Below are 121,896 nucleotides of genomic sequence, written 5' to 3'. Positions count from 1 at the left end.
GGGCAGCGGCCAGGAGAGCGGCGGCGCAAGTGGCCGCCCGGGGACAGGGAGCGACCAGCTGCAGAGCGGCGGCGGGGAGCAAGGTCGCCCCCCCCACCCCGGGGGCGCGGGCGGAGGCGCGGGGCGGGGCGGGCCGGGAGGGGCGGGGCGGGGCCGGCGCCTGCGCCATAAAGGCCGCCCGCCGCGCGCCCCCGGCCCCGCTCGCCGCGCGCCGTCCCGCCCCTCCTTCCGCCGCCGCCGCCGCCGCCGCGCACGTCCCGGTCCGTGCACCCTGCTGGCCGCGCCATGGCCGCGCTCACCCGCAACCCGCAGTTCCAGAAGCTGCAGCAGTGGCACCGCGAGCACGGCTCCGAGCTCAACCTGCGGCACCTTTTCGACAGCGACAAGGAGCGCTTCAACCACTTCAGGTGCGCGGGGCCGGGGCGAGGGGCCCGGGTCGGGACCGCGCTTTGTCCTTGGCGTCTCCTTGGAGTGGGTTCCCGGGGGCCCGCGGGCTCGCCCGAGGTCTGGGGCGGGGGCTGCTTAAATCCCGGGGAGTCGCGGACGCCTCCGTCCCCTCCCCGCCCCCGCAGGGCCCCGCCTGACGCAGCGGGCCTGGCCAAGGTGGGCGGCAGCGTGGGGCAGCCCCGGGGAGTCGCGGGGGCAGGGCGGGTGGAGATGGGAAGGGGCCTTGGAGGAAGTCGTGGACTTATTGGGGGGAGGGTGCCTCCTAGCGGGCTCTGGGCAGTGACCCTAGAGCGTGGGGGGTGGGTCCGCGGACCCTCCTTGGGGTCGTGGCTTGTCTCCAGTGGCCCGCCGTGCCGTCAGGATGGGTGTCTGAGTAAGCCGAGGCCCGGAGGGCTAGCTCTGGGCAGGGGTTGTCGCGGTCCGGGTTCAGCAGGGGCAGCTGCACCAGCGCCCTGTCTCCCCAGGCCCCAGCGTCTAGGTTCTGTGAGGATGGCCCCTTGCACTGTGCTGCTGCCGCCGCAGGTCAGCCTGGGGGGCAGGCAGGAGAGGGACAGCGGACCCCCCCCTCCCCCCGTGCTGGGTGGCTGAGGTTCCCTGGGGCGTGGTACGCTGAGGATGCGTGTGCTGGAGGCAGCTCGCCTGGCTGCTGTGGCCGGGGGCCAGGCAGGCTGCAGAGACCTGGGTGTGGTCAGTAGCCCTCCCTTTCTGCAGCTTGACGCTCAACACCAACCATGGCCATATTCTGTTGGATTACTCCAAGAACCTGGTGACGGAGGAGGTGATGCACATGCTGCTGGACCTGGTAATGCCCTGTCTGTCTGGGGAGGCTTGACCTTGACCTGTGACCCCGGTGGGGTGGGCGAGCTGGGTGCCTGGGAGCCCCCAGATCCTTGAGCGTCTTGAGTTCCTCTCCCAGTGGACCTCGGGAACTGCCTCTTTGCTGCTCAGGGCTCTGAGCACCTGCCCCTGGCTCAGGTTCTGAGTGGCATCCCCAGAGACCCCAGGGTCTGGTGTCTGCGTAGACCCCTTCCCAGACCCTGGAGAGGGAGCCCAGGCTGTAGCCTTCTGCGACCCCGCTTGGGGACAGCGCTAAACCTTGTGTGTGTGTGGGGGGGAGGGGGACTTGAACTTGAGCTCGTGGTGGGCAGTGTGGGTGGGACCAGACTTCATGTCTTCTCTTCCTAGGCCAAGTCCAGGGGTGTGGAGGCCGCGCGGGAGTCCATGTTCAATGGTGAGAAGATCAACAGCACGGAGGTGAGCGGGCCTGGTGGCCTCCAGACTCCGCCTACCCCCTGGGGCCTCTTCCTTCCCCTTGGCGTTGATTCTTGTCTTCATTCTCTTAGGCAACACCGTGGCTTGCCAAGGGGCCTGAGGACCTGTTTCCTTGGGGGCTGGTTGTAGGGCCTTGCAGTGTGTCTTCCCCAACACCAGAGTTTGCAAAGGCTCCCAGTGCCTGCCTTGGGAGGCACTCAGCGGGGAGGGTCTCTCATGGCCTCTGAGAGTCCTTGCTGCAAGTCCTCTGAGTGCTAAGAGGAGTCTCAGGTCACCAGAGGGAAGCAGCTGGAGTCTGGTCAGAAGCGTGGCTGGGGGCCCTGTGCTGACTTCTGGGAAAGCCCGGAGCTGTCGTCAACGCTGCAGGCCGCCACGGCACCCACCACCTTTTACCATGAGGACTCTGAGGCTTAGCGGCCAAGTTGCGTGTCTAAGACCTCGTGGCACAGCCAGGATTCAAACCCAGCCCACCTCGCACTGCTGGGCCAGGCTGAGGAAAGCTGTAGGGCAGGCAGGGTCGGGGTGTGGGTAGCGTGGAGCCTTCCACCCTGGTCATCCTCTCGCTGGGCTGGAATCCCAGCACAATCCCTTCCTGCCCAGATGGGACTGTTGGTCAGTTTCCCTGAGGGACACCTAGGCTAGCTTCAGCTGCATGGGGCTGTTGCACTCAGATGACCAGGCCAGCCGCCTGGTGCCCGTGGCATGGCAGGTCTGGGTTGGGCGAGGAGCTTGAGTTGCCTGCTCTGCCCAGGCCGCTTGCCAGGTGGTGCCAGAGGACAGTGCACACTGTCATCGGGAGGACGGGTCCCTTTGGGCTCAGCAGGCCCTGGTCCTCGGGAGGCATTTACCGCCATCCCTGGCGTGTGTCATCGTTACTCCATTCCTCCTGCCTCCGACTGTCCGTGCCCAGGAGCCCTTCCTGCGCATGCTCGGGTTCTGTGTAGCACGGGTGGCAGAGGCACTGCCTCCCCTCCCCAGAGTGTGTGTATTGTCGGGGGAGAGTGTTGCTCCCACCCCGTAAGCAGCCAGTGGGTTCCTGGCAGAGGACCGTGGTGTGACTGTGGTTAGGAGCGGGGGCGGGGGGCTTCACTGCCTGACTCTGTCCCCAGGACCGGGCAGTCCTGCATGTGGCCCTGCGGAACCGCTCCAACACACCCATTGTGGTGGACGGCAAGGACGTGATGCCGGAAGTCAACAAGGTTCTGGACAAGATGAAGGCCTTCTGCCAGGTCAGCGCCTGCTGGGCTAGACTTGCCCTTGGTGCGTGTGTGTGTCTGCATGTGTGCACACCCGTGTGTGTGTGTGCGTGCATGTTAGGAATCTGAGAAACCCTCCCGGGGGGCCCCTCCTTCTGCTTGCCACGGAAGCAGGACTCAGGCCTTCCCTGCACCTGAAGTGCGGTGGCCTGTGTGATGGCTCACCCTGGGGTTTCTGCTGAGCCCTGAGTTTCCCCTGGCCCTGCTCTGAGGGACTCACCCCCTGGCAGGAGTGAATTACAGAAGCCACAGGCTCAGGTGACAGCTGATCAGCAGCAGTGGCCTAAAATGAAACATAGCTCCCTGAGAGATGGGACAGTGGGGAAGAGAAACTTGGGTTTTCTTTTCTTTCTTTCTTTCTTTTTAAAGACTTATTGTATTTAAAAGGTAGAGTTATAGAGAAAGAGAGACAGAGAAATCTTCCATTTGCTGGTTTACTCCTTAATTGGCTGCAACAGCCGGGGCTGGGCTAGCTTAAATCCAGGAGCCAGGAGCTGCATCCAGGTCTCCCACGTGGGTGCAGGGACCCAAGCACTTGGGCCATCCTCCACTGCTTTCCCTGGTGCGTTAGCAGGGAGCTGGATAGGAAGTGGAGCAGCCAGGACTGGAACCAGCACTCCAGTGTAGGAGATCAGCATCAGAGGCAGTGCCACGACGCCGTCCCTAAGAGACCTGATTTTTCTAACCTCTTTACGATGAAATAAATGTTAAAAGTTCTTTAACTTCACCTGCGGTTAATCCTCCAGAGACCTTTATAAAGTTGTCTGACAGCCTGCCCAGGAGATGTGAGTGTGTGTGAGTGTGAGTGAGTGTGACTATTCCTGTGCATCTGTTATCTCTGCTGTGAAACACACATACGGACAAGTTTGTTTTCCACCTGCTCTTCTGTGGCTTGTTTCCACTTAGAAATCAGTACGAGGTGTCTGTGTGTCGGTCAGTGCACCTAAGAATGCCTCCTCTTCTTCCTGTGTGCGACCCTCAGAGGCAGCTCGGTTTTCCCCCAGCAGCTACTGATGCCTCCGGGTCTGTCCCGAGGGTGATCTGCAAAGGTGGCAGGTGTCCTGCAGCCTGGCGTGCTCCGGCAGTGTCTGGGGCCTGTGTGGAAGTGTGTGCGTCTGGGCATCTGTCCGTGTGCTCTGCGAGTGACTGGTGAGCTGTGGTCATTTTCTGCTTGCTCCCTTCCCCCTGCCATGGGGCACGTGCAAGTCTGATTCCTCTGGCCTAGGGCCATTTCTAGACCGGAAAAGATGCCATCAGGGGGAGCAGAGCTCTCTCCTCTCTCCTCTCTTCTCTTCTCTTTCTTTCCAGATTTATTTTATTCAGAGTTACAGAGAAAGAGAGGGCTTCAATTCCATTGGTTCACTCCCCAAATGACCGCAACGGCCAGAGCTGAGCTCACCGGAAACCAGGAGTCACGGGCTTCTTCCAGGTCTCCCACATAGGTGCAGGGGCCCAAGGACTTGGGCCATCTTCTTCTGCTTTCCCAGGCCATTGTAGAGAGCTGGATCAGAAGTGGAGCAGCCAAGACTCGAACCTGTGCCATATAAGATGCTGGCACTGTAGGCCACAGCTTTACCCGCTATACCACAAGCAGCAGCATCCATCTGCTGTTTCACTACCCAGATGTCCACAAAGGCCAGGGCTATCCAGGCCAAAGCCAGGAGCCAGGGGCTTTATTGAGGTCTCCTACGTGGGTGCAAGGGTCCCAACACTTGGGCCATCCTCTGCTGTTTTTCCAGGCACATTAGCAGGGAGCTGAATCAGAAGTGGAACATCCAAGACTTGAACCGGCGCCCACACGGGGTGCTGGCTTTGGAGGAGCAGCTTACTCGCTACGCCACAGTACCGACCTTGAGGAGGAGATCCCAAGGGTCTGGTAGCCACATAAGTGAGACTTCCTGGGATGAGGAAGGCTTGGGATCCTTCGGGAACTTGGGTTCAAGGATGTCCCTTATGGTAGTTGGTCTGTGTGACTTTGGATGTGGCTTTTGGTTTGGGGAAGAGTATTTCGGCCATCTGCTCTGAGTGCCAGAGCTGACATGCCTGCGCAGCCTGGTGCTCTGTCTGATTGACCTGGGGGAGTTCAGAGCAGCGTGTGCGGGGTGGAGAGGTGCTCATTCCAGGAGAGTCCTCCCTTAACACTGGCTCCCGGAGTCCCTGACTCAGACGGACGTGGGGTATTTGTCACTGAAAATTTGCTGCCTAACAGCAGCGAGTCCATGGTGAGGCGCTCTCCCCACGGCTCTCACAAGTGCAGCGGGATGGGGGGAAGCTGATCGTGACAGCCGTGGCAAAACCCAAAAGCAAATTGTTACGTTGGAAGTGGCTGCTGGTGAGGATTCTGAGTGTTCCCGGCACAGAGAATGAGAAGTGTTTGGGATGGCAGGTGGGCCAGTTACCCTGAGACGTACGTCCCTGCGTGGAATTAGCGCAGTGTGGCCCTACGTTTCAATGCACCTTCAGCAGAAGGCTTCTCGGTAGTGAGTGTAACCCAGGCACGGGGGCGCTGTTTGTTGTGGGCCTGCCACGCGGTGCAGGGTGTGCTCGAACTGAAAAAAGGAAGTTGCTGAATCAGTGTGTGTCACGTAGCGTGGGTTTGGTTAAATTAAAGATCCACGTGTTTTCCTATCTGGGACGAGTTATTAGGACACACCCTTGATGGGGAGGTTGGGGACTGTGTCGTTTATGGAGAAAACAACAGTTGCTAGATCTTTTTGGTTCTGGGAAAGAGGAGGTTTGCAGTGGATGTGTAGGAAGTCAAGATTGATCGATTTGAGAGGCAGAGTTAGGGACGGAGGGAGAGGGGAGAGGGCAGAAGGAGCTGGGCTGATCTGAAGCCAGGAGCTTCTTCCAGGTCTCCCAGATGGGTGCAGGGGCCCAAGCAGTTGGGCCATCTTTGGCTGCTTTCCCAGGCCATTAGCAGGGAGCTGGTTCAGAAGTGGAGCAGCCAGGTCAAACCAGTACCCCTATGGGATGCCAGTGCTACAGGCAGAGGCTTTACCTACACCACGGTGCTGGCAACCTGCATTTCCTATAGTACGGCTTAGGGACAGTCCCTTTTAATGTGAAGAGGTGTGAACGAGAGACAGTTACCTAGCCCTCAAACATCCAGCAGGAGGGTGGTGAGATAGATAGGATACTGAGTCAGGGCAACAGTGGGGAGAGGAAGGCATACAAGAACCACGGATTCGTAGCATCTCTGAAATCCGGCAAAGCACATGTTGGCAGGTGATTGGTTAGGACTCACGGCCTGGGAGAAGTTCCTCCAGGGTTCGGCTTTGCCCTCCTTCATCCTTTTTCCCTGAAAGGTGGCCTGTGTGTGCGTCTGATTTCTCAGCTCAGTGCCTGACTGAAGACCCCTCCTGTGCGTCATCTCTGTCGCTCTCAGGCAAGCTGGTGTTGTCTGACAATTCAGTTATTTTGAGGGCTCCATGAGTTTCCTGGGAAGCTCATTGGAGAGGACCAGGTTCCATTAGGCAGAACCAGGACGAGACGCCGTCCACCTTGTCTCCTGAGGTCAACTTAGAGGCGCCTTCTGTGTGACCTGGTCTCTCTGTGTTGCCTGGTCTCTCTGTGTTGCGGCTGAACCTCTTCCGGCAGTCCTGGGGCGGTCGGCGCCTACGCTTTTGGCTTCATTGCCATAATGTGCTTTTGTGACCGTGTCTTGCATCTGAACTTGGCCAAGGAGCTGTCTCTTTATTTTAGCATTGATTGTTTCCTGGAAAAGCCAGGGATTATTTTCAGACCCAGCAATTCCCAGCTGCAGTTTGACAAAAGTTATTTATTTAGCTTATTACGTTTACTTTAAGCACCAAGAAGCCAGATGTTTCTTCGACACAGCCTGAATTGTTCTTAAAGATTTAGTTAGGGGCTGATGCTGGGGCGTGGTAGGTTAAGCCTCTGCCTGTGGCGCCGGCATCCCACATGGGCGCTGGTTTGAGTCTCAGCTGCTCCACTTCCAATCCAGCTCCCTGCTGGTGACCTGGGAAAGCACTGGGGGATGACCCAAGTGCTTGGGCCCCTGCACCCACCTGCGAGACCCAGAAGAGGCTCCTGGCTCCTGGCTTCGGCTTGGCTCAGCTCTGGCTCAGCTGGGTTGGGAGTGGAGCAGCCCAGGCTCAAGCTGGCGTCCATGTGGGATGCTGGTGCCTGGCCCCATGAGCCACATCTTAATAGGTACATCCTTTACTTTCCGTGGGAACGGAGCAGTGTAATGGAGCAGCAGTGAACTTCCTGCCACTACATAGTAAGGATTCTTTCCCCCGGTTTCCAGTGATGCTGTCCTTCTTTTTATTAAAATCCACTTCTCAAGGTCTTTGTTTTTCCCAGCGTTCTTTAGGTTTTTGACTAACTCCTCAGCTTTACCCCATGTTTAGGTTTTTATTATGAGACACCTGACTTCCGGTACCACAACCTGCGTGCATTATCCCTCGTTACTAGCCGAATCACACCAAAGCTTGGCTTAGAGCCGCAGTAAACGTAATCTGACTCGGAAGCTCCGGAGCAGCTTCCCTGGTTGGTCTGGTTTTGGGGTCTGGTGAGGTTGTAGTCAAGAAGCCGACCAGGGCTGTAGTTTCTGAAGGCTTGGGGTGCTGGGGGGCTGTCTGACAAGGTGTTCCCACGTCTGCGTGGCGATGGCCCTAGCTGTCGGTGCAGGTCTCTGTCCTTCATCACATGGGGCCTCCTCGTAGGACTCGGAGTCCTCAAGACACGGGCGTGAAGCAGGGGGCAAGGCTGGGCCACGGGCCCTCCCACGACCCAGCCTCTGTCATTTTTGCAGCAGCCCAGTGGATGTGCAGCTCAGCCCGGCTCAGCACGAAGCCTAAAGGGCTGTGAACAGCAGGACCCTCTGGGGTCCACTCAGAGGTTGGCTGTCACTCCTGGCCCCAGCCCACCCATCCATTGCAGTTGGCATTTCCCCTCTCTTGGTCCCTGCCATAGTAGTTTCTGCTGAAAACTCACTTTAAAAAAAAAAAAAAAAAAGATGTATTTATTTACTTGAGAGAGGCAAAGTTACAGACAGAGAGGTCTTCCATCCACTGGTTCACTCTGTAAATGGCTGCAGTGGCCGGAGCTGGGCCGATCTGAAGCCAAAAGCCAGGAGCTTCTTCTTGGTCTCCCACACGGATGCAGGAGCCCAAGCACTTGGGCCATCTTCTACTGCTTTCCCAGGTACATCAGCATGGAGCTGGAAGTGGAGCATCTGGGATGCTATGCCATAGGCAGACACTTTAACCTGCAGGGCTACAGTGCTGGCCCCAGAAACTGACTCTTGTCTGCACATTCTGATGATGCTACTGTGTGTGTGTGCACGTCTGTGTGTACGTGTGCCCGCGCGTGTGAGTCATCACCCCGCTTTTCTCTCTCTTTAAATGTTTGTTTGTTTGGAAGGCATAGAGAAGGGCAGGCGTTGTGGTGCGGTGGGTTACGCCGCCACTTGGGATCCCACATGGGAGTGGTTGGTGTGACTCAGCCACTCTGCTTCTCATCCAGCTCCCTGCTGATGTGCCTGGGAGGCAGCAGATAATGGCTTGGGTCCCTGCTGCCAGTGTGGGAGACTAATGACTCCTGGCTTCAGCTTAGCCCAGCTCTAGCTGTTGTGGGTATCTGGGGAGTAAACCAGCGGATAGATGATCTTTATGTCTGCCTGTCTGTTTCTCTGTCACTCTACCTTTCAGATAAATAGATCTTTTTCTTTTAAATGTAAACAGCATTCTTTTTTTTTTTTTTAAATGTGTTTATTTATTTGAAAGGCAGAGTTCTCACAGAGGGAGACTGATCTTCTGTCAGAGGATTGACTCTCCAGATGTCTGCTAGGGCCAGAACTGGGCCAGGCTGAAGCCAGGAGCCTGGAACTGGCTCTCCCATGTGGGTTGCAGGGGCTCAGGTACGTGAGCCGTCCTCTCCTGCTTTCTCAGTTGTGTTAGCAGGGAGCTGGCTTAGAAGTGAAACAGCCAGGACTCAAACCAACACTCACTGAGATGCTGGCTCCTGCTGTGCCACGATACCAGGCCCCATAAATTAATCCTAAAAAAGAGAGAGACAGCGACAGAGAGGGACCTAAGTATGTAAGCCATCACCTGCTGCCTCCCAGGGTGCACATCAGTGGGAAGCTAGACTAGGAGGCTGAGCCAAGGCGAACCCAGGCACTCTGATAGGAGATGGGCGTCCCAACTGCTGTCTTTTTTGTTTTTAAAGTTTTTTTTTATTTATTTGAGAGGCAGAATTACAGACAGAAATGTCTTTCATCTGCTGGTTCACTCCCCAAGTGGCCGCAATGGCTGGAACTGGGCTGATCTGAAGTCAGAAGCCAGGGGCTTCCTCCCACGTGGGTGCAGGGGCCCAAGCACTTGGGCTACTTTCCACTGCTTTCCAGCAGGGAGCTGGGTCAGAAGTGGAGCAGCCAGGACTTGAGCCAGTGCCCATATGGGATGCTGGTGCTGTAGGCGGAGGCTTAACTTAGCACGGTGCCGGCCCTCGGAGTGGTGTCTTAGCTACTGTGCCGAATGCCTGGCCTGGCGCTGCACTCTTCTAGGGAGGAAGGGGCACCTCCTTGGTGAGTGTGGCAGGGAACACTCTGCCACTGTGGCGCTGTGGCTCCCGCGGGAGTCTGGGAGCCGCGACGGAGGTGTGAGGACGCAGAGTAAGGATGTTATTCTTTCTGCTCTGTCCAGCGGGTCCGCGGTGGCGACTGGAAGGGGTACACGGGCAAGACCATCACGGACGTCATCAACATTGGCATCGGTGGCTCCGACCTGGTGAGTGGAGGGCCGCCTTGGGGCGGGGGAGGGCTGGGCACCCTGGAATCTTGCTCTTACGCTGCCTCTCCCTGCAGGGACCACTCATGGTGACCGAAGCTCTGAAGCCATACTCATCGGGAGGCCCCCGTGTCTGGTTTGTCTCCAACATAGATGGGACCCACATTGCCAAAACGCTGGCCTGCCTGAACCCCGAGTCGTCCCTGTTCATCATCGCCTCCAAGGTATGGACCCCGGGCACAGCCTGGCTCCCCCAGCTCTCTGTGTTCTGAGGGGGCAGGAAGGGGGGGACTCTGGTATGGGCCCCCGGGCGCAGCCTGGCTCCCCCTGGCTCCCCCGGTCCTGTGTGTGTTGAGGGGCTGGAGGGGGGACTCTGGTATGGGCCCCTGGGCGCAGCCTGGCTCTCCCTGGGTCCCCCGGTCCTGTGTGTGTTGAGGGGCTAGGGAGGGGGGGATTCTGGTATGGGCCCCCCGGGCGCAGCCTGGCTCTCCCTGGGTCCCCCGGTCCTGTGTGTGTTGAGGGGCTAGGGAGGCGGGGATTTTGGTATGGGCCCCCGGGCACAGCCTGGCTCTCCCTGGCTCCCCCAGCCCTGTGTGTGTTGAGGGGCTAGGGAGGGGGGATTCTGGTATGGGCCCCCAGGCACAGCCTGGCTCTCCCTGGCTCCCCCAGCCCTGTGTGTGTTGAGGGGCTGGAGGGGGGACTCTGGTATGGGCCCCTGGGCACAGCCTGGCTCCCCAGCCCTGGGTGTGTTGGGGCCATGGTGGGGGACGACTCTGCCATTGACTTAGACATTGGCCATCCTGCTCACTTCTGAGCAGACCGTGCTGTGTGGATCAGGTCAGCATGGCGGCCCTCAGCCGGTCCCTTAGGTGGCAGCAGGCACAGACCTGAAGAAAGCCCTGAGTGGTCAGTGTGATCCTTTTCTTCAGGCCACGCCTGTTCATTGTGTGGGGCCACTGCTGGGCCCGGAGCTGTTCTCCACTTTCTCCCTGTCCCTTACGTGGGCGCCTGCTGTGCCCAGAGCCAGGCCCTGATAATAGAGGAGTTTTGTTTGCTGTCACTCAACACCCTGTTTACTCACATTAGTGGATATCAATTCATCTGAGTCCTGAAACAAGTACTGGCCAGCAGGCCAGGCCCTGGACTTTTATTTTAAAAGGCAGAGTTAAGAGAGGGAGACAGACCTTCCATCTGCTGGTTCACTCCCTAAATGGCCACAGTGGCTGTGGCTGGACCAGGCTGAAGCCAGGAGCCTAGAATTCCATGTGGGTCTCCCCTGTGTGTGGCAGGGGCCGAAGCACTTGGATCATTGTCTGCTGCCTTCCTAGGCACATGAGCAGGGAGCTGGGTTGGAGGTGGAGCAGCTGGGACTTGAGCCAGAGCTCTCGTATGGTGCTGGCGTCGCAGCTGGTGTTCTGGCCCACTGCTGCCTGAACCCTGGCCTTTGACCTGCAGGGTTAGGCTGTGCTTGTGGCTTCTTGGGTCCCCCTCCTCCAGCCGTGAAGAGCTGGAGTCCCAGGCTGCTGCTGCTGTTGTGTCCAGGGCCCTTCTTGAGTCACAGAGAGCACACGTGGGGCGGAGGTTTTGTGCAGGCACTGACATGGAAGCACACGCGCCCTGGCACCAGCGGCTGAGTCCCAGCCCAGGGCTGTGCCCCACCACCCCCAGAGGCTGAGGGCTCACTGTTCTTCCCTCTTGGCTGCAGACGTTTACCACCCAGGAGACCATCACGAATGCAGAGACGGCCAAGGACTGGTTTCTCCTGTCCGCCAAGGATGTGAGTGGGGAGTGGGCCTCGCCTGTGGTGGGGTAGGGGCTGGGCGGGAAGAGCAGGCCGAACCTGCCTGTGCACGTGGCCGGGCCAAGCCTGGCCCTGTTTCTCCTCTAATGCTGGAAGCAGATGCTGGCCTGGCTGGTGCCTGCCTGTTCTGGTTAGGACAGCTGCTCAGCTCTGGCTTTGCCAGATGCGCCAGACATGGCAGAACCTGCCCTGACTGGCTAAGGGCCTTTCTGTGGTCCTTCAGGCCCTGTGGGTTCCAGCCTGCTGCTGGCCATGTCCGTCTTACAGGGGCAAGGCAGTTCCTGAGCCTTTTACATGACTTTGAAATGGCTGGGCAGGTCTACCTGTGACTCCTCTGCGCCCTTGACCTTGACCTTAGGGGGCTCCTTTAACAGCTCCCAAGGGCCTGGGCCATCCTCTGCTACTTTCCCAGGTGCACCAGCAGAGGGCTGGATCGGAAGTGGAGCAGCCGGGACTTGAACCGGCGCCCATATGGGATGGGAGCGCCGTGGGTCTCGGCTTTACCGGCCACACCTCCGCGCCGGCAGGACCTTGGTTTCTGCAGTGATGGGAGGATCACTGCCTGTGGGGTGGGTTTGGTGAAACTTGGTTCTGTCTCTTGTAGCCTTCTGCAGTTGCGAAGCACTTTGTCGCGCTGTCTACTAACACGGTGAGTATCTGGGCTCCCACACTCCTCCGCGGGAGGGCCCAGCCCTGCCAAAGTCACGCCTTCCGCAAGACGTGGGCCAAGCGTGGGTCCCCCATGTGGGCTTCTGTGCCCGGTCAGCCTCGCCTCGGCTGTGCCCTCCCCGACCCAAGCTCTGCAGCCCTGAGCAGGGCCTAGCAGGAGTGGGTCCTGCTCAGCCCAGACACCGCCAGGCCCGGCTGATACCCGGACCACTCCACACACGTGACCGTTGCTCCGAGATGGAGTGTGCTGTGTAGGGTGGGGATGCATCCCATTTCTCCCAGTGAAGGATGTGAGTGCTTTGCTCCCCCTCCGTGATTATGTGAGTTGGACATGCCAGGATTAGAACCCGGGCCACCTGCCCTTGGGTGCTCACAGCCTGCCTGGCCCCGAGGTTGTCCCGGGGATGGGAGGCTCAGCAGGGCAGTGTGAGGAGCTTCCTCATCACAGCTCAGGAGAACTCACTGAGCAGGGCTCTGCGGTGGGCACTGTCGAGCTCTGTGGAGCTGGGAGCCACAGCCAGGTCTTCCTGGCCACCGTCCCCTCCCCACCCCCACCCCAGCCTGCCCATCGGAGCCAGCAGAAGCTCCAAAGGCTGGCTAACCCCAGCACCGTCATCTGCCTCCCACAGGTGGAGCTCAGGCCTCCGCAGGGCGTCTGCTCCGTGGGGACTTGGTGAGGGGTTGCCACCCAGTCTGCAAAACGGACCAGAGGACCTGCTGCAGGGCAGGATTGTCCGCTCCTTACGGGCTCCCCTAGTGGGAGGGCCGGGCAGCGTGCAGGCTGTGTGCTGCCTGGCCGAGCAGGTGGTCCCAGGCCGTATTCACGCTCCTGGGTGTCTTCAGCGGTTGTTCTCTGGTCCTGCAGAGAGAGTGGGTGGGCCGGGGCCTCATCTGGGACATGCAGCCCTGTCCATGGGAGGTGCAAGGCCACTGGCATGTGACATGTGACATGGGAGCCAGCCTGGGGCTTAGCTGCAGGTGGGCCAGTCCTGGGGCCCCGCCCTGGACTCCTGAGGCAGGTGAGGGTTCCCGCGACTCCTGGGCGTGCCTGCTCATGTTCCCCTAACAAACCCATCTTTTCATCCCTCTGCTTTGTGCTTGTAGGCCAAAGTGAAAGAGTTTGGAATTGACCCTCAAAACATGTTCGAGTTCTGGGACGTAAGTACAAGCGCCCCCTGCGCTGGCTGACTTAGGTGTCCTCGCCAGGTCGTGAGCGTTGAGCCACAGACGCGGGACCGTGAGGTCAGGCCAGCATGTGTTGAGCGCCTGCTGCATGCCTAGCTTTGGGAAAAGCAGAAAGGCTCCTGGGCAGACTTAGAGGGGAAGAGCCACTGAGTCAGGCGGAGGGCTCCACTTCCTCCCCAGGGGCGGCCGAGTTGCCGCCACCCTGGGTGCCTGCCAGCAGCACCCACTGTGGGGTAACTGGAGCCACGGGGCCGGCTGTGAGTTATTCTCGGAGATGACCTTTCTCCGAGCTGCAGCAGTCTGTAAAGGCCAAGGGGCAGGGTGAGGCCGGAGGTGTGGCGGGCTGGCTCAGCCTGGAGCCAGGGCCAGAGGGGAGGTGCAGGCTAGGGACCTGGGCGGGGCAGGGACCAGGCAGCGTGCAGAGCAGACCCGGCCTGGAGAGGCGGAGCTGCTGGCCGCTGTAGCCATAGGCGGTCACGTGGCCTCCCCCAGCAGTGAGTGGGAGCGCTCCTCACGTGCTTGGGGGTGGGCGGCGGTGGAGAGGGAAGGGCTGTGAGGGTCCGGGTGCAGGGTGTGGTGCGGGCACTGTAGATGCCGTGGGTGTAGCGGGGCATGGGCACAGTGCTCCATCTAACACGTGGCTGTGGCAGGCGCCCCACAGAGGGAGGGCAGCACCCATTGGGGGCCATCCCACTGGCCTTGGACTGGAGGCTGCACACTTGATGGTGGCATCCAGGGATGTGACCGCCTCGCTTTGAGAGCTGCAAAGGCCTTTTCCCATCAGAGTCTGGAAGAGAATGAAGCCCTGATTCCCCAGGCCGTCCATGCTCCGTGTGTAATGAGCTAAACTTCTTTCCAGAGCGGGACTAGTTAGGCACCATCCTCGGAGGAGTGGAGAAGAGTCCCTCAAATCCTTGTCCGCGTCCTGTGGCTCCCAGGCGGAAGCCGGCTCGAGGGAGACGGGTGCCGCTTCTAACCTGGGTTGCATGCCTGCCGACAGGGGAGGCACCTTCCACCTCCTGCCTGGGGTTTGGAGCCTGAGCAGGTGGCGGGCAGGGACACGTGGGGGCTCCTGCTAGCCCAGACGCCTGGCAGGGCAGGGCTTTCACTGCCGGAACCACCCAGCCTGCCGAGATGAGGGGGCCAAGGCTTAGGGAGCAGGATAGGCCTCCCAGGTAAGGCCCAGGATGGCAGTTGGCACAAGAATATGCGGCCAGGGCTGGCTTGTGAGGCCTCCTGGGCCGGGCTGGACATAACCAAGGTGGCTGATGGTATTCCCAGGTGTTCACTAATGCATGTGAGGAGGGTGTATATTGATGGATGGAGACGGTGATGGCCGGGGACCCCAGGGACAGGGACAGGTGAGGTCTCTGGAGCTATTCAGGCCTCTTGGGCAAGGTGGAGGCGTCAGGTGAGGTATAAGGAAGTGGCGTGGCCCTGAGGTGAGAAGGGAAGAGCCCAGTCTGGCAGAGGTGCACGTAGGTGGGGAGCCGCGGTCTGCTGGGCGCTGTCCTGGGCAGCCTGGTGTGTCGGGGCAGGCAGAGGTAACTGTGGCATCTCCTCGGTGCTCAGCAGCAGGTGGACATAGGGGAGAGCTGATTCTGGGTGGTAGGGGCTGGAGGGGAAGCAGGACAGGTACAGGTGAGCTCCGAGGAGGGGCCGGGCCAGGGCAAGGTCCTGGTGAGGTCTCTGAGTTCTGGAGGAGGCACAGGTGTTTCGTGCTGGTTCTGTCGAGCGGGAGTCACGCACCTGGCTGTGTGGGAGGGGCTCTGGACCTGCGGCTGGGACAGCTGTGTGCACTGGGGTCTGTATGATGGCTCTGAAGAGGTAGCGCACAGAGATAGCACAGTCAGGACCCAGGGTCAGCAGTCACAGGTCAGCATCATCCTGACCAGGTGAGGGTCCATACAGGGCCAGGGCGTGGTCTGTGGTCTCCGGGTCCAGCCGGGGTGGGGTCCGAGGGGCTCAGGTGAAGGAGAGATAGGAAGGCATCTGGTTACAGAAGGTGAGGACGGAGCTGGGGCAGGTAAAGCACGCTCAGGTGAGGGCTCTGGGTAAGGGGAGGTGGAGAGGCCTGGGTCTGCAGGGTGAGCGGTCCGAGGCCCACGTTTGTCACACGCTGTTTGGCTACTCACGAGGCTAAGGTGAGCAGCCAGGGGTCCGGCAGCTGGGAGGAGGCTGCCTGCTCAGGATGGCGGTGTGGTGGGTGCCGGCAGGTGTGGTCTGCAAAGCCGGGGCTGGCTGCAGTCTCGGGAACTGGGACCTGACAGAGGTGTGTGCTTCAGGGAGGAGTGCACGTTAGGCACGTGGAGGTAGAACTGGATCCGTCAGGTAAGGGCCCTGGAGCTGCAGAGGGGCAGGGCCCCATTGAGCCGCTGTGAGCACGTGTGAGGATATCTGCATAGCTCTGCTGGTGCACGGCTGGACCTGGAGGGGCCTGGGGTCTCCTGGGAAAACACTGACGAGCTGGAGTCTGGCAAAGGCAGGGAGACCAGCATTGCTTCGGAAGGCTTGTGTCTGCCTGTGAGGGCGTGGGGATGTGCAGCGGTCTGGCCAGGGAGGCTGGAGGGATGAAGGGGAGGCACAGGTTTGTACTCTGGGGTCTCGCAGATAAGGGCAGGCCTGGTTTGTACAGAGTCTGAGAAGCTGGGTGAGGCCTAGCAAGGGCGTAGCACCTGTGAAGCTGAGGGCAAGCCCACGTTTCTGATTCATGAAACTGTTCGGCAGTGGAGGTCAGGTACAGGTAGGTAGAATAGGTCTGCCAGGTGAGGCCTGGGGAGCAGAGCTCATCTAGAAGGAACTGGATCACTTTCCTGGTGTCCAAGGAGGTGAAGTAGACAGATGAATGGAGCCCAGTCTCAGGCGAGCAGCTCTGGGCCTCCCGGACTTGCTGACGTTGGGGCGTTGTGGCCAGCACGGCTGTGTGGAATTGAGTTTCTTCAGGAAGGGCCGGGAGTCTCCGTCCGGCCTGGGATTGTGTCTTTGGGCCTCTGGGAGCCGAACAATGCGGGTTCTACACAGGTGCGCAGGGCTGGCTTTGTCAGGTCACGTGTGTGGAGCCAGGATGAGGACCGCCTCACAAAACAAGCCGTGTCCAGTGAGGTCTAAAAGGTCCTGGACAGGCCCAGGTAGGGAAAACTGAGTGTGTTGGATGCAGTGTGGGCACCCGAGGTGTGAGTCACAGGTAGGCAGAGCTGGCCCACTTGGGTATAGGCTCAGCAGCCAGCATCAAGGGCGGGTAGGCAGAGCTGGCCTACCAGGTTAAGGTGATACCCCAGGATCAGCTAGAGGTAGGCTTCAGGTAGGTTGAGCTGGCCTGCCAGGTGTGTGGTGAGAACCCAGGGTCAGGCTCAGGTCAGTAAAACTGGCCTAACAGGTATGGTTTGAAGAGCCAGGGTCATATACAGTTAAGTAGAGCTGACCTGCCAGGCACAGTCTGGCACAGGTAGATAGAACTGGCTCTCCAGGTGTGGCCTGAGGACCCAGGGTCAAGCACAGGTAGGTAGAGGTAGCCCTCCAGGTGTGGTCAGAGACAGGTAGGCACAGCTGATTGAACACAGGTAGGCAGGGTTGACTCTTCCAGTTATATACCCCTGGGTTTTTGTGGTGAAACCTGAAGAACCAGGGTTAAACCCAAGTGGGTAGAATGGCCTCTGAATGTTGGCAGCGTGCTCTGGGTCCTTGGAGGCCTGCAGGCCCTAAGTTAGACACGGACAGGTTGATGGGACTCTTTCAAGATGGGACTTTGGAACCAGAGGTATGTGCACCTGGGGTCTTGTAGGTGAAATGTTAGAGGCATGGTTCTGGCTCAGGTATGTTGACCCAAGTCTTAGAAGTCTGGCTTGGGGAGCATGGGTTAGTCACACGGTAGAACCATGGCTCTCAGGGGTTCTGTGGATCACAGGTAAGCAGAGATGTTCTCCTCTGAAGAGATTTGAGCTTGGTGAGGGGGTTTGTGCTGTTGGATCTGATCCAAGTATGGATCGGGTCTCTAGTAAGATGCCAGGACTCTGGGATGGGCCAGGACAGGTGGACCATATTTGTCAGGTGAGGTGTAAGGGGCTGGGTTGGGCACAGACAGGGGTTTGAAGCCTGGTCCACCAGCTGAGATGTCTGGAACCTGGCCCTGAAGATGTTAGATACAGGCCAGCTTAGATACAGGTATGGGGCTCTGGGTCTCTCCTGTCCATGGAGGCCATATTTATTTATTTATTTATTTATTTATTTATTTTTTTGACAGGCAGAGTGGACAGTGAGAGAGAGAGACAGAGAGAAAGGTCTTCCTTTTTGCCGTTGGTTCACCCTCCAATGGCCGCCGCGGTAGCGCGCTGCGGCCGGCGCACCGCGCTGTTCCGATGGCAGGAGCCAGGTGCTTCTCCTGGTCTCCCATGGGGTGCAGGACCCAAGGACTTGGGCCATCCTCCACTGCACTCCCTAGCCACAGCAGAGAGCTGGCCTGGAAGAGGGGCAACCGGGACTGGATCGGTGCCCCGACTGGGACTAGAACCCGGTGTGCCGGCACCGCAAGGCGGAGGATTAGCCTGTTGAGCCACGGCGCCGGCTTGGAGGCCACATTTAGATACAGGTATGGGGCTCTGGGTCTCTCCCGTCCATGGAGGCCATGTTACATACAGGTATGTGGCTCTGGGCGTCTCCTGTCCACGGAGGCCTCGTTAGATACAGGTATGTGGCTCTGGGCGTCTCCTGTTCACGGAGGCCTCGTTAGATACAGGTATGGGGCTCTGGGCGTCTCCTGTCCATGGAGGCCTCGTTAGATACAGGTATGGGGCTCTGGGCGTCTCCTGTCAACGGAGGCCTCGTTAGATACAGGTATGGGGCTCTGGGTGTCTCCTGTCCACGGAGGCCTCGTTAGATACAGGTATGGGGCTCTGGGCGTCTCCTGTCCACAGAGGCCACGTTAGATACAGGTATGGGACTCTGGGTCTCTCCTGTCCACAGAGGCCACATTAGATACAGGTATGTGGCTCTGGGCATCTCCTGTCCACAGAGGCCACATTAGATACTCAGGTATGGGGCTCTGGGCATCTCCTGTCCACAGAGGCCACGTTAGATACAGGTATGGGGCTCTGGGCGTCTCCTGTCCACAGAGGCCACGTTAGATACAGGTATGGGACTCTGGGTCTCTCCTATCCATGGAAGCCACGTTAGATACAGGTATGTGGCTCTGGGTGTCTCCTGTCCACGGAGGCCACGTTAGATACAGGCATGGGGCTCTGGATCAACCATCCACAGAGGCCATGTTAGATACAGGTATGTGGCTCTGGGCTTCTCCAGTCCAAGGAGACCAGGTTAGGTATAGGTATGGAGCTCTGGGCCTCTCCTGTCCATGGAGGCCTCGTTAGATACAGGTATGTGGCTCTGGGCGTCTCCTGTCCACGGAGGCCACGTTACATACAGGTATGGGCCTCTGTCTCATGTCCAAGGAGGCCATGTTAGATATAGGCATGAGGCTCTGGGCGTCTCCTGTCCATGGAGGCCACGTTAGATACAAGCATGGGACTCTGGGTCTCCTATCCATGGAGGCCACGTTAGATACAGGTATGGGGCTCTGGGCCTCTCCTATCCATGGAGGCCTTATTAGGTACAGGCATGGGACTCTGGGTCTCCTATCCATGGAGGCCACGTTAGATACAGGTATGGGGCTCTGGGCCTCTCCTATCCATGGAGGCCTCATTAGGTACAGGTATGGGACTCTGGGTCTCCTATCCATGGAGGCCACGTTAGATACAGGTATGGGGCTCTGGGTCTCCTATCCATGGAGGCCACGTTAGATACAGGTATGGGGCTCTGGGTCTCCTATCCATGGAGGCCACGTTAGATACAAGTATGGGACTCTGGGTCTCCTATCCATGGAGGACACGTTAGATACAGGCATGGGGCTCTGGATCAACTGTCCACAGAAGCCACATTAAATACAGGTATGTGGCTCTGGGCTTTTCCAGTCCAAGGAGACCAGGTTAGGTACAGGTATGGGGCTCTGGGTTTCAAGTCCACAGATGCCACAGTAGATACAGGTATGAGGCTTTGGGTTTCCTGTCCACGGAGGCCACGTTAGATACAGTTTGAGATACCAGAGGGCAGAGCTGGATCTCATCTGTGCACAGTGCTAGTCTGCTTGCCTGGCTTTGTCAGTGAGTCTGTCGACCCAGGGTCAATGTGGCAGACGTGTTTGGATATTGTCTTGTGGTCCTTGGTTGTTAGATGAGGTTGGGGGTGGGGAGGGACTTTGTCTAGCCTAGAAATATGTTCTTGGTGTGGGCAGCCAGGCCAGAGCTCAGACCCAAGTGGGGACCTTCAGTGGCAGGATGAGGCACAGTTAGGGAAAGTGATGGTCATCGTAGGTTTGCATGCCTGTGCCTGCCTGGTGCGGCCTCGGCAACCCTTAGGATCAGGTTGGGCAGGTAGACTGTCCTGAGCCAGGTCAGCCACGTGTTCTCAGCACCCTGTCCGCTGTGACAGTAGAGCTCAGGGTGCTGCAGAGGCCTGGGGCTCTGTAAGCACCCCAAGGTGTGGTCTGTGGTGTGCGTTCTTGTTGGCATAGGGTCCAAGCTGCCCACGTGAGGAAGATGGTTAGACCTGGTTAGGTCTGGGGGCCAGGGGGCAGGTGAGGCGCAGAGTGTGGAGCTGGCTGAGGAGCTGCACGCGTGCAGTGAGGTCTGAGCGGCCCACTGCAGGTCCAGGTCGGGGCGTGAGTCCCGCCTCTGAGACCAAGGGCGCAGAGGCTCAGGCTGGACACTGTCCAGCATTGCAGGGCTCCCCTAAAGGGAGATGCGAGGACCGGGTCTCAGCCGTGGTCAGCTGAGGGCCAGCCAGCCGCTCAGGTCCAGTTCCTGGAGTCTGGTGGGTAAGAGCTGAGCGCCTCTGTCAGATGAGGTTCCCCCCAGATCTGGACTCTGCCCAGGTGAAGGGCCCTGCTGTGTCCCCATTGCCCGGGCCATGTTTGACTCCCGCTTGTCCTGTCCGTCCTGTTGATGGAACCCCCCACCTCAGCACCGCATCTAGAGGAGAGCAGCCACCGCGGGCCCCCTGAGCACTTTCCCCGCCTCCCTTCCCTCCTCACCCCCAGGTTCTGCTCCGTTGGCCAGCCTTGCCCCTTGGCTTCCACCCCCCAGCCCGGCTCCTTCCCCTACACTGGGCACTGGTTCCTCCTGCCCAGCATGTCTCGGGCTTCCCTGGGAGAACCGGATGCAGTGAGTTAAAGCCTGCCCTCTGCTTAGAGAAGAGCCCTAGCCTGGGCTGTCCCCGGGAGAACCGAGAGGTTGTCACTCAAGTCACTTTCTGTGGCGCTGCGTTCTCTCCCTATTGAGGAAGGCAACCTTTTTTTTTTTTTTTTTTTTTTTTTAAGATTTGATTTAGGGCCGGTGCCATGGATCACTAGGCTAATCCTCCGCCTGTGGCACCGGCACACCAGGTTCTAGTCCCAGTCGGGGCACCGGATTCTGTCCCGGTTGTCCCTCATCTAGGCCAGCTCTCTGCTGTGGCCTGGGAGTGCAGTGGAGGATGGCCCAAGTGCTTGGGCCCTGCACCTGCATGGGAGACCAGGAAAAGCACCTGGCTCCTGCCTTTGGATCAGCGCAGCGTGCTGGCCACAGAGCACCGGCCATGGCAGCCATTGGAGGGTGAACCGACGGCAAAGGAAGACTTTTCTCTCTGTCTCTCTCTCTCACTAACTCTGCCTGTCAAAAAAAAAAAAAAAAAGTTGATTTATTTGAGAGGTAGTTAGAGAAGGAGGGAGAGGGAGATAGAAATATCTTTCATCTTGGTTCACTCCTTAAATGGCCACAACTGCTGGAGCTGAGACAGCCAGGAGCCAGACCATAAGCAGGGGGCTGGATGGGGAGAGGAACAGCAGGGACTTGAACTGACGCTCACATGGGATGCCGGCCCCGTGGGCAGAGGCTTAGCTCCTGTGCCACCGCGTCAGCCCCAGGAAGGCTGCCCTTGCCACCTTACCTTTGCCTGTGCTGTTCCAGCTGCTGGAAGCCTTCTCCCTCACTGCTCCTCTGGGTCACGGCTGCTCATTGGAGACCTAGGCCCAGGAACCCCTCAGTCGGTCTCAGGTTCATGTTTATTGCCGGCATCATTTCATTTGCATCTTTCTCCCCCACTGCGCTGTTTGCATTGCCTGTGCTGGGAACATGGTGGGTGCTTCCTAAGGTGTGCGTGGAGCTCTGCAGACGTCTGATGCGATGTGACGTGAGAGGCTGCGGTGTGAACTGCCGGCCCTGGTGCATCTTGGGGCTGAGATCAGGCAAGCCCACGTGTTAGCCACCAGGCTTGATGGCGTCCTGGGAGGCAGGGGAGGCGCAGGTGTGAGGTTCTGGGTCTGTCGTTATAGCCTGAGGAATCGGGAATGGGCACAGGTACAGGGTGCTGGGTCTTCCGCTGTCAGAGGGTGCACAGCTAAACACAGGTATGAGGCTGGGGTCTGAGGAGGTGGGGTCTGGCACAGGTAGGTCTGTCATTGTCCTAGAAAGAGTGACTGGCACAGGTAAGGGGCTCTGGGTCTCATGTCCACGGTGGCCAGGTTAGGTACAGGTATTGCACTCCGGGTCTCTCATGTCCACGGTGGCCAGGTTAGGTACAGGTAAGGGGCTCTGGGTCTCTCATGTCCACGGCGGCCAGGTTAGGTACAGGTATTGCGCTCCGGGTCTCTCATGTCCACGGCGGCCAGGTTAGGTACAGGTATTGCACTCTGGGTCTCATGTCCACGGCGGCCAGGTTAGGTACAGGTATTGCACTCCGGGTCTCTCATGTCCACGGCGGCCAGGTTAGGTACAGGTATTGCACTCCGGGTCTCTCATGTCCACGGCGGCCAGGTTAGGTACAGGTATTGCACTCTGGGTCTCTCATGTCCGAGGAGGCCATGATAGATACAGGTATGGGACTCTGGGTCTCTCATGTCCACGGTGGCCAGGTTAGGTACAGGTATTGCACTCTGGGTCTCTCCTGTCCACAGGGGCCAGGTTAGATACAGGTATGTTGCTCAGGATCTCCCATCCACAGAGGCCATGTTAGATACAGGTATGGGGCTCTGGGTCTCTCATGTCCACGGCGGCCAGGTTAGGTACAGGTATGGGACTCTGGGTCTCTCATGTCCACGGCGGCCAGGTTAGGTACAGGTATTGCACTCTGGGTCTCTCATGTTTGAGGAGGCCATGATAGATACAGGTATGGTGCTCAGGATCTCCCATCCACAGAGGCCATGGTAGATACAGGTATGGGGCTCTGTCTCATGTCCACGGAGGCCAGGTTAGGTACAGGTACGAGGCTCTGGGTCTCATGTTCACAGACTCCAGGTTAGGCACAAGTACAAGGCTCTGGGTGTCTCATGTCCACATGGCCTCACTCGTACAGGTATGGGGCTCTGGATCTCCTGTCCAGGAGGCCACATTAGATACAGGTATGAGCTCTGGGTTTCTCATGTCCATGGAGGCCAGATTACAGGTAAGAGGCTCTGGATCTCCTGTGCACTGAGGTCAGGTTAGGCACAGGTATGGGACTCTGGGTCACATGTCCATGGAGGCCAGGTTAGACAGAGGTATAGGATTCTGGGTCTCCTGTCCACAGAGGCTAGATGCAGGTATGAGGCTCTGGGTCTCCTGTCCACAGAGGCCACGTTGGATACAGGTATGGGGCTCTGTCTCGTGTCTAAGGAGGCCACGTTAGATACAGGTATGAGGCTTTGGGTCTCCTGTCCACTGAAGTCAGGTTAGGCACAGGTATGGGACTCTGGGTCGCGTGTCCGCGGAGGCCACGTTAAATACAGGTATGAGACTCTGGGTTTCCTGTCCACTGAGCTCAGGTTAGGCACAGGTATGGAACTTTGGGTTGCATGTCAACGGAGGCCAGGTTAGATAGAGGTATAGGATTCTGGGTCTCCTGTCCACAGAGGCCACGTTAGATGGAGGTATGAGGCGCTGTCTCTCATGTCCACGGAGACCACATTAGATACAGGTATGAGGCCCTGAGTCTCCTGTCCACAGAGGCCACGTTAGATACCGGTATGGGGCCCTGTGTCTCCTCTCCACAGAGGCCACATTAGATACAGGTAAGAGGCTCTGGGTGTCCTGTCTCCAGAGGCCTGCTTAGATACAGGAATGAGGCTCTGTCTCATGTCCAAGGAGACCACGTTAGGTACAGGTATTGGGCTCTGGGTCTCCTATCCACAGAGGCCATGTTTGGTACAGGTATGGGGCTCTGTCTCATGTCCAAGGAGGCCACGTTAGGTACAGGTATGGAGCTCTGGATCTCCTATCCACAGAGGCCATGTTTGGTACAGGTATGGGGCTCTGTCTCATGTCCACAGAGGCCACGTTAGATAAGGTATGGAGCTCTGGGTCTCCTGTCCACAGAGGCCACGTTAGATAAGGTATGGAGCTCTGGGTCTCCTGTCCACAGAGGCCACGTTAGATAAGGTATGGAGCTCTGGGTCTCCTGTCCACAGAGGCCACGTTAGATAAGGTACCTCCGGAGCTCTGGGTCTCCTGTCCACAGAGGCCACGTTAGATAAGGTATGGAGCTCTGGGTCTGTCCTTAATCAAAGAGCCCAGGAGTAGGTATTTGGCTGCCAGTATCTGAGGAGAGACACCCTACACGGTTGTGAGGCCGTGGTCTCAGTGTCTGAGGTCGGCCCCGGCACAGGTGTGAGGACTGGGCTTGCCGTGTCTGAGGAGACAGGGACAGCCATGGTGACGTCTGTAATTGCTTCTCTGGGCTCTGGCCAGCCCCACGTGCTGTGTGCCTGGTGGTCATGGTCAGCCCAGAGACCGCCAGCGCCTGGCCCACTGTCTTGCTTCCTGGAGGTGCTCCGAGCTGTGCCTGTGGAGGAGGAGGGTGGGGGGCGGGCTGTGCCGACCCTCGCTCAGCACCTCTTCTGTCTCTCCTAGTGGGTGGGAGGACGCTACTCGCTATGGTCAGCCATCGGCCTCTCCATCGCCCTGCACGTGGGTGAGTCTTGCAGCCCCCGTGGGTGAGGAATTCAGTGTGGGGTCAGGGCAGGGGCCCCCTCTGGCTGCCGGCCTGCCTCCCTCCAGCCATAGCACTTCTTTCCAGTCCCAGGTGAAGGCTGGGTCCGCTTTGGGGTTTGCAGGTCCACCTTTGCCCTGCCTCCCAGCCTAGGCCAGGTTAGCTTGGCCTTTGCGCCGCAGGCCGGCGGATGACGGAGGTTTTGTCAGGAGACCCAGCCCCTCCCCGCTCCTGTTTCTTCTGGCTCCACAGCCAGCCTTCCCCAGAGGCCACAGGCTGCGTCTGTTTCTGTTGACACTGCTTTTTGTGTCGCAGGTTTTGACAACTTCGAGCAGCTGCTCTCTGGGGCTCACTGGATGGTGAGTGTGGAGGCTGGTGTTCTTGCCAAGGGTGTGCCGGTCCCATGCCGTCCCTCTCCCTCCCTCGCTGCCTCCCTGGTGGGCCGCTCAGCTCCTGCCCCCTGCTCTCCTTTTAGGACCAGCACTTCCGCACGACGCCCCTGGAGAAGAACGCCCCCGTCCTGCTGGCTATGTTGGGGATCTGGTACATCAACTGCTTTGGGTGTGAGACTCAGGCCGTGCTGCCCTATGACCAGTACCTGCACCGCTTTGCAGCCTACTTCCAGCAGGTACCAGCTGCCGAGCCAGGCCTCACGCTTCGCAGGGCCCAGAAGGTCTAGGGGCCCAGGTCCTGCCTACCCTAGGCTCTGGCCGGGCCCGCCTCTACTCCTCGTCTCATGGTGCACATTTGTAACTAGGGTCTGTCCAGGCCGAGCATCCGCTGAGCTATCCCACCAGGACAGGGGCACGACTGGCTGTCGTGGTGTGCTGGTCACTTCGTCCTTGGCCATCATTGTGCATGGCTGCCCTGGGGGAGACTCAGCTGTGGCCGGCACTGAGCCAGTGCGTGTCCAGTCTCTGCTGCCCTTCTGGGCTACAGAGCCCCCAGAGGCTGAGCAGCCGCTGTCCTCATCAGAGTATCTCCCAGAAAGCCCTCTCAGAGTTGTTCCTACTTTGGTTCAGTGCAGACCTGGTCCCTGCCCTATGGCCCTCAGGCTCCCCTGGGCTGATAGTCAGACTCTCACTGAAGCAGGGGCCACGGAAGGCTCCCCAAAGCCCCAGTGCCTCGGTAAGGGGCCCGTGACCAGGAGCAGGTGGGAGCCCAAGACTCTGTACTGGGAGAGGTCACAAGTCCCAAAGGCCTTATGGTCAGGACCCCAGCCAGCCCCTTCCTTCAGGAACCTGTTTAGAGATTTTGTGCCGGTATTGCTTTTTGGGGGGTCCTTCCTCCACTGTTCCTGGTCTCGAGTCCTTCCCACAGAGCGGCCTAAGTAGTCGTGCAGGGAGCCTGTGTTCCCACAGGTGCGGGGAGGAGGAGGAGGCGCGTGCTGTGGGCACACCGGGGCAGGACGGGTGTGCCCAGTGCTGTGCACGGAGGGACGACGAGACTCGCAGGTAGAAGGCTGGGCTTCTGTCCCTGCTGCAGGGTGACATGGAGTCCAACGGGAAGTACATCACCAAGTCCGGCGCCCGTGTGGACCACCAGACGGGCCCCATTGTGTGGGGGGAGCCGGGGACCAACGGCCAGCATGCCTTCTACCAGCTCATCCACCAAGGTAGGGAGGGAGGGACCCTCGCCGAGGTCTGTGTCATCCGCAGGCTGTGGGGGCTGGGGTGACGTGTGTGACCACTCTGCCCTTCACAGGCACCAAGATGATACCCTGTGACTTCCTCATCCCGGTCCAGACCCAGCACCCGATCCGGAAGGGTTTGCACCACAAGGTAAGAGCCCCCACGCGGACCCTCCTCGTGCTTCCTCGGGCTCCCGCGACGCCCCGAAGAACTTGCACTGGCTGACAGATTCCTATTCCGTTCCTGCCATCCCAAATCGTCACAAGCCGAGCAGCTTCACACAGCCGCCCTCTCTTCTCAGTTTCCGTGGGTCAGGAGCCCAGGCGGCTCTGCCAGGACCCGGCCCGAGATGACTTGGGCCATCCTCCACTGCCTTCCAAGGCCACAGCAGAGAGCTGGATCGGAAGTGGAGCAACTGGGTCTTGAACCGGTGCCCATGTGGGGTGCCAGCGCTTCAGGCCAGGGCGTTAACCCGCTGCGCCACAGTGCCGGCCGCTAACAGTGTGTATTCCTTAGGGTAGCTGTGACTGTTACCTGTCAGCGTCCTCAATGTTCCCTCCCATCGTCCCTCACTCCCAGTGAGCTGTGCAGCAAGTGACCCAGGCTGAGGCTCATTAATCCCAGTTGAGAAGCGCCAGATGGTCCTGCCCCCCCTGCCTGAAGCGCGGGCAGTGCATTCAAGCATAACCGGATCTTCCTCTCGCTGTCCCTGTCTCGTCAGATCCTGCTGGCCAACTTTCTAGCCCAGACTGAGGCCCTGATGAAGGGGAAATCGACAGAGGAGGCCCGTAAGGAGCTGCAGGCTGCAGGCAAGAGTCCCGAGGACCTCATGAAGCTGCTGCCACACAAGGTCAGCCCTTCTCCCGGCGGCCTGCCGGCACTGGGGGAAGAAGATGCAGGGCCAGGGCAGGGGCTCGCTGTGTCCCGCACAGTGAGGGGGCTGCAGACCCGCACGTCCCGGCCTCTGGGACGGGGTCTGCTTCCCATCCTGGGGCTGTGAGGGTCAGGACTAACTCGGGGCCATCGCCTGGTGTTTTCTGCAGGTCTTTGAAGGAAATCGCCCAACGAACTCTATCGTGTTCACGAAGCTCACACCATTCATCCTGGGAGCCTTGATCGGTGAGTGAGCGGGGGCGGTCCCGGCCGGGGCAGGTTGCTGGGTGCCGGTGGAGTCCTGACCGTGCTGTCTGCCGCCCCTGCAGCCATGTATGAGCACAAGATCTTCGTCCAGGGCGTCGTCTGGGACATCAACAGCTTCGACCAGTGGGGGTGAGTGAGCTGCTGACTCAGGGAGGTGGGGATTGGCTGGATTTCACCGGCCAGGCTGGAAGCGTCCGCTGAGCCCCGCTCTCCCCCTCTGGCAGAGTGGAGCTGGGAAAGCAGCTGGCTAAGAAGATTGAGCCCGAGCTGGACGGCAGCAGTCCCGTGACCTCTCACGACTCCTCCACCAATGGGCTCATCAACTTCATCAAGCAGCAGCGTGAGGCCAAAATCCAATAAACTCGTGCTCGGCCGCAGCCCCTGGCGTGACTGGTCCTTGTCCCTCCTCCCCAGAGTCTGCACTGCACGGCCCTGGCCCGCCTTGCCCGGAGCACTCTCGGGCCGTGAGCTTAGACCCCCCAGCCCCTCCAGTGGGTGGGGTGGGGCATAGTCAAAGCCAGTCTGGACCCACCACTGCCACCCCTTCGACGTCCACTGTCCCTCCGTTTTACAATTGGCTGAAGTGTGTCAGTGCCGCTGATTCGTTTGACCTGTGATCACATCTCAAATAGAAAAATAAAGATGTCACAAAGGAGGTTGTGTAGGCCTCGCCTCTTGCTGTTTCCTGAGATGGTGCTTTGTGCAGTGTGAGAGGGTCCCGTCGGAGGAGGGCTGGGCCCTGGCTGCCACTCGACTGTCACACGTGATGAGCAGGTGGGAGGCAGGGGACAGTTCCTTGAGGAGAGAGTGTGTGGGGACACAGTGTAGGAGGCGACTTGGCCTCTCATGAAACCCCAGCTCCACCTCCCTCTGCTTCTCACCTCTGTGACTCTGGGGAGGTTGTATACTTACATTCCCTAGTCCCACGTGGGTGACGGGAACGCATGTACCGGGGTCCTAACTGCTGCTCCCCAGGGAATGAGGAGTGGAGGGGGAGCCCAGCCCAGCACTCCGAGATGGAGGCTGGTGTCCCAAGCAGTGTCTTCTCACCTGCTGCCAAACCGGATTTTTGAGCAGACTGCCAGGGCCCCTTGCGTGAGACCCCTTCCCTGTCACCAGGGCTGTTATTACCCCTTCCCCTCCTACATCACCTACTTCTGGGTTGCACCCTGGTTTGGTCACATGTATTTCTCGAGAAGGAACAACTAGGATTAGTATTTTCTGCTCCTTTAAGAGGAAGGCAAACTGTACCCACAGTACTCAAAGTGAGCATTGTCCCAGTTAAAGTGACCACACAGACAAAGGTCCTCTAAAGATGATATGCAGAAATTAGGGCATGAAAGAGTTAGAGAAGGGAGAGAGAGATCTTCCACCTGCTGGTTCACTCCCCAGATGGCCACCATGGCCAGCGCTGCACCAGGCTGAAGCCAGCAGCTTCATCTGGGTCTCCCTCATGGTGGCAGGGTCCAGACACTTGGGCCATCCTCCACTGCTTTTCCCAGGTCATTAGCAGGGAGCTGAATTAGAAGTGGAACAGCCAGGACTCGACCCAGCGCCCATATGGGATACCGGCACTGTAGGCGTTGCAGCCTGTGGCTTTACCTGCTGTGCCACAGCGTGGTCTCCCCCGCCCCTCCCCATCTTTCCTTTGGCAAAGTGATTTTTGTTTGGAGGAGTATTTTTTTTCTGCCTAATTATTTGAACTTTATAGATAGACGCTGTTTGACCTTCCAGCGTGCTCACTCTTAGTACAGTTGAGGAAAACTGCAGGCCTGGGCTGGCATAGCAGCATAGCGGATAAAGCTACCACCCACAACAGCTTCCTGAATGGGCGCCAGTTCGAGTCTCGCTGCTGCACTTCCCATCCAGCTCCCTGTGATGGCCTGGGAAAGCAGCAGAAGATGGCAGTCATCTGAGATGGACAGCCCCCACCTCAACTCCTCGGCCTCTCATTCTAGCTCTTTCAAAAAACTAAATCCTTTAACTCTTATATATATATATATATAAACGTGAAGGCCTTTTCTTGCCAGAGGCACTTCCTCTGTTCACAGGAGAAGCAAGATGTCTGGAAAGAGGGATTCTAGGTGGCAGAGACCCTGCCTGCATGGCCTCCCAGGAAGCATCGCTGTGCTCTTCCGGGCCACTGCCCGTGCTGGCTTCCTGTAAGGGAGGCAGTGGCACATGGCACCTGGCACCTGGCACCTGGCACGTGTCCCTTGGCCCTGACTTGTTCTGGCTTTCACCACTTCCACTAGTCCCATGGCTGTCAGTTGCACATCTTGGACTGGAGCAGCTTACAACATCTTCTTTTTTTTTTTTTTTTTAAGATTTATTTATTTTTTATTTGAAAGGCAGAATTGGGGAGAGAAAAAACTTCCATCTGCTGGTTCACTCCCCACATGGCCACAATGGGCCGGCGCCAGCATCCAGAGCCTCTTTCTGGGCTCCCACATGGGTGCAAGGGCCCAAACACTTAGCAATTCTTCTGCAGCTTCCCCATGGGCGTTAGCAGGGAGCTGGGCCAGAAGTGGAGCAGCTGGGGTGCACTTATGGGATGCTGGCACTGCAGGCAGAGGTTTAACCTGCTGCCCCACAGCACCAGCCCCTAAAACCCAACTGTCTGGCCTACAGCTCTGGGTTTTAACTAATGCCAACACGACTGCGGTAGAGATACACAGAATTTTTCTCACCACTGAAAGTTTCTGGCACTCTACCCTCAGACAACTCCTGATCTTTCTCTGTTCCCCGAAGCTTTGCCTCTTAGCTTCTGAAATTCATGCATGCTGTGCCACAGGCAGGCACGGGTCACTATGGAAAACTGCAAACGAACAAGTTGAATGGCATCAACTGCCTCCGTATGCCACGGTTACCATGGCTGACCTTCGTGTTCCATTTTTTTTTTTTTTTAAGGTTTATTTATTTATTTGAAAGAGTTACACAGAGATAGGAGAGGCAGAGAGAGAGAGAGAGAAAGAGAGAGAGAGAGAGGTCTTCCATCGCTAGGTTCACTCTACAATTGGCCTCAACAACCGAAGTAAGCCAGGAAACAGGCGCTTCTTCCAGGTCTCCCAAATGGGTGCAGGGACCCAAGGACTCGGGCCTTCTTCCACTGCTTTCCCAGGCCATAGCAGAGAGCGGGATCGGAAGTGGAGCAGCCGGGTCTCGAACCGGCACCTGTATGGGATGCCGGCACTGCAGGCGGCGGCTTTACCCGCGGCCTCCCAGCATTTCATCTGTATTTCTGTGTGTTATTTCTAAAAGTATCCCACATCGACATTTTTGATTTTGAGGTAAAACATTCTGGCACTATTATTTAATAGCATGCTGTGTATGTATGCTCGGGGCTTTGGGCAGCCAGCGCCGTGGAGGCCACGCCTCAGCCGCCTCAGGAGGGCGCTCTCGGGAGGGCGCTCTCGGGCGGGGCCGCCACACTGAGCATGCGCACACGGGCGCTCCCGTTCGGCTTCCGTAGTTCGCGTTTTCACGTGGGCTCGCGGTCGTCATGGCGGCCGTCCGGCGGCCTGTGCTGCTCGGGCTCCGAGACGCGGCGGTGCGCGGCAACCCCACGGGGCCAGGCGCCTGGACCGCCAGCAAGCTGGGCGGCCTTCCGGTGAGGCTGGTGCTGGTGAGCGGGACGGAGCGCGGGGGAGTGGGCGAGCCCCGCGGCAGCGTCGGGGTCTGAGCGCCTCCCTTGCCTTCAGGACGCCCTGCCCGCCGTGGCGGCGCCGAGGCCGGCGTGTGCGCGCTGCGCGGAGCCGCTCGCCCTGGTCGTGCAGGTGTACTGCCCGCTGGAGGGGTCTCCGTTTCACCGGGTGCTGCACGTGTTCGCTTGCGCCCGCCCCGGCTGCGGCGACGGCGGGGCGCGCAGGTAGTCAGGGCGGCCACGGGCCGTGACTCCGGGCGCGGGCGGGGGCGCGCGGGGACGGGGTGGCGCGCTCACGGCCGTCCGTCTTCACCCTGAAGCTGGAAGGTGTTCCGCTCCCAGTGCCCGCAGGTGCCGGAGGAGGCGGCGCAGGACCCCCAGGTAAAGCAGTCGTGGTTGCCTCCTTGTGCTTTGCTGTAATTTGAGGGTATTTGCTGGGATGCCGTTTAAGACAGACTTTTTTTTTTAATATATAAATTTATTTAAGTATTTATTTATTTATCTAAAAGGCAGAGTTAGAGGCAGAGACAGAGAGAGAGAGGAGTCTTCCCTCCACCGGTTCACTCCCCAGATGGCCGCAGCGGCCAGAACTGTGCCGATCCGAAGCCAGGAGCCAGGAGCTTCTTATAGGTCTCCCACGTGGGTGCAGGGGCCCAAGCACTTGGGTCATCTTCTACTGTTTTCCGAGGCCATAACCAGAGAGCTGGATTGGAAGAGAAGCAGCTGGGACTCGAACCGGTACCCATATGGGATGCTAGCACTGCAGGCAGCAGCTTTACCAACTATGCCACAGCTCCAGCCCCTAAGACTGACACCCCCCCATTTTTTAAACATGATTTTTTTAAAGAAGTAATTATATTTGATTGATGGTAACTTTATAAGATTTTATTTATTTGAGAGTTACAGAGAGGCAGAGAGAGAGAGAGGTCTTCATCCACTGGTTCACTCCCCAATTGGCCACAACAGCCGGAGCTGTGCCAATCCAAAGCCAGGAGCCAGGAGCTTCCTCCAGGTCTCCCACATGGGTGCAAGCACTTGGGTCATTTTCTACTGCTTTCCCAGGCCATAACAGAGAGCTGGATTGGCAGTGGAGCAGCCGGGACTCAAACTCACGCCCATATGGGATGCCGGCACTACAGGCCAGGGTGTTAACCTGTTGTGCCACAGCGCCGGCACCCGGCCCTTAAGACTTTTAAGATGTGTTCTTCGATGTTTGGAATGGTTTTGGATCTTTTTTAAAACCGTGAGTTTTTTTCTTGAGGTTTTGTGAGTTTTGATTTATACAAAGTCTGGAGGCATACAATTTGCTGATTTTTCTGTTTGGGAAAATGTGCAGATGTATTCATGTATGTTGTAATACATGGGTTTATAGTGCATGTATTTCCGATGATATGTGTATACAAACGTGTACATACATAAGATTTAATAAGATGAAATTGGTAGCTGCAGGAAAAATTCCTTACTCCTGAATGTGATCTTTATGTATACACAGGTTCTTTAATTTTTATTCATTTATTTGCTGTTATTTGAAAGGCAGAGCTATAGAGATACAGAGATCTTCCATTCACTTGTCCAGTCTACAGCTAGGGCAGGACTGGACTGAAGCCAGGAGCCCAGAGCTCGATCTGTGTCTTAGAGTGAGGGGCCCAAGTACTCAGCCGTCAGCTCCCAGGGCGTGCATTAGCAGCAAGCTGCCGCTGCAGAGGGGAAGCAGTATTTAAGTCACTTCCGACAGGTTTTGAGTAGGTGCGGCCCAGGAAGTTGAACTGGAGTGTGCCAGTGGGGAAGGGGCTGGTGTGAAAGCTCCCTCACGAAGGTGAGGGTCGGCTCGGCTTGGCTGGAGCCAAAGGAAGGGGTGAAGTCAGGCCTGTGTGCTGGGACCTTATTCACTGGATGTTTTCCCAGAAGCAGGAAGATGGCCTCGCAGCTGAGGACTGGTGCGAAGGTGCAGACGACTGGGGCAGTGACAGTGAGGAGGCGCCTGCGCCGCAGATGCCCTGGGATTTTGGAAAGGAACCTGCCAGCGCCAAAGGTGCAGACTGGACTGCGCGGCTCCAGCACCTGTGCCTGCAGGACGCCGCCCATCCCACACCCGCAAGGGGAGGGGCAGGGGTGGCCTCGCCCTCTGCGGCGCCGCAGTTCCTGCCCCACTACATCTGTGTGGTGGAGGAGGACGACTACAGGGACGACTGCTGCGCCGGCCTGGACCACGCCCGCAGCCTCCTGAGGCACTACGTGCAGAGAGAAGGAGTGGACCTGGAGCAGCTGCTCGCCCACGGGTGAGGACGTGTGCTGCTGGGGTTGCGAGCTCAGGAAGCCCGGCCCGGTCCTGGGGAGACTCTCAGGCAGACCTTTCTGCCCCACGTGGACAGAGGCAAGGGGGCATCCTTATCAGGCAGCTTCGCGTTAGCCTGAGAACACTAGGCTCCGTTTATAGGTGTGCTCAAGAATATGGACAAAGGTGAATAACAGAGATTTAGGGTCGCCAGGTATTTACAGAAGATGCACTGACTGTCACCTTAACTTTGTTTCCTGTTTTTAAATGTCTGGATAGCAGAAAGGGGAATCAGAAAAATGCCACTGCTTCTTGACTCTGGGCTGTGGCTCAGGATTAGCTCTTGTCCTTGGAGCCTTCCAGATGTTCAGCGCTCACTTGTAAAGTGGGAGTGGTTGTGATCTCCGTTGTGTGTATCATCGGATAATTTTTGGGAGTCACTTGAGAGAACAGATATTGAAAGGTTTATAAACCAAAGAACTACAGAAGCGAGAACAGTCATTTTTACCATTACAATGGGATTACAAGAGGATATTTGGAGAGATGACCTGGTTTAAGATTTATTTATTTACTTGAGAGGCATAGTTACAGACAGAGAAGGGGAGAGACAGAGAGGTCTCTATTCCACTGATTCACTCCCCAAATGGCTGCAACAGCCGGAGCTGCATGCAGGCGTCCCACGCAGGTGCAGGGGCCCAAGAACTTGGGCTATATTCTACTGCTTTCCCAGGCCATCAGCAGGGAGCTGGATTGGAAGTGGAGCAGCCTGAACTTGAACCAGTGCCCATATGGGATGCTGGCTCCGCAGGTGAATGCTTAGCCTACTATGCCACAGCGCTGGCCTCCCTTTTTTTTTTTTTTACCAGAGCTGTTCTATTTAGGTGTGTTTTTTTTTTTTTTTTGGTCAGGTTAATGTTGAAAAGGTTGCTTGAAGTCATATTGAGTTTTGAAAATATAATATAAGAGTGGGCATAATGACTTCAGAAAAATTAGTCTCTTATTACTTTATTTGAGAGGCAGAGAGATGGAGAGTGTGTCGGGTGTTTCACTCCCCAAATGCCCACAACAGCTGGAACTGGGTCAGGCTAAAGCTGGGAACCAGGGACTCAACCCAGGTCTTCACATGGGTGGCTGGGGCTCAGCTGCTTGAGCCACTACCTGCTGCCTTATAGATGTGTATTAGCAGGAAGTTGAGTCTGGAGCAGTCACCATTCAAATTCTGATACAGGATGTGGCACTGTAAGCAGTGCTGTGACTACTAGGCCAAATATCTGTTCCCATCATGACTTTCTTTTATTTTTATTATTATTATTATTATTATTATTTTTTTGACAGGCAGAGTGGACAGTGAGAGAGAGAGAGAGAGAGAGAGAGAGAGAGAGAAAGGTCTTCCTTTTGCCCTTGGTTCACCCTCCAATGGCCGCTGCGGTAGGCACACTGAGGCCGGCGCACCGTGCTGATCCGATGGCAGGAGCCAGGTGCTTCTCCTGGTCTCCCATGGGGTGCAGGGCCCAAGGACTTGGGCCATCCTCCACTGCACTCCCTGGCCACAGCAGAGAGCTGGCCTGGAAGAGGGGCAACCGGGACAGGATCGGTGCCCTGACCGGGACTAGAACCCGGTGTGCCGGCGCCGCAAGGCGGAGGATTAGCCTAGTGAGCCACGGCGCCGGCCCCATCATGACTTTCTAAATTGTAAATAATTACCCCAGGGTTAAAATTGGTTTGGGAGTGGGCTGGCGCTGTGGTGCAACAGTTAAGCTGCCTTGTGCAATTGCTAGTATCTCATGGGTGCCCGTTCCTGTCCTGGTTGCTCCACTTCCGATTCAGCTCTCTGCTAATGTACCTGGGAAAGCAGCGGAGGATGGCCCAAGTCCTTGGGTCCCTGCATTCATGTGGGAGACCAGGAACAAGCCTGCTCCTGGCTTTGGGTCTGGCCCAGACCCCGGCATTGTGGCCACTGGGGAGTGAACCAGCAGATGAAAGGTCTCTCTCTTTGTCTCTCCTCCCTCTCTATAACTCTTTCAAATAAATAAATCTTTAAAAAATATGGCTTGGGAGAAGGGTGGGACTGGAGGCTAAGATATATAGTATATTAAATGTTTTTTGGTTTAAATTGTATACATACTGTTTCTCCTTCTAAATACTGTAATTCTCTGGATATAGATGCTCAAACTGTTTTCTTCTTTTTTTAGTCTTTCTACTGATGGTGATGAAAAATATGAAAAGACTGTTATGAAAAGTGGAGACCAGACGTTTTACAAATTCATGAAGAGAATTGCTGTTTGTCAGGAGCAGATTTTGAGGTAAAGGAGGCACGTTTTCTTTCTTGTTTTATTTTTTAATTAATTTATTTGACAGGTGGAGTTATAGACAGTGAGAGAGAGAGACAAAGGTCTTCCTTTTTCCGTTGGTTCACCCCCCAAGTGGCCGCGACGGCCGGCGCTGCGCTGATCCGAAGCCAGGAGCCAGGAGCTTCCTCCCGGTCTCCAATACGATTGCAGGGGCCCAAGCACTTGGGCCATCCTCCACTGCCTTCCCGGGCCACAGCAGAGAGCTGGACTGATAGGGGAGCAGCTGGGACTAGAACCAGCACCCATATGGGATGCCGGTGCCGCAGGTGGAGGATTAACCAAGTGCGCCACCACGTTGGTCCCTCAGTGCCTTTCTTGATAATGAAAGTGATTCATGGTAACTTGGAAAACACGAGAAAGCATAATAAGAAAACCAAAATCACACCATTCCTAAAACTTTGAACCACTACTAAGATTTTAGTGTATATGGAGACTTCATGAAAAGTAGGATTAAAAGATAATTTATTTTGTTTCACAAAAATTTTATTTATTTGAGAGGCAGAGAGAAATCTCCCATTTGCTGGTTCATTTCTCAAGTGCTCTCAATAGCTGGATCTGGGCGGGGCTGAAGCCAGGAGTGGGGAGCTCCCTAATGGTGGCAGGAGCCACGTTCTTGGTTGTCACTGCTGCCTGGCCGGTGTGCATTAGCAGATAGCTGGAACTGGGAGCTTAGGCGAGACTCGAAACCAAGCCCTGCAGTGTGGGGTTGGGGATGCTCACTGCTACGGATGGTAGTGTGTATTTGTTTTTTTTAAAGATTGACTTATTTATTTGAAAAGCAGAGTTAGAGAGAGAGAGATAGAGAAAGATCTTCCATCCACTGGTGTACTCCCTAGACGGCCACAATAGCCGGTGCTGGGCCAGGCCAAAGCCTGGAGCTTCTTCCAGGTTTCCCACATGAGCAGGAGGGCCCGGCTCTTGGACCATCTTCTGCTGCTTTCTCGCTCCGTGGCAGTAATACAGGGATTTTACAGGGCAGCTATACGGGCCCTCTGAGATTAGAGAAGAATCCAGGTGAGCGACTGTAGCAGGGTTTGTACCCAGGCCCAGGATGTGGAAAGGGAGGTCTTGGTGGCCAGTGGCAGTGAGAGTAAGAGGTGACAGAGGTGGGTTGGGGTTCTGGCTGTGGAGGGGTGCGTTGGTGCTGGCGTTGATGCTGTTCTGGAGGTGGGCGGTCAGGGGGCTGCTTCCTGCAGGCAGGCCTGCTTCTCTCCAGAGCTGGAACGTGCTGGAATGTGCGCTGAGGAGTTTGCTTTTTGTCTTTGTAATGGACTCTTTGTGATTTGTAGCAGTTTTGGTTTTGTTTCTCTTGTGCACCCTACACTGAAGACTTGGCGCTTCTTAGTAAAACCACGCACACTGCCGGGATGATGTGTGCTTGGAGCTCAAGTCCTGGGCCTTCGGTTTCTCTTCGGGGGTCTTTGAGGAACTCACCTAATGTTTTTTTTTTTTTTAAAGATTGATTTTTTAAAAATTTATTTGAAAGAGTTACATAGAGAAGGAGAAGAAAAAGAGAGAGAGAGAGAGAGAGAGAGAGAGAGAAAGAAAGGTCCTTGATTCACTGGTTCACTTCTCAAATGTCTGCAATGGCCAGGGCTGTGCCAGGCCAAAGCCAGGAGCCTGGAACTTCTTCCCGGCTTCCCACACGGGTACGGGTGCAGCGACTCTTCACCGCCAGAGAATTAAGCAGGCTGCCTGCAGCCTACTTGGCTGAGGAGGGGAAGTGCACCACCCGCCACTCAGCCTCCCTGAACCCAGGGACAATCAGACAAACTCCCAGGTGGGGAGTTGAGTCGAAGCAGGATCTTACTTTATTGTAAAAGGGAGGTGTTTGCTGCAGAGTGGATGCGGGCAAGGGGGTATGCAAAAGGGTTTTAGCCAATCCTATTATACCACCTCAGTGATCGTTAGGCAAAAGCGCCCTGGGGCTGGGTTGTTTGCTGCCAGGGATTTGAAACTTGAAGACAGGTCTTCAAACTTGAGGCAGGCTTAGGAAGTTCCTCTAGGCCTCTCCAGATTTAGCCTCCCCCACATATGGGGGCCCTGGCACTTGGGCCGTCTTCCACTGCTTTCCAAGGCACATTAGCAGGAAGCTAAATTGGAAGTGGAGCAGGCAGGACTTGAACCTACTCCTGTGTGGGACGCTGGTGTCGTGGGCAGTGGCTTCACCCGCTATACCAGAGAGCCGGCCCCTTAGCTAACTTTTCTTATCCACAGTGTCTATCTCTAAAATGGTGCTGATGATGGTACAGCTGCCTGCTTCATAGGATTTCTGAGAATGAGATGAGGTGGTGAGAGAAAATGCTCTGGGAGATACATACAAACCATTGCCGAGTTTCGCAGAAACAGGGCCCTGAGGATCCTTCGGTGGTATCTGCATGTTTGTGAATTCTTCACAGTCTCCAGACCAGGGTCTCTTGGGTGATCAGATTTCTGTGAAGTCTTTGGCAGTGAGGATCCAGCTGCCCATACACCTGTGTCCTTCCTCTATCTTCCTTTAATGGAGCCAACACCTTTCAAACACGGTAGGGATGGAAAAGAACGTTAGTCATAGCATTAGAAAATTCGGCCTGTGTCAGGTGACTTTACCTTCATTTTCTCTTCTGTAAAATGGGCCTAATTCCTACCTACTGGTTTTGAGTAGAAGCCCCACCAAGCTTTATTATTAGTGCAACTGGTAGTTAACTGCCTTTGGTGACTACCAGAGGCCCAAACAGAAGAGCGGCAACAGAGAATTGACTTGCAGGCCTCCTAGGCTTCGTGGCCCAGCTTCAATGACAATGTGACAGTTTGTGAGTCTTTTTTAGTACTTACAGAGGGTGCTGTGTGACACCTTGATTGGGCCGAAGCTACTATCCACACAGGTGCCCCTGGGGAGCATTCACTGGGGGATTTAGATCAAGCAGATACTAGTTCTGGGAGGTGCTTCCGAGGTGGTCACTAAGTGCAGGCCGCTGTCTGGTGGTCCCATGGAGGACAGCATGAGAAGGCAGGGAGCCCAGCGTGCTAGGTGAGAGGCATGTTTCCACATTACTGTCCGAGGCCACTGGCCGCAGCCATTCAGCTGATCTGGTGTGAGGAAGGGAACTTGTATTTTAAGGGTGGATGTGGAAACATCGGAAAATTGTGTCACTACACTGCTTTACACGGTGTTTGAGTGGCGTCGGCGAGGTAGGTCGCACTCGTTCAGGTGACAGAATGAGGGGCACAGCAGGCAGTGACAGTCCGTGTTCTCACGGACGCTGCGGTCCAGTGGGGCAGGAGGTTCAGACTGAGTGAACGTGTTGTGTGACTTCCAGACGGAAAAGCGAGGAAAGGAAAGTACAGTGGAGTGTTGGGGAGGCCTCTGAGCAGAGACCTCCTGGGGCAGGTAGCACAGGACCAGGACTAGTGCAGAGGACTCCAGGGAGTCCACGGGATGCAGGAGAGAAAGAGCCACCAGAGAGATGATATCCCTGGAGGGTTTATAAAGATGCTTTCTATGAGCCATCAGCCTCCAAAGAAAGAACCCAACAAGTAGGTCAACAACAGCATTCAGAGATAACAGTATGAAAATTGGGGCAAATGAAATAAGAACTAAATATTTTTTTAAAAGATTTATTTATTTATTTGAAAAGCAGAGAGAGATGTCTTCCATCCTCTGGTTCACTCCCCAAATAGCCACAGCTGTAGAAGCTGGGCTGGTCTGAAGCTGGGAGCCAGGAGCTTCTTCTGGGTCTCCCCACGGGTGCAGGGGCCCAAGGACTTGGGCCATCTTCTACTGTTTTCCCAGGCCATAAGCAGAGAGCTGGATTGGAAGTGGAGCAGCTGGGACTCAAACTGGTACCCATATGGGATGCTGGCACTGAAAGCCATGGCTTACCTGCTACACTACAGTGCTGGCCCCTATCATTTCTGACCTCAACACCCATGAAGTCACCACCACACTGAAGGTGATAAACCTACTGACAACCCCGAGAAATGCCCATATGGGATGCTGGTACTGTAGGCCGCGGCCTTAACCCGCTGTGCCACAGTACTGGCCCCGCACCTCAGTACATTTCCCATAAAATTATGTTAATGAACTCATAACAGGATATACCTTTTTATTTTCTGTATTTATTTATTTGAAAGGCAGAGTTACAGAGAGGCAGAGGGAGAGGTCTTTTTTTTTTTTTTTTTTTTCTTTTTGACAGGCAGAGTGGACAGTGAGAGAGAGAGAGAGGAAGGTCTTCCTTTTGCTGTTGGTTCACCCCCCCCAATGGCCACTGCGGTAGGTGCGCTGCGGCCAGTGTACCGCGCTGACCTGATGGCAGGAGCCAGGTGCTTATCCTGGTCTCCCATGGGGTGCAGGGCCCAAGGACTTGGGCCATCCTCCACTGCCCTCCCGGGTCACAGCAGAGAGCTGGCCTGGAAGAGGGGCAACCGGGACAGGATCGGTGCCCTGACCGGGACTAGAACCCGGTGTGCTGGCGCCGCAAGGTGGAGGATTAGCCTAGTGAGCCGCGGCGCCGGCCAAGAGGGAGAGGTCTTCCATCCACTGGTTCACTCCCCAAATGGCCACAATAGCCAGAGCTGTGCCAGGCCAAAACCAGGAGCCAGGAGCTTTTGTGGTCTCCCGTGTGGGTGCAGGGTCTCAAGGACTTGGGCCATCTTCCACTGCTTTCTCAGGCCATAGCAGAGAGCTGGATCAGAAGTGGAGCAGTTGGGACTCATACCAGCGCCCATATGGGATGCCAGCACTGCAGGCAGTGGCTTAACCCGCTGTGCCACAGCACCAGCACCCAACATAACTGTTTAAAAGTTCATGCTTGTGATATGTATCAGTAGTTCATTCAGGGGCAGGTGTTTGGCCTAGCAGGTTGGTTGACCTCAGGTACTTGGGTACGTGATTTCCTGCTTTCTGCTGATGTAGACCCTAGGAAGCAGTGGTGATGCCCAAGTAATTTGGTTCTTCCCACCCATATTGGAGACCTGCATTCAATTCCTGGTTCCTCGCTGTGGAAAATGAACCTGTAGATGGGGCTCTCTTGGCCTCTTTGTCTCCCAAAATAAATAAAAATTAAAAAAGAATAGTTCAGGGCAGGCGTTAGGGCACAGTTGATTAAGCCCCCCCTTGGATGCCTGAGTTCCATATCTGAGTGTCTGGGATCAATTCCTGCCTCGGATTCCAGTCCACCTTCCTTCTAATGTGCCTGCGAGGCAGCAGATGATGCTCAAGCACTTGGGTTCCTGCCACCCGCATGGAATTGACCAGGCCCAGTGCTGGCAGTGGCAAAGGTTTGAATCAGTGGATGAAAGATCTTTCTCTTTATCTCTGTCACTCTGCTTTTCAAACAAATAAATAAAAACTTGAAAATAAGAATAGTTCATTTTTTTTACTGCTGTGTAATATTGCATGGTTATGCCGCAATTTGTACATCCATTCCTCTGCTGGTAGATATTTTGGTTATTTCCAGTGTTTGGCTATTATAAATAAAGCCTCTGTGAAATTCTGTGTACAAGTATATGAGTGTAGTTTTTAAAAATTAATTAATTAATTAATTTGAAAAGCAGAGGTACAGAGTTGGGTGGGGGGTGGGGGGGAGAAAAAATCTTCCATCCACTGATTTATTCCCCAAATGGCTGTCAAAGGCTGGGGCTGTTGTATTTGGGCAGGCATTTTGCTGTAGTAGGTTAAGCCTCTGCCTGCAACACCAGCATCCCGTAAGAGTGCTGGAACGAGACCCAGTTGTTCCTCTCTGATCCCTGCTAAGGTGCTAGAAGATGGCCCAAGTGCCTGGACTCCCCATGAGAAACCCGGAAGAAACTCTAGGCTGCTGGCTTCTGCCTGGCCCAGCCCCAGCCCCGGCTGTTGCAGCTATTTGGGGAGTGAACCAGTGCATGGAAGATCTCTCTCTCTCTCTTGCTCTCTCTCTCTCTGTCTCATCTTCTCTCTGTAAATTTGCCTTTCAAATAAATAAATTTTTGTTTTTAAGATTTATTCATTTTCGTTTGAAAGAGATACACAGAGAGACAAGGAGAGGCAGAGAGAGAGAGAGGTCTTCCATCTGCTGGTTTACTCCCCAATTGGCCACAACGGCCAGAGCTGAGCTGATCTGGAGCCAGGAGCCAGGAGCCTCCTCTGGGTCTCCCACGTGGGTGGAGGGGCCTAAGGACTTGGGTCATCCTCTACCGCTTTCCCAGGCCATAGCAGAGAGCTGGATAGGAAGTGGAGCAGCCGGGACACAAACCAGCACCCATGGGATGCTTGCACTGCAGGTGCTGGCTTTACCCTCTATGCCACAGCACCAGCCCCATAAATAAATATTTCTTAAAAGATTCCTTAATAGATTAATTCATTAACTTAATCATCCATCCAAAGGTTCACTTACCAAATGGCTGCAATGGCCAGAGCTGGGCCAGTCTGAAGCCATCTCCTTGTTCCTGTTTCTGGGCTAACTTCCCCATGTGTTTATGCCTGTTTGCCTTTTCCATTATTCTTTTACATATTTTATCAATGGTATTTAAAATCTTTGTTTGATACATACATCATCTTGCTATGGTTTCCTGCACTAGGTTTATGAGTAAACGTTTCCTGCTCTTTGCGTGCTGGTAGCTTTGTAGATCGCTTGTCAGAAAGTGAGGGACACTGCGGAGGGCGGGTCCTGGGTGAAGATGTCCTCCCCGGCTGGGCATGCCCCTGCTGGGTGAGGCCAGCACGGAGCCTGAGTCCACTGCGTCTGCCCTGGTGCTGGTGCTGGACTTTGTTACAGTTCTGGTTAGATTCACGTTGACATTGGCTTGAGTGCCTGCGCAAGACTTTGAACTTGAGGCGTCTTGCTGTGCTTACTGCCTTGCTGCCAGTGTTTGGCAGCTCTGGAGAGGTTTCTTTACCCTTCTTGTGTTGCTCCTGCTGTTCTGCAAGAAAGCAAGCTGGCAGGCGTGGCCTTCGATGTTGGAGTGGGACCGGATGTGACTGATTCAGACTTCTCTGTGTTGTCCTAGGTATTCCTGGAGTGGAGAGCCACTCTTCCTGACCTGCCCTGCGTCACAAGTCGCTGAGCTCCCAGCCTGCGGCCACTGTGGAGCCCAGAGGACATTTGAGTTTCAGCTCATGCCAGCGCTGGTCAGCATGCTCAAGGGTGCTAATTCAGGTGAGAAGCCCGTTGTTGATTTACGTTTGTGGGTGCCTAGAATGATTTTGGAATTGTTCTGAAAAGAAAGACTGTTTTATTTTTGTTCACTTATAGAATGCTATAAACATATTATACAAAACTTTGGAAATTAGTAAAATTTTACAAAATGTATGGGACCGGTGCTGTGGTGCAGTAGGTTAAGCTGCTGCCTGCAGTGCTGGCATTCCATGCAGGTGCCAGTTCCAGTCCTGGGTGCTCCACTTCCCATCCAGCTCCCTGCTAACACCTTGGGAAAGCAGCAGAAAATGAGACCCAGATGAAGCTCCTAGCTTCCGGCTTTGGCCTGGCCCAACCCTCAGGTTGTGGCCATCTGGGAAGTGGACCAGCAGGCAGAGGATCTCTTTTCCTGTTTCTCCTTGTCTCTCCCTGTCACTCTGCCTTTCAAATAAATCTTTAAAAAAAAGAAAAGAAAGAAATATGTAATCTAAGCAGTCTAAGCCAAACACTGATAAACTGATATTTGGTTGATTTAAGGCTGGGTTATGTTCTACACTTAATATTATTTTCATGACATCATTATATAGCCAGGCTTTATTATTTTTTAGATTAGCTTCAAATTATTATACTTATTTTGTTAACATTATATAGTCTTTTTTTAGAGAAAAATTTAAAGATATATTTTATCTATTTGAAAGCAGAATGACAGAAGAGATCTTCCATATGCTGGTTCACTCCCCAAATGGCTTCCACAGCCAGAGCTGGGCCAGACTGAAGGTAGGAGCCAGGAACTCCATCATGGTCTCTCACATGGGAGGCAGGACACAAGGACTTGGGCCGTCAGTCTGCTGCTTCCCAGGCACATTAGCAGGGAGCCAGATCGAAGCAGGGCAGCAGGACTCTCACTGGTGGTCTGAAAGGGCCCGCTGGCCTTGCACGTGGTGGTTTACCCCGCTGTACCACAGTGCTGGCCCCAGCTGTCTTTTTTAGTAGCAATTTATTTTTCTAAGCATTTTTTGGGGAAGAAACGTGCATAGTATTTTATAGATTTTTTTTTCACTGTCTCATTTATTTATATAAGCCTCTTATAGCTAAGCCTCTTTTACAAACAGCTTTATTGAGGCGTAACTGACACACAGTGAAGTACATCTGGTAAAAGTGTAGTTTGGGAGGCATTGACTTGTATGTACACTCAGGAAATCATCACTGCCACATTAAAAATAACGAACACGTCCATCACCTCCAGAAGTCTCTTCAGGCCCCTGTGCCCTACTGTCACCCCTTTCCACCCTCTGGATCTTTCAGTCATTGTAGATCAGTTGCATTTTCTGGAATTGTGATAAATGGACTAATAAATACTTTTTGTGTATTCTTGTCCATCAAAATTATATTTTTAAAGATTTATTTATATATTTAAAAGGCAGAGTTAGAGAGAGGGAAAGAGAACTTCCATCTGTTGGTTCACTCCCCAAATGGCCACAGTGGCTAGAGCTGGGCTGATCTGAAGCCAGGAGCCAGGAGCTTCTGAGTCTCCCATGTGGCTGCAGGGGCCTAAGCACTTGGGCCATCTTCTGCTGCTTTTTCACTTGTATTAGCAGTGAGCTGGATCTGAAGTTTGAGCACCCAGGACTCGAACTGGCAGTCATTATGGGATGCCGGCACTGCAGGCTGCAGCTTTACCTGCTATGAAAGTGCTGGCCCAAAAATTATTTTTTGAAACTTTATTTGAAAAGCAGATTGACAGAGGGAGAGATACAGAGAGAGAGAGAGAGAGAGAGAAAAAGAGCTTCTATTCACTCATAGAGACTACTTCTAGTACTTGTTCACTCTCTAAATGCCAACATCAGCTGAGGCTAGGCCAGGCCAAAGCCAGGAGCCTGGAACTCCATCTGGGCCCCAAGTATTTGAGCCATCACCTGCTGCCTCCCAAGATTTGCATAGGAGGAAGCTAGAATGGGAGTGGAGTAGCCAGGAGTTGAACAGGCTCTCCAGTGTGGAATGTGAGTGCTGCAGAGGCTTATCCTACTCTGCCACAATGCCTGTCCCCTGTATTTTTGTTCTTTCTCCTTTTTTATGTGAGATGTATCTGTTTGACAATATTAGAATATCTTGTGCCATCCTTTTGTGTTTAACCTCTTCACGTATTTATCTAAAGAGTCCCTATAGACAACATACAAATGGTTCTTTTAGTTTTTAAATCCAGTCTACCATTCCTTTTTTTAAATAGGATAATTTAATCTATTTACATTTAGTATAATTACTGATAAAGGATTTACTTCTGCCAAAGCTATTTATTTTCTGTATGTTTCACATATTTTTTATTCTTTATGACTTTGATTCTTCAGTTTTCCCATAACTGTGTTTTTTGTATTTAGGTTTTTTTAATAGTGTACCTTTAAGATTTATTTTATTTATTTGAAAGAGTTACAGAGAGAGGTAGAGACAGAAAGAAAGATAGATCTTCCATCCATTGGTTCACTCCCCAAATGGCCATAAAGGCCAGAGCTGAGATGATCAGGAGCCAGGAGTTTCTTTGGGGTCTTCCACATGGATATGGGGGAGTCCAAGGACTTGGGCCATCCTCCACTGCCTTCCCAGGAGCTGGATCCGAAGTGGAGCGGCCAGGACTTGAACTGGCACCCATATGGCCAGAGCTTTAACCTGCTGTGCCATAGTGCCAGCTCCTATAATGTACCATTTTGATTCCTTTGTTTCATTTTCTGTGCATTTTTTAGTTTTCTTAGTGGTTACTCTAGGGATTATAATCTACATTTTAAAATTATAACAGTCTAGTTTGAATAGCACTCACTTCCAGAAGTGTACAACCTGCTCCTTCCCTTTGCTTTATATTGTTATTATCAGAGATTACAGCATTAGACATTTATATATTAACGCAGATTGATAGTTACTGACGTATGCCTTTGCCTTGTAAATCCTGTAGTGAAGAAAGGGAAGTTGCAGACTACACCAGAAGTACAGGAAAACTGGCTTGATGAAGTTACCTTTACTGGCATTCCTTTTCTTCCCCCTTGTGTCTTGGAGTGGCTGACCCGTCATGTTAGCCTTGGACTAATTTTTTTTTTTTAAGATTTGTTTATTTATTTGAAAGAGTTATAGAGAGAGGTGAGACAGAAATCTTCTGTCCACTGGATCACTCCCCAAATGACTGCATCAACTAGGGCTTGGCCAGGCCAAAACCAAGAGCCAGGAGATTCATCCAGGTCTCCCTCGAGGGCACAGGGACCCAGGGACTGGGGTCATCTTCCACTACTTTCCCAGGTGCATTAGCAGGGAGTTGAATTGGAAGTGGATCAACGGGGTTGCGAACTGGCAGCTTAATCTGGTGCACCTCAGTGCCAGCCCCTCATGTCAGCCTTAAGGGCTCCTGGAAGCATGTGTTGTAGGGCAGATCTAATAAAGGTTGGTTGTATCTCAATGCCCTCTTTCATGTTGGAAGGGTAACTTTGCTGGATATGCCACTCTTGGTTTACAGTTTCTTCCTTCAGGACTGAGCGCTGCATGGTTGCTGCTAAGAAATCAGTTGGTGTGTTAGTCCACGCTGGTTATTATAAGGAAATACCTGAGGCAGGCTGACTAACCAAGAGGTTTGTCTGGCTCAGAGGTCAGAGGCTGGAAGGCCAGACAGCAGAGTGCGCCGTGGTGGGTGGCAGTGGTGGGAGACGACATCTCTGAGCAGGAAATTCAGAGAAGGGCTGAGGGCTTACCCAAGGGGAGTTCCCAGGTGATCCAAGGACCTCCCACCAGGCCTCACCTCCTCAGGTTCCCACCATCCCCCACCGCCCTGGGGAACAGGCTCCTAGGAACTGAGGCTTTGGGGGCACACACGTAAACCACGTACAGACCACAGCCACTGGTGAAGCTCGTCAGGATGCCTTGTGTGAGCAGCTGCTTCCCTCTTGCAGCGTGCAGAATGACTGCATCTTTGAGTTCTGGCAGTTTGCCTTTCATGTGTCTTGATGTGGATCTGTTTGAGTTTATCCTGCTTGAAGCTTGGGAAGCCTCTTGGATGTGCAAATGGCGGTTGCTGTTGCTAAGTGCAGCAAGGAGCCTCCCTGCCTACCAGCAGCCTCTTCCAGTTCCCATCCGGGATAAAGCCTGTGTCCGGCTAGATGCTAGGGTGCCACAGTAGCTGCATCCGATAGTTCTGTCAGTTCCCTAGTTGTTTGGTTGGAGGACTGGATTCCTGAAGCTCCCTCCTGCTCCTTCTTCCAGGACATAACTCCCAAAACAGATTTGTTTGTATATTGATCTTGACAATTTTACAACTGTCCTATTTTTTTCTCCCCTGAGGATCATGTAATCTGCGTATGAATGATTTTACTTCTTTTCTGTTTGGTTCTTTTGTTTGTTTTTTCTTTTCTTTGTTGTGATAACTGGAACTTCTAGTACAGTGTTCACTATAAATGAAGAACAGATATCCTTGCCCCCCCCCCCTTTTTAAAGATTTATTATGTATTTGAAAGGAAGAGTGTTCATAGGGCCACAACAGCGAGGGTTGGGCCAGGCTGAAACCAGAAGCCAGGCATTCTATCCTGGCCTCCTAAATGGGTGGCAAGGGCCCAAACCCTTGGGTCACCACCTACTGCTTTCCCAGGAGCATTAGCAGGGAGCCAAATCTGAGACAGAGTAGACAGCACTTGAACTGGCACTGCAGTACAGGATGCTGGCAGATCAAGTGGCAGCTTAACCTCCTCCACTATACCGCAGGCCCCAAGACAGTGAATTTTATGATATGTGAGTTAATATCTCAATTTCAAAAATATCAGGGCTGGCTTTGGGGCATAGCGGGTAAAACCAGTCCCTGCGACATCAGCATCCCATATGGGCACTGGTTTGAGTTCCAGCTGCTCCACTTCTGTCCAGTCCCTGCTAATGGCCTGGGAAAAGCAGTGAAAGATGGCCCAAGTGTTTGGGCCCTTGCACCCATGTGAGAGACCTGGAAGAAGCTCCTGGCTTCCGCCTGGCCCAGCCCCTGCCATTTTGGCCATTTAGGGAGTGAACCAGCAGATGGAAGACCGTCCTTCATCCTACCCCCCACCCCGTAACTCTGCCTTTCAAATAATAAAATAATTTTCAAAAATACCATGTGAATGGTATTTGTGGCAAACTCATAATGTCTTTGGTGATCCTTATAAAGACAATGGGAAAAGGGCCGGCGCTGTGGTGTAGCAGGTAAATCTGCCGTCTGCAGTGCCAGCATCCCATATGGGATTCAGTTCGAGACCTGGCTGCTCCACTTCCGATTCAGCTCTCTGCTATGGCCTAGGAAAGCAGTAGAAGATGGCCCAATTCCTTGGGCCATTGCACCTGCGTGGGAAGACCTGGAGGAAGCTCCTGTATCCTGGCTTCGGATCAGCACAGCTCTGGCCATTGCAGTCATCTGGGGAGTGAACCAGTGCATGGAAGAGCTCTCTCTCATTCTGTCTCTCTCTGCCTCTTTCTCTCTCTGTGTAACTCTGACTTGCAATCAGTATTTCCTTTGTTAGTGCTTTATCAATGCCAATCTGTTAGGCCCTTCCTTTTTGAGATAATATTTTTCTTGCTGGTGTATTTATTGTATATCTTCCCTGTTTGTTGTAAATCCTTTTTCTTTACTGTTTTTGTGTTTTCACAGTTAAAAATTTTTTTAGATTGCACACTTTTAAAAATGGTTATTTTCATCCTCTTATAAGGCAGAGAGAGAGATCTCCCATCCACTGGTTCACTCCCCAAATGCCCACAGCGGCCAAGTCTAGGACTGGCAGAAACCAGGAGCAAGGAATTCAATCTAGGTCTCCAATCTGGGTGTCACGAACCCAATCATTTGAGCTACCACCTTCTGCCTCTCTGGTGTGCGTTAGTGGGAAGCTGGAATTGGCAGCTGGAGCCAGGACTTGAACCCAGGACCTCTCATATGGGAAATGAGTGTCTTTCCTAAGCTAAACGCCTTTCCCACTTTAGAATTTGCTCTTCTTCATGAAGCCCACTTACTGAATTAGAATGTCTTGGTGTCTCATTGTTCTGTATTACTTTTTTTTTTTTTTTAAATAAAAGATTAGTTTATTGGGGCCTGTGTTGTGGCGTAGCCGGTTAAGCTGCCATGGTGCGGCACTGATGGGCATCAGTTTGAATCCTGGTGGTTCCACTTCCAATCCAGCTCTCTGCTATGGCCTGGGAAAAGCAGCAGAAGAGGGCCCAAGTCCTTGGGCCCCTGCCCCCAAGTGGGAGACCTGGAGGAAGCTCCTGGCTCTTGGCGCCTGGCTTTTGCCTGGCCCATCCTGGCCATTTAGGAAATGAACCAGTGGATGGAAGACCTCTCTGTCTCTTCCTCCCTCTCTCTCTCTCTCTAACACTTTCAAGTAAATGCTTCTTAAAAAAAAATTGTGGCCGGCGCCGCGGCTCAATAGGCTAATCCTCCGCCTAGCGGCGCCGGCACACCGGGTTCTAGTCCCGGTCGGGGCACCGATCCTGTCCCGGTTGCCCCTCTTCCAGGCCAGCTCTCTGCTGTGGCCAGGGAGTGCAGTGGAGGATGGCCCAAGCCCTTGGGCCCTGCACCCCATGGGAGACCAGGATAAACACCTGGCTCCTGCCATCGGATCAGCGCGGTGCGCCGGCCGCAGCGCGCTACCCGCGGCGGCCATTGGAGGGTGAACCAACGGCAAAAGGAAGACCTTTCTCTCTGTCTCTCTCTCACTGTCCACTCTGCCTGTCAAAAATAAAAATTTAAAAAAAAAATTGTTATTTATTTATTTGAAAGGCTGAATGACCAGAGCCAGGAACTCTATCCAGGGCTGCAGGGACACAAGTACTGGGGCCATTTGCTGCTGCGTTAGCAGGGATCTAGAGCGGAAGCAGAGAAGCGGGGATCTAACCCAGTGCTCCAGCATGGGATGTGAGGGTTGCAGGCGGCGGCTTTACCCACTGCCCCACTGCACTGCCCCTCAGCTGGAGCTCCTGTTGCTCCTGTTTTCTGGCTCTGTCCACGGTTAAGTTTTTTTCTTTTCCTGAATCCTTGGCAGCAGTGTGCTATGCTATAGGACATATTTTAGTAGTGATTTTCAACATCACACAGGTTTAGCTGTTTGTAATGAAGACCTGAGATTTTGTCTAAGATCTTCTGATTAGATCTGCTTTGCCTCATGAGCGTTCCCTTGTAGGACAGACTTAGCCTAAGCCTGTAGTGCAGCTAAAAGCACTGTTTTCCTTTACCTAATTATTTTTTCAGCTCTTTAGATAAAATCATTCCCTTTAGCAAACTTCTGTTATCCTGACATTGAGGCCTCTTCCTTCAAGGCTGTTATCTTCTTCTTCTTCTTTTTTTTTTTTTGACAGGCAGAGTGGATAGTGAGAGAGAGAGACAAGAGAAAGGTCTTCCTTTGCTGTTGGTTCACCCTCCAGTGGCCGCAGCGGCTGGCTCAGAGCACTGATCCAAAGGCAGGAGCCAGGTGCTTCTCCTGGTCGCCCATGGGGTGCAGGGCCCAAGCACTTGGGCCATCCTCCACTGCCCTCCCGAGCCACGGCAGAGAGCTGGTCTGGAAGGGGGGCAACCAGGACAGAATCCAGTGCCCCGACCGGGACTAGAACCTGGTATGCCGGCGCCGCAAGGCAGAGGATTAGCCTGTTGAGCCATGGCGCCGGCCAAGGGCTGTTATCTTCTAATTACTTAACCTCCTTTCCAGCGAACACTCTAGCTGTGCCAGGTCCTGTTCTGAGCATTTTCTGTATAGTAGCTCATTTAACCCCTTGTCGTCAGGATTTCACAGAGGTGGAATCGCCTGCTCAGGGTGGGGGAGCTGGGACTGGAACCCAGGCAGTCTTCCTTGCAGTCTGTGTCAACTTTTACATTTTGGGGGGATCTTGTAACTTTCTCTTTCCTGGATTTGTTGTATTTTTTAGGTGTTTCAGTGGAATTTGGAACAATTCTAGTTTATACTTGTGAGAAGAGTTGCTGGCCTCAAAATCATCAGACGCCCATGGAAGAATTTTGTATTATACAAGAAGACCCAGATGAATCATTATTTAAGTAGAATTTTTTTATTTATATAAATTAAAACAAATTTTAATGTCCAAATATGTGTATGGTTATTTCATTTTAACTCTCATGTAGTTAACTCTTTGAAGTGCTGTCCCTTTCTGCTTTGTGGGCTCTTCTGGGGCTGAACCAGCAGTGCCTGCCTGAGCTGGTCTCTCCTTCAGGGTCAGTGGCCCTCGTACAGCGGCAGCTTGGAGGACAGTGCCCTTGCAGCCCAGGGGGGGCCGGTGTTCCCTGCATAGACGTCCTGGAGGGCACCCTGGGTGGAGGGGAGAGCAGTCAGAGCTACAGCTGCCGTTAGCTTCCCATCACCCTCCTGCCTCTGCACTCCACTCCACCCTGCTGCCATCGTTGGATGCTGCTGGATCACACAGCTGGGCCTGTGACGTTGCTGTTTACAACTGCCTTATGTCCTCCTGGCCCAAATTCCCTGCCCTCACCCACTCACTTTTTGATTTTTTAAAGATGAATTTATATATCTGAAAGGCAGAGTAGCAGAGAGAGATCTTCCATCTGCTGGGTCACTCCCCAAATGGCCATAACAGCCATGGCTGGACCAGGCTAAAGCCAGGAGCCAGGAACTCTACCCTGGTTTTCCACACAAGTGACAGGGGCCCAAGTACTTGGGCAGTCTGCTATCAGCAGGAAGGTATATCCAAAACAGAGTAGCTGGGCCTCAGCCACATGTGCCTGTGGAATGCAGGCATTGCAACAGTGGCTTAATCCACTGTGCCACAATGCCAGCCCCTCCTACCTTCTGCTCCTACAGCATCACAAGAAGCGGTACTTACTGTGTCTGGACGGGGTCTCTCCATCCAGCTGCCTGCCTTTCCAGTCTGCCCTGTCTCCACGCAGTGTGTCTTAGCAAACCCTTCCTGCTGCCCTCTGACAGTGGCGTGGAAACACGTCAGTAGCCTGTGCAGAGGAGGGCGACGAGGCCCAGGTTATCAAGGGGTGGTGGTGTCCTGGGCAGTGAGTGACTGCTGGGAGCCCCACCTGCTCTTCCCCCAGGTGCCCATCAGAGAGGTGTTGATGGCTCTGTCATACCTCCCTGTGGCGCACCTGTGCCACGGGCAGTGTTTCAGATCGTCAGACCACTTGCTCTGGAACAGGAAACAGACTAGTCAGATTTACAGAGAGGGTATATGTAAGCGGCCCCCCTCCTCTGATGAGAGGATGGAGAAGACCTGTTGCTCAGGTTCTTACAGATTGGAAGGTGGCCCAGATGTTTCCAGATGTGCACAGCTAGAGAGCGCATATCAGCAGGGGCACTCCCACGGTCCCGCAGAAATATTCTGTGACACACTGGGCAGAAAGCAAGATACGGGAAAATAAGTCCAGCATAAACCCACTGGAAAGTAAAACTCCATATGCTGCTAGGTAACAGAACCCGACTGGGAAAGACACCACCCTGCCAGTGTCTGGTGCATGGGACAGGGCTGTAGAGTAGGCGGGCCTTGCAGCTGTTACCTGGTGAGAAGTTGTGAAGGTAAGCAAGCATTTTGCACTCAAACAAGGAAAGCAAAGATCCTCTGAGTTAGGTGCCCAAGTCTAGCCCAGGTCAAAGGTCTTCCTTTGCCGTTGGTTCACCCTCCAATGGCCGCTGCACCACGCTGATCCGAAGCCAGGAGCCAGGTGCTTCTCCTGGTCTCCCATGGGGTGCAGGGCCCAAGGACCTGGGCCATCCTCCACTGCACTCCCGGGCCACAGCAGAGAGCTGGCCTGGAAGAGGGGCAACCGGGACAGAATCCGGCGCCCCAACCCGGACTAGAACCCCGTGTGCTGGCGCCACAGGCGGAGGATTAGCCTGTTGAGCCGCGGCGCCGGCCCCCACAATTTCAACACACACATTTTGAAGAAGTCTAATCATATCGCTGTTAGTGGTTTTGTTCCTTTCTCAACATCATATTGTGAGCATTTCCCCCATCGATAAATACTTTTCCAGGACATAGTTTGTAATCTACAAAGCATTTTTTAAGATACGCATCAAAATATTCATAGAATTTTAGCTGCTTGCTCTCTCTCCTACTTTTATTCTCATGACAACCAGCCCTTTGGCTATTTCAGTGTAACTGCCACAGGACAAATTCCTAGAATCTGAATGAATGAGTCAAAAAAACATTGCACAATTTTCGTCAACTTGCCCGCCAAAGAAACTCTGCTTTACAATCCTTACCTGGAGTGTGCGGAAGTGCTTGCTTCCCTGGCCCTCGACAATCGTGCTTTTTTATTTTTTTCCAGTTTAATAATAGTTGAAGATAATCCGAATATGCCGCCGCATGTTTTTGAACCCGTTTTAAACACGCTTGCCGGGCAACAGAGTCCATGGTGTTCGCGATATCTATTTTTGGATGACGTTGCTTGCTCCTTTAGGGAGAAGTCTTGCTGGGAATTCAAACCCTGGACTAACGAGGCCGCCCCTATAGGCTCCGGGTCTGTGCCAAACGCCACTAGCGGCGAGCGCAGCCTGGGCCCCGCCACACAGCGCGCTCGGCGCGGCCCGGGCCCGCACAGCCAGGCTCGCCCGCTCGCGCGCCACGGCCCGCGGGGCTCCGCCGGGCGGCCGCAGTGCGCAGGAGCGGAAGTCGCGCCGCCCTTCCCCCACCCGCTTCCGGCGGCGGCTCAGTTCTCCCGCCTCCGACTCCGCCGCTGCTCGTGGTCGTCCCGCCATGGCACTGTCGCGGGGGCTGCCTCGGGAGCTGGCCGAGGCCGTGGCCGGGGGCCGGGTGTTGGTGGTGGGCGCGGGAGGCATCGGCTGCGAGCTCCTCAAGAACCTCGTGCTCACCGGCTTCTCTCACATCGACCTGGTGAGGGCCCGGGGCGGCGCGAGTGCGCGCGCGCGGGCGGGCTGGATGGCGGGCTGCGGTGCGAGCGGCCGGGGGGTCTCGAGGCCCGGGGTCGGCGGGCGGGTGGAGGCCGCGCGGCCCGCGGTCATGGCAGCGGGCGTGAGGGGAGATGCCGGGCGCGGACGGCGCGGGCCTCTGTACGCGGGGATCGCGCCGGGCGCCGAGGAGGCCGCGGGCCCGGGTCTGCCGGGCGCCCCGTGGCGGGGCGGCCCCCGCCTCCCCGGCAGCCCGGGATCGCGGCGCGCCGAGGGCGCGGGGGGCTGGCCCGGTGCCTTCTCGCGTCCACACAGTTGGCCAGCTGTGCCGGGAGGCGGCGGGTGATGGCAGCGAGTCCCTCGTGGGTGTTGGGACTCGGATTCGAAAGTCCCCCGTAAGTCGGCGGTGACGAGGCGGGGCAGTGGGTGGCGGTGTGGCCGCGCTGTGGGGGCGAGCGCTATTTCCATCCCATCTTATTTTTAACACATGAGGGAAGTGAGATGCCATGGGGTCAGGGAGCCAGCGGCAGGGCGGCTCGGGGGCTCCCGACCGGGTGCCTGCCCGTCCTCCGTGCGTCCTCGCCGGTGTCGCTTTCACTTGGCTCAGGTGCACAACGCCAGGAAGCCTTTGGCGTTTCCAGTGCAGGTACTTCTGTGCAGCGTCGACTTTTAGAGACTGGTGACGTTCCCTGGAGGTGCGTCTGAAAGTAGCCTCAGGTGTAGCGGGGCAAAGAGCGGTGGAGGCGGCCCCCCGGAGCTCCGAATGAATGGAGCGGGGCGCTCGCGTGCCTTTGCCAGGTTAGGCTTAGCAAACCCCGGTGGGCCGGTGCCTTAGCCCCTGCCGACTTGCTCACAGCACCTGCTCGTGCTGGGCAGTGAATCAGGGCACTTGAAAAGTGAGGGCTTCGGTCCTCTCTTGCGGGGTTTTATTTTTTTGTAGTAAATTTAGAAGAATAGAACAAAGCTACTTAGGTGGTTCTGTGTTTTGACGGCTTTGACAGCATCATTAGGATGCTCCACAGTAATTACTTGTGTTAATGAAATGGAGTGAAAACGCTTGTAGCCTTTTATTTTCACTTTCTTACATATACTTCTAGGAAGCAGTTAGACTAGACTTAGAGCCTGATGCTTTTTTATTTAGTACAGCCTGCTTTCAAACCATATACAGAAGTTCCTTTCCACAGCCGTCAGGTAGAAATCCTTGTAGGAGAAATTGTGTGTGGATCGCGTGGATTAAAGAAGGCAACAGAAATTCAATTAATCCATTTGCCATGTATCATTTTTTAAAAACAGGATAACGTAAAATAAAATATACTAGAGTAATTAGGTAGAGAGATAAATTATAATATTTGCAGTAAGCTGCTTTTCTGGCTCTATTTTTGAACTTTGCTGCTTTCACTGACATATCTATATATTTAACTGGCACAAAACATTTGGGGGTGGGTGTTGCAGTGCAGTGAATTAAGCCCGGCTGGTTGGAATGCCTTTGTCTCATATCAGAGTGCCTGGGTTGCACCCTGGCTGCTCTGCTTCTGATCCACCTTCCTGCTAATGCATGTGGGAGGTAGCAGATGATGGCTCAGAGTTTGGGGTTCCTACTACTCCCACGTGGGAAACCAAATGGAGTTCTGGCTTCTGGCTTTAGCCTAGCCTAGCCCCAGCTGTTGGCATCCATTTGGGGAGTGGGTGCATGATACTTACATCTCTGTGTTGCCCCACCCGCTGTGTTTAAAAAAATAAATAATCTTTAAGAAACATTTGTACATATTTATGGGGTATCATGTGATATTTTGATCAGTCAGGATAAAGAGACCTACCTCCTAAAACATTTATCATTTCTTTATGATGAAAACATTCAAAAATCTTAATGAATCCACCTATTTGTATGCCATCCGAGAAATTTCCTGAAATGTTTGTCATCAGAGTGATGAAACAAAAAAAGTAGCATCCCATCAAAATATTTTCAATAAAGTTGTCTGACATTAAATCTTGGTTCTTTTATATGCCTTATTTTTGTCAATTTAAAAATTTTGGTATGACTGGTCCAAAAATATTTTTTCCGCTAATGTAGCAAATACCAAAAATTCTGGGTGATGAGTGCTAAGGATAGAGCTAGCTCCCAAACAAAGCTGAATATTTTTGATTTATGTGGTGTTTGTGCATTTGTAGATTGATCTGGACACTATCGATGTCAGCAACCTGAACAGGCAGTTTTTGTTTCAAAAGAAACATGTTGGAAGATCAAAGGCACAGGTAACCATTTCTCGTATCTTTTCTTTCTTCCCAGTGAGGTGGTTTAATTCCAAGTGATGGAGAATTTGGAGAGCAGGGACCAAAGGGCAGACTCTGGAAGAATCTCAGCGGGGTTTACTTTAAATTCGCAACTGAGAGTGGCTATGTGAAAACAACTAGGGAGACAGTGAGCTACAGTACAGTGGGATTTTTCCCCCTTTTTACAAAAGTGTATTTGTGAATGTAGAACAGGCTGCAAGATACACTTAACTCTAAACACTTCATTCTAACTGTCGGTGGCAAAAGATGCCATGGCCGGGAATCGAGATGTTTAGCTGGGAATGCAGTCAAGGGCACCATCACTTCAGGCACAAGGGACAGCTGACTTATTGCCACATTGCTTAATTCCACCTGTGGCCAGCCGCCTTCTGCTCCTCTTCTTGTTTTGGTTTGAAAGCCTTATCTTCTTCATCCAGCTCTTTGGCCTGCTTCTTGGGCTGCTTCATGGGCTGCTTCTTGCCACCCTCCTGCCCCTCCCCAGACCCTGCTACCTCGTATCTTTTCTGTAATCCTTTGGTGGATCTTCTGTTCAGATAATTGTGCCTTTCCTATAGGAGGGAGAAAATGCTGAGTGTGAAGAATAAAAAGATGTATCCAGCAAAGGACTAAAGGCTCCACCCTTCTTTTTTTCTTTGATGTATGAGGAAATATGCAGTGTACCTAATCCTGTAATTGGTGTGACTGTTAAGTCTCATTCATATTTAAATTTATGGTTTTTTTTTAACTTAGAATGAAACTTGTATTCCTACCTCTCCTACAGGTTGGCTCCTCCTGTGTTTCAGGGCCAGAGGAGCTACAATCTTGAGTGTTCCTTCATACTGCAGGATTTTTTATTTTTTATTTTTTTTTTGATAGGCAGAGTGGACAGTGAGAGTGAGAAAGAGAGACAAAGGTCTTCCTTTTTGCTGTTGGTTCACCCCCCAAAAGTCGCAGCGGCCAGCGCACTGCACTGATCCGAAGCCAGGAGCCAGGTGCTTCTCCTGGTCTCCCATGGGGTGCAGGGCCCAAGGACTTGGGCCATCCTCCACTGCCTTCCCGGGCCATAGCAGAGAGCTGGCCTGGAAGAGGGGCAACTGGGACTAGAACCCGGTGTGCTGGTGCCGCAGGCGGAGGATTAGCCTATTGAGTTGCGGCGCCGGCCCATACTGCAGGATCTTCAAACATCTTTGCCTTTGCTTCTCTGCTTCCTGTTTGTTTTTCCTTTTTAGTTTTCATATTTTGCTTCCCTTCTCCAGGGATACATTTCTACCTTTGAGATTAAGTGAGGTCTTCCATGACAGCCTTTACTTTCCTGATGTGTCTCTTGTCGTGGCTTGTAGTTAGAATTATGTGGATGGTTATTTGTTATTTGATTAATGTCTTTTTTTCTTTTTTGTGCACTGTTCATCTTAGATAGGTTCTGGTACACAGAAAATGCTCAGTAAATGTTTGTTAAGTGAATGCATGAATGGCATTTGATTGCCCTCTCCCCCCCTTTCTCTTTAACTGAGGCCATTCCTGTAGAAGCAAATATGCTGAGATGTAGGGGAGGGCCCGCCTATTTGATAAATATGTATAATGTATGTAGCTTAATCTTACCGAAAATGTGCCACACTTCTTATTTCTTTATAATGTTAAAATAAGGGATTATGTAAGTAGGTAAGACAGTCGTATTGTGTCTGTCAAAAGGAGATTTCAAATACAAACAAAAATGTTGTAGTAATTTAGTGTTGTTTGTTTTTTCAGGTTGCCAAGGAAAGTGTACTGCAGTTTCATCCGAAAGCTAATATCATAGCCTACCATGACAGCATCATGAAGTATGCACTAATTATTATGTTGCAAAACTGTTTTCTGTGAATTTTTAATTAAAGTTATTTCTACTAGCTTAATATGTCAGCTCAGTGCTGTGCTACCTTTTAAAAAAGTATTTTTTTAGAATACTTGGAATGTAGTCTCTACCCATATAAATGACTTTCTTTTTACCAGCTTCTAAATATGGTTTGAATGATTTAGATAAGCAGTGAGCCATTTTAATAGTTGGAATAGATAAGTTACTTAGAAACTTACAAAGGACCTTATATTCTTGCTGTAAATAAAAAAGTATTTTAAACCTTAGAATATCCTTATATAAGATGATTCTGACTTCTGAATATAGTTCTCATTCTAATTGATTTCAGCTGTGCCTTTTTCAGTTGAAGATTCCCTCCCAAAATGATCTGTTACACAGGGAGTTGTAGTGGGGCAGTAGTTTGATAGTGTATTCTTACACTCTTCTCAGTAAAGATAAATGGCGTGGTTCTGTAATTTTGGAGGTATTAGAGCAAAGGAGCTCTGGATCTAAATTGTCATTTCTCCACAGTTGTCTCACTCACAAGTAAATTATATTAAAAATAGCCCTTGTTTGAGATACTCAAATTTTTGAAAACTTTTTTAAGATTTATTGTTTTTATGTGTTTGAAAGAGTTACAGAGAGGTAAGGACAGAGAGAGAAAGGTCTTCTTCCATCCACTGGTTCACTTCCTAAATGGCTACAACAGCCGGAGCTGAGCCAACCTGTAGCCAGGAGCTTCTTCCGGGTCTCCCACATAGGTGCAGGGGCCCAAGGACTTGAGCCACCCTCTGCTGCTTTCCCAGGTGCATTAGCAGTGAGCCCCAGTGTCAGCCCCTGAAAAGTTTGTAACACTCAGGACATTTGTGACTCCAGCTTATTTTTTTTATTCTCTGCTGCAAACCTGCCTGTAGCTGTATAACCCCTTACCCTGTGTTGCTTTCCCAGTGCTGCTAAAAGCAGAGACTCCAGGGGCCTGAACCCTGCCTGATCCTGACCATGTGAGGTGAACCCAGCGGCAAGGCAGACCCTGGGAATGTGTTCTCTGCATGTTCCCAGGCACTTACTGCCCGGAGAAGGCCTGATGGGACTAGTGAAGTCATGCCTTCTCTCTGCCAGTTTGAGGTCATGCTCTGGTGCCCTAGGTAGCTGGCAAAAAGGATAGGAATTTAGGGGAAATGATTTCTTTAAAATATGCTTATGTTTGGGAAATGTCTAACCTTACTGTGTAAATGCTGTCTATTGCTCATATCAGTTATTTTTGCGCTCTTAATACATTATACGTTTCAGGACTCTGTATGGTACTGAGAAGATCATATGTAAGGCTAGTTGTTTTAGTGACCTTTTTTGTTTTGCTTTGTAGCCCGGACTATAATGTGGAATTTTTTCGACAATTTATATTAGTTATGAATGCTTTAGATAACAGAGGTGAGATTATTTTAATATTTTCTCAATATTTCCCCTCCCCCACATCAAAGCTGTTTACAAATTTAGTATTTCTTAAAAATATTTCCTTTTGAGATAGTACTTTAAAATCTAAGCAAAAGCAAGTTCAGGTTTCAAGCTTGCTGGTTGATTGCAGTTTTCTCTAGAGCTTACCTGTCCCAGGCAGGAATTTAGCTATCATGTATTATGCTGTTGCACCAAAAGTTGTAAATGAAAGGAAAGTTAAATGCTCTAGAGAATGTGACTATGGAGGGTGTATGTGGGTGTGTTTGTTTCAGATTTTTGGGGCACTAAGATATAGTATGATTTTCTTATGTAGGGAGCTCAGAAATACCAGTGCCCAAGTCTTACATAAGACCAGTTGAATCACCCTGAAAATGGGGCCTGAGCGTCATATTTTTTCAGAGCTGGTCAGATGATTGTAAACGGAGGTCAGGGTTGAAAAATTGTTTTTTGGAGAATGAAGTAATAGGATACTGAAGTTCAAAGTCATGGTTCTTGAAATGTCTTAGGTGTATTTGGTGCCAAAGGATACCATGCTGAATTCTGTTGGATGTACACTTTTTTTTTTAACCATTTAAACTTTTCACAATATAAAGAGATGGGTCATAACCATACAGTCAGTTATTAACAGATTTGTATGTTTAGAATGTAGGGGTGAAAATATTTAAATCATATTCCTTGCCTATTGTTACTTCTGCTTATAAAAGTGTATTTGTTGAGTGAGTTTATAATAATTTTTGGCCAGAAATACCAAAAGAAAAAACACAAAGAGAATGACTTAACCTGACTCATCCTTTTCTCCCTAACCTTAAATTGCCTAAATAGTTCCAAGCTGATAATCCGTTTTATTCATTTACTTCCAAGTATTACAGAAAGATGACCTTTTGAAACTTAAAAATTACTTGTTTCCAGAGCTGCTTTTCCTTGGGAGTAAATGTGTAATACAAGTGTCTATATGAGATTTTGCCAAACGGATTTCTTCTGCATGTATTACTCTGAGCATAGCCATAAGATAGTTATATATATAGGAACATTAAGAAATAGTTTGGGTGAGTGTCATCCTAATTAATTAAAAGTAACTAATTTGTTTTTTCAAAAACCCTTTTGCTGACTAGTATTTTTCTTCTAGCTGCCCGAAATCATGTTAATAGGATGTGTTTGGCAGCTGACGTCCCTCTTATTGAGAGTGGGACTGCCGGTTATCTTGGGCAAGTAACTACTATCAAAAAGGTAAAAAAAAAAAAAGTTGTTTTTAATATTTTGGATACTTATTTGGGACCGTGGGGTGGGAAGAAGTAAAGCTTGGATTTATGTAAGAAGAGCAAGTTGGGTTGGTACAGTTGGGACAGTCTGCAATGCTGGCAACCCATGTGGGTGCTGGTTCAAGACCTGGCTGCTCCACTTCCGGTCCAGTTCCCTGCTAATGTGTCTGGGAAAGCAGTGGAAGATTGACTGCATGGGCCCCTGCAACCATGTGGAGACCCAGATGAAGCTCCTGATTGGCTGACCTCTGGCCATTGTGGCCATCTGGGGAGTGAACCAGCAGATGGAAGGTCACTCTGTCTCCCTCTTTCTAACTTTGCCTTTCAAATAAATAAATCTTAAAAAAAATTTTTTTAAAAATCCAACATGTAAGAATTTTCATGCTCATAAAACTTGGAATGCTCTGTGTACACAGACCATGGGCAGAGATCTTTTACTTCTATGCCACTTTGTTTCCACTGGTTGGTATAATAAACTTCAGAGGTTTCTGGTAGGGACAGTCATTTAGCCTGTTAAGATACTGATTAGGATGCCTACGTATTATCCTTCAGAGAATGTACCTAGATTTGTAATCGACTCTAGCTCCTGATTTCCAGCTTCCTGCCAGTGCAGACCCTGGGAGGCAGCAGTGATAACTTTAGCAGTTGGGTTCCTGTCACCCACACAAGACACCTGGAGTTGAGTTCCCAGATCCTGGCTCTGCACCTGTCCCATTCCTCACTGTTGGCATTTGAGGGGTGGATCAATGGATGGGAGCTCTCTTTCTCTGTTTATCTGTCTTTCTCTGGTTGCTCAATAGTTATTTTCAAGTTCTCAGTAACCATGAGACAATGTGTCATGCTGTAGTTGATAATTGGCAAACCAGGCTTCTAAAGGCTACATTTTGTCTAAAAGTGATTTATAGATCTGAAGACAGCTGAAAACTTTTTGAGAGTATTTGTCAAGTATTTCAAACATTATTATAAAACTAAAAATAACAGAGCAAATACCTATTTATAACCTAGTTTTATAAAATCTCAGTATTGTTAATTTGCCATTTGGATCTTTTTTCTTTTAAAAATTAAACATAGATGGCATTTGAAAAATTCTTTTGTAGGAATGGAATTATGAAAAGGAAATTATATTGGGTTTAAAATTGGCTGGCTTTGGTTTTTTTTGGGGGGGGCAGTTTATCCTTGTTGAGAACTGAGGGTCTACTTCAGTTTTAACTGTTAAATACTCATATTGCTCTTGGAAGCTTATTCAGTATCATTCCAAAGACTTGTACCTGTCCATGTGTATTGAGTGTATTTGAATAAATGGAAGCATTCAATATCTGTTGACAGATCAAGGCAACATCTTTCTTAAACTCATATAAGGGATGACTGCTTGCCATGTGGCTGCCCCCAAGAAAGCATATTGGAAGGCCAAAGGCATGAGAAATGGAAATAAGGAGGAAACTGAATCTCTTGCAATTTATATTAAAGCAACATTTGTGGATTTTGTTTCTTTGCAACTATTCAAAAGGCATTGCTTTTTATATACCTTATTGCTGTGATCCTGAGATACTAGAATGTAGCTATGCAGTAAGAATTGCTGAGATGAGGACGGTTAAGTCTGTTTATTTGAAATGCAGATTGAGACGGTGGGGAGGGCAGTGAGAGGGAAAAAGAGCTTCCATCTGCTTGTTCACTCCCCAAATGCCCACAATAGCCAGGCTGAGGCCGGGAGCCAGGGACTCCCATCTGGATCTTCCGTTTTTGTGGCAGGGACCCTAGTACTTGAGGTGATGTCTTGGCTTCCAGGATGCGTTAGCAGTGAGCTGAATTAAGAGGCAGGCACGCCAGTGTCGGAGGTGGGAGTCCCAAACCCTGACTTGCTGTGCCAAAAATCTGGCCCCCAGTGATAACTCATTGGATTATTGTGAAAAATTGTCTCAAGTGTCATAACTGTGTATCAGCAAAATGAAGAGTGTTTCTTGGTAATACCTGGTGTCAAGATTAATCTCTTAAAATCAGTAATTACTTTGAGTTCACTTAATTTTTAGGAGATTATAACGGATATGGCTGTGAATAATATTCAACACATTTTTGACTTTGAGAAGTAATTGGTTGGAAAGCTGCTTTTTGGTATTTTTTATGTTTATTGAAATCAAGGTACAGTTCTCATATTTGACATTGAAATGCAGTAATTTTTATTTGGTTTGGTGTTGGGATCACTGGGCCAGGAACCAGAGGAGTCCTGATTTGGCTTTAGCTGTAACTATGGTTGATTCAGTTAGCTTTTGTGTTAAAGATTCTTTCTCTTTAAAATTAGAATCTTGGAGTCACCAATATTTTCAGACATCTTTGACAATATAAAGCCCAGTTGGAATGTTAGATGAATGAATGTTTATAATTACCTTATAATGTTGAGAGACTGCCATCATGGAATAAATTTTTTTTTCCCATTCCTGACTTTGTAGGGTGTGACTGAGTGTTATGAATGTCATCCTAAACCAACCCAGAGAACTTTTCCTGGCTGTACAATTCGTAACACACCTTCAGAACCTATTCACTGCATCGTTTGGGCAAAGTATTTGTTCAAGTAAGAGTGTATATATTTCTGGGCATACTTTTCAGTAGTGATGGTGGGAAATGAGCTTTTCATTTAAATATCTTATATTTATGATGTTGAAATATGGAGAATGGACACATTAATTGCTTTCTTGTGATATTTCTTGGGTTAAATTAAATTCAGTCAACATTCATTGTATGCCATGGGCTATTTAGGAAACTTAGTCTGATACTGCAGTCAGGCATATCACTTAAATGAATACCAGTCTATATATTTGGAAATGAGAAAACATACTTTAGCCAATTTAAAATAACAAAAAATCGCAGTGGATTTCTTTGTAATCATAATGAAAATACTACATCTGAAACTTGATGAGTTGGAAGAAAGAAGAAAAGTTACTGATTCACATGAAGAAAGGCATTGAGCCAAGACTCCAACTTAAGTTAAAAAAAAAAAAAAAACACAGAATGAATTAAAATAAAATGAGAGCAAAAAAACTTGGCATCTTCGATTATAAAATAGGAAAGGAGGATAAATAAGAACTAAATAGGCAACGTATTTTCAAGTGGTGCGGATTAGAAATTAATAGATAGAAATAAAGAGGCCATGCCGTTAAAGACATTTTTTAACATGAAAAAAATAGTGTTAAAGACTGTCAATATGTTGAATAATTTGATAAATTCATTCAACATTAACAAGTGATTCTTTAAGACACTAAGTCTCATCACAGTACTACAGAGAAATATAAACCATGTGATTTTTGTTGGTGAATTCTGCTATCCTTGCAAGGAATGTATAAGTATCATTCTAATCTCCAGAGATATCAAGGAAAAAATAAAAGGAATACTACTTAGTTCACATCTACCTAGTATGTCTTTGATTTTAAAACCAGACAGGGCCATTATGGTATAAAAAAGGAAAAATTACAAATTAGTTTCATTTATAAATATAAATGGAAAGTCCTATACAAAATAAGCATATGAATTTATAGTAATAAAAGATATGCCATTAGTAAGTTATATTTATTTGAGAATGAAAGCATAATTTAGCCCTAGAAGACTTATAAATATTCACTTAAGTATTAAAGGGAAATTATAATCTTTATGTGTGTGGAAAAAGCATTTTGTAAGATTAAACAAACACCCTTTTGGGGGTTCAGGGGACTTCCAAAATTTTTTTAATTACTTAAATCTTACAGGTTGTTGATAAATGAGTGTGTTTATGATTGCCTGAGACCTTGGAAGTGAAGGTTATATGACATGCATACATTTTTCACTGTTCTTTCATTATAAATCAGTGGATACTTTAGAAACTGGAATCATTTCTAGTTTCTGGAAGACCCTTGAGACAGTTTCAAAATTAAGGAACCTAGTTAAACAAAGTTAAAATATTTACACTTGCTTTGGGCATACATTCTTTGCATATTTCCATTAATAACAGTGAAATATTTACTATAATGAAATACTGCAAATTTAGAGAACTGCCATTCTTACGTCTGTTGAAGTACCAAGAAATACTGTAGTCTCGGTTGCTGATTTCCATACAGAGGGAGAACTTGGTTTGTTTGCTTATTTATTTTGTAAGGGAAAGGGTAAGGGTTTATTGGTGAGGAAACCCAACAGATCAGAGGGAAGGGGCGAAGAAAGAAAGCAGGGAGAAGGAGAGAGGTGTTGAGGAACAGGGAGAACTTGGTTTAATATGATCATTATTTGATACTGGCAAATGACCTTCCATTTGGGGAATATCGAGTCCCTCCAATTGGAAATGCCCATGACCACCCTGGCATAAGTTCAGCTGTTTTTGCTTGGGGCAAAACATGAGAGAGAGAAAGGAAAGAAAGTGAGGAGAGGAAAAACAGCTAGCAACGGAGCACCAGCAAACCACTGTAGCGGTCTGCTGGAAGAGAGCCGATCAGTCTTTTTTTGCCACTAGACAATGGAATGGGGCAGCCATCTGAGCTGGAACACTGAATCGTTAAAATTCTAAGACTTTTGGATTTTTTAACCTCATATTGGACACAATCCAAGGAACTTTTTACTTAGTTTGTATGACTTGCAAATTTTGATAACTGAAATCGGAGAACTGTTAGTAAATTCCTAGTGATTATAAATTAGTATTGGGCTGTCAAAGTGATCTAGATTTTTTTCATGTCTAAATTTTTTTTACTCACTAGACTAGAAAGTCCTAAGGGCAAGAGCTGTTTGTGCTATTCATCTTTGTGCCACATCACCTAGAAACTAGTTGATAGTAAATACCCACTGAGCTACACTGACCTTGGCTGAGTAAAAGTGAGTCAAATACGGAGAACTGTCTAAATTGTAAGTTGGTTTGACTCAAAAGTAGTGTTGAAACTAAAAATGAACTATGGACGTATTGATTGAAAATGGGCTCTCCCCAGTGCTCCTGTTGTGAAGGTTTCCTTCAAGCATGCAAATGGATGTTTATACATACATATACATGGGTGCGTGTATATGTAGATACACACGCCCGCACACACACACGAACACATGCTACTTGAACCTGTTGGAGCTGACTTCCGTGCCTGACCTAGTGTTCAGAAATGGACGGTGTTCACATGCAGAGAGAGGGACACGCCCCTGATTGACACTGAGGAACTGGGACTTCAGAGCCATGGACCGTGGGGAACATACATATTTAGACCACACCACTAAGGCAACATAGTCATTGTACTTCGGCACAGTAGAAAAACAAGAACAGGTGCTGATGTTAAATGTTTGAGAAGTGTTCTCTGTACCCATTGTAATGTTGGTTGCAGACACTAGACAATAGAAATCCTTAATTTTCTAACATGGCAAATACCCTTTCATGACAAAAAGTAAAGTAGAAGAGGAGATCTTTCTCAACCTGAGAAAGAGGATAAAACATTGTATTTACTTTTTCTTTCTGTCTGTCTGTCTGTCTTTCATTTGAGAGGCAGAGTTACAGAGGGAGAGACAGAGAAAAGTCCTCCATCCACTTGTTCACTCCTCAAATGGCTGCAATGGCTGGAGCTGAGCCGAAGCCAGGAGCTTCCTCCAGATCCCCCACTTGGTGCAGGTGACCAAGTGCTGAGAGCTAGGGCCCACAGGAGACAGCAGCTGGTACTTGAACCAGTGCCCATATGGGATGCTGGCACTGCAGGTGGCAGCTTTACCCACTATGCCACGGCGCCAGCCACCCCCCCAAACTTTTTTATTAGGGTATAATGTGGTAGCTAGAAGAGCTATAGTTCAAGAAGGCTTCACAGAGTGCATAGAAAATACATATTATGAGAAGCATATATACATTTCAAAGTTGTTTTGTACCAGAATAAAATTATTTTGTAATTTTCCACAAACTTTTTGAAGTCCCTTCATAAACATGAAGTCAGAAAAATACACATACACGGGTTTTTTTTAAAAGATTTTATTTTTATTTATTTGAAAGAGCTACAGAGAGAGGTAGAGACAGGGAGAGGAAGCCAGGAGCTTCTTCCAGGTCTCCCATGTGGGTGCCTGGGCCCAAGGACTTGGGCCATCTTCCACTGCTTTCCCAGGCCATAGCAGAGAGCTGGATGGGAAAAGGAGCAGCCAGAACTAGAACTGGTGCCGGCACTCCAAGCCAGGGCTTTAACCCACTGTGCCACAGTGCTGGCCCTGACAGAGTAGTTTAATCTGCAGAGGTTGTGTTCCAAGACCCCCAGTGGGTGACTCGAGCCATGGATAATACTGAGCCCCTTATATCAGGCATCCAAGTTGGTGGGTTCTACATCTGAGTTCAACTGTGTATGAAAAATACTCAAGGAAAGAAAAATTGCATCTGTGCTAAACATGAATGGACTTACTTCTTGTCATTGTTTCCTAAACAATACAGTTTAGCTTCTATTTTACCTCTCATTCTTTGTGATAGGTGTAAGTAATCTAGGGGTGATTTGAAGTATATGCAAAGGGTATGGGTAGGTCTGTGCAAGTACATAAGGAACCTCAGCATATGTAGACTTTTTTTATCCTAGGCGATGGTCCTGAAACCAGTTTTCCCTAGATGCTAAGAGATGACTTTACCAGTTTTTTTCCATACATCTGTACCCATTATAAGTTATGCACAGTAAGAGGTTAACAACAATAACTAATAAGAAAGTAGAAAATTCTAACAAAATAGTGTAATACAAGTTGTGTAAATGTAGTCTCTGTTTTTAGAATTAGCTGAACAAACTAATGTCTGAACTTGATAAATTTTCACACACACCAAAAATACATTAAGCTTTATTTGGCAAGTAGCTTTCTTTTCAGTAGACTTTTAGAACCATTTTGAATTTACAGAAAGTTTAGGAGATGATACAAAGTTCCCTTTTACCTCTATACCCAGTTTCCCCTATTAACATTTTACATTTGTGTGATACACACATGATAATGAAGCAGCAGTATTACCTTACTACATCAGGTCCATGATTGATGTATATTTCTTTGGTTTTTTGTATCGTCCTTACCTTATTTCAAGATCACAATCAGAGCCGGCACCGCGGCTCACTAGGCTAATCCTCTGCCTTGCGGCGCTGGCACACCGGATTCTAGTCCCAGTCGGGGCACCGGATTCTGTCCCGGTTGCCCCTCTTCTTGGCCAGCTCTCTGCTGTGGCCCGGGAGGGCAGTGGAGGATGGCCCAAGTGCTTGGGCCCTGCACCCGCATGGGAGACTAGGAGAAGCACCTAGCTCGGCTTCGGATCAGTGCGGTGCGCCGGCTGCTGCGGCCATTGAGGGGTGAACCAACAGCAAAGGAAGACCTTTCTCTCTCTTTCTCTCTCTCACTCTCACTCTCTCTCTCACTCACTCACTATCCACTCTGCCTGTCAAAAAAAAAAAAAAAAAAAAAAAGATCACAATCAGGATACCATGATACAGTTAGTGGTCTTCTTTAGGCTCCCTTTGGTTATTTGACAGCTTCTCAAGCTTTCCTTGTTTTTTGATGACATTGACATTTTTTTAGTTTTGGTAAGATATTTTGTAAGACCGCTCACTATTGGGATTTGCCTGTTTTTCTTATGGAAAGACTGGGGTTATGGATTATTGGAAGGAAAACTCTGAAGATAAAGTGCCATTATTTGATGTCTAGGTTATCTGCTGTGATCACTTGGCTGAGGCAGCGTTTGTCAGGTTTCTCTACTGTGAAGTTGGATTTTTTTCCTTCTGCTTTCCATAATGTACCATAGACTTTAAAAGGAAGTGACTGGGCTACTCACACCTAAGGAGAATAGGGAGTTGTGCTCTACTTCCCTGAGAACAGAATATCTACAGGAATCATTTGGCATTCTGCCTGGGAGATTTACTCATTATTTTTCAGTGATTTTTTTAATATAAATATGGACTCCTTGATATTCAATATATTTTACATTTTGGGTTTATAATCTAGTACTACTTTGTTGCTCAAATTGTTCATGATGTGGGGTATTTTTGGACAGTTCTTATTGTCTCTGGATTTTTTTTTTCCTTTTGAGTAATTCCTTATTTTTTTTACAGTACAAGATGTTCCATGTACAACTTTTATAGTTCTATCCAGGCCTAGAGAAAAGCTGTTTTTCTGGGAGTCCCAGATCCTTTTATTGAAGAATAATGCTAGAAATCTAGATATGGATGCCTATGCATCCTACTGTGATGTTATTTTCTGCTGATAACCTCTGCATATATCTGTGTGTCTTTAACCATCTGTATTTATATTAAGCTAAGCATAAGTTCATATAAAATGTCTCCAACTCTAATCCATTACTGGTCTCCTCCCTTTGCTTCCTCCTGTTGCTTATGTATAAATTCCCATTCCAGTAGTCAGAAACCTGGCTCCCACCATTTGCCATCCATGTATTTAATGCAAGCCTTATTTCTTTCTTTCTTTTTTTTTTAAATTTATTTATTTATTAGAGAGACAGAGAGAGAGAGGTCTCCCATCCGCTGGTTCACTCCCCAGATAGGCGCAATGGCCAGAGCTGCGCCAATCGGAAGCCATGCACTTCTTCCAGGTCTCCCAGGCAGGTACAGGTGCCCAATGACTTGGGGCATCTTCTACTGCTTTCCCAGGCCATAGCAGAGAGCTGGATCAAAAGTGGAGCAGCTGGAACTCGAATCGGCGCCCATATGGGATGCCTGCGCTGCAGGTGGTGGCTTTACCCGATACACCACAGCACCAGCCCTGCAAGCATTATTTCTAATGATAAATATTTTAAAGCATCTTCTTTGAAATGAGAGATAAGATAAGGGTGCCTATTATTGCTGCCTCTGCCTGGTGTTCTTAAGAATTGGAAAAGGAACAGAGCTGTAGTCATTTGCATTCACTGTGTGATCATCTGCATAGGAAGTTCTAAAGGATCTACAGATTATTAGAAACAATAGTGATGCATGGGTAACTGAAAGATTTTAAAGTATGAAACAGCTGATTGCATTTCTATGGTTAACCTCAGGTAGTTAGAAGATGCAATTTAAAAAATAGAGAACTAACTGAGCAAACAATTGACTATAAAAACATGAAATACTTACTTGATTGTATCTTAAAGACCAACATATAGAAAATATTTTAAAATTAGAACATGAAAAAAGTTTATGGATTGAAAGCCTCAATATTGTGACTGACTCATTTGTCTCTGAACTGTAGCATCAATGTGATTCCAATTAAAAATCTCATCTGAGATTTCATTGGAATTTGTACAACCAAATGAATTTTTCTTGTTTTTTTTTTTTTTGTTTTTTTTTTTTTGACAGGCAGAGTGGACAGTGAGAGAGAGAGACAGAGAGAAAGGTCTTCCTTTTGCCGTTGGTTCACCCTCCAATGGCCGCCGCGGCTGGCACGCTGCGGCAGGCAATGGAGCCAGGTGCTTCTCCTGGTCTCCCATGGGGTGCAGGGCCCAAGCTCTTGGGCCATCCTCCACTGCACTCCCTGGCCACAGCAGAGAGCTGGCCTGGAAGAGGGGCAGCCGGGACAGAATCCGGCACCCCAACCGGGACTAGAACCTGGTGTGCCGGTGCCGCAAGGCGGAGGATTAGCCTAGTGAGCCATGGCGCCGGCCGAAATGAATTTTTCTTGTAATTTCGGGAGCTTTGAGGCTATAGGTAGGGGCTATGAGGTGGATTTCTGTAAGATAATTTTATTAAGCTATGCTTTAGGAATACATAAGAGTTATTAAATAGTTTCTAGGATAACTTAATAAATGTAAAAGAGAATCTCACTACTTTGATATTGTTTCTTAGGACTGTCTGATAGTTAAGATAGCAATCAACATTTAAAAAAAAAAAGGTCTTGGTCACTGCTTAATCTTCGGCACCTGTAACAGAGCAGTGCACAGAGCAGGTCAGTGGTAGTGTGTGTTGAACAGCTAGCTGCAGTCCTCTGGCAGTAGACTGTCACCTGAGATGGGATGTAAAAAGCCTCTCACCTGTACTTTGGACTTGCTGGTAGAGATGGACTTGATTCCACTAAAACTTGGTGTTGCTCTCATCGTGGTTAAAATTAGAAAACAAGCAAGCTAAGCAGATTGTTTTAATTATAGGTTTATAACTTGTGATTTACTGTTCACTTGTCCACACACTTGAATACTGTAAATTAGGTGAGGAAAGCAGGGAAAACAAGCTATACTTCTTCAGAATACTTTGTTTTACATAAATTTTGATTTATTTATATAAATTTTTATTACTGTTAAATTATAGCCAGTTGTTTGGGGAAGAAGATGCTGATCAAGAAGTGTCTCCCGACAGAGCTGACCCTGAAGCTGCCTGTGAGTAAAGTATTCGGCATGTGTTTTATTAGTGACTACTACCTTTATTTTGCTTAACTTAGCATTGGTGGCTTCTGAGAAAAAAATTAGTTGCTGTTTTGCAAGATAATGTGTTATGTGTTTAACATGTGTTGCTTCATTTTTAAAATAATATTTTGCAAAAAAAGGTAGTCCATTTTACTGGTGAGGAAATCAAGATAGCCCTGATGACAGATCTGTGCTTTGAGCTACTATATATGTGGCCTTCAGAAACATGGCTTACATAAGTTTGTTATTTTCATTTTTGCTTGAGCTCAGAATGTATTGTGTTTAGGTAACTTTGTGAGTGACTGGTTTTTCTCCCAAAAGCAGTAGGAGCTTAGTTCTACACTCAACTGTATTTTGGGGAAAATTTTTTGTTTTTTGTTGTTTTTGTTTTTTTTTTTTTTTTGTAGGGGAACCAACAGAAGCTGAAGCCAGAGCCAGAGCATCTAATGAAGATGGTGATATTAAACGAATTTCCACTAAGGAATGGGCTAAATCAACTGGGTATGATCCAGTTAAACTTTTTACCAAGGTTAGTTTTACTGTCTTTATAATTGTGGATGGATTTATTATTCTAGTTCTGTTTGTTTTAAAATAGCATGTAGGGTAGGCATTTGGGCAGCAGTTAAGACCCTAGTGGGGATGCATCCCATATCTGAATTCCTGGATCCTAGCTTCCTGCTGATGCCTATCCTGGGAGGCAGCTGGTGAGGATTCAAGTAGTTGGATCCCCACCCCCAGCTTTGGTTTAGTTCAGTCTTTGTCATTATGGGCAGTCTTTCTTCCTGTCTTTTCAAATAAATAGTTTTTTTTTTTTTTTAAAGAATTATTTATTTATTTATTTATTTATTTTTTGTTTTAGAAAGCTTGTATTTAATGAATATAAATTTCATAGGTACAGCTTTTGGAATATAGCGGTTCTTCTCCCCATACCTGCCTTCCCACCCCCACTCCTGTCCCACCTCCTACTCCCTCTCCCATCCCATTCTTCATTAAGATTCATTTTTAATTATCTTTATTATACAGAAGGTCAAATTTATACTAAGTAAAGATTTCAACAGTTTGCACCCACACAAAGTATAAAGTACTGTTTGAGGACTATTTTTACCATTAAATCTCATAGTACAACTCATTAAGGACAGAGGTCCTACATGGGGAGTAAGTGCACAGTGACTCCTGTTGTTGATTTAACAATTAACACTCTTATTTAAGATGTCAGTGATCACCCGAAGCTCTTGTCATTAGCTGCCAAGGCTATGGAATCCTTTTGAGTCCACGAACTCCAACATTATTTAGACAAGGCCATAAGCAATGTGGAAGTTCTCTCCTTTCAGATAAAAGTACCTCCTCCTTTGATGGTCTCTTCTTTCTACTGGGATCTCACTCACAGAGATAAAGATTTATTTGGAAGGCAGAGTTACAGAGAGGCAGAGGCTGAGAGAAAAGTCTTCCATCCACTAGTTTACTCCCCAAATAGTCCCAATGGCTGGAGCTGGGCCGATCTGAAGCCAGGAGCTTTCTCTGGGTCTCCCACGTGGATGCAGGGGCCCAAAGACTTGGGCCATCTTTTGCTGCTTTCCCAGGCCATAGCAGATAGCTGGATTGGAAGTGGAACAGCCAGGTCTCGAACCAGTGCCCATATGGGATGCCCCACTGCAGGTCAGGGCATTAACCTGCTGTACCACAGCTTCTTCAGGGTCTCCCACGCAGGTGCAGGGGCCCAAAGATGTCGGCCATCTTCTACGGCTTTCCCTGGCCAAAGCAGAGAGCTGGATCAGAAGAGAATCAATTGGGATTCGAACTGGTACCCCCTGCTACACTGTAGCACCGGCCCCCCACCCCCATTTATTTATTTATTAAATATTTATTTATTTACTTGAAAGTCAGAATTACATAGAGAAGGAGAGGGAGAGAGAGAGAGGTCTTCCATCTGCTGGTTCACTTCCCAGTTGGCCACAACAGCCGGAGCTGTGCCGACCCAACACCAGGAGCTTCTTCAGGGTCTCCTGCGCCGGTGCAGGGGCCCAAGGACTTAGGCCATCTTCTGCTGTTTTCCCAGGCCATAGCAGAGAGCTGGATCAGAATTGGCGCAGCCGGGACTTGAGCCGGTGCCCATGTGGGATGCTGGCACTGCAGGCGGCAGCTTTACCCACTAGCCACAGCGCCGGGCTCCCCCATTTATTCTTTAATTGCATTTTAGCCTTTTTTTTCTGGCAAACGTTTAGGGTCATCTACAAAATGTCTTCAGCCACGTTTATCATCTGAATCATTATGAACTCCTCACTTTGGCTGTGTATATGTTGCAGATGTGTGTTACCATCTCCTTGTATGCTTTCCTTATTCCCCAGATAAAATAAAAATCCTTATGGGATTTTTTTTTTTTAATTTATTCGAAAGGTGAAGCTTTCACTCCCCAAATGCCAGCAATAGGCTGGGCTGGGTCAGGCTGAAGCCAGGAGCCTGGAATTCAGAGTCTCCCGGTGGGTGACAGGGACCCAAGCACCTGCGACTTCACCTGCTGTCTGCCAGGGTGTGCATTAGTAGGAAGCTGGAATGAAAGTGGGTCTCTCACTGAGGCGCTCTCATCCTAACCACTCCTCTAAATCTGGACTCAAGGCTTTGTGATTTTCACATTAAGTTGTATTCTGATATTTTGTATGCTTATTTTTCCAGGGGTTAATAATTGAGTTCTAATATTTAATTTAAGTTAGCTCTAATACCTGCAATAAATGTATTGAATAAATAAAAAAAAATACAAAGTGGGAAAAAATAACATTAAAATCACCTGAAGTTCTACCACATTCTTTGTGTAATTGTTTTCTAGTCAAAATGTGGTAGTGTTTTGTTTTTGTAATAATAATTGTGTTTTTGGGGTTTTTGTGTTTTGTTCTTGCTATTTTTTGTTTTTGTGGGTGGTTTTCTTGGGAAAGACACTCTAAAGAGGGTACATGAAGTTAAAGTCTGTTGTTGAGCACTTGTCAAATGTGCATACCTGATTGGCATTGATCTGTAACCTAGAAGCTATTGCCGTCTCAGTGATTATATTCAATTCTTGAGGAAACAGTATGTGTTTATTGAGACCCATAATTTGTATGATTGTACTTCAGGCTGATGCTTGGGGAAGTGACTCAGGAATGTGGAGGGATTCCGTATAAGACTTCTGCCTAGAAAAGATTTAAACTTTTTGTCTTTTCTTCGCGTAATTGCACTTCATTGGTAAATAAAATGTGCCTTTGAATCTGATTTCACGGTATGATATTTATATTGAGTATGCAATGAAATTTTTTTTAGATTTTATTAACTTAGGGACTGCAAGGTTCATGACATTTGCCTTTTTTTTTTTTTTAAGCTTTTTAAAGATGATATCAGATATCTATTGACAATGGACAAACTATGGCGAAAAAGGAAACCTCCAGTTCCATTGGACTGGGCTGAAGTACAGAGTCAAGGTAAAGAAAACATTTTAGTCTTTGGAATACCTTAATTGGAAAGGTGCTCTCCTAAATTTTTTTTTAAGGTTGTATTTATTAATTTGAGAGGTAGAGTTAGACAAACAGAGAGAGGGAGAGACAAAGGTCTTCCATCCACTGGTTTACTCCCCAAATGGCCACAATGGCCAGAGCTGGACCAATCCAAAGCCAGGAGTTTCTTTGGGTCTCCCATGTGGGTGCAGGCCCAAGGACTTGGGACATCTTCTGTTTTCCCAGACCATAGCAAAGAGCTGGATTGGAAGTGGAACAGCCAGAACTTGAACCAGTACCCATATAGGATGCCAGCACTGCAGGCAGCGGCTTTACCCACTATGCCACAGTGCCGGACCCAATGTGTACACTTTGGATAAACGGAATCATATTTCTATACTCTGACTTTCTTTTTTCAATCTACATTATCAGTTAGCATGTAGTTGTTTCATATTTCCCTTGTAATTAAGGTTTCACTTAGAGACAGCTTTTAAAATTTATGTTTATTCAAAATGCAGAGGGGCCAGTGCTGTGATGCAATGGGTTAAGGCCCTGGCCTGAAGCGCTGGCATCCTATATGGGCACCTGTTCTAGTCCTGGTTGCTCTTCTTCCAGTCCAGCTCTCTGCTATGGCTGGGGAAAGCAGTAGAAGATGGCCCAAGTCCTTGGGCCCCTGTATCTGCGTGGGAGACCCAGAGGAGGATCCTGGCTCCTGGCTTCAGATTGGCGCAGCTCCAGCCATTGCAGCCATCTGGAGGGTGAACCAGCGGATGGAAGACTGAGCTCTCTGTCTCTACCTCTCTCTGTAACTCTTTCTTTCAAATAAATAAATCTTTTTTTTTTTTTGGACAGGCAGAGTTAGAGAGAGACAGAGAGAAAGGTCTTCCTTTTTTTCCATTGGTTCACCCCCCAAGTGGCCGTTATGACCTGTATGTTGCGGCCGGTGCGCTGCGCCAATCCGAAGCCAGGAGCCAGGTGCTTCCTCCTGATCTCCCGTGCAGGTGCCCAAGCAGTTGGGCCATCCTCCACTGCCATCCCGGGCCACAGCAGAGAGCTGGACTGGAAGAGGAGCAACCGGGACAGAATCCGGCGCCCCTACCGGGACTCGAACCCGGGGAGCTGGCACCGCAGGCAGAGGATTAATCTAGTGAGCCGCAGCGCCGGCCCTCAAATAAATAAATCTTTAACAAATAAATAAGAATAAAAAAAATAAAATGCAGAAAGATCTTTCTTCCACCAGTTCACTCCCCAAATACCTGACATGGTGGACTGTGCCAGGCCTAAGCCAGGAGCCTAGAACTCATTCTGGGTATTCTACATGAGTGGCAGAGTCCCTAGTACTTCAGCCATCACTTGCTGCCTCCAACAGTGTACATTAGCAGGATGCTACATGAGGAGCTGGGACTAACCAGGCACTCAGATTATGGATATTTCAGCTATTGTGCCAAATATCTATCTGTTATTTGGCAAGTTTCTTTTCCTTGAAAGAGAGAGATTGATTTTTTAACTTTTAAAAATTCCTTATTCCACTTCCCCTTAACACATTGTTTATTCATTATCTGGATTGTAATACATTTAAGTTATGGATGATAATGTGGAGTGCATTTAAGCTTTTTTTTTTTTTTTTTAAGATTTTATTTATTTGAGAGAGAGAGTTACAGACAGTGAGAGGGAGAGACTCCCCAAATCGCTGCAACAGCAAGAGCTGTGCCGGTCCAAAGCCAAGAGCTTCTGCCAGGTCTCCCACGCGAGTGCAGGGGCCCAAATGCCTAGGCCATCTTCTGCTGCTTTCCCAGGCCATAGCTGGATCAGAAGAGGAGCAACTGGGCCTAGAACCAGTACCCATATGGTATGCTGGCGCTGTAGGCAGAGGCCTATCCCACTGTGCCACAGCACTGGCCTCGAGTGGATTGAAACTTAACAGGCACTTGGAGACTTGCCTACTACTGTGGAACAGTTCTCAACGGTTAATCAGAGAAGTGCAGATAGCTTCCATGTATTGAGTGCTGTGTGCCTGGCATAATGCTTGTCCTATCCTTAAATCCCTCCCCCGGTCCTCAAGGTCTTGTTCTTTTTCCATCTTTGTTTTCTTGTGTATATATTTATATTGTGGTGATAATTCATTTAATTTGTTTCATATTTTTTTGATTTTCCTGTTGACCAGGGATTGCATTTGTTTTAGGACATGGTAGAGGAATTTAAATTTATTGAAAATCCTAATCTTTTCTCCCTTAGGAGAAGAAACCAATGCATCAGATCAACAAAATGAACCCCAATTAGGTCTGAAAGACCAACAGGTTCTGGATGTAAAGAGCTATGCAAGTCTTTTTTCAAAGAGCATTGAGACTCTGAGAGTTCATTTAGCAGAAAAAGGGGATGGAGCTGAGCTCATATGGGATAAGGTTCGTTTTAAAAATGTGTGACTGTTAAACATGTTGCAAATGTGTTTTAGTTCTTAAGCTATAATAGAAGATAGAATTTTTTTGATTATTGTTTATTCTACCAGGTTGTAAGGAAATGTGTTGAATTTGATTTGATTTAAATAGTTTAATCTCCAATTACCCTACTGAATATGAATTCAAGCAATATAAAACTGCATTTTGGGTTCTAGTATGTTCATGGTTGACTGGAACATACGAATTTATTGGAGTGATGTGGTTCACTGGTTTAAGATTTAAGCTTGTGTAGTAGAGATAGATTACAAGAAGTCATAAAATTCTTTTGGAAACAATAGTTCATTGGCTTAATTTGACCTTGAAAGTAATAAAATTGCCTTTCTGTTGAAATAGTTAATAACTATTTCATTGGTCTGAGAGAAAGACCTCTCAATACAAAAATGAAATGTAATTATTGTTAGAAGTTAAAATAGTGTTTAATAGTATTCTGCTGTTCTGTTATGATAACATGTTTAGTATGAGTTTATAATTACTATATAATTATTGTGAGTTAATTTTATTTGATTCAGTTTGTATTTTCTAAGCCTATAAATGATTAGTTGATAGAAGGATTTTCATGGGTTTTACAATAAAGGAAAGGAGTTTGTCCAGTTTTAGAAACTGAAGATAGCTTCGTGTTTCAGACTTTGGATCTTGTGTGGAATCAAGCATGTAAAATGAAGCTAGTAAATTTAGATTCTTTTTTTTTTTTTTTTTGACAGGCAGAGTGGACAGTGAGAGACAGAGAGAAAGGTCTTACTTTGCCGTTGGTTCACCCTCCAATAGCCGCCGTGGCTGGCGCACTGTGGCCGGCACACCGTGCTGATCCGAAGGCAGGAGCCAGGTGCTTCTCCTGGTCTCCCATGGGGTGCAGGGCCCAAGGACTTGGGCCATCCTCCACTGCACTCCCGGGCCACAGCAGAGAGCTGGAAAGCAGTGGAGGATGGCCCGAGCCCTTGTCCCCTGCATCCACGTGGGAGACCCGGAAGAGGCTCCTTGCTCCTGGCTGCAGATCGGCGCAGCTCCAGTCATTGAGGCCAACTGGGGAGTGAACCGTTGGATGGAGGACCTCTCTCTCTTTCTCTCTGCTTCTCCGTTCTCTGTATAACTCTTTCAAATAAATGCATCTTTTAAAAAATAAACCATGTATGTAATTATTGGTATTTAGCAATTTTTGAGGCATTTTGGCTTAATCCAAAATGTAGCCTGAGGTTACGCGACCAACCAATAAGTAATAAAGAACCCATGTCCTATCAGGGTGGGTTTTTTTTTTTTTTGTTATGTTTTGTTTGTAAAGTATGAAATGCATCTTTTTCAAAAGGGAAACTTACTATCTTACTTGGGAATTCACTGAAAAATAGAAGTAGAGGGACTGGCACTGTGGCGCAGCGGGTTAAAGCCCTGGCCTGAAACATAGGCATCCCATATGGCGCCGGTTCGAGTCCCGGCTGCTTGTCAGACTAGGAAATTGTTGAGATTTGATAAACAATGATTGATAAACTGTTAAATTATTGGCAGGATGACCCATCTGCAATGGATTTTGTCACTTCCGCTGCAAACCTCAGGATGCATATTTTCAGTATGAATATGAAGAGCAGATTTGATATAAAATGTAAGTTATTTTGTACTTTGGCTGTATTGTCAGATCCTCAAACTTGTTTTTCTTTTTAACAGCTAAACATATTCATCTTTTTTTTCCCCCATAAGCAATGGCAGGGAACATTATTCCTGCTATTGCTACTACTAATGCAGTGATTGCCGGGTTGATAGTATTGGAAGGGTTGAAGATCTTATCAGGAAAAATAGACCAATGTAGAACTGTGAGTATTTCTGTTTGCATTCTTTACTTAACCTCTCTTTAAAAGTGATTGATGAAAACACCTTTATGCACTCATTCTCATTGGATCTCAGAAGCTAAGCAGGGTTGGGTCTGGTCAGTACTTTTATAGGAGACCCCTTGGGAATACTCTGTACAGTAGACTTTTTTTCCCAAAAAGCACATTAAATGGCCAATTTTTCAAATGAACAAAATCAATTTAAACTAGTGGGAAAAAGTAATTGCTCCAGTTACGTTGTGCGTGCATGTTTAAGTAAGCCTCCTAGAAGTGGTAACGAAGGGAAAGCACATTTGTTTCTTCTTTTTCCAGTAAGTGGAAACAGGAGCTAATTTGCTTCTAACATTTCAAGTTGTTTTATATTGTTTGGGAATGTTAATGTCTGCAATATTTATGGGTGAGTCTACTATCATTTGTGATTTTTTTTTTCCAGCTGAATGAATGTATTTTAGAATTTATCTGTAATACTTCGTTAATAAATCTGGTGAGGCTACATTATTTGAAGGAGCATTTATGTTTACTTATATTTGCATGCTTAGGTCACTGTTGATCTAGAGCCACTTTCAAGTTCCCAGCTGTAGGTTTTACAATGTATACAGACCAGACAGCAAATGGGAAATTGTTTTCCTCTCCCACTAAGCACCAGAATCAAGATAATTTTTTTCCTCTTTTTGGACAGGCAGAGTGGATAGTGAGAGAGAGAGAGAGAGAGACAGAGAGAAAGGTCTTCCTTTGCCGTTGGTTCACCCTCCAATGGCCGCCTCGGCCGGCGTATCGTGCTGATCCAAAGCCAGGAGCCAGGTGCTTCTCCTGGTCTCCCATGTGGGTGCAGGGCCCAAGCACTTGGGCCATCCTCCACTTCCTTCCCAGGCCACAGCAGTGAGCTGGCCTGGAAGAGGGGCAACCTGGATAGAATCCGGCACCCCAACGGGGACTAGAACCTGGATTAGCCTGTTGAGCCATGGGGCGCCTTTTTTTTTTTTTTTTAAGATTTATTTTATTTAATTGAAAAGTAGAATTAGAGAGAGGGAGAGATCTTCCATCCACTGCTTCACTCCCCAAGTGGCAGCAATGGCCTAGGCTTGACCAGACTGAAACCGGGAGTTTCATCCTGGTCTCCCACGTACATGTACCCAAGCACTTGGTCCATCCTTTGCTGCTTTCCCAGGCACATTGGCAGGGAGCTGGGTTGGAAGTGGAGCAGCCAGGATGTGAACTGGCAGCTATATGGAGTGTCTGCATCACAGGTGGCAGATTTATTTGCTTTGCCACAACACTGGCCTGAGGTTTATATCTTAAAACTAAAGCCACTTAGCTGTTCTCCTTAGACTCCTGGTTTCATTCTATTATTGAGTTTATATCTAAAGATGCTTTGCTTTAAAAATATTGTAGCCATATACTTTTGTTTTTATTTAAAATTCTTCATTATAATGTTGAATGAAATAAAAGGACTCATTTACTTTTCAGGAATTTCTAAAAATCTCTGTTGGAGCTCTTCATTTTTTAATACCATTATACTCTTAAACTTTCAGTTTTAATGGAACTTCAGGTTGAAGAAACATGAGAATCACTGCCATTTTGCCATTTTGATGTAGTTTAAATTATTTTGGCCATTATATCTTTAATTTCTGAGAATTTATTTTTGTTTGTGCTTTTTTTTTTAAGATTTATTTGTTTTTTTGAGACAGAGTTGGAGGGGGTGGAATATTCCATCTGCTGGTTCACTCCCCAAATGGCCACAACGGCCAGAGCTGTGAGGATCTGAAGCCAGGAGCTTCTTCCAGGTCTCCCACAAGAGAGCAGGGGCCCAAGAAACTTGGCCATTTTCTACTGCTTTCCTAGGCCAATAGCAGGGAGCTGGATGGGAAGTGGAACAGTGGGGATTTGAACTGGCGCCAGTATGGGATGCTGGTTCCATGGGCGGATGTTTAGTCACGCCACAGCGCTGGCCCCTTCTGTTTTTTTAATATCAGTGTGAACTTGGGATGTTAGTATAAGCTCACAGATAATAATCATTGCTAAACTACTGTTTTCTATAACATCTTTCTGGTTTCTGTGCCTGCTCAGCTTCATCCCACTTTGTGTTTATAAATGAATATCAGGACAGATAAGTCATGTTAGCCTGGGTGTTAGTAGTGATAGCAGTTGTTTTTATTGTTGGTGGTTTCTGTTAACACATTTAGTTTCCCAGCGAAGCCCTGAATCAGATAAATCTCTTCCTCCCTTGGGACCCTGCTGAGCCTGGCCAGTTAGCTTCCAGCCCTGTTGCATGAATAGTGTTCCTGGCTGGGAGAGGCTGTTGAAGAGGGCTTTACTGCCTCTTGAGGGGTTTACTTTAAGCTTGAGAGAATCCATAGCATCTTCCTTCAGAATTAATTCATAGCAGACAGCATACTGTATTGTGACCACAGAATGGAGGTTTGTATCTCAGCGTTCTGTTTTCTCCTGAGATTTGTTCTTAAATATCATATGAAATCGTGCTTATATTCTCCAAACAATTGTAGTAGTGTGAGGTTGGGACTTTTCTTAATTTCAGTGTAAGTTTTAAAAAAATTTTATTTATTTGAAAGAGTTTAGAGAGGGATATATATAGAGGTCTTCCATCTGCTGGTTTACAAATGACTGCAATGGCCGGAGCTAGGCCAGACTGAAGCCAGGAGCTTGGAGCTTCTTGCTGGTCTCCCATGTGGGTGACAGGGGCCCAAGCACTTGGGCCATCCTCTGCTGCTTTCCCTGGGCACATTATCAGGGTGCTGGATCAGAAATGGAGTAGTTGGGACTCCAGCCAGCATCCCATATGGGGATGCTGCAGGGAGTGGGTTAACCTGCTACACTACAACATAAGTAAAACATTAAAATAAAACAATTATACTGAGAGGCTTAACCCCTTAAGCCTGCAATGCCAGCATCCTATATGGGTGCTGGTTGGAGTCCTAGCTGCTTCAATTAAGATCCTGCTCTTGTGCCTGGGAAAATAGTAGAGGATGTCCAAGTACTTGGCCACTGCCATCCACGTGGGAGACTCCAAGAAGATCTCATTCCTGGCTTTGGACTGGCCTGACTCTGGCTGTTGTGGCCATTTGGGGAGTGAAGCAGCAAATGGAAGATTCTCTCTCTCTCTCTCTCTCTAAATCTTTTTTAAAGATTTACACATTTTTTTAAGATATATTTATTTATTTGAAAGAGAGAATGGACGAAACAGATCTTCCGTCTGTTGGTTCACTCCCCAACTGGCTGCATCAGCCAGATTGTGTCAGGCTGAAACCAGGAGCTTCTTCCAGGTCTCTCACATGGGTGGTAGGGGCCCAAGCACTAGGACCATCTTCTGCTGCCATTCCCAGGTGCATTAGTAGGGAACTGGCTCAGAAGGCAATTTGAACTGGTGCTCATAAGAGATGCTGGTGTTGCAGGTGGTCGCCTAACATGCTATGCCCAAAAATGGGCCCCTTGGTGTAATTTCTAAATTTGCCTTGGCTCATAGTTGGTTTTTTGTTCAGATGTTAGAAAAATGGCAAGTATAGAGGCCGGTGCTGTGCCATGGCAGGTTAATCCACTGCCTGTGGTGCTGGCATCCCATATAGTCGCCAATTGAAGTTCCAGCTGCTCCACTTCTGATCCAGCTCTCTGCTGTGGCCTGGGAAAGCAGTGGGAGGTGGCCCAAGTCCTTGGGTCCTTGTACCCACATAGGAGACCCAGAAGAAGATCCAAGCTCCTTGCTTTGGCTCTTACCAGCTCTGGCTGTTGTGGCCATTTGGGGAGTGAATGAATGGAATGGAGATTGTCTCTCAATCTCTGCCTTTCAATAAATAAATAAATCTCTAAAAAAAGGAAAGATGCCAAATGTATATACTATCAGAAATACATTGTTTTGTTCTTAGTTATGTGAATGTTATTATATTCATGATAGGAAATTTAGAAAGGTAGTCACATTAGTTCCAGACCGCTAGGAAAGTAGAAACTTTGATGAAATGTATCAATGTGAGAAATTTTAGAAAAATGAGTATATTGATTTTATCCAGAGGAGGGCTCAAAGTTGGTAAGAATAACCACTAGGAAGGACACCCAGAGCTGATTCAGTGCTGATACCAGAGATGAGTATGTTTATGCCCTTATTGTAGCCAAGTTAGATTGCAGAATACAATACAAGGAGATTTCCTTTCAGGAACCCTCACCCTTCACATGGTAGCTAAAACAAAACAAGGTTGGAAAACTAGGTTTTTAAGAGGAATGAGTTATCCTTTTGGCCATGTAGAAGGGAATATTTCATTTTTTTTTTAATGTATTATGAAAATGATCCTAGGTTAATATGGTATATAAAATTGTAACTCACATTTCTAATTTCTTCTTGTGTTTTTTTTCTCCAAAGATTTTTTTGAATAAGCAACCAAACCCAAGGAAGAAACTCCTTGTGCCTTGTGCACTGGATCCTCCCAATCCCAATTGTTACGTGTGTGCCAGTAAGCCAGAGGTGACTGTACGGCTGAATGTCCATAAAGTGACTGTTCTCACCTTACAAGACAAGGTGCGTTCAGAGGCTGGTTCTGTTTTTACTTGAAAAGCCACAAAAACCCAAGCTCCCTTTTGCCTTTTACAGTATTACTGCAGTAACAAACAAGCAAAATACTAGATAATTATTGTGAAATTATTGTGACTACTGAAATATGTAGCTCTGATTTCATGGGTTGCTTCACTGCCTGGATTCCTGCTGTCCTTTCTTTGTGTGTGTGGTCCAGAATGTGTGGCTCATAACCAGAAAGGAAAAGGTGTATTTGCTGCAGTGTGTCACAGATGGGGCACAGTATCATGGCAAGCAGAAGACTTCTTTATTCTTTCTTCCCCAGGTAGCGGGCAGATAAGAGGTAGTCTTACATGGTCCTGGCCATGGCAGTAAACGGACATATGTTTGCATGCAGTGTGAATTCTTGGCTAGAGATTTTGCATTTCTAACAGTGCAGAATCCCTTACCCTTAGTAGATTTGTTCTGTTTGTAATGATTCAGAAGTGTCGTTTCCCACTTTTGGTGTTGTTTTTGATTATTCCTCTGATACGTTCATCCCAGCGCTGCATATTCACCTGCCTTCTGAGACGCAGAAAGCATGCTTAGTTGTCAGTGACCTTTCTTTCAGAACTGATGACAAAGGCAAATTGTTTTGCCACTTAGGTTTTTGGGGGGAACAGCAGATCTTGATATACTGGGCTGCAGAGGCTCATTGCTCCACTTTTCTTTCCTAAGAAATAACTGTTGATATTTGCTGATTATTGAACTGATGGTAATTCCTCTGTTTAAGAGTGATGGGGTTTGTAGAGTGCTCCTCTGTTGTTTTTTTAGGAGCAGATAGGATTTGAAACATTATACTTCTCAGTGCATCCACCTGCCATTATAGGGTTGGCATGGAGGCTGAGATGAAATGTACCAAGTGTGTAGCCCAGGTCCTGATCTGCAGGGAAAGATCCAGAGCCAGTACAGGAGGAAGTTTGGCCTGATCTGCAGCTGTGGGCATTTGTGGGAATGGAACTTGGATGCATCCACAGTTTCCCTGCTTATCTCATAGGATCTTTTTTTTAAGATTTTTTTTTATTTATTTGAGAGAGTTACAGACAGTGAGAAGGAGAGACAGAGAGAAACGTCTTCCATCTATCTGTTTGTTGGTTCACTCTCCAAGTGGCTGCAATGCAGATGTAGGGGCCCAAGGACTTGGGCCATCCTCTGCAGCTTTCCGAGGCAATGGCAGCGAGCTGGAGTGGAAGAGAAGCAGCCAGGACCGGCACCTATATGGGATGCTGATGCCGCAGGCAGAGGATTGACTTACTGCGCAACGGCACCAGCCCTGTCTCATAGGATCTTTTTTTTTTGACAGGCAGAGTGGATAGTGAGAGAGAGGGACAGAAAGGTCTTCCTTTTGCCGTTGGTTCACCCTCCAATGTGGCCGGCGCATCTCGCTGATCCGAAGCCAGGAGCCAGGTGCTTCTCCTGGTCTCCCTTGTGGGTGCAGGGCCCAAGCACTTGGGCCATCCTCCACTGCCTTCCCGGGCCACAGCAGAGAGCTGGCCTGGAAGAGGGGCAACCGGGACAGAATCCGGCACCCCAACCGGGACTAGAACCCGGTGTGCTGGCGCCGCAGGGTGGAGGATTAGCCTGTAAGCCTCGGCGCCGGCCCTCATAGGATCTTAAAAGAGTGACAGCCCCTTTCCATTGGAAGGAAAAAGTAAGAGTCTATAGAAGTCTAGGGTTTTTTCTATGATTTTTGTAATTACCTACATTAATATTGTGAATCTTTTTCTTTTACAGATAGTGAAAGAAAAATTTGCTATGGTAGCACCAGATGTCCAGATTGAAGATGGGAAAGGAACAATTCTGATATCTTCAGAAGAGGGAGAGACAGAAGGTATTATACATTGCATTTCTTCCCTCCTTTGGAAGGAGTGTACATTACGTTTTCCCAGTCACTGTGTGTGTACAGCATTACAGTGGTGGGGGTGGTGTTTGGTTGTAGAGGTGTTCCCAAGGTGGCATTGTGTAGATGGGCTCCTCATAGTTCCAGATGAGGTGCCTCCATGTTGTCGGGGAATCTCAGGGACCATTTCTCCATAAGCCGTACTGACACTTCGCAGTACTGCAGTGCTTGTCTGCTGCCAGCAATCCTCCTTACTAGTTCACTGGTCCTGGGAGCTAAATTAGTGATGCAAAGACTGTTCTGAGTTAAGAGAGTGGGGATAGTGATCCAGTAAGAGTGGAGAAGCCTTGGTAGCCTGCTCCTGCTCTGAGCAGAAGGTACTGCTGAAAGTCATTGTCACTTTTGCTTCTCTGAGTTTTCTTTAGAAAGTTCAAGCAGGCCATCCCTCTGCTTAATGTGTTTGTTAAAAAAGGCAGAAGGTGGCCGGCGCCATGGCTCAGTAGGCTAGTCCTCCGCCTTGCGGCGCCGGCACACCTGGTTCTAGTCCGGGTCGGGGCACCGATCCTGTCCCAGTTGCCCCTCTTCCAGGCCAGCTCTCTGCTGTGGCCAGGGAGTGCAGTGGAGGATGGCCCAAGTGCTTGGGCCCTGCACCCCATGGGAGACCAGGAGAAGCCCCTGGCTCCTGCCATTGGAACAGCGCGGTGTGCCGGCCGCAGCGCGCCTACCGCGGCGGCCATTGGAGGGTGAACCAACGGCAAAAAGGAAGACCTTTCTCTCTGTCTCCCTCTACTGTCCACTCTGCCTGTCAAAAATTTAAAAAAAAAAAAAGGCAGAAGGTGTTTGATTGTGCTGAAGCTTTTGTAGTAAGAATTACGGCAGCGGGTCTGATCAGATTCAGAAATCCACACAGCTCCTCTGCCACTTTTACGGCTCATGTCTTGGGTCACCGTTGTCCAGTTTTTGCCAGCATACTGTTACTTTGAGAGTTTGGAGGCACTCGTTTGCCTTTATGTTGATTTATTCAGCATTTGTTGTTCTAGCAGTCATTTAATTGGAGTAGTTTGCCAGCTCCTGATGGGGATTCAAATGTCAAGTCTTTTAAAGGTTTAGCAAATGCCACTGTCCCGGGATAGGGCATTCCAGATAAACACAGGAAAGGAATCTGAAAATAACGAAGAAACAGGATTTTCTGGATGTGAAGATAGGGAAAACCTTTCTGAGCATTTTTTCTTTTTAAGCAGTGAAAGAAATAAAAACAAAAAAAATTGGACTGAAAATTGAAATTATTTAGAAAATTGTATCCTTTAAACATGAAACTCGAATTTGAAATGTAAGAAGGATTGCAAAATGTTAGAATTTTTTTTTTTTTTTGACCAGCAGAGTGGATAGTGAGAGAGAGAGACAGAGAGAAAGGTCTTCCTTTTTGCCGTTGGTTCACCCTCCAATGGCCGCTGCGGCCGGCGCATCATGCTGATCCGAAGCTTGGAGCCAGGTGCTTCTCCTGGTCTCCCATGTGGGTGCAGGGCCCTAGGACTTGGGCCATCCTCCACTGCCTTCCCGGGCCATAGCAGAGAGCTGGCCTGGAAGAGGGGCAACTGGGATAGAATCCGGCGCCCCAACCGGGACTAGAACCCGGTGTGCCGGCGCCTCAAGGCGGAGGATTAGCCTATTAAGCCACGGCGCCGGCCCAAAATGTTAGAATTTTAAAAATAATTTTCTGTGAACATTTTGAATCCTCATTTCGTCTCCATTCAGTATGTACAAGGCACTGGGGTCACAGATCAGCCAGCACAATGTGATCTGTGCCCCTCCCAGGGCAGATCATATAGTGGACTGAGTTGTGAGTAGGGAGTATGAATTTAGAGTGAGGTGAGGAAACAGTTTTGTGTGAGACTTGAGGATGACAGCTGTAAGACAGTCTGAACAAGTAGTAGAGAATGGATTACTAAATCAGAAGGGCCCTAGAATAACAATGGTACCATAAGATTAGAAGAGTTGGTTTTTACTGGAATACTTGTAATTCATTTAAGGCAAAGGTTTAGAGTGTAGGTGAGTTCTAAGAACTGTTTGTTAAATACTGGGAATATTAAGTTGAATCAGAAAAGACATTTGGAAGAAAACTGTTTTGGAATTATTATTTTTGGGAGGCTTTGCTAATTCATTGAAAACCATTCAAATAAAGCATTCTTTTATTTCTCAGTTGTAAAATTCTCTAGATGTTTATTGAAGTATCACAAACAACTTCTTTGGAAGTCGAATGTTTTTCAGATTACTCCGTAAAATGCTTTTGTCTTTTCCAGGACCCCAGAATTAACCTGATTTGAATGAGAAAGGGGCTTTTAGGGGTGGGGGTTATTTACTTGAAAGAGAGAGGTCTTGGTTCACTCCCCAAATGGCCACAATGGAAGGAACTGAGTCAGTCCGATGACAGGAGCTTCTTCAGGGTCTCTCACATGGGAACAGGGGACCAAGGATTTGGGCCATCCTCTGCTGCTTTCCCAGGCACATTAGCAGGAGCTGGATCAGAAGTGGAGCAGCCGGGACTTGAGCCGATGCCCATGTGGGATGCCAGTGCCGCAGGCCAGGGCATTAACCCTCTGCACCACAGCGCCAGCCCCTAGGACAGGGTTGTTAAAACGTCTAGTTTCGCTTCTCTTGAGGTAGTTTTGACAGTTGAGTGTACAGGGCTGAATTCCTGAGTGCCTACTATTTAGTGTATTAGTTTGCTAGGTTACGTGATGAGGAGCACACCCTGAACAGCTTCATCCACAGAGATTTATTTTCTCACCCTTCACGTTGCCAGGCTTGGTTTATCCTGAGGCTTTTTCTCTCCTTGGCTTGCTGTGTGTTCTCGTGGCCTTTCCCTCAGGAGTGCATACCCCTGACACCTCTGTGTCCAGATCTCCTCTTGATAGAAGGGACAGCGTCAGGTCGGGTTAGAACCCACCAGCACAGCCTTCTTCTAATTTAATCACCTCTTTAGAAGGCTCTGCAAACAGGCACATTCTGAGTTACTGGTGATTAGATATAAACCTGACTTTTTTTGGGGTGCATAATTCAGCCCGTATTGAGGAGAGGTTAGCTTATTGCTTACTGATTTTTCATTTTATTTGAAAAAGACAAGAGATCTTCCATCTGCTGATCTGCTTCCCAGATGGCAGCACCAGCTGGGGCTGGCCAGGCAGAAGCCTGAAGCCTGGAGCTCTATTCATGTCTCCCACATGGGTGACAGGGATTCAAGTAATTGAGCTTGTTATCTGCTGTCTTTTTTTAAAAAACTAACCTGACTCCTCCATGCAGATATCACTAAAGGTTCTCCCTTTACATTTCCCAGCTAATAATCACAAGAAGTTGTCAGAATTTGGCATTAGAAATGGCAGCCGGCTCCAAGCGGATGACTTTCTTCAGGACTATACTTTGTTGATCAACATCCTTCATAGGTAGGAGCAATTCATATTTTTAAGTGTGAGGATATTTTGAATATACAAACTTAAAATAAAATAGAGGGAAAATGTTTTCTTACAACACCTCCACTGTTCATTGGAACACACATGATATATTTTGTTTGAGTTGGCCACTGATTTCCTGAAGTTTGAGCTTCAGGAAGATTTATGGTTTCAGAAATAAGAGATGAGCAAAATGTATTTAAGGATAACTTAGTGGTGGCTGATTAGAAAGGCCTAGAGTCCAAGCCTTTGAATAGTCTTTTTATCTTTTTTTAAAGATTTATTTTTATGTGTTTGAAAGACAAAGGTACAGAGAGTGAGAGAGCTCTTCCATCTGCTGCTTCTCTCCCCAAATGGCTGCAGTGTCAAGGCTGGGCCAGGTGGAAGCCAGGAGCCAGGAGCTTCATCAGAGTCTCCCACATGGGTGCAGGGGCCCAAGTGCTTGGGCCATCTTCTGCTTTCCCAGGCACATTAACAGGGAGCTGGATCAGAAGCGGAGCAGTGGCACCCATATGGGATGCTGGCACTGCATGTGGTGGTTTAACCCACTACACCATAACACCAGAGATAAATTCATTTTAATAATTGAACTGAAGTGAAGTTTTCAAGTTTTTAAGATTTCCTAGAGGAGAAGAGAGAATTGTTTTTTTTCCCATAAGAGATTTATTAGTGGTTCTTCAACAGTAACAAAAGAATATTAAGATTTATTCCATGCAGGTTTTCGAGTCATGTTTTTTTTTTTAAACTTGGTTTTACTTCTTACTCATTTTAAAAATAACAAATGCTTACTGAATCTTTACATAAGATCTGGGAGAAATTCAGTTTTATGTTCATCTGTTGAACACACTGTGTTTTTGTACTTACTCATTGAAACCCTAAAGTGACACACAGTGATGTGTCCAGTTTGCCAGTATTGCCACCTGCAATATTGTGTATATAGTGTCTGTGTGGTTGTTTAGAGAGAATTACAGTTTACACTTGGTTTATAAAAAGCATAAAATGATAAAGACTAAATACGGATTATTACGAAAAAGTCAAATTCAAAAAATTACACAATGGAGACAAAGATAAATGTTGCCAGTGTGATATTTGGCCTCTGTTGGACACCAGTTGGGTGGAAGTGGTGTGCTTGTGTTTAGTTGTGAAAGAAAAGACAGTGAAAGGACATGTAAATAAAAGTGGAAATATCACCTGGTGTCTAAAAGAGGAGGCATAATTAGGGTTTGTTTTTTTTTTATCATATTTTTTAGCTCTCTGGGAACAGAACCCCCCTTAAAATATGTAAGTCTTTTGTTTGACTTTCATGCATTGAGTTTTCATACATGTTTTTGGGAACTAATGTACAAAAGCAGGGTACTGCTTGTAAAGATGGGGGGGAACCCAGAAACCTTATGCTACACAGCCCTGAAACACCAGGTTACTGGGTCAAGGTCAGATTCCTAGTAGAATCCCTTTGGTGTAGTAACTGAAGAAATAATGTCTGACGTTACATTGGGCTACAGTGTTGGACTCAGTTTTGTGCTGTATCAACGAGGATTATTTAGCCTTTTTTTGAAAAAGCCTTTCCCTGATTTGAAGGTAGAATGGTTTTGACCATTTGAATTAGAGTTTTGAATTATTAACAAAAATCTCGTGTGAAATCTTTTTTTTATTATTTTAACTCTGAAAATCAGAATGCGAATACTTGAGCTTGAGGAACGGCACCTCAGAGTCACTCCTTTGCTTTGTGAATAGTTGGAGCAGTGGTTCAGTTTCATAGTGTGTGACTCTTTTCCAGTGAAGACCTAGGAAAGGATGTTGAATTTGAAGTGGTTGGCGATGCCCCAGAAAAAGTGGGGCCCAAACAGGCTGACGATGCTGCTAAAAGCATAACCAATGGCAGTGACGACGGAGCTCAGCCTTCTACCTCCACAGGTGAGTCATGGCCCCACCTAGCAAGAGTATGTACAAGGCAGTTCTATGAATGTTGACCGTACCATGGAAATCCATAACACTGTTAGACGTGTGTGGTGGTTGGTGTGGATTATTGTAATGAAGCTACAAATTTATAAAACCATGAATACATTTAAGACTGGGGGAAATTCTTACAGAAAATACAAACACTTTGTTGTTTTTTGTTCATTGAATTTTATAGCTAAATTGTCAGTTTACTGGTACATAAAGTCAGTTCAGTCAGTGAGGAAGAAGTAGTTTTGGATTTTGTATGTGCTTTATTTAAGCGCAACAGATCAGTGCATCTGACTGTTTGCAGTGAACAGATGGTTGGTGAGTATAGACTGTTAGCATTTGAGTTTCCTCACAGCCATTGTGCACCTGAAATGTCTGTTCCCATGGGTTTTCAGTGCTGGTACTTGGTGTTTTTTCCAAATAACTGATTCTTTATTATGGTGTGATTTGAATGTTTACTCTGTTTTTCCTCCCCATCATTCTTTGGTCAGGAAACTAAAGGGTACCAATTTTTAACTTCTGTTTCTTTAATTTTTTTTGAGAGAGGCAAATATGGAGTTCCCATGTGCTATTTGACTCCCTAAATGCCCACAGTGACTGGGCTGGGCTGGGCTGGGTCAGGTGAAAGGTAGCAGTTGGGGATTCATTCCAGGTCTCCTGCATGGGTGCTGGGAGCCTTACCACTGCCTCTCAGGGTCTGCATTAGTAGCAGGCTGGAGTCAGGCACCACAGCCAGATCTCAACCCAGCCACTCTGGTATGGGACACAGGCAGCTTTTAACCACTGGCTAAACACCAGCCTCTGGAGTATGTTTACTCGTGGGTCTAATACCCTCAGAGATTTTGGAAGTGGACTTTGAGATCAGGTATATTGTGACCCAATAGCCCAATTTGTGGGCTATTGATTGATGGCAACCCCCCCCCCCCCCAGACTAGAGCGCCCTGTCGTCCTCCTTTGAGAAAGAGACTGTGCTATAACAATATAAGACGGGTGTTCTGCCTTTGGTTTTTGTGGAGGGGGAAATTCAAAACTACCTTGGTTATGGTTTCAGAGCATGAAGTGTGGAACCCTGTGCCTAGGTTTGAATCCTGTATCTTGTGCTACTATATGACCTTAAGAAGTCAATCTTTGAACCTCAGTTTCCTTATCTGGAAAATGCATAATGTTATCTTCTTTGTAGGGTTGTTGTGATGATTAAATGAGTTGTTATATGCAAAGTGCTCAGAACAGTTCCTGGCACCTTGTAAGTGCTATATCTGTTGTTACTATTACCACTACCGTTATTAGGATGTGCACCCTCTGCTTTTCTGTTGGAGAAGGTGGACACAGAATCTAGGAGGCATAATGATTTCTTTGAGTTATATAATGCTTGTTTAAGACGTTTTTATTTTGATTTGAAAAGAAGTAAATGCTTCTATAAAACATTTAAAACTATAGAAAAATGTAATGTGTAAAATATGTAGAGGTTGTTATATATTAGAAAAGTTAGCTTTTAATTATATAGATACTGGTGAACCATTAGTGACTCCCACAGTTTAACCATCCTTTTCTTTTTCTTTGATATAAGCACAAGAGCAAGATGATGTGCTTATAGTTGATTCGGATGAAGAAGGCCCTTCAGATAATGCGAACATCAGCGAAGAAGAGCGAAGTCGCAAGAGGAAATTGGATGAGAAAGATAGCGTCAGTGCAAAGCGGTCGCGCACGGGAGAGCCGGAAGAGCTGGCCGATGTGATAGCGCTGGACTGAACCAAGAACCCCTCCGACTCGGTCATTGGGCAGACCCAGGTTACTCGATACGTCCTTCTTCCAAAGGGGAAAGATTGGCACCAGTGACTTGAAAATGACTCCGCCCCCTTTGAAAGCGTTCCTTTTGCTAAAACTGTTAGAGACGTTGCAGTGTGCTATACTGAAGGTAGGAATATAGATTTCAAAACCCTTTGAACAAAGTGTGTGCATAACCAGTCACGAGGTGAAACAACACAGTGCATGTTGCCTTTTTAATGTAAATACCTTTAGGTATCATTTAATAGTTTAAAAATATTGTGGTTTAGTAAAGTTGATACCTGGTTATAAATATTATGCCTTTATTTTTGGCTAGAAGAATAATTATTTTTAGCCTAGATCTAACCATTTTCATATACTTAACTTACTGAAACAGATTCAAAGAAGTATCAAGTGCTATGCATTGAAATTTGTTTTTAAATGTTAACTGGCACTATGTATATTAATGTAAAAGTATGTTAATTTAGTCAAGTTTTCAGTTTGTACTGCTTAGTATGTCTGTGTAAGAAGCCAATTTTTGTGTATTGTTACAGTTTCAGGTTATTTATATTTGATGTTTTGTAAGACTCCAACGAGGACTATGCTGTACTTACGGACCAAATAAATGGCATCTGCATACTTGTTACCCTGGCCTGCACGGGTCCTTCTGCTGCCCCACCGGTTTACGTGGGCTGCAGGTGTGCTGGTTTTAACTCCTAGTTGATGTGAAAGCTGAAAAGGTCTCCACTGTTGCCCGTAGATAAATACTTTGTAAAATAAAGCCTTTAATAGCAATTTTTTAAAAAAAATTTGGATTGTCAGCAGTTGGCTTTTTTTAGAGTACTTGAATGATCTTTGTGGGTCCGGCGCTGTGGTGTAGCAGGTAAAGCTGCTGCCTGCAGTGCCGGCATCCCATATTGGCATTGGTTCAAGTCCCGGCTGCTCCACTTCCGGTTCGGCTCTCGGCTATGGCCTGGGAAAGTAGTGGAAGATGGCCCAAGTTCTTGGGCCCCTGCACCCATGTTGGAGACCCGGAAGAAACTCCTGTCTCCTGTCTTCAGATGGGCACAGCTCTAGCTGTTGAGGCCATCTGGGGAGTGAACCAGTGGATGGAAGACCTCTCTCTCTCTCTCCCTCTCCCTCCCCCTCTCTCCCTCCCCCTCCCCCTCTCTCCCTCTCACCCTCTCTCCCTCTCCCTCTCCCTCCCTCTCTCTGCCACTCCTTCTCTCTCTATGTAATTCTGACGTTCAAGTAAACAAACAAATCTTTTTTAAAAAAAAAAAATCTTTGTGTAGACTTATGCTTCCCCCACACTTTTTTTTTTTAAGATTTACTTATTTATTTGAAAGGCAGATTTGCAGAGAGAAGTCTTCCATCCGCTACTCCACTCCCCAAGTGGCTGCAATGGTCAGAGCTCAGCCAATCCTAAGCCAGGAGCCTGGAGCTCCCTCCGGGTCTCCCACGTAGATGCAGGGGCCCAAGGACTTGGGTCATCTTCTACTGCTTTCCCAGGCCATAGCAGAGAGCTGGATCGGAAGTGGAGCAGCCGGGACTTGAACTGGGGCCCATACGGAATGCCAGCACTGCAGGCGGCAGCTTTACCCACTACACCACAGAAAGTAAAGCCGCTGCCTGCAGTGCCAGTATCTCATATAGTTCCAGTCCTGGCAACTCCATTTCTTTAAAATAAAAATGTCAGAAACTGCTAGTCTGCAGCCTAGAACGCCATCCTGGAACTCATCCATGAGTGACTTGGCTATCTTCCACTTCCTTCTCAGGGCCATTAGCAAGGAGCTGGGACTGGAACTGGGTACTCCAGTATCAGATGTAGGTACTCCAAGCAGTGCTTAACCTGCTGTGCCACAACACTCACCCTTAGCCCCAGTATCTTACATCCTGGAGGGGAAGAATCTTTGCTCCTCTAGTCTGCTTCAGTTGTCCTTTGGTTCACGAGAATCCCTAACTCGAGCCTGTAGATGTTGGCAGACCAGCACCGGGTATAATACACATCTTCCTTGGACCTCAGGGTGTTGGCCCATAGGGTACTGTCCTTGCACACAGATAAGCCTTGAGTTTTCAGAGAATAGAGACCCAGGAAGCTGTTTCCTGCATTGTTTACCTGTGCCATTGGTGTTTTTGGCAAAAAAATTTCAAATTCATAATTCATCGTATTGTTCAACTCTGATTTTTGTAATTATCATTTTTACTTTATTTGAAAGTTTGGTTCACTCCCCAGATGTCTACAGCAGTCAAGACTGAGCCAAACAGGAGCCAGGAGCTGCACCCTGTTCTCCATGGGGGTGCCAGGGACCCAAGAACTTGAGCCATTGCCTTCTACCTCCCAGGGTATGCCATTAGCAGGAAGCTGTGACTTGAACCAATCCACTTTTTAAAAGATTTATTTATTTATTTAAAAGGTAGGGTTACAGAGAGAGAGAGAGAGGTCTTCCATCTGTTGGTTCACTCCCCAGATGGCTGCAATGGCCAAAGCTGTGCCAATCCAAAGCCAGGAGCCAGGAGCTCCTTTTTTTTTTTTTTTTTTTTTTTAAGATTTATTTATTTGAAATAGTTACACACACAGAGAGGTTTTCCATCTGCTGATTGATTCCCCAGTTGGCCACAACGGCCAGAGCTATGCCATTCAGGAGCCAGGAGCTTCTTCAGGGTCTCCCACACAGGTGCAGGGGCCTACGGACTTGGGCCATCTTCTACTGCTTTCCCAGGCCATAGCAGAGAGCTGGGTTGGAAGTGGAGCAGCTGGGACCTGAACCATTACTCATACGGGATGCCGGCACTGCAGGCAGTGGCTTTACCCGCTATGCCACAGCACCGGCCCCTATGTGATTCTTCATTCTGCTGTCCAGCTCACAAACTTGTTTTACACCATGTGTGAATTGAACATGTAATTAAAGCCTTCAGAACAACGTTCTGTCAAACTCAGCTCTCCAGGATGAAGGCAACCGGAGCAAGCCGGATCCTCGTTCATAGCTCTGTGATCTGTGAAATGCATTCTCCCTTTACTTTTTTTTTCATATCTAAATTTTTATTTTCATTTCATATGAAAGATCGTCATCAGCGGATTCACTTCGCACATGCCTGCAACACCAAGGACTTAATCTGGGTCTCCCACAGGGGTGGCAGGGACCCAAGTACTTGAGCCGTCATCTGCTGCCCCCAGGGTGCGTATTCGCAAGAAGCTGGATTGGAAGCAAGTAGCCAGCGCTAACCAGGCACTGATACGAGATGTGGGTACACCCTCCCCATCCCTTTTCATTTTTCAGTGTTAATTTCCCTCCAGAAGTAATTCCACACTCACAGAACTATAAGACAGGTCAAATGAAATAACCCTGAAATACTGCCTCAGTTTTGCAGTGTGCTCCATTCTTTGCACCTCACCCTGCCTTTTTAGAGAAAATGGTCTGCAGCGTGTGTCTGGTCATCTGATTTGAGTGCATGGTAGGAGGCAAGTGCCGTTTAGGTCTGTAGGAGTGTCTCTGTTTTGTCAGACTTGCGGTTTTCATCTTTGCGTCAGCTCTTAGTGCTTTGCACAGCAGCTTATCTGTTTCCCACGTGTTTTGATAAAATCCAGGTGTGTCAGCAAGGCATTTCTAACTACTAGGTGCAGGAGTCCTGCCCGGACAAGACAATAAGCTGGGCACAGATGGAGCCGCCTTTCAGGTCCAGCCTGCATGCCGGGTTTTCCCATGTGATTTCTCATTAGTGGGGAGGTTGGAGCAGGGCTTCTTACCACCACAGCGCCTTTTTGTTTGTTTGTTTCTTTTTTTTTTTTTTTTTTTTTTAATTTCATTCGACAGAATGATAGAGCTTTCATCTGCTGGTTCACTCCCCAAGTGACTTTAACAACTGGGGCTTGGCCAAGCTGAAGCCAGGAACCAGGAACTCCCCAGACCTCCTGTATGGGTGACAGGGAGCCAAGCGCTTGGGCCATCTTCCACTGATTTCCCAGGCGCATCAGCAGGGAGCTGGATGGGAAATGGAGCAGCTGGGACTCCAGTAGGAGATGCCGGGGTCCCAAGCAGCAGTTTAATCTGTGCCACTACGCCTGCCTCTGAAATAGTGTTGACAAACACTTTCCGGACTCACTGGGAGCAGTCTGGTGACAAGTTTACCTAGAGTCTGCCCATTCTCCCAGAGACTAAACCACATGCAGTGCATACCATAGGAGCAGTCAGGGTTTTCCTTTTTCTTTATTCAGAGAGACAGGTCTTCCATCTGCTTCTTCACTCCCCAAATTCCTGTGGCAGCTGGGGCTGGGCCAGGTTAAAGCCAGAAGCCAGTAACTTCATCTGAGTCTCCTGCATGGGGAACCATGACTCAAATACTTGAGGCGTCATCTGCTGCCCTTCAGAAGCGTTAGTAGATAGCTGGGTCAGAAGTGGAGTTGAACCAGGCCCTCCCATAAGGGATGCAGGCGTCCCAACTGGTGGCTTAACCCGCTGCACCACAACACCTGCCCCAGGGTCCGTGTTTTTAAACCTGGAACAATGAAACCACTGATCATCTTTTTTTTTTTTTTTTCTTTTTAAGATTTATTTTATTTATTTGAAAGAGTTACAGAGAGGTAGAGACAGAGAAAGAGGTCCTCCATCCGTTGATTCATTCCCCAGATGGCCATAACGGCTGGAGCTGTGCCGATCCAGAGCTTTCTCTGGGTCTCCCACATGGGTGCAGGGGCCCGAGGACTTGGGCCATTTTCCACTGCTTCCCCAGGCCATAGCAGAGAGCTCAATAGGAAGTGGAGCAGCCAGGTCTTGAACCGGCACCCATATAGGATGCCGAAGCTTCAGGCCAGGGCTTTAAACCACTGCGCCACAGCACCTGCCCTGTTAATGCAAAACTAGTAAAAGGCTGTTGAAGAACAGAATGCTAGCCCTGTGCTCAAATGTTACACATGGATCATTTTTTTTAAGTATCTTTTAAGATTTATTTATGTATTTATTTGAAAGGCAGAGTTACAGAGAGAGAGAGGGAGGTCTTCTGTCTGCTGATTCTCTCCCCAAATGGCTACAATGCTTGGAGCTGAGCCGATCCGAAGCCAAGCGCCAGGAGCTTCTGGGTCTCCTACGCAGGTGCAGGGACTCATGCAATGGGGCCATCTTCTACTGCTTTCTCAGGCCATAGCAGCGAGCTGGATCAGAAGTGGAGCAGCCAGGACTCGAACCCGTGCCCATATGGGATGCCGGCACTGCAGGTGGTAGCTTTACCCACTATATCACAGCACCGGCTCCCCATGGATCACATTTAGAAGGAAAGCATCAATGTTGGCAATGGGTAGATGGCTTTCTGCACCACAATCAGATGATCAGACTGAGACTAATGGGACAAGCTCATGTTACGTGCTTCCTGATGAGGCGATACCAAGAACACAGCAGCACCTTGCCAACGCTGCTAGCCAGAATCTCAGCAAGCATCTCCAGCTGAAAGCCGAGGAAATGGAGTAGAGGAACAAGTTAGACAACGTTACCAGGCAACATTGAGATGAGTGGGGAGTGTGGTGACTCCATACGTCAGCTGCCTCGCCCCTTCAGTCAGTGTCACTTTGAAAAAGGATGGGGCATTGTAGAATAAAAGAAATTTGGGAGACATAATACAATGCATGAATCCTTCTTGTATTCTGGCTCGACGAAATAAATGACTACAGCAATTCTTGTGACAATTGGCAACTTGAAAATAAAACGGATATAGGTGACAATAGAATTGGGAGTGGACATTTGGCCTAGCAGTTTAGACACCTCTTGGGATGCCCGCGTCCCATGTCCAAGTGCCCAGATTCAAGTCCTGGCTCTGCTCCCAGTTCTGGCTCCCTGTTGATGGTGCCCCTGGGAGACAGCAGTGATGGCTCAAGTGCTTGAGTCCTTGCCACCCGTGTGGGAGACCTGGATGGACTTTTCCGGCTCCTAATGTTGCCCTGATCCCATCCTCACTGCTGCAGGCATTTGGGGAGTGAACCAGCGGATGGAAGCTACTTTCTGTCGCTCTGCTTTTTAAATAAATAAATGTCAGCAACAAAACCTACTAAAAGCATGAGTTGGAACAAGAAAGCATTCGAATAATTCCCTGGGTTCAACAGTGGTGATGTCAGCATCTTTGATGCTAGGCTATGACTTAGCAAGGGGTCTCTCGTCTGAGCCTCCAGAAACTGCTGAGGGGGATGGTCCACTCAGAAGCTGCCCAGAGGCGTCTGGCTTCTCACAGATGTTCCTGTTCCTGGAGATTGCCTGTCAGTGGCAACACTGTAGTGGACTTGCCCTCTGGCCAGGGCCCGGGACCAGACTTCCACCACTTGCTAGCCTCTTCTAACACCCAAAAAACTGAGTCAAAGATGTTGGCAGGCATTGCTAATCACAGTAACTTGTAGATGTGCAGTGGGCCTCCCAGCTTTCTGGTGTTTAAAGCAGTATTCCTGAGGTCCGAACAACATTCGAGCGTTTTGAGGGGAGATATTTTTAGAGAGGTATTTTTATAGATGCTTTTCATACTAGAAATACATTATTTGTATGCTGCTGCACACTGAACCTTTTTCCCTGCAACCAGTTCAAAACATTCCAGCCAAAACCTTATTTGAGAAATGTTTGAACATTTCTCAAAAACGTATCTATCCACTGAGCTGACCTAGAAGGCTTCCAGAGCTGTGTGTACTTGGGTTGTATTTTGAAGACAGTCGTCTCCTGGTAAAGAAACATTCTGGAGGTTTTGCTTAATGACTCATGCCAGCCTTAAACATTTTTAAATCTAATGAGTGGTGACTTGCTACGTGCGGGGAAAGTTCTGAGCAAAGTCTTGAGCAGTGTGTGCTGTGCTCCAGGACCCCAGGCTCCCCACCCCCCCACCCCCACCCCCGTTGACGACTCTTCACCCATCTCGGGAGAGGGAGGCACTGTGCACACTGTGTCATTCCCTCATTCTGAGACCTGCACAAGGCAGCACTCGGAAACGTGGACACGTCAGCGTGGGTAGAGCGTGGAGAGCGCTCACAATGGGGCTGGTGTGATAGAAACCCCGCTTGGCTTTGGGCAGTGACAGTGGTGGGGTTAGGGCCCAAAGGACCTGCAAACGTTTCAGCTGATGCCAGCAGCGGCTTCTGGCCGCTCATCAGTGCCTCTGCTAACCTGGGCATTCCCAGTAGGTCCTCCCCACTCACCCATGCACTGGTTGGGGTTTTCTCCATGGTGCGAAGTGAACTGCAGAAACTCCCATTTCTGAGCACGTGGTAAGAGACGGCCTCTTGCTCCTTGATGGGGGATGTAAGCTGCAAGTGTCAGATCCTCACTAATTCTTTTTTTTTTTTTTTTTTGGTAAAGATTTATTTTATTTATTTGAAAGAGTTACAGAGAGAGGTAGAGACAGAGAGAGAGGTCTTCCATCTGCTGGTTCACTCCCACAACAGCTGGAGCTGCACCGATCCGAAGCCAGGAGCTTCTTCCGGGTCTCCCACGTGGGTGCAGGGGCCCAAGGACTTGGGTCATCTTCTACTGCTTTCCCAGGCCATAGCAGAGAGCTGGATTGGAAGACAAGCAGCCGGGACTAGAACTGGCGCCCATATGGGATTGCCAGCGCTTCAGGCCAGGGCTTTAACCCGCTGCACCACAGTGCCAGCCCCAACTCACTCTAATTCTTAACTTAGGTGGGGAAACCCTACTCACCCACAGCTTCAGCTCTCAATGCTGGAGCCAGAGAGGTATAAGATAGATAGCGGGATCAGGTGGCATTTCGAGTGGCCTTAAGCTTGGATAGAAAAAGTGGGGTTCAGGGTATGGGGGAAGGAAAACTCCGTTTGGGCACCCCAGAATAAAACTCCCAGAACATCAGGTAGAATGTGCACGTTGCGCCCAGTGCTGGGGGAACTGTGGGAGGGCGGGGCCCCAGGAGGTGCTTCAGGTGGGTTGCTGTCTGAAGAGATTCTCTGAGTAAGGGCTGTTGCAGGCCGAGGGCAGGGAAGAAGGGTGGATCCCAGTGTGGCATGTGGCTGCATGCCTCCCGCCTTCCCTAGAACCCCAGTTATCCATCGTGTCCGCCGTGGCTGGTGGACATGAGGCCCAGGACTCGATGGGGAAACCCCTGAACTGTGCCCACAGTTGGGCTGCAGGCCATGACATCAGACAGGTAAGGGGAATCGAGATGGAAGCTAGCATCCGAGGTGGGAGCAGCCCCTGGGGCCACAGAAGAGCTCGGTTCAGGACACGAGGTGAGACCAGGCTGAACATGTCCTGAGTGTGTCCGGCTGCCCAAAGATCAGACTGGTTAGCTTGTGAGGAGGGTAAGCCGGAAGCCCCTCCATTCTCCAGCAGTGAGACCCACGGAGCAGTGTGTCCGAGCCAGCTTGTCCAACCTTGTGCCAACTCCTCAGGGATCCCTGTGGACAGTCTGAAATCGTCTAGGTGGCAGTCTTCTGGTAAATTGGCAAGTGCTACAAACGGCGGCTCCTGCTTTATAGAACGTCCTCCCCTGAGAGCTGGTTGTTAACTTTCCCTATACCACTGGACCCAGGAAGACATAAACTCAGAGACAGAGGGCAGCAATGAAGGCTGGACACGCTTCAGGCCTCTGTCCCTTCTCCCCGGCCACTCTGCTCAGCTCAGCACCTTTAGTGACCGGGCTTGGGGACACCCCGGTAATGTCGAGATGAGACCCCACGACTGTGAATGCCACATTACAGCCGCTCCACATTACAGTGCTACGAGGCCCACACCATTAAGTATCTTGAATATGAATACATAATTGCCCAATATTCCCCACTTCATGAAAATACTGTATTCGGATGTTTAACATTGAACATTGTAGATTGTCACTGTTTCCCGATTTTGTTGTGTTATTATCTGTTATTACTATTAATGTACGCAATGAGTACGCTAGAACACCAGGGTGCTTGAGAGAACACTTGTGGAACATGAAATTAAAAGGTAAGTTTAGTCGCAGGTGCTGTGGCACGGTGGGTCAAGCCTGCACGTGCGCCGTCTGCAGCACATGCCAGAGTAGCTGGTTTCAGACCTGGCGATGTGCCTTCCCATCCAGCTGTTGGCTAGTGTACCCGGGAGACAGCAGGTGATGGCTCGGTGTTTGGGCCCCTGCCATCCCCGTGGGAGACCCAGATGGATCCCTGGCTGGCCCAGTCTAAACCGTGGGAGTGAACCAGTCGTGGGGGAGCTCTCTCTGTGTCTCCGTCCCTCTGCCTTCCAACTAAATAAATCTTTGAAAAGCATGCTTCTGGGCACTGTTTAAATCCCGAGAGCTCCAGGCGGGTACTGCCTTTACAGGCAGAGCCTCTGAGCCCCTTCTCCGAAGGCAGGAGATCTTGGGGCAGGACAGACGGGCGAGGTAAACGATGCCATGATAAACACATCTGGGCTTAGATCCTCTGCATTTTGCCTTGTGCCCCCGAATGGGCCCTTGGAAGGGGTGTGTGTGTGTGTGTGTGTGTGTGTGTGTGTACTGGCACCACCCAACGCCTCTTCCGCCGCAGCCTTGCCAGGATTTTCGTATTTAAATGTCCATAAGCTTGCTCAGCAGAGAGGTTCCCCTGGATATCTGCTCCCTACAACGCTGACCCCGGCCCACCGCCGGCCCCTCGCAGCCCCGGCCCGGGAGGCGCCGCGGTGCTTCCCGCTGGGCCTGGGGGGAGAGCTCCTCCACCCAGGGCCTCTTCTCCCCTTCTCGGGTCGTTGGGCATGGTTGACAAGGGTCTCGTCGCCCCTGTTTTGGGGACAAAGCCCTGGTCAGCCGTGTCGCGGGACCCGTGGCCGCGGCAGGGGCTTCCGGAGCCTCTGGCGGGCAGGCGCCCTCACATCTCGAGGTGACGGCCGCGCCGGCCACGCCAAGCCTGAGGCCCTGCTTCGGGCCTGCGCCGCCGGCAACCTCGCCCCAGGACCGGTCCCCAGCCGCCAGGTAGGGCCGGCGAGCCGCGGGGTCACGCCAGGTCCCCAGGGCGCACGGCGGCCTTCAGAGAGGGCCGGGACCTGAGGCGGCGCCGGGAAGGATGGGGCAGGATGTGGGCAGCGCCGCCGACGGCGCACATCGCCGCGGGCCCCCGCCTAGGCCGCAGTCCCGCCGCCCGGGGGCCGCCTCGCAGCTGCGCGCCCCGGCGCCCGGGCCCAGCCTCCGCGCCCCAGAGGGCGCCCGGCGCCGCGCGGACACCGCGGCTCCGCCGCCGCCGCCACTCCCCCCACATTCCAGAGGCCGCAGCGCCGTCTCCTTCCTCGCATTCCTGCCCCCGCAAAGGAGTCCCTCCGCCCCCGGCGCGGCCCGGCAGGGGAGGGGGCGCGGCGCCGCGGAGCGCACATTCCTCCGCCGCGCGCGCCACCGGCCGCAGCGCCGCGTCCCCCGGCCCGCGCGTGGCCGGCGCAGCGACCCCGGCCCCGGCGCCGGCCCCGCCCCGCCCCGCGCCCAGGGGTCCCGGGGCGGGCTCCGGGCTTCGGGCGGACGATGCGGCGGCGGCGCGGCCGGAGCGGCGGCGGGAAGCGGAGGCGGAGGTGACGCGCCGGGGCCGGCGGGCCGGGCCATGCAGCGCTCCCGGGCGGCCGCGGACGAGGCGGCCCTGCTCCTGGCCGGGCTGGCCCTGCGGGAGCGGGAGCCCGAGTCCGGCGGCGACTCTCCGGGCCGCGGGCGGCGGGGGCCGAGGCCCGGGCCGGGAGACGAGGCGGCGCCAGCGCTGGGCCGCAGAGGGAAGGGCGGCGGCGGCGTTGGCCCCGAGGCTGGGGCGGACGGACCGAGCCGCGCGGAGAGGGGCCCCCGGCGCGCGGCGGCCCCGGAGCTCAGCGCGCAGCCGGCAGGCAGCCCGCGGGCTAGCCTGGCGGGCTCCGACGGCGGCGGCGGCGGCGGCGGCGGCGGTGGCGGCGGCGGCAGCGCGCGCTCCAGCGGTATCAGCCTGGGCTACGATCAGCGCCACGGCAGCCCGCGCTCCGGCCGCTCGGACCTGCGTCCCGGCCCCGGGCCGCCGTCGGGGGGCAGCGCCCGCTCCAGCGTGTCCAGTCTCGGCTCCCGCGGCTCCGCCGGCGCCTACGCCGACCTGCTGCTGCCTGGCGCCGGCCCCGCGCCGGCTCGCTCCCCGGAGCCCGCGGGGCCGGCCCCCTTCCCTCTGCCTTCGCTGCCGCTGCCCCCGGGCCGCGAGAGCGGGGCGAGCGCGGCCGAGCGGCGGCTGGAGGCGCTCACCCGGGAGCTGGAGCGGGCGCTGGAGGCGCGCACGGCGCGGGACTACTTCGGTGAGCGAGCTCGGGTGGACGGCGTGGGGCTTGACTCTGGAAGGGGCCGGGACCAGGAAGGCGCGGCTGGGACCCGCCGGGCCTTAAGGGTTGGTTTCCAACAGCGGCGGCTTCGCGCCGGGTCCCCAGCGCAGAGGGGACACAACTGTTCCCGGCTTAGAGAGAGAGAGAAGGCAGGTGACTGGCAGGGCGAGCCGATTCCGACCGTGGCACCTGCCTCTGCTCGTCCTGTCCGGTGCTGCTGCGAGGTGAGCAGAGGCGCTCGGCCAGCCCCGGCAGTCGGGTGGACGCGGGCGGCCCTGGCTCCTGGCTGTGCTGTGCGCACTGGGATATGGGCGAAGGGATTCCTGCCTCTGACGGATTTGCAAAGTCCAGCAGCCTTACAGCCCGCCCCCGTCTGGTCTCCAGTCCCGTGGACAACTCTGTCCCTTAGGGCCGGGGCCGGGGCCGGGGAGAGCGCTTTTGATAAGCAAAGCAAACAGGTGAGGCTCTGAAGGGGCCTGGGACTGAGAATGTCCCGGGGTTGGCGTCTTCCAGGCCGATCCAGCCGATGTGGCAGGTTGGGTGGGCTGTCCTGCCAGAGAGATGTCAGGTTGTTCCTCCCTTGCCCAGGGGCTGCAGCCCCAGGGTCCAGGTTGGGGGGTCGGCCTGCCTTTGGGATGGGGAGCGCCTCCCACGTGAGGTGTGCAGGGTGGGGAGATTTGTGGTTTGGGCAGTGTGGTGGCAGCCAGCAGGTGGCCTGGGGACTTAGCGGGCAGGTGCTAGGGTTGTCTTCTGGAGGGGACCCGTGCCCGTGCCCTGGAAGAAGAGCAGGTGCGCCTTGCAGGGCCACTCGGGATGTATGCGAAGTGGTTGTGGCCCGGTCCCAGACAGGTGGTGATGGAAGTGAAGGGGTCTGTGCTCAGCTGGGCCCTAGGGGCCACGTGGGACATGCCGCAGTGATTCAGTGGGTGTTTGTTGGTTTTTTTTTTTTTTTTTTCCACATAAGAAGCCAGAAGTTGAGGTTTAAGTGACATTTACCCTGTTTTTAAAAACTCGGGCAACTTAGAGTGGAATGATGTGATTCTGACGCGCTCGGGCTCCTGTGAGCTGTAACAGCGGTCATGTCCAGTCTGGGGACCAGGAAGGAAGTCTGAAGGTGGCGTGAGCCCATCCTCAGCCGCCAAGGGCCGCTCGTCCCTTCCACTCCCTGGCCAGCCGGGTACCAGCTGCCCTGGCTGCCCTGTGCCAGTCATTGATGTCTTTGGAACCACCCCACCCCCCAACAGTGTCTGCCGCCTGGAGCCGGCCCTCAGCCTCAGGCCGGCTGCGGTGACCTCCCTGCCCTCTCTCCAGCCACCCGCTCTCAGGGCCACACCCTGCTTTTGCTTCTGTTCCCCGTGCCCAGCACCTCTGCCACCTCAAGTGGCCTAGCAGAAGCCTGCCCCTGAGTCAGGGCTGCAGCCACCCTGTCCGGGCCACGCTGGGCTCTGAGGAAGCCCTGGGACCCCGCAGAGGTGCGGGCTCCACCTGAGCCTTGGGGGGGTTCCCCTTTTATTCTCTGCACAGCCGTCTTCTCCTCCGACCCAGCCTTGCCGTCTGCCCCCTTCAGAATTCCGAGGTCAGCCGTAGCAGCCGTCTCCAGTGGCCTCCCGGTCCTTGCTGGTGGGATCTCTCCAGTCCACAGCCAGCCTCCCTCTCCTGCCTCACCTCCTCCTCCATCTTCAGCTCCGTCTTCCCATTGGCCCTTTCCTTTGGCTATAAACATGCAGGGGCCTCCCACGATAAACAAATGCAAAACCCAAGCTCCCAAGTCCCTCAGCCCTTTCTGCTCGCTGAGATCTGTCTGTCTTTGCTCACACACCTTCCAGTTCCCCCTCAGCACCTGCTCTCTGCTCCCGCTTGTCCAGCCCAGTTCCTGTGCAGGACACAGGGACCCCCAGCGGGCTGCCACAGCTGTTTGCCGTGGTGTGGCACTGGCTCTCCTGCCCCCTTTCCTTGGTGCACCGCCGCCTCCCCTGTGTTTTGGTCCAGGTGGTGAAAGCAATAGTTAGAGAACAAGCAAACACAGCTAAGGAGCTGGTCATCAAGGAGAGAGCCGCCCCCTTGCCCGTCCCCCTGTGCTGTTTCCCACAGGCAGCTGAGCGCCGTTCTTGACAGCAGCAACTCGGGGAAATGCCGAGGTTGGGTTCGCGGTGCTGAGGGGCGAGAGTGAGCGTGTGAGGACGGAGTACTTACCCCTTTTTAAAAGTTATTTTTGTTTATAGGCAGAGTGACAGGGAGAGCTATCTTCTATCCACTGATGTACTTCCCCAGGGCTTGCAACAGCCCGGAGTGGGCCCGGCCAAAGCCGGGCGCCTGGAGCTCCATCCAGGTATCCATGTGCGTGACAGGCACTCCGGTACTTGAGCCTCAGTGTGTGCGTCAGCAGGAAGCTGGATCAAAAGTGGAGGTGGGACTCATCCCGGGCCCCCAGTGTGAGATACGGGGCTCCCAAGTAGCAGCTGCAACTCCACTTTTCACTTTTTTTTTTTTTTAATATTTGTTTATTTGAGAGAGGTTTTATGTCCACTGGTTCACTCCCCAGATGGCTGCAACGGCCAGAACTGGGCCAATCCGTGGTGCAGGGGCCCAGGGACTTGGGCCATCTTCTGCTGCTTTCCCAGGCCATAGCAGAGAGCTGGATCGGAAGCGGAGCAGCCGTGACTTGAACCCCACTTTCACTTTAGCGCCGCCAGTCTGGCCGCAGTCTGGGGGCTGGGTTATCGAGGGCTGGGCCAGGGCCCAGGGAGGAGGTGCTGGGGGCATCTATTTGGATGAGGCTGGTGTGAGGAGGGAGGGGTGAGGTCAGGATGAGGCAGCAGAGGGCAGGCTTTATGTTCCCCGGGCCCCATGCACGGAACGCAGTACCCGGATGTGTGGCCGGGAGACCTCATGTAAGAGCAGCTTTGGGGGGACCTGGGGCTGTTCCCTGGGCCATCTTGGAGGTGGAGTGATTTCTCAGGATGAGATTGGCAGAGCCCAGGCTAGTGAGGGGTGGGGAGCAGCAGGCAGGGTTTGTTTGGCCTCCACATCTAAGTTAGTGCTGAATTCCAGTTTTTAAGGAATTCACAGACGCAGCTGGGTTTCCAGCTTTTCCTGAGAAATTAGGGTCTCTGGTGGTGCTCGTGGGCGTGCCTGCCTGCCCAGGAGCTGTCTGCGGAGCTGAGACGTGGCCACCACCTCTGCACTCACCTGCGTGCTCATCAGGCCGCTCTGACTTTCCTGCCTGGTTGTGAGGGCTTCTGAGCTGGCCCTGCCGCCCCCGGGGAGGCCCAGGCAGTGAGAAGACTCAGGCTGGGAAGGGAGAAGACTCAGAAAGGCAGGTGCAGGTGCAGGTGGTCCCCTGGGAGCCAGAGAGGCAGGGATGCCCCGTCCTCCAGCGAGATCAGCGTGGCAGGTGCACAGACGTGGACAGGTAGGGGACGACCAGGTGTGCAGCAGGCTGCTTGCTTCCCTGCAGAGAGGGCTGCATGGGGTTGCTAATGGTGGAGGGCTGGAGAGACTGTGGTTTTATGAGGAAGGAGGTCTGGGAGAAAAGGAGGGGGCGGGGTGGGCGGCAGCTCCTAGAGCAGCTGAAGATTTAGGGACCAGAGGGCAGGTGAAGGCCAAGGGGCCTGGGAGACCCAGGCTGCTCCGTGAAGGGGACCTGTGATGTCCGGGCTGGCTGCCTGCTGGCTGCGTCCCTGGGAGTGCTGGCCAGGGAACGCCCTGGAATGGAGCCAGGCCTTCCCTGGTGTTGCTGGTCACTCCTCCCCTCCCCACCCCTCCCCCGTCTGCCGAGCACCTGCTGTCCCGCTGCTGCTCGCAGGGTCCCCAGTTTTAGTAACCCCAGATGTCTGCAAAGCAGCATTCCTCCAGTGTCTCCTTAAGGCCTTTGCTGAAATGTCACCCTGTTTGTGGGGCCTTTCTGGCACCCCATTTAAAGACCACATACCCTACCCCAGGGTGGGCGTTTGGCCTCCTGGTTCAGTTGCCCACTTTCCACATCACAGCGCCTGGATTCAAGAACTGGCCGTGGCTCCTGACTCCAGCAATTTGCTAACGCAGACCCTGGGAGGCTCACGTAGTTTGGTTCCTGCCACCCTCCACCCGCTCCCGTGGGAGACCTGGATTGGGCTTCTGGCTCCTGGCCCCAGTCCTGGCTGTTGCGGACACTGGGGGAGTGAACTGGTGGGTGGGAGCGCTCACTCTCTCAAGCGAAAAAATAAAAAGTTAAAGCCACCGCACACCCTGTGTGCGTGTTTTTTTTATAAAGATTTATTTATTTACTTGAAAGTAAGGAGTTACACAGAGAGAGAAGGAAAGGCAGAGAGAGAGAGAGAGGTCTTCCATCCACTGGTTCACTCCCCAGATGGCCGCAATGGCCGGAGCTGTGCTGATCGGCAGCCAGGAGCCAGGAGCTTCTTCTGGGTCTCCCACACAGGTGTAGGGGCCCAAGGACTTGGGCCATCTTCCAGTGCTTTCCCAGGCCATAGCAGGGAGCTGGATTGGAAACGGAGCAGCTGGGACTCAAACCAGTGTCCATGTGGGATGCCGGCACTGCAGACATTACCCGCTGTGCCACTGGCTCCTCTTGTGTGTTTTTAATCAGCCTCGCCTACCTCCGAAGCACTTGTACACACCTGACATGGTATGCAGCTGCCATGGGCGGAGTGTCCAGCGTGCGGGCCCCTGAGGGCAGGGACGCAGGTGCACTGTGGACTGGCCAGGCGCCAGGCATCATTGTGGGCACTGACAGCCGAGAGAGCAGAGGCACCTGGTGGTGACCGCCGCAGGCTGTTTGTCATTCTGTGTGTCTGGGCCAGGAAAGATGCATTTTTTTTTTCTTTTGAAGAATATAGGATTTGGTCACAGAGAGCAAAAAGGATTTTCCTTTAGTTTGAGAGCGGGTCACAGATAAAGGGGCTTAGGTTACCTTTCTCGGTCTGAATACGAGAGCGCTTCAGAAGAACTCTGGGAAAATGGAAGTAGCAGTAGATTTGGGGTGAGCGTGGTGCCGTGGCTGAGATGCTGGTAGAGATGTCCACATCCCACGTGGACGTCGCGGGGAGTCCCGGCTCTGCTGCCGGGTCCAGCTTCCTGCTGAAGCTGCGAGGCCGTGGTGATGGCTCAAGTCCCCAGCCCCCTGCTATCTGTGGTGCAAGACCCAGACTGAGCACCCAGCAGCTGGCTTCCGCGTGGTCCTGCCCTGGCTGCCACGGGCATCTGGGGAGTGAGCCAGCCGAGGGGAGATCTCTGTCTGTCTGCTTTTCAGATTTAAAACGAGATCAATATATTTTGATGCAAAAATTTTGAAGTGCACGTGTGGTGTTTCCATATTGCACGCGTCCCATGAGCTTTCCTGCGCGTGGATTCCAAAATTGTTTTGCACCATGACAAGCTTACCTTTCTGTTTCATTTTTCCACAAACCTTTTGAAGCACCTCGTATGTCGGAATAGCTAAGATGTACGGCTTCCGTTAGCTCCGACTCTGTTCTCAGCGCTCCGTGAAGCTCTCCACACCCTCAGACGCCAGCCAGTGGCAAACCCGAAGCAGCAGGGACCCTTGAGGGCCCGTGCTGGTCATTACCCACCGAGTGACGTCAGCCTGGGGGATCAGGTGGCCCGAGTCAGGCGGGGGGCACCCTCAGCATCTGGGGCACTAACCACTGCTCCCTCCTCCTCCTCCTCTCCTAGGCATTTGCATCAAGTGCGGGCTTGGCATCTACGGAGCGAGGCAGGCGTGCCAGGCCATGGGGAGCCTGTACCACACCGACTGCTTCACCTGTGACTCCTGTGGTAGGTGGCCTCTACCCTAGGCCCTTTGCATGCCTTGTACCACATCCCCAGGCACAGGCACCGGGAGACCCCTGGAGCCTGGAGAGGGAGCTGCCAGGCCACTGCAGAGCCCTTTTCTGGCTGTCCCCCGGGACCTGCTGCCTTGCTGGTTGTCAGCTTTGGCGCCTCCGTCCTGTCTCTGCTGAGGTCACTCGGCTGCCTGGGAGGGGTGGGAGCCGGTGAGGACCTTGTGCCTGGACACGCAGAGGGCTGGGACTCCTTTTTCCTGCAATTAGTCTTTTCCTCCCAATGTTAGACACAATGTAAGCTGAACATGTTGTCATTTAACCTGGACAAAATAATAAAAAGTAAAGAAGCAGCCAAGATCCAAATCCCCTAAGAAGTCTCCGCCGTGGATTTCCCCACTGTGGCTGCAGGCCCGGCCCCCAGGGGCGTCTCTTAGTTATCTGAATGAAGCACTGTGACGTTCTGTGCCGTGGAGGGCACCGCGGCAGGTTTCTCTCCGATACCCGGCTCTCTAATCAGCAGATTCCGCACTTCCTGCTGTGTGGGCTTCAGATGTTTGCTTACCTCTGGCCAGAGAATGCCTATGGAATCCCGTCGTCTCACGTGGGCCGTGACGGCGACTTTGTAAACAGTGTTCCGCTCCGAGCCAGGAACCTGCGTCATTCCGCATTTCCTGCAGTCTGCGGCTTTCCTTTGTTTCCCTCCTTGCACTCCTTGCTCTGTTGTATCTTCTGGCTGCTTGCCCTCAGGCGTCCGGCTGTGTCAGGTGTTCTTCCAGGCCCCCGCGTGGGGGACAGATGCTGCTGACCACCGTGTTGCTGCACCCGCACCTGTAGTTTTGAATGTGAAAGTCTAATTTGTTCAGGTTTATGGTGAGGATACATCTCCTAGGGGAGTGCTTTGTCTTTGTCTTGTCTTTTTTTATTTGAAAGGCCAAAGTTAGAGAGGGAGAGAGAGAGGGAGAGAGAGAGGGAGGTCTTCCATCTGCTGGTTCATCGCCAGATGAGTGCAACAGCCAGGGCTGGGCCAGGCTAAAGCCAGGAGCCTGAAACTCCATCCAGGTCTCCCATGTGGGTGCAGGGGCCTAAACACTCAGACCGTCTTCCACTGCTTTCCCAGGCGCATTAGCAGGGAGCTGGATGGGAAGTGGAGCAGCCAGGACTCAAAGTGGTGTTCATATGGGGTGCCGGTGTCACAAGCAGAGGCTTAACCCCCTGAACCACCGTGCCAGTCCCCCCCCCCCCCAAACAGAGAGAAGGAGGGGCGGGCTGGTGCTGTGGCTTAGTGGGTAAAGCTGCACCTGCAGTGTGGTTGAGACCCGGCTGCTCCTCTTCCCATCCAGCTCTCTGCTGTGGCCTGGAAAGCACTAGAAGATGGCCCGAGTCTTGGGCCCCTGCACCTGCGTGGGAGACTTGGAAGAAGCTCCTGGCTTTGGATCAGTCCAGCTCCAGCCATTGCAGCCATCTGGGGAGTGAACCAACAGATGGAAGACTTATCTCTTTCTCTGCTTCTGTCTCTCTGTAACTCTACCTTTCAAATAGATAAATAAATCTTTTTTTTTTTTTTAAAGAGGATAGGAGAGACAAGGAATACTTTAAAAATTTTAAAGAAAGTTTTAAGTTTCTCTTAATAACAGTTAAATTGTGATAATTACATATTGTATACAAGAACTGGGTTATAATATTGTAGCTCCCTACCTAAAAATACTGTAGCCCATCAGTAAGTTCAAATAAAATATCAGTTAGAAAATCAAAATAAAAAAATTAAATTGAGGCAATTCAGATACTGAATGGGATCCGATATCTGTGTTCTGCGGATGCTCGTATACACTTGGGGCCTTGTGTCCCTGCCGCATGTGTGGTCATCGGTGTTCTGCGGGCGCTCCTACACGCTCAGGGCCTTGTGTCCCTGCCGCATGTGTGGTCATGGGTGTTCTGCGGGCGCTCCTACACGCTCAGGGCCTCGTGTCCCTGCCGCACGTGTGGTCATCGGTGTTCTGTGTGCTGCACACCGTGTCCCAGTTTTGTCCAGGTCAGGTCCCCTCAGGTTGACTCCTGTGCCCTTCCGGTTTGCCCCCTTCAGTCTTTGAGTGCTTCTGTATTCTCGGCACAAGATGTTCCTGGTCTGTTTTCATTCCTTCTTTTTAAAAGATTTATTTAAACTCTATCTATGTATGCATCTATCTAATCTAAGTGACAGAGAGAGAGAGAGAGAGAGAGAGAGAGAGAGAGAGAGAGAAAGAGAGAGAACTTCCATCCACTGGTTCACTCCCTAAATGGCTGCTACAGCCAGGGCTGGCCCAGGCCAAAGCCAGAAGCCCAGGCTCCATCCAGGTCTCCCATGTGGGTGGCAGGGACCCAGGTGCTTGGATCATCTTTTGCTGCTTTCCCAGGCGCATTAGCAAGGAGCCAGCACTTGAACCGGCGGTGCAGTATGGGATCCTGGCATCGCAAATGGTGGCTTAGCCCACTCCATGGTGCTGGCCCCTCCCGGTCGCTCTTTGTCTTCAAACACCCAGGTGACGTCCACCTTGCCCTCTGTAAGCGCACCCCCGCCATGGCTGCCCAGCCTGCGAAGTGACTTCTCACCCTGCAGGGTTGAGTTACCGGTTCGGGAACTTGATCTGGACGTGTTCCCCAGTCTGCTCCTTGGGGCTGGTCGGCTTTGCCCACGCTGCTGACTAGAGACGCATCTGGTGGACGGGCCGTCGTCGGGCGTCGATGGTCAGATCCCAGATGGGGCTGTGAGCTTCCTTGTGGAGCTCCTCTGGTGGAGGCATGTTTTCATTTCTCTTGGGTAAAGCCCGAGGAGTGGAATTTCTGGGTCAGAGGGCGAGTGTATGTTTGACTTTATAAGAAGCTGCCAGCCTCTTGTGCAGAAGGGCTGGGTTGTGCCGTCTTACTTCCCCAAAGGGAGCGAGCCGGAGTTGAGTTGTGCCACATATTTCCCAACGATCAGTATTTTAGTCTTTTTAATTTTAGCCATTCTGATGGGTAGAGGGGGATTGTGGTTTTAATTTGCATTTCCCTGTTGACTTGCGAGGCTAAGTGTTTCTGTTTGCTTCCTGACCAGGCCTCACACATCTTCCTCTGTGAAGTCAGAGTGAGGCTTTTGCCCATTTTTTTTTTAATTGGGGTTATTTGTCTTTCAGTTACTGAGGCGTAGGAACTTACGCACACACCCCCCTATGTCCATGCATAATTTTTATTTTTCATAATTCTCATTTTCCACAAACTTTTTGAAGTTCTCTCATATTCTGAATGCAAATTGTCTGTCAAATGTATGTTTTGTGAATATTTTTCCCTAGTGATTTTAACAAGTGTTTCTAAAGGTGAGAAATATTAATTTCTTCCTTGTTTTGTTTAAAGATTTATTTAATTATTTGAAAGAGTTACAGAGAGGGAGAGGCAGAGACAGAGATCTTCCATCCATTGGTCCACTCCCTGAATGGCCGCAATGGCCAGGACTGGGCAAGGCCAAAACCAGGAGCCAGGAGCTTCTTCCAGGTCTCCCACGTGGGTGCAGGGGCCCAAGCACTTGAGCCATCTTCCTCTGCTTTCCCAAGCATACTAGCAGGGAGCTAGATGGGAAGTGCAGCAGCCAGGACTCGAACCGGCGTCCATAGGGGATGCCGGCACTGTAGGTGGTGAGTTTACCCACTACACCACAGTGCTAGCCTCAATTTCTTTCTTTCTTTTTTTAAGATTATTTTTATTTTATTTTAAAGAGTTCCAGAGAGAGAGAGAGAGAGAGAGAGATCTTCCATTTGCTGGGTCTGGGCCAGGCTGGCTGAAATCAGGAGGTTTTTCCGGGTCTCCCACGTGGGTGCAGGGGCCCAAGCACATGGGCCATCTTTCACTGCCTTCCCAGGCACATTAGCAGGGAGCTGGCTCGGAGGTGGAGCAGCCGGGACTGGAACTGGCGCTGAGCCATGATGCCGGCCCCTCCGTGTCCATCTGGAAGGCAGCTCCTCCTAGATGCGCTTCCCGCCATGGCTCCCCCTTGTGTTCTCTCATGGGTCTTTGCATTGTTTCTTTGAAATGTTATTATTATAAACACATTGCATCATGCAGTTCTCTGCTGGGGAGCGGGGAGCATGTGGAGAGAAGGGAGCCGGGCTTCTTCCCTGGCTGCGGCTCCAGGCCCCCTCTGACCCCGTCCCTGCAGGGCGCCGGCTCCGCGGGAAGGCCTTCTACAGCGTGGGCGAGAAGGTGTACTGCCAGGAGGACTTCCTGGTGAGTCTGCGCCCTGCCCGCGGGAGCAGGCCGGGGGCAGGTGCTGGCCGGGCAGCGAGAGCCCCCTGGTCACACGCCACCCCGGCTCCTGTGTCCCTCCCAGTACTCCGGGTTCCAGCAAACAGCCGACAAGTGCAGTGTGTGTGGACACCTCATCATGGAGATGGTGAGACCCTCCCCGGCCTCCCAGAGCCCCTGGGCCGCGGGCAGAGCTGGGGAGCTGAGCTGAGCCTGCCTCCCAGGCTGACCCGGCAGCGCCTCCACCCCCAGATCCTGCAGGCCCTGGGCAAGTCCTACCACCCGGGCTGCTTCCGGTGCTCCGTGTGCAACGAGTGCCTGGACGGGGTGCCCTTCACGGTGGACGCGGAGAGCAACATCTACTGCGTCAGAGACTACCACACGTGAGTCGCGGGCGCCGTGGCCCTGCCCTCCGTCCTGGCCTCTTCCCTCCTGCCTCCCCCTGGCTTTCAGTGCTGGGGCGGGGCCTGGAGCCCGTCTCAGGTGCTTCAGTGCCAGCCTCCTCGTGGTGGGGGTCTCCTGCCTGCCCTGCCCGCTCCCAGGGCCGGGCCAGGCCTCTTCTACCTGGAGGAGGGGGTGGGGGCGGTGTCTCTGCAGACCCTTTCTCTTGCCTATCTACTGCCCAGCTGGGCAGCCGATCCACCTCCCTGGCCGTGGCTCTGGGCTCGGACCCTGGGCTGCTGTCTACTGCCCAGCTAGGCAGCCGATCCACCTCCCTGGCCGTGGCTCCGGGCTCGGACCCTGGGCTGCTGCCTGGTAAAGGTTTAGAGCTGGGCACACAGCCTGGTAGTCAGGATAGAGGCAGGTCTGCAGACACCGGGGACAAGGATCACGTGGGAAGCATGAGGGAGACAGGCGGCCATCCTGGAGGAGGTGAGGGGCCCAGGTTGACTGGGAGTCAGGTGGAAGGCCAGCACCAAGAAGACCTGGCGGAAATGGCCCCTGCCCACCCACCCAGGGCACCCACATGGGGAGAGTGGGCCTGATGCCTCCCACTGTGGGAGGACCTGTCCCTGTGCCCTCTGTCTCTGGTCGCTTAGCCAGTGACTGCTGGTTTCCTTTTTCTTCCAGGGTTTTCGCACCAAAATGTGCCTCCTGTGCCCGTCCTATCCTCCCTGCACAGGTAGGAAGCAGTCTCCAGCCCCGGGTTTTGGGCCACGATGGGAGGGAAGAGCGGCCGCTGTGGCTCTAACCTTCAGAGGCATGGGGCGTCCGTTGGGCCCGTGCCCATGGGGGCAGGTGCTCCTCGCATGAGTCAGCAGGACATGGTGGCCTCTGTCACCCAGCTCTCCGCCTACCGCTCTCAGCCCCATGCTCCACCACTGGGCTGATTGCTGGGTCCGCTCAGCTGTGCAGGCCGAGCTTGGGGGGTTGCGGATGAGCAAGGAGCCGCCCTGGGGCCCTGGGTCTCCCCACACATGCTGGTTGTGTCCGTGGCGGTGTGCCTAGGGAAGCAGGCACAGATGTAACACGCACACGCCCACCAGCTCTCGCATGGTGCTGTCGGCTGTGACCAGGGAAGGTACCCCAGGAACAGGTGCACGCATGGTGTGCGCCTACCAATGCCCGGTCCAGGCCCACGTCAGGGCTCACCTGGGCGTGAATGCCCAGCTGCCGTGTGCTCACACACGCAGCTCACCCCGTGTGAACCCGTGTGTCCCCACAGGGCTGTGAGACGACCATCCGTGTGGTATCCATGGACAGGGACTACCATGTGGAGTGTTACCACTGTGAGGTAAGCCTGACGGCCCCTGCCCCAGCCTCCTCCCTCCGTGGCCCAGGGCTGCCGCCCTCCGCCCCCTAACCCTCCTCCTCCATGGCATCAACTCCATCCTGCCTTTCCTTTCCTTTCCCAGCGGGCCCTCTCCTTCTCCCCAGGGTGTGTCCTCTCAGCCCTTGTTTCTTATCCACTGACTGCCCCGTATGTGAGGCACTGGGGACACGCAAAGAACAGGCCCCGTAGTCAGGGAAAGCCATGTCCACACGGTGCTGCGTGCTGTTACGGGGGGTTGATGGAGCACAGGGGGCCTTGGAAAAGCAAGAATGGCTTCCTGGAGGAGGTGACTGACACTCAAGCGGAGACTGACGGTTTGATGTGAGGTAGCTGGGGAGGCGGTGAGGAGGGCCTGACTTGGCGGTGGAAGCAGCAGGTCCTGGGGAGGTGTGGTGTCCTGTCGCTGGAGGGCGTGCAGGAGCTGAGTGGGACTTTGCCCCGAGAGCAGGGGAGCACCGTCAGAAAACAACACAGGATTGCATGTGGATCTCAGAAAACAACGCAGGATTATTGCATGTGGATCTCGGAAAGGCTCTCGGAGGAGAGGGCACAGCCAGAGTGGGGTGGGGGCCCGGGAGACCGTGGTTCTGGTTCAGGGGAGGGGTTGGACAGGATCTGGTGAGTGGACACAGGAGGTGGGGGCTAGGGGTGCCCGTGATGGGGGTGGGGGGAGCGGATGAGGCGCTCGAAGCTGCAGACATCCAAGTTGGGAGGTCTGGGGCTCAGAGACTCTGCTGATGGATGCGGGAGCTTGGGGGTCGTGGGCAGGTGGGCCCCTCCCCACTGGCACTGTCCCTCGGCTCCTCGGCAGGAAATCCCCGCAGGCGGCAGGTCAGGGCAGCTGCACCGGCTCCTCTCATTGGCTACCTTCTCTTAAAGATGTTGTTTTAAAGATTTAGTTATTTAATGTGTTTGAAAGGGAAAACAATAGAGAGATCAATCTTCCATCTGTTGTTTCACTCCCCAAATGGCTACAATGGCTGGGGCTGGCCCAGACAGAAGCCAGGAGCCTGGAACTTCATCTGGGTCTCCCAGTGGGTCATCCTCCAGTGCTTTCCCAGGCCACAGCAGGGAGCCAGAGCAGAAGTGGAGCAGTGGAATTTGAGCTGGTGCTCTGATCTGGGATGCCGGCGTCCAGCCGTGGCCCACCGTATTGTGATGTGGGGCTGACCCCACTCTGAGATTACCAGCCTGCCTCGCTTCCATTGAGTGGCTGAGAGTCACGTGGTTAGCTGTGTTCTCATCGCGGAAGGCGGGAGGTGACGTCCAGCTCCTGCAGCTCCATCACGGCAGGGTGCAGGTGGCAGCCGGAGCTGGGGGCAGGGGGTCTTCCAGAGAGGCCACGGAGGGGCAGAGGGCCCGGGGTGCTCTGAGAACATGGATATTTGGGAACAGCTGGAGGCAAGGTGGCCACGGAGAGGAGGACGAGCGAGAGGGGGTTGGGTCACCGAGCCCAGGAGGAAGAGAACCCACGAGGATGCCTGGGTTGGGGCAGAGGAGGAGGATGGGAGCGGATGTGGGAACAGCAGGGCTGTCGTCCCCCCCGACCCCGTGCAGTCACGGCCTCTCTGCCCATGCAGCTGTCCTCTGCACTGTCGTGTCCCCTTGGAGTGGCACACTCCTTAGCAAGAGGTTGATGCTGAGGGTCTTGGAGCAGCTGGGTGCTGGTGGTGCTGGCGCCCCCCGGGGACCCCTGTGTGGGAGCTGGGGTCTGCAGGCCGCTTTGCCCTCTCCCTGTCCCGTGGTCACAGTTTGCAGTCAGGTCTGTGATGGGGTTCAGGGACAGCGGGGGCAAAGGTGGTTTGCACGTGAGGCCGTGACTCCCTCCCCGCAGCCCAGCTCTGTGCCTGTGCAGGGTGGGGCAGGTGTCGGCCCTGGGGCCTTGGGTAACAAGAACAAAGCTGTGAGCCTTCAGCCCTGGATACCGAAGTGGAAAAGACAGCAGGATGGGCACCTTGGGCCCGCGGTCCACACCTCCCCCTGCCCCGGGAGCCTGGCAGACACTTTATGGGCACCCCCCTGAAGGGCCCTCCTTTGGGGTGCTCCTCCCCTTCGTCTTCCGCTGCTCCAGGGCTCAGCCTTCCCGGCTGTTGGGGGAACTCCTTGCTTCAGTTAAGGACCTCGGCATGGCGGCCTCTTGTCCACTTTCCTTGCCCGGCGCCGCCTGCAGATGCCCGGCCGGTGTGTGCTCTGTCCTCCTCCGGGAGTCCCACACCCTCTGCTGGGCGGGTCCCCAGGGTCCTGACCCTTCCTGGGAGGCGTGGATGTGGCTGGGGGTGGTGACAGCTGTGTCCTCGCCGTGTCCGGGGCTGTGACTGCCCAGCCCTGCGCCCGCGAGCCCTCGCCCGCTCCCCTCCTCACCCAGGGGCCCTGGGCTGTGCTCTTCCCTAGGACTGCGGGCTGCAGCTGAGCGGGGAGGACGGACGCCGTTGCTACCCACTGGAGGGCCACCTGCTGTGCCGCCGCTGCCACCTGCGGCGCCTCCGGCCTGGCCCGCTGCCCTCGCCCACAGTGCACGTCACCGAGCTCTGAGCAGGGTGTGGAGGAAGGGCTAGACGGGGCCCAGGTCCCTGTCAGGGCGGGCCTGGCCGCCTCCACCCCCCACACCCCCAGCTGCTGTCCTGTCTGCGGGGGCCGGACCCCCGCGGTGAAGCTACTTCTATTTATTCACCATTTGTGCCTCCTCCAGTTGCTTTCCTCTGGGACCTGCTGTCTCCCCCCACACCCATGGCCGGCTCTCCTGAGACCCCCGCATGCCCCCTGCAGACGTGGGTGACGGGCAGCGGCCTCAGCCCAGCCCCCATGGCCTCCCTGTTCAGAGGGCGCCTGGGGCCCTGGGTGGATGGCCCTGGATTTCTGGGGTGTCTCCGAAAGCAGGGGTGGTGGGCGGCACGTGTGTGTGCGTGTGTGTGCGTGTCGGCTGGCCGTGGGTGCCTTGTTTGGTACTGGGGGCCCGGCCTGTGGGCGCTGTGCGATTCAGCCTTGTCAACCACAGTTCCCACCCCGCTGCTCGCTCCCCTGGCCCCGACTCGGGGGCTGTGCCCCCCCAACGCCCGGCTGAGACGCACCTGCCCTGCAGAGTCCCCGCTGGCTCCGGGTCTGGGTCAGGAGGGGCCTCGAGGCTGGGAAAGCCCCGGCCGTGTGCACTGGGTCCTGGGCTCTATGACAAAAGGATAGGATCTGACTTAAATTAAGTTTTCCTGCGAGGAGATTTTCATTTTCTTAAAAAGAATATAGTTTTCTTCTAAGAACTTGGGCCAAGGTTGTTGTTCCTGAAGAAAGCCACCGTGGACTCCTGAGCGTCCAACTCGTGGGGCCCGTGGCTGACGTGCAGATGGCAAGAACGCCGCGCTCGGTATTTTTGTATAAATGCCTCCAAAATCCCGGTGTGTGTCTGCCTCTCAGACTCCAGGCTGGGGTGTCTGCGCGCGTCACCGCCTCACAGCCGTGGCGAATACAGCGCCACTGGGTGCCGGCCCCATGGCACGTGCGCTTGTGGGCGGGCCCTGGCCGGGACGAGCCGTCACCGTGGTTTTTGCCCGAAGTCTGCTTGTTCTCGTGAGTGCCCTGCCCCCTGTTGGTTACGGCTCTTGCCCACCCCCCACCCCCCGCTCCCCGCCGAGGCTGGTCTCCACGGGTGAGCAGGTGCAAGAAGTTCTTTCCTTGGATCCGAAGCTGGGTCCTGTCCAGGAGGTAGCAGGGGCTTCAGGTGTGGCCACTCTGAGAGGTGGGGGGCTCCAGGAGAGCCCTGGATAGGGACTGAGCATGCGTGTAGGAGTGGGGGTAGCACATCTCTGGAGGACTGGCCCCCATGGTGTGTGGCCATGGGATCTGTCCGCCTTGGGAGGGGAGCGTGTGTGCACACTTGCCCTGGGGGACCGTGCAGACTGCTGGGAGCAGGCCTGGGGGGGGACTCCAAGATGGGAGAGTGACCTGCTGTAGGGTTGGGGGGAAGCTCACCAGGTCCCTGGTTTCTGGACAGAGACCCCAGGGAGTGTCTGGGGCCCTGGAGGACCCAGCTGCTCTCCTTCCATCCGTGTGGGCTGCCCTCCAGAAGCCTGGGGGTGGTCACAGTGGACTTCTGCAGCCCAACAGAGGCTGGCCCTAGGGGACAGGGGTCCCCCCTGCGCCTCCCGGGGCTGCAGCGCCGGGTCCTGGTACAGCTGGTGTGCGGAGGAAGTGTTCAGCAGGGCTGTTTGCGTGCCTGGCACGTGCTCACCTGTCCCCCAGCCAATCATCCGCACACCCCACACCCAGTGCGTTCTCTCCATCTGCTGTGCAGATGGCCCTGCCCTGCCTGCTGCTCACACGACTGCCCAGGACTGCACCTGGGGGACACGGCCGGCTCACAGGGCAGCCAGGGAGGCGGGCGGTGTCAGAGAACCCTTGGGCTGCTCCTGCCTGAGAGAGCTTTGGGTAGAGGAGCGGGGCCGGCCCTGTGGTTTTGGGAGGATGGCGGTCACTGGTGGGAAGACGTGGGATTGCACCTTCCTCTCCGTGGGGACAGGGTCTGCGCCTGCAGTGGCCACAGCTGGCCCAGCCCCCCGCCCAGCATCTGGCTCCGAAGGAGCAGGTAAATGCTGATGGGATGACGCGGTCATGGCAGTCAACCTCGCAGATCACTGGCGAGTGCGGAAGTACCGCTCAGGGAGGGTGAGCCCCTGCCCCGCCTTTGGAGAAAGTACAGCGTGCGGTGCCCCTGTGTCCAGCTGCGTGGGCCCTGCGTGGGGCGGCGGGGCGTGCTGCAGAGGGGACACGGGATCGACACAGGGGCCGCAGTGAGGTCCCCGCAGGGGCGCGAGCAAGTCAGCCTGTTTTCTGAGTTGGGCCGCTGCTTGAGCTGCAGGCCCTCTGTGCCCAGGACCCCAGGGCATGTCCACGTTGGGCAGGTGCCCAGGGCCTGCTGCAGGGACCCCGGCCAGGCCCTGGTCTTCAGCCTGCAGAAACGTGGCCTCACTCCTTGCCCCTCCTCCATGTGAGCTCGTTGGCCACAGTTGCCCTGGGCCTCCCTGCTGCCGGCCCAGGGGGAGGCTCCTGAGTCACTTCCCCCACCCCACACGCTGCACACCGGAGCTGAGCTCCTCCTCCTGGGCCCGTGGAGCCGCCGTCTCCTTTTTCTTTTCCAGTTTCACATTCAGGAATGTCTATACAGGTGCCTCAAAAACCCTGTGGGAAAAAGGCGAAATAAAAAGGCATTTATTTTGATGCAAAAAAATTGAAATCACGTAGTTTTTCCTAGCACATGTTTTCCACGAGCTTTTTGAAGACCGGGTATGTGCATGGATTTGAAAAACTTGTCTTTTAATTCCACTTTTTATTGTGAAAAAGTATTTTAAGACAAATGGAAAACTGAGCAAGTTTCATTTAGCAAAGTACACCCCAAAGGAAGTCACAGTACAAAGGAAGTCAGGCCTCACCAACCCCCACAGGATTAGCATCGTGCCACAACTCTCAAAACGGACTTTTCGAAAGCTGGAACTTAACCTAAAAGATTTCAGGGGCCGGCGCTGTGGTGTAGTGGGTTAAGCCGCCACCCGTAATGCTGACGTCCCATATGGGCGCCGGTTCGAGTCCCAGCTGCTCCACTTCTGACTGAGCTCTCTGCTGTGGCCTGGGAAAGCAGTAGAAGGTGGCCCAAGTGCTTGGGCCCCTGCACCCACGTGGGAGACCCCGAAGAAGCTCCTGGCTTTGGATCGGCACAGCTCCGATAGTTGCAGCCAACTGGAGAGTGAACCAGCAGTTGGAAGACCTCTCTCTCGCTCGCTCTCTCTCTCTGCCTCTCCTTCTCTCTCTAGAACTCTGCCTTTCAAATAAACCTTTAAAAAAATAAAACACCTTAAAGATTTTAAATGAAAACAGAAACTAGAATGAACAAACACGAGAGACATCTCTGAACTGGGAGATCCAGCACCTCCGAGTTCTCCAGAAAAGTCTCCCCAAGGCGTGCGTGCGCGTGGTGCGGCGGGGGACCTCTAAACGTTGATCGGGAGCGGCGGGACATAGTTTTAGTTTACTCAGAGTAGTCTGCATGAGAAGACACTTTAAAGAGGTCATTCTTCAATCCGGATTTCACAAACTCCTGGTGCAAAAGGGGTCCCACCAGCTTCCTCTAGGGCAGTAACCGCTCTCCACGGCTCGCTGGCTGCCCTGTGGAAATTTGATTGAAATAACTCGAATGCTTCTACAACACTGGTCACCCCGCCCTGCTGTTCTGTCCGCTGTCGCCAGCGCCGTGACAGCCACTCCGTGATCAGCTCCCCTGGCCTGCCTCTGGCTGCCCTCTGCTGTGGGTTCAGGAAGAGTCTGTGTGTCCGTGCTGCCCACTGGCCCTGTCTGCACACTGCCGCCACGGCGTCCTCGTGGGCGGCCAGCTCCACGTCAGCTTCACCCGTCCCTCTCCCATCCGGGCCAGTCTCAGTGTGCACTCTCGGTGGGTTAAGTGGGGAGTCGTGGGTGTCGTTCTCGGTCGCTGTGTGTGGCAGCCCTCTCACATGGACGCCGTGGCCGGTGGTACTCTGCACTGTGACCCCACTGTCTGTGTCTGTGCTCATACATTCCCGAGTGATGAAGCCGTAGCGACAGCTGCAGCCGCATGGCACCAGTTTCCCTTTGGGCCGTGCCAGGCCGGCCGCTGAACAGACCTGGGCTTCCGGGGAGGATCTGACGGGGACCTCGCTCCCGCCTGACTGCTCTGGTACACCCCAGTGCGTCTGCGCCCTGCTCTCTCCCTGGGCTTCCCCAGCCCTTCTCTGCCAGCTCCTGAGAGGCAAACCGCGCCAAGGCCTCCCCTTGCCCTTGCCCTCGGGGGCCACAGGCATTGTGATCCTGTTTGGCAGCATTTCCGACTGGGAGGAAAATGATTTCTTCCTTTGTGCATCGAACGCGAGTCCCTGAAGCCACACAAAGCCATCATGAATGGTGTCGGCGCTGTTTGGACCACGGTGCCTCACCCAGTCCACCTCAGCTCCGTGAGCCTGGGACACCTCAGTGTACCCGTGCCCCGTGCTCGCCCTGTCTTTTCAGGGCCAGTTTTACCTCATCTTCTGATTCAAGCTCAACAGACACCTCTCCACTCTGCCCGGCTTCTCTAGTGCTGATAA

General features: G+C 51.4%; 4 protein-coding genes and 1 long non-coding RNA gene across 6 annotated transcripts; 4 read left to right on the top strand and 1 right to left on the bottom strand.

Annotated features, from left to right (window-relative positions):
* The first annotated feature begins 237 nt into the window (after positions 1-237).
* Positions 238-27,804, top strand: GPI (glucose-6-phosphate isomerase). Its single transcript, XM_062177589.1, has 18 exons — positions 238-407; positions 1,159-1,249; positions 1,633-1,701; positions 2,829-2,948; positions 9,650-9,733; positions 9,811-9,957; positions 11,439-11,510; positions 12,139-12,183; positions 13,308-13,361; positions 24,299-24,359; positions 24,693-24,736; positions 24,853-25,005; positions 25,863-25,992; positions 26,082-26,158; positions 26,730-26,858; positions 27,052-27,127; positions 27,211-27,277; positions 27,373-27,804. Exons 1-18 carry the CDS (start codon positions 286-288, stop codon positions 27,506-27,508), a joined length of 1,677 nt encoding a protein of 558 aa, XP_062033573.1. The 5' UTR covers positions 238-285; the 3' UTR covers positions 27,509-27,804.
* Positions 27,805-30,650: 2,846 nt separating this feature from the next.
* PDCD2L (programmed cell death 2 like) lies at positions 30,651-50,582 on the top strand. 2 transcript variants are annotated; one of them, XM_062177739.1, is made up of 7 exons: positions 30,651-30,758; positions 30,850-31,016; positions 31,112-31,172; positions 32,700-33,070; positions 35,259-35,369; positions 42,384-42,532; positions 50,408-50,582. In XM_062177739.1, the coding sequence occupies exons 1-7, from the start codon at positions 30,651-30,653 to the stop codon at positions 50,536-50,538; spliced, it is 1,098 nt and encodes a 365-aa protein (XP_062033723.1). In that variant the 3' UTR covers positions 50,539-50,582. The 2 variants fall into 2 exon arrangements, with proteins under 2 accessions (XP_062033723.1, XP_062033722.1); XM_062177738.1 differs by having other exon boundaries at positions 32,697-33,070.
* Positions 49,270-53,070, bottom strand: LOC133748783 (uncharacterized). The gene is made up of 3 exons (XR_009864490.1): positions 52,720-53,070; positions 51,335-51,848; positions 49,270-50,802 (listed from the first exon to the last, which is right to left on the bottom strand). It is a non-coding gene; the product is annotated as an uncharacterized LOC133748783 (long non-coding RNA).
* A 113-nt stretch (positions 53,071-53,183) lies between these two features.
* On the top strand, positions 53,184-92,394 carry UBA2 (ubiquitin like modifier activating enzyme 2). Its single transcript, XM_062175785.1, has 17 exons — positions 53,184-53,350; positions 55,534-55,617; positions 57,382-57,452; positions 58,827-58,891; positions 60,042-60,142; positions 62,619-62,740; positions 70,374-70,441; positions 70,876-70,997; positions 73,815-73,914; positions 76,162-76,328; positions 77,880-77,973; positions 78,069-78,181; positions 82,563-82,718; positions 84,486-84,582; positions 87,926-88,031; positions 89,815-89,951; positions 91,552-92,394. Exons 1-17 carry the CDS (start codon positions 53,213-53,215, stop codon positions 91,731-91,733), a joined length of 1,923 nt encoding a protein of 640 aa, XP_062031769.1. The 5' UTR covers positions 53,184-53,212; the 3' UTR covers positions 91,734-92,394.
* Positions 92,395-102,264: 9,870 nt separating this feature from the next.
* WTIP (WT1 interacting protein) lies at positions 102,265-121,192 on the top strand. Its single transcript, XM_062175792.1, has 8 exons — positions 102,265-102,964; positions 108,662-108,763; positions 112,937-113,004; positions 113,108-113,170; positions 113,275-113,405; positions 114,094-114,145; positions 114,689-114,757; positions 117,188-121,192. Exons 1-8 carry the CDS (start codon positions 102,265-102,267, stop codon positions 117,326-117,328), a joined length of 1,326 nt encoding a protein of 441 aa, XP_062031776.1. The 3' UTR covers positions 117,329-121,192.
* The last annotated feature ends 704 nt before the right edge of the window (positions 121,193-121,896 follow it).

The sequence above is a fragment of the Lepus europaeus genome, chromosome 19, assembly GCF_033115175.1.
Source record: "Lepus europaeus isolate LE1 chromosome 19, mLepTim1.pri, whole genome shotgun sequence".
In the NCBI taxonomy this organism is placed as follows: Eukaryota; Metazoa; Chordata; class Mammalia; order Lagomorpha; family Leporidae; genus Lepus; species Lepus europaeus.
Note: the sequence above shows the minus strand (reverse complement) of the source record. Positions and strands in the feature narration are given on the sequence as shown.

Bases quoted from the DNA above. Each gene is read 5' to 3' on its own strand.
- GPI (XM_062177589.1), top strand. From the start codon at position 286: ATGGCCGCGCTCACCCGCAACCCGCAGTTCCAGAAGCTGCAGCAGTGG. The intron at 27,128-27,210 runs GTGAGTGAGCGG...CCGCCCCTGCAG, and splicing joins CATCCTGGGAGCCTTGATCG to CCATGTATGAGCACAAGATC. The intron at 27,278-27,372 runs GTGAGTGAGCTG...CCCCTCTGGCAG, and splicing joins AACAGCTTCGACCAGTGGGG to AGTGGAGCTGGGAAAGCAGC.
- PDCD2L (XM_062177738.1), top strand. From the start codon at position 30,651: ATGGCGGCCGTCCGGCGGCCTGTGCTGCTCGGGCTCCGAGACGCGGCG. The intron at 31,017-31,111 runs GTAGTCAGGGCG...TTCACCCTGAAG, and splicing joins GGCGACGGCGGGGCGCGCAG to CTGGAAGGTGTTCCGCTCCC. The intron at 31,173-32,696 runs GTAAAGCAGTCG...ATGTTTTCCCAG, and splicing joins AGGCGGCGCAGGACCCCCAG to AAGCAGGAAGATGGCCTCGC.
- UBA2 (XM_062175785.1), top strand. From the start codon at position 53,213: ATGGCACTGTCGCGGGGGCTGCCTCGGGAGCTGGCCGAGGCCGTGGCC. The intron at 53,351-55,533 runs GTGAGGGCCCGG...GTGCATTTGTAG, and splicing joins GCTTCTCTCACATCGACCTG to ATTGATCTGGACACTATCGA. The intron at 78,182-82,562 runs GTGAGTATTTCT...TTTTCTCCAAAG, and splicing joins AAATAGACCAATGTAGAACT to ATTTTTTTGAATAAGCAACC.
- WTIP (XM_062175792.1), top strand. From the start codon at position 102,265: ATGCAGCGCTCCCGGGCGGCCGCGGACGAGGCGGCCCTGCTCCTGGCC. The intron at 102,965-108,661 runs GTGAGCGAGCTC...CTCCTCTCCTAG, and splicing joins CACGGCGCGGGACTACTTCG to GCATTTGCATCAAGTGCGGG. The intron at 114,758-117,187 runs GTAAGCCTGACG...GCTCTTCCCTAG, and splicing joins TGGAGTGTTACCACTGTGAG to GACTGCGGGCTGCAGCTGAG.